Here is a 144,179-nt window from a genome sequence, read left to right as displayed (position 1 = left end):
GACTCACTCAGTCACCTCCCCCCCTACACGTCAGTAAGCACCAGGCATACATTAACCCCTCCCTCTCCAATAAAATTAACCCCTTCCCTGCCAGTGTCATTTTTACAGTAACAGTGCATATATATAGCACTGATTACTGCAGTAATGTCACTGGTACCCCCAAAAGTGTCAAAAATGTCAGTCAAGGGTCCGATCTGTCCGCCGCAATGTCGCAGTCCCGCAAAAAAAATCGCAGATCGCCGCCATTATGCGTTAAAAAAAAAACACCAAAAATGACAGAAATCTTTCCCTTTGTTAGTAAACGCAATAACTTTTGCGCAAACCAATCAAAATACGCTTATTGTGATTTTTTTTTACCAAACATAGGTGGCAGAAAACAAATTGGCCAAATTGGCCAAAAATTTAAAAAAAAATTGGTTTTTACATTTTTTTGTGGGGGAATTTCATATAAAAAAATGTTAAAAATATTGTTATTTTTTCAAAATAAACGCTCTTTTTTTGTTTATAGCGCAAAAAGTAAAAATCGCACAGGTGATCAAATACCACCAAAAGAAAGCTCTGTTTGTGGGGAAAAAAGGACGTAAATTTCGTTTGGGTACGGCGTCGCACGACCGTGCAATTGTCAGTTGAAGTCGCACAGCGCCGAATCGCAAAAAGTGGCCTGGACGGAAGACAGCAAAATCCTCCGGTGGTAAAGTGGTTAAACAGCAGATTGGGGTGGGACAAAAGTGGATTTTCTGCAGTTATGGTGGAGTAATGTGTTTTAAAGAGAATGTAGCTCTACAAGTAAGATTAAAAAAAAGGAAAAAAACAATGTAGAGGGGAAGTTTAGTACCTCTTTAATTCTTGCTAAAGTCCCCTTTTAACCACAGAAGTTATCAGCACTGAAAGTTTCTTTTTGTTGTGGCAAGGTCCATATATCTCAGTGTTGGTAACTGACAGTTTGACTACCAATCTCATTCTCAGCGTCTGTGTTTTCCAGTTGGCAGACGCTGATAATTCATACTGGTATTTTCATAGTTCAGCTTTAAACAGTTACATCTTAGGGTCTTCAACCAAATAAGAAAAAAACACTGCGCTTGAGTAGAGAAAGAAAGTTGCCAGCACTCAAAGTCAAAATACAAACTCCAAACTAATCATATAAAACAGTGCAGTGCTAAAGTTAAATGCCAAAAAAACTCCAAACATATGATTCCATTAATAATCACAAACATAAAAAAAAACATAAATTGCACTGTCAAAGCAATAATTATAAAGTCATGCAATTAACCACTTTCCGGCCGCCGCGCGACTATTTACGGCGGCAGTCAGCCCCTCACAGGCAAAGCGACGTAGGGCTACGTCGCTAGCCTGTGAGGCTCTAGGAAGCGAGCGCGGGCCGCCGGAGGCGGGCTCCCGCGTGGTCACGGACTCTCCCGCGCGTGTGCCCGGCAGACCCGATGTCCGCCAGGCACTCGCGATCGTCCGTTACACCGGGAGAAAGGCAGGCGGCTAATGTAAACAAAGCCGCCTGTCAATCTCCCCTGTGTAAGAATGGTGATCATACGGTTCTGCTATGAAGGACCATTGATCACTGTTCTTACACATCAAGCCACAGCCAATTACAGTTAGAAACACGCCCCTAGGGACACACTTAACCCCTCCCTCTCAAAAAAAGTTAACCCCCTTCACTGCCAGTGTCATTTTTACAGTAACAATGCATATGTATAGCACTGATTACTGTAGTAATGCCACTGGTAACCCCAAAAGTGTTTCAGTCAGGGGTCCGATCTGTCCGCCGCAATGACGCAGTCCCGCCAAAAAAAATCGCAGATCGCCGCCATTACGCGTTAAAAAAAAAAAACAACAAAAATGACAAAAATCTTTCCCTTTGTTAGTAAAAGTAATAACTTTTGCGCAAACCAAAAAGTTAAGAGTTAAAATGTTAAAAAAATTTAGATTTTTACATTTTTTGGGGGGGAATTTCATATAAAAAAATGTGAAAAATATTGTTATTTTTGCAAAATTGACGGTCTTTTTTTGTTTATAGCGCATGATCAAAAAATCGCACAGGTGATCAAATACCACCAAAAGAAAGCTCTGTTTGTGGGAAAAAAAGGACGTCAAATTAGTTTAGGTACAGTGTCGCACGACCGCGCAATTGTCCGTTAAATTCAAGCAGTGCCGAATCGCAAAATAGGCCCTGGTCAGGAAGGGGGTAAAATCTTCCGGGGCTTAAGTGGTTAAAAAAGGATAAATAAATGACCATAGAAGTAGATACATTAGGAAAAGTCCTCATCCATATCCCATGTAACTGACGCAGCAAGTGAAGGGAAGATAGTGATGGTTAAACCAAACAAGGAATCGAAGAAGATCCTGCTCCACACCCAATGTGTACTGTGCAAACTGCTTATCAGATGTGAGTGACCGCTAAACTACAGGTGGTCAGACAAAGCGCAAGGAAAATAAGGTCTCCCTCAAACCATGTATGACTCTCTCTGCTTACACTGCTCCAACGGAATTCAGGCAGTGCTTCATTGTTGGTGTCTCAGAGATCCAAGTGTCCAATCCTCAGCAATTTTCCCCGATAATAGACTTGTACTGTAAAAACCTGCTTGAGTGGACCTCACTAATTAAAGGAGGTCTATATGCACTTTGCAGTGTAATAAGTGGCACCGCTGTCACTGGCTGTACACTCCAAATCTGTGGCTGTCAGCAGGTCTTAGCGTGGTGTCAATCATATAGGAGGCAAGAGGAAAGAACCATAGTGCAAATCGCTAATAAAAAGTATATACAGGCATACCCCGTTTTAAGTACACTCACTTTACATACACTCGCGAGAACAGACACAGCCTGGACAGCTTGGCATGGCACTACTCCCGGTTTTTAACTTTGGTGTCTATGGGAAATCTTGGTCAGTTTGACATGGCACTGCTCCCAAACCATAAGTGACAGGGATACCAAACGTAGGGAGCACCGAGAGGGGACTCAGGACTACAACATATCCTATTTGTGGCTGGCCAGCTTGCCTAGGTAATCTACCATGTCATAGTCCTGGATCCCCTTAACATGCTCCCCAAGCTTGGTGTCCTTGTCAGCAGTGCAATGTCAAGCAGACCAAGATTTCCTATGGAGCTAGTGTATTTACATGCATTGAGAAATGAAAAAATGTATTGCTTCACTTTAAAGCGGAGTTCCAGCCAAAAGTGGAACTTCCGCTTTAGGGAGTCCTGACCCCCCGACATGCCACATTTGGCATGTCATTTTTTGGGGGGGGGGAGCGGGTACCTAGTTTTGACAGGTACCCGCTCCCACTTCCGCTCGGAGCGCCGCGGCGCCCTGAGCGGAAGTTCTCCTCTCCCCCTCCCTCCCTGCAATCTTCTGGGACACGTCAGAGGTCCCAGAAGATTGCCGGCCAATCACGGCGCGCATCGCGACTCGCGCATGCGCAGTGGGTACCCGGCTGTGAAGCCGCAAACTGTAACAGCCGGGTGCCCACAGCAGTGATGCCGGCGCCGAGGGAGAGGATCGAGGCTTCCGGCGGCCGCATCGCTGGACCGTTGGACAGGTGAGTAAATGGCTGGAACTCCGCTTTAAGTACATTTTCGTTTTACATACATGCTCTGGTCCCATTGTGTACCTAAAAGTGGGGTATGCCTGTATTTCCATGTAAAAATCCACTCACATTTCAGAAGTAAAAAATTAGAATTTCAAAATATAATCCTCTGCATACACAGCCTCACCTAGTCCCAGCGTGATTACGTCACCGCCCACCTCATGCGTAGCGCCCAATGGGCTTTTTCAAAGGTTCAGGATATCTTAGGGTCTTGGTGCAGAGATTTCTATGTTTGACTTTCCAGGTCTGACCATCTGTAGCGACCATTTTTATTACAAAATGGTCCTGCTTCTTCCAGATTATTTGTTTCTTTATCAGCATGGAGAATGCTGCAGGGAGAGTGGAAACACCCCAAGGTGGTCAGAAACCCCTTAAACTCAAGAATAACCAGGAACGGAACTGGACCTCAAGACAGAAAGATATTGCCACTAAAGTAAAAAAGTAGGGAGTCTTTGAGTTATTTGACCCACTAGACTCTACCTAAATTCCAAACATCACTTTGCATGGACTAACCCTTTAAGATCCTCTTTTACATTTATTTTTTTTAATATGTTGGTGTTCTTTGCCTATAAAGGTTATATTGACTTGGATAATTTTGCAGCAGACTTCTGCCCCCGTTTCCTGTAGCCTGCCTCTCCTCCCTCTTGCACAGCAGTAGGTGACTCGCTTGTATAGATTTCCGATATGTAGTGTAAAAAGTATGTTTAGAAAGTTCGGAACTTTGAAGGAGCAGCTTCTGTGCTGGACGCAGGCCAAATACGTTCCCCGCTGTTCTTTATTGACTGCAATGATGCAGTGCATTCCTGGTTCACTCTCGGAACTGTGAAAACACCAGTATGAATTATCAGCGTCTGCCAACTGGAAAACATATGTGAGAACACTGCGACGGCCTTGTCTACGTGCGTCCGACTGAGGCCGAATCACTTTACAAGACGGGGTCAGATTCTCATCTCCTGAGCTGCCCCGGTTCTGCAAGTCTTTATAAGTCCTTTAGTATATAAAGTCAATTTTTTTAAAAAAAAATGTTTAAATTTGGGATAGCGTATGGGATAATGAAATGAGCTATCAGGTTATTTACGCCCCACTTGGGAGCTTCCCCCTTACTTCCGGTCCTAGCCACTTCAACACTGGGCACTCTTACCCCCTTCCTGCCCAGGTCAATGTTCTTTGAATAGTTAAAGAACAGAAAGAACACTGCACTAGAGTAAAAAGAAGCTGCTGGCACTTCGAGTAAAAGATACATAATCCAAATAGGTCATATAGACAAATAGTGCAGCGCTAAAACCTCAATTAGACACAATATACATCAAAACATAGTCTATATCAGGCATGTCCAACCTGCGGCCCGGAACCACAGGCAATGCGGCCCACTGCCCCCTGATGCTGGGGAGGAAGGAAGGCGGGTCGGGGGCATGGCCACAGCGGCTTCCAGCTAACTGTAGGAAGAGGCTGCCTCGGAAGGGATCATCCTCTAGTTGTGTTAAATTAGTGCTGGGGGGGGCGCGGCAGTGCGGGAAGGGCGCGGCGGTGTTTTATTACTTATATACCTTAACTATAGTATATATTTTATATGCGGCCCGAGAAAATTTCTCTACACTCAATGTGGCCCAGAGAAGCCAAAAGGTTGAACACCCATGGTCTATATATATATATCAGTCAATATAGACTAAAAAAAGGGGAGGATAAAAAGTTCATAAACCATAAGAACCACTGGTTCTAAAAGAGTAGTCCAAACAGAGAAGACATTACCGGTAGTAGATAGAGGCTGTGCATGGAACATTTGTTTTGGAGGAAGGGAGTTGGGTGAGGTCAGCAGGGCCAGATGCTGCTATTAGCAGGCAATGTGTAGGAGAGTCACCAACTTTCCATGTATGTTCCCTCTCTGCTCCCCCCTAAGGATCTCTGCCCCCCCCCCCGAAATGAGGGGTACATGCATGCGACCCAATGAATAGGATCAGGACTAAGAGGGCAAAGAATGTGATCTCATCCTCCCTGATCCAAGAGAGTTTATTTCATTCTGCCTATTTGGACCACCTATAATTTGGTGGTCACCATAATCTGGTAAGCAGATTTTGCTATTCACTTGGGGTGTGAAGTAAGAATTTTTTCAGTCACCCTTCTTCTACATCACATATTCCTGCTACTATCGGTGATGTCTTCTTGGTTTGGACTACCGTACTTTTTTTAAAACCAGTAGTTCTTATGGTTTATGGACTTTTTATCCTCCCCTCTTTTTAGTCTATCTTGACTTATAGAGACTATGTTTTGATGTATAATGTGTCAGAAGTTTTAGCTATTTTTCTATATTACCTAATTTTCTTTGAAAGACAACTGCGCAGTCATGCAACACTGTACCCATAAGACATTGTTATAATTTTTATCACATAAATAGAGCTTTCTTACAGTGGTATTTAATCACCACTGGGTTTTATATTTTTTGGTAAATAAAGAAAAAGGAAAGATTGAAAATGTTGAAAAAATGCATTTTTCTTTGTTTCTGTTAAAAATGTTATACTGCGGCAGGCAGCCCCTCCTGCGCGAACCGCCGTAGGTATATGTCGGTCGCGCGCCTGCAACTAGGGGGCGAGCACGCGCTGCCACCGGCATGCACCCGCTACCGTTTGTCAGTGGGGACTCCGATGCACGGGGCAGGTGGCTCCAATTGCTGCCTGCCACCCGCGATCGTTCCCCGCTGAGAGAAAAGGACGGTCGGCTGTTGTAAACACAGCTACAGTAACTGTTCTTCTCTCTGGAGTGATCACAGAGCTCCTGTGACCCTTCTATGAAGGATCACAGGTCTCTGTGATCATTTCACAAGCCCCACCCCCATACAGTTAGAAACACGCTCCTAGGTACACATTTAACCCCTTGATCACCCACAGTGTTAACCCCTTCCCTGCCAGTGTCATTAGTACAGTAACAGTGCATATTTTTAGCACTGATTACTGTAGTAATGTCACTGGTCCCCCGAAAAGTGTCAAAAATGTCAGTCAGGGGTCCGATCTGTCCGCTGCAATGTCGCAGTCCCGCAAAAAATCGCAGATCGCCCCATTACTAGTAAAAAAATAAATAAAAACAATAAAAATTACATACATTTTTCCCCTAGTTAGTAGACGTGATAACGTGATTTTCAGAATTGTCGCAATTTTTTTGTTTATAGCGCAAAAAAAAAAAAAATTGCACAGGTGATCAAATACCACCAAAAGAAAGCTCTATTTGTGGGAAAAAAAGGACATAAATTTTATTTAGGTACAGCATTGCACGACCGCGCAATTGTACGTTGTACGTTAAATTAACGCAGTGCCTAATTGCAAAATATGGCCTGGTCATTAAGGGGAAAATCTTCTGGTCCTGAAGTGGTTAAATGAATATCTCCTAAATGTGCAGCGTTTAGAAGATATTCTAGTGAGAAGCAGCTGGGGACATCACCTGCCAATGCTCTCTGAAGGAACGACAAACCTGAGCCGTTCTTTCAGAGCTCTGTGCCACAGACTTGAATCTCGAGCGCATGCGCAGGAGTGACACTAATGTGGGTCAGCCATTCAAGAGGCAGCAGTCTATGAACCCGGAAGGAAGACCGGGTAATGATGAAAGCCTCTACAGGGGTGACAGCGCGCCACTGGAGGGCTTCATTTCAGGTAAGTGTCCATTCACACTACCGCGACTTGTCAGGCGACTGGTCAACCTGACAAGTCGCGGTCCGTCGCGGTCCATTGTGTAGTACAGGAACCGTTCACAAGTCGCTCCCACTTAGAAAAAGGGTCCTGTACTACTTCGGGGCGACCTCGGAGCGACTTGCATAGACATTCATTATATGAAGTCCGTGCAAGTCGCGCCAAAGTCGCGGTGCACGCGACTTCACAGGTCGCCCCCAAAGTCATGCCGCGTTAGTGTGAACCGGCACTAAGTCTTTCATAGTAGCACATAATGTCTTTACCTTGCAGGGAGAGGTTTTATTTTTTCAACCTTCACTACTTAAAAACCAACAGAAACCACCGTATAGGATAATGTTCACCTTTGTAAGAAAAAAATAAAAATGCACATATTTTTGCAGGTAAAAACATGCACATTTATTGATTTTTTTTTTACTAGGAGCCTGAAATGTATTGTAAGACTCCTGCAGACTATCTGTGTAAGCTACAGGAGATGGCCAGAGACTTCAGACATACTACAGGAGATGGCCAGAGACTTCAGACATACTACAGGAGATGGCCAGAGACTTCAAACATACTACAGGAGATGGCCAGAGACTTCAGACATATTACAAGAGATGGCCAGAGACTTCAGACATACTACAGGAGATGGCCAGAGACTTCAGACATATTACAGGAGATGGCCAGAGACTTCAGACATACTACAGGAGATGGCCAGAGACTTCAGACATATTACAGGAGATGGCCAGAGACTTCAGACATATTACAGGAGATGGCCAGAGACTTCAGACATATTACAAGAGATGGCTAGAGACTTCAGACATACTAAAGGAGATGGCCAGAGACTTCAGACATATTACAGGAGATGGCCAGAGACTTCAGACATACTACAGGAGATGGCCAGAGACTTCAGACATATTACAGGAGATGGCCAGAGACTTCAGACATATTACAGGAGATGGCCAGAGACTTCAGACATACTACAGGAGATGGCCAGAGACTTCAGACATATTACAGGAGATGGCCAGAGACTTCAGACATATTACAAGAGATGGCCAGAGACTTCAGACATACTACAGGAGATGGTCAGAGACTGCAGACATGCTTTGTTTAGGAGATGTTTGAAGACTGCAGACATGATACATGAGACAATCAGAGACTGCAGACATTCTACAGGAGATGGTCAGAGACTGCAGCCATGTTACAAGAGATGGTCAGAGACTGCAGACATGTAAGAGGAGATGATCAGAGACTGCAGACATGATACAGGAGACTGTCAGAGACTGCAGACATGATACAGGAGATGGTCAGAGACTGCAGACATACTACAGGAGATGGTCAGAGACTGCAGACATGTTACAAGAGATGGTTAGAGACTGCAGGCATGTTACAGGAGATGGTCAGAGACTGCAGACATGTTAAAGAAGATAGTCAGAGACTGGTGACATGTTAAAGGAGATGGTCAGAGAATACAGACCTGCTACTGAAAACGGTCAGAGACTGCAGACATACTGCAGGAGATGGTCAGAGACTGCAGACATACTACAGGAGATGGTCAGAAACTGAAGACATGTTAAAGGAGACTGTCAGAGACTGCAGACATACTAAAAGAGATGGTCAGAGACAGCAGACATGTTACAGGAGATGGTCAGAGACTGCAGACATGTTACAGGAGATGGTCAGAGACTGTAGACATGGTAAAGAAGATAGTCAGGGACTGGTGACATGTTAACGGAGATGGTCACAGACTACAGACCTGCTACAGAAAATGGTCAGAGACTGCAGACATACTACAGGAGATGGACAGAGACTGCAGTCATGTTAAAGGAGATGCTCAGAGCCTGCAGACCTCCTATAGAAAATGGTCAGAGACTCTAGACATGTTACAGGAGATAATCAGAGCCTGCAGACATACTACAGGAGATGGTCAGAGACTACCGACATGCTACAGGAGATGGACAGAGATTGAAGGCATGCTACTGTAGGTGGTCATAGACTACAGACATGCTACAGGAGACAGTCATAGACCAGATGCAAGTTATTTGGGTCTGCTAAAGTTCACTGCTATTAAAGGCCCTTTAAAAATCATTGATATTGTAAAATAAATGATACAAATAATTGAACTACTTACTATAAGCCAGTATAAAGAATATTGTTCTCAATGACATGAGTACAAAACAAAACACAGACTACTATCTGCAGAGCCCTTTATGTGCTCACGGTCCATGGGTTGGGCACTAGGAAGTTAGAGCCTCTTTCAGGTTTTTCTTGCCACCTGTGTCCCAATTGAGGACATTTTCCTTGAAAACAGAAAGTGATATCTCCAAACACACCGCAAAAACCCTCTAAATCAAGAGACTTCCTCTGCTCCAGGCTGACAAGAACACAAGTTCAGTCCCACCAATACCCAAAGAGGACATCCTTGCACAGCAACAAGATCATGTTTAATAAATAACAACTGGGACTGTTGTAACGGTGTTATGTCCAGGCTGTTTCCTAAGGTGTCCCTGACATATCTGAAGCCCTGTAAGGCCACTTATTTTAAAGGTCTTAACATCTGCTGACCGGTTGGTGTGTTTCTATGTGGTGCAGCACTGAAGTAGAATACTACGGCACAAGTGGGTGACGCACGTTTTCGGGGTTATATCACGTATTTTCACAGACATTGAGTTATTATTGTGTGGGTTTGTCATTTATACACATTCAATTCCACTTGTGGAACATATACTGTTATGTATTCCCTTAATTAATGCTATTGTATTTTTTTTTACTTTTTTTTAATGCTCCCACTTTGTGTTTTGGGTATGTGTTATGCATAAGCACAAGGGATTTAAATGTAACTTAACCACTTCAAGACCAGGCCTATATCTGACATTAGTTGACAAGTTAAAACCAGCATTTTTTGCGAGAAAATTACTTAGAACCCCCAAACATTATATATCTATATCTATATATATATATATCTATATATATATATATATATATATATATATATATAGATATATATATATATACAGTGGCTTGCGAAAGTATTCGGCCCCCTTTAACTTTTCGACCTTTTGCCACATTTCAGGCTTCAAACATAAAGATATAAAACTGTAATTTTTTGTGAAGAATCAACAACAAGTGAGACACAATCGTGAAGTGGAACGAAATTTATTGGATATTTCAAACTTTTTTAACAAATAAAAAACTGAAAAATTGGGCATGCAAAATTATTCAGCCCCCTTAAGTTAATACTTTGTAGCGCCACCTTTTGCTGCGATTACAGCTGTAAGTCGCTTGGGGTATGTCTCTATCAGTTTTGCACATCGAGAGACTGAAATTTTTGCCCATTCCTCCTTGCAAAACAGCTCGAGCTCAGTGAGGTTGGATGGAGAGCGTTTGTGAACAGCAGTTTTCAGTTCTTTCCACAGATTCTTGATTGGATTCAGGTCTGGACTTTGACTTGGCCATTCTAACACCTGGATATGTTTATTTGTGAACCTTTCCATTGTAGATTTTGCTTTATGTTTTGGATCATTGTCTTGTTGGAAGACAAATCTCCGTCCCAGTCTCAGGTCTTTTGCAGACTCCATCAGGTTTTCTTCCAGAATGGTCCTGTATTTGGCTCCATCCATCTTCCCATCAATTTTAACCATCTTCCCTGTTCCTGCTGAAGAAAAGCAACTTTAAACGACACTTTTTATGGATATCTTTAAGAAATGGCTTTCTACTTGCCACTCTTCCATAAAGGCCAGATTTGTGCAGTATACGACTGATTGTTGTCCTATGGACAGAGTCTCCCACCTCAGCTGTAGATCTCTGCAGTTCATCCAGAGTGATAATGGGCCTCTTGGCTGAATCTCTGATCAGTCTTCTCCTTGTATGAGCTGAAAGTTTAGAGGGACGGCCAGGTCTTCGTAGATTTGCAGTGGTCTGATACTCCTTCCATTTCAATATTATCGCTTGCACAGGGCTCCTTGGGATGTTTAAAGCTTGGGAAATCTTTTTGTATCCAAATCCGGCTTTAAACTTCTCCACAACAGGATCTCGGACCTGCCTGGTGTGTTCCTTGTTCTTCATGATGCTCTCTGCGCTTTAAACGGACCTCTGAGACTATCACAGTGCAGGTGCATTTATATGGAGACTTGATTACACACAGCTGGATTCTATTTATCATCATTAGTCATTTAGGTCAACATTGGATCATTCAGAGATCCTCACTGAACTTCTGGAGAGAGTTTGCTGCACTGAAAGTAAAGGGGCTGAATAATTTTGCACGCCCAATTTTTCAGTTTTTTATTTGTTAAAAAAGTTTGAAATATCCAATAAATTTCGTTTCACTTCATGATTGTGTCCCACTTGTTGTTATGTATATGTATATATATATATATATATATATATACACACACAGTATCTCACAAAAGTAAGTACACCCCTCACATATTGTATTATATCGTTTCATGTGACAGCACTGAAGAAATGACACTTTGCTACAATGTAAAGTAGTGAGTGTACAGCTTGTATAACAGTGTAAATTTGCTGTCCCCTCAAAATAACTCAACACACAGCCATTAATGTCTAAACCACTGGCAACAAAAGTGAGTACACCCCTAAATGAAAGTGTCCAAATTGGGCCCAAAGTATCAATATTTTGTGTGGCCACCATTATTTTCCAGCACTGCCTTAACCCTCTTGGGCATGGAGTTCACCAGAGCTTCACAGGTTGCCACTGGAGTCATCTCCCACTCCTCCATGATGACATCACAGAGCTGGTGGATGTTAGAGACTTTGCGCTCCTCCACTTTCCGTTTGAGGATTCCCCACAGATGCTCAATAAGGTTTAGGTCTGGAGACATGCTTGGCCAGTCCATCACCTTTACCCTCAGCTTCTTTAGCAAGGCAGTGGTCATCTTGGAGGTCGTTATGTTGGAATACTGCCCTGCGGCCAAGTCATGCATTAAAATTGCACACACTCATGGAATGGCGACAAACTATGGTACCTAAAAATTTCCATAGACGCTTTAAACTTTTTACCGGGTACCTGTTTGGAGTTACAGAGGAAGTCTAATGCTAGAATTATTGCTCTCGCTCTAACGGTCACCGAGATACATCACATGTGTGATTTGAACACTGTTTACAATTGCGGGCTCGAAATTACGTATGCACTTTTCTTGGCGCATGAGTACGGAGGGATGGGAAACTTTAAACTTTTTTTTTTCTTTTTAATCATTTTTTTTTTTTTAACACTGTCCCTTTAACCGGTTGCCGACCGCTGCAAGTACATATACTGCGGCGGTCAGCCCTGGCCAGGCAAAGTGACGTACCGGTACGTCACTTGCCTGTCACTAGTTTGTGAGCCAATAGTGAGCCCCGGCTTGTTCCCTCGGAAGTTCGTGCATGTGACCGGCGGACCCGATGTCCGCCAGTCACTCGACGACCGTCGGTGGAGAGGGAGAAAGGCCGGCGGCTGATGTAAATAAGCCGCCTCTCATTCTCCCCTGTGTAGGAATGGTGATCATACGGTTCTACTATGTAGGACCGTTGATCACTGTTCCTACACCAGTAGCCATGTCCAATCACAGTTAGAAGCACGCCCCTAGGGACACACTTAACCCCTCCTTCCCCAATAAAGTTAACGCCTTCCCTGTCAGTGTCATTTTGCAGTAACAGTGCATATATATAGCACTGATTACTGTAGTAATGTCACTGGTAACCCCAAAAGTGTCAAAAATGTCAGTCAAGGGTCCGATCTGTCCACCGCAATGTCGCAGTCCCGCAAAAAAAATTGCAGATCGCCGCCATTACGCGTTAAAAAAAACCCACCAAAAATGACAAAAATCTTTCCCTTTGTTAGTAAACGCGATAACTTTTGCGCAAACCAATCAAAATACGCTTTTTGCGATTTTTTTCACCAAACATATGTAGCATAAAACCAATTGGCCTAAAATGTTAAAAAATTTTGATTTTTACATTTTTTGGGGGGGGAATTTCATATAAAAAAATGTGAAAAATATTGTTATTTTTGCTAAATTTACGCTGTTTTTTTGTTTATAGCGCATGATCAAAAAATTGCACAGGTGATCAAATACCACCAAAAGAAAGCTCTGTTTGTGGGAAAAAAAGAACGTCAAATTTGTTTAGGTACAGCATTGCACGACCACGCAATTGTCCGTTAAAGTCACGCAGTAAAAAATCGCAAAAAAAACCCTGGTCAGGAAGGGGGTAAAATCTTCCGGGGCTTAAGTGGTTAAAATAAAAAATCTGATGGAATGTAAATATCCCTTGTGACAATAATAGGCAGTGACAAGTACTCTTTATTGAGGCCCCATACCCCTCCACTGCACTTCAGGCTCCGTTCACATCTAGGCGTTTTGGGGCGTTTTTGGGGCGTTTTTCTGCTCTAGGATCAGCTCTCAAAACGCCCAACAAGACAAATCCTATTCATTTCAATGGCCCCTGTTCACATCTGAGCGTTTTGACGCTGTATACAAAACGCCCAACGCTCAAAAAAGTACATGAGCTTCTTTTTGGGCAGATTACAGGCGTTTTCCATTGATCTCTATTCAATCTAAAAACGCCTGCACAAAAATCGCGGTAAAAATCACGGTAAAATCGCGGTAAAAAACGCCGCAAAAATCGCGGTAAAATCACGGTAAAAACCGCGCGAAAAACGCTACGCTCAGGTGTGAATGTAGCCTCAAAGTATTCAAAATGACAAGATCAGCATTTTTTAACACTGTTATTTTTTTTAAATCGGCGATGTCGTGACGTTGCTTCTAGATTTTTACATCGGAGACCCGATCAAAGTCGAATCTGGCTGGTGGCTCGGGTTTCCTGGTAGGATGGGGGACCCGGTCGGAGTGGTGGGAGAGGGGGGACGTCCCCTCCCGCTCCATGTAATAACATCCGAGTGGCTCCTTAGCCGCATCGGTTGTTATTACTAGAAAGCCAACCGAAAGCTCCAAAAAAGGTACCAGGGTGATGCCTGCAGCTGAAGACATCACTACGGGACAACCCCTTCAGCAAAATGATGTACAGGTATGGTATTTTGCATGAAGTAGTTAAAGAGGACAGTTTCAAAAAACTTTTAGATGGGCATCTTAGTTCAGGACCGGAAGATTTTCCCCCTTAACCTCCCTGGCGGTATAATTATGTCAGGAATTCTGTACCAAAAGCGGTACAATTCTTTTCATGGAAATTTGGCGTTATGTATTATAGGCCTACAATTCTTAGTAATTACTGACTTAAACCTGACCAAAACAAGAGTCTAGTAGACATCCCAGATGTGATAAATTTGAAACACAAACACGTGAATTATAATCGAATCAATAATATTATTTTATTATTTAATATATAATATATATAATAAAATTATATTATTGATTAGATTATATTTCATGCATTATATATTATATATAGATATATGTGTGTGTGCATATATATATATATATATATATATATATATATATATATATATATATATATATATATATATATATATATGCATACATATATATATATGCATATATATATATACCGGTATATATATATGCATGCATATATATATATATATATATATATATATATATATATATACATATATATATATATGCATATATATATACATATATGCATATATATATATATATATATATATATATATATATAATATAAAATGTGTTTTGTGCAACGTTTTTTTTTTTTTTTTTTGAATTTCCCTCCCTAGTTCCGCTCCCATGCAGCATTGCTGCTGCAGGGAACGGAACTAGGAAGTGATCAGAGCGACGGAGACCGACGGAGGAGCGGCGGGACTCTCGGCTGGCAGTCACAGCAATGAGAGATCATCGCTGGATCGCCAGGATAAGGTAAGAGAACACCGCTGCGCTCTCTGCAATCCACCCCGAGCGTGACTCGGGGTTACCGCTCCTGATATGAAAAACCAACCCCGAGTCACGCTCGGGATTACCGCTAAGGAGGTTAATAACCAGGCCATTTTTTGCGATTCGGCACTGTGTTACTTTAACGGACAATTGCGCTGTCATGCGATGCTGCGCCCAAATTAATGTTCTTTTTCCCCCCACAAATAGAGCTTTGTTGGTATTTGATCACCTCTGCGATTTTTATTGTTTGTGCTATAAACAAAAAAAGAAAGAGCAACAATTCTGGAAAAAAAACAAAAAAAAAAACAATGTTTTTCACTTTCTGCTATATAACATTCCCCCAAAAAAAAATGTAAAATCTAATTTTTTCATCCTTTTAGGCCAATTTGTATTCTGCTACATATTTTTAGTAAAAAAAAAATTCCAATAAGCGTATTTTGATTGGTTTGCCCAAAAGATAAAACATCTACAAAGGGGAAAGATTTACGTCATTTTTTTTTTTTTACATGTAATAGTGGCGATCAGTGATTTTTAGCGGGACTGCCACATTGCGGCGGACAGATCGAACACCTAACTGACATTTTTGACACTTTTGGGGGGACCCGTGACATTACTTAACATAAATACATAAATCTTTCCCCTAGTTTGTAGACGCGATAACTTTTGCCCAAACCAATCAATATACTCTTATTGGGATTTTTGTTTACCAAAAAGTATGTAGCAGAATACAAATTGGCCTAAAATGATGAAAAAATCTGATTTTTAATTTTTTTTTTATTGGGAATGTTTTATAGCAGAAAGTAAAAAAAAAATATTGTTTTGTTTTCAGAATTGTCGCTCTTTTTTTGTTTATAGCGCAAAAAAAAAAAAAAAAAAAAAAAAAAAAAAAAAAATCGCAGAGTTGATCAAATACCACCAAAAGAAAGCTCTATTTGTGGGGGGAAAAAAAGACATCAATTTTATTTGAGTACGGCGTCGCACGACTGCGCAATTTTCAGTTAAATTAGAACAGTGCCGAATGGCAAAAAATGGCCTGGTCATTATAGAGGAAAACCTTTTGTTGCAGAAGAGGTTAAAAAAAATTGTTGTTTTATTCTTAACTTTTAGTTTACCCTAATCAGACCTGCTTAACACCTTCCTTCCCTTAGCTATTATTATTCTGCAAATTCTTTTTGTTTTTTTGTTTTTTTTGTACTTTTGTCACGGGGTCTTTTTTTTTTTTAATTTATTATCTTTGTTGTATTTTCAGTATTGCATAATAAAACTTGTAAAGTTAAAAAAACACATATTTTTTATCATTTGCAAATATCCTTTACAATATTTAAACTATTTTTTTTTCATTTATTTTGTTTGCTATGCATATTATCTACATGTACAACTACATAAGGGGTCCATATAGTGAACTTGGTGTTGAGTTATTCACTTTAAGGTCATCACAGAGGACAAGGGGGCACTCTTTACATCTGTGGGAAAAGAGATTTCATCTCCAAATATGGAAAGGTTTCTTCACAGTAAGAGCTGTGAAAATGTGGAATAGACTCCCCCAAGAGCTGGTTCTGGTCAGCTCAGTAGATTGCTTTTAAAAAGTCCTGGATTCTTTCCTAAATAAACATAATATACAGTAACTGGGTACTAATATTTATAGGTAAAGTTGATCCAGGGAATATCCGATTGCCTTTCGGGGGATCAGGAAGGAATTTTTTCCCCTGCTGTAGCAAATTGGATCATGCTTTGCTGGGGGGTTTTTTCGCCTTCCTCTGGATCAACTGTGGGTATAGGATTGTGTATACGGGATTGTATGTTTTTTTTTGTTTTTTTTAATTGGTTGAACTAGATGGACTTTGCTTTTTTTGACTAAGCACAGGTGTGTGAAACGCGTTGCTGAATTGTTCTATGAACTGTAAGTGCATGTCATGTCATTTCTTCTCATGGATTTATAAAAAAAAAATGGTTGAGATTTTTAGCTGGATGTGCCGCTGCCTTTGCGCTCTTTTGTCTTTTTTCAACCTGGCTACGTAACATCCCGTAACTATTTTTTATTTTAAAATTTTTTTCAGTGTTGTGCAAGGTCGAAAAAATTCATTTTTTTTTCATTTGCAAATGACTTTTACATGCTTTGTACAAAAAAAATAATTTTAGTGTAATTTTCAATGGGACAAATTGTAAAAACAAAATGCAAACATTTTATCTATAGTAACTGTATGTATATAAAAGAAAAGGGGAGGGGAATAAAAGAGATATTAAGGTAATGTGGGATCGGCATATTGGGTAAGATATATAAAAAATATATATAAAAAAGTAACAAGTATGTTGATAACATAATATTAATATTAATCTTGAAAAAAGCCGATACCCAAAACTATAATATGGTAGGACGGGAAAGGGGGAAAAAACTGGACTTTGAGTGAGGTGTGTGGAGTCGGTGGTCACAGTAAAATGGTACAATCATCTAATAAAAGTAAAGATTTATTGATATAAATATATGTCATATGTAGGATACCATACATAACATCTACAAATATAACTATACAAAGTACATCAAAATTGCATATGTATAATGATACAATCAGAGGGCAATTAGGAACATCCTGAACACAAGAACATAACAAAATTGATGGGATGTGCACTGGGAAGAACAGGTCATTGATGGGGAACAGCGTTAGAAATTACTAATAATAATAATAATAATAATATGTCAGTATTGATGGGGAGTACATTCATATTAGGCTCGACGCGTTTCGTGGATAGATTCCACTCATCAGGAGCCGGTGTACCCCAAATCATCATTATCAGGGGGGGTCAGTATAAAGGAAAATATTGTGGACAGTGATCCAAGAGGTCAGAGAAGTCTGCTCCGGGAGCTGTAGGGGCCCCAACCGCGGCCAAGGGATACCACACAGGCATTCCATATTGTATGGGGTGAATAAAATATTGAAAGATGACCGATATTAATCTCCAAGGATTTCTACATGGATAAAGAAATTACATCAATATATAAATGTTTGCACTGGTATTGCAGTGACAAATATAAATAAATAGAATCAATGGAAAGGTAAATAGTGTACCTAGATGAATTAATAATTTGAGTTGATCGAGGGAGATGGACAAGGGATCTGAAAATATTGTGGACAGTGATCCAAGAGGTCAGAGAAGTCTGCTCCGGGAACTGTAGGGGCCCCAACCGCGGCCAACAAATGACGTCACACGCACGGCATTGATGACGTGGCGCCGAGGCGCAAAGGGGAAGTCGCCCACACTCACGCGCCCGATCAAAAGGATGGGCGGAAGGGGAGGAGGGAGGCCCCCGAAGCGCCTCGCAGCTCCCGGAACTGTACAACAGACCATGGGAGCTGTCCAGACATAACAATGACAATCTAAATAATCCCAGTGCAGTATTACCCATATTGGGAAAAGGCATCATGAGAATAAATGTGTATTGGTATAAATATGATAAATGCAAGCAAGGACAAAAAGGGGTCTGCATGAGGGCCAACCGCAAACGAACCACACACCTCCATCCCTATTAGATATTGAAGCAATGTGACAAAAGGACAAACAAAACAAAACAAACAAAAAATGAAGACAGTTGGGACTTTAAATGAGGCGGTGCCTATCCAGGGCCAGCCACCTCCATCCCTAATCAAGTATATAAAAGAAAAGGGGAGGGGAATAAAAGAGATATTAAGGTAATGTGGGATCGGCATATTGGGTAAAATATATAAAAAATATATATAAAAAAGTAACAAGTATGTTGATAACATAATATTAGTATTAATCTTGAAAAAAGCCGATACCCAAAACTATAATATGGTAGGACGGGAAAGAGGGAAAAAACTGGACTTTGAGTGAGGTGTGTGGAGTCGGTGGTCACAGTAAAATGGTACAATCATCTAGTAAAAGTAAAGATTTATTGATATAAATATATGTCATATGTGGGATACCATACATAACATCTACAAATATAACTATACAAAGTACATCAAAATTGCATATGTATAATGATACAATCAGAGGGCAATTAGGAACATCCTGAACACAAGAACATAACAAAATTGATGGGATGTGCACTGGGAAGAACAGGTCATTGATGGGGAACAGCGTTAGAAATTACTACTACTAATAATAATAATAATAATAATAATATGTCAGTATTGATGGGGAGTACATTCATATTAGGCTCGACGCGTTTCGTGCATAGATTCCACTCATCAGGAGCCGGTGTACCCCAAATCATCATTATCAGGGGGGGTCAGTATAAAGGAAAATATTGTGGACAGTGATCCAAGAGGTCATAGAAGTCTGCTCCGGGAGCTGTAGGGGCCCCAACCGCGGCCAAGGGATACCACACAGGCATTCCATATTGTATGGGGGTGGCTTGGTTTAGCACCTAATAACATGTAGTCACTTCCCACTAACCGATTCCCCCTTCTTGTATTTTATTATCATTTTAACTTTACACATCTTCATTTCAAGCCGGGCATTTTTCTTCAGTATTTCCTCTTCTTCACATTTTATTCACTCAATCACCCTTGATTTTTTTCCCACTTGAGCACTTTATTCAATTTGTCACCATACCTCTTTTTTCACGTTTTTGGTTGGTTTGGTTTGGAACCATCCCTTTTCATTCATTCTCACTAACCAGTCCCCCTTTTTTCACCTTTTTTAGATTTTTCAGATCCCTTGTCCATCTCCCTCGATCAACTCAAATTATTAATTCATCTAGGTACACTATTTACCTTTCCATTGATTCTATTTATTTATATTTGTCACTGCAATACCAGTGCAAACATTTATATATTGATGTAATTTCTTTATCCATGTCGAAATCCTTGGAGATTAATATCGGTCATCTTTCAATATTTTATTCACCCCCATACAATATGGAATGCCTGTGTGGTATCCCTTGGCCACGGTCGGGGCCCCTACAGCTCCCGGAGCAGACTTCTCTGACCTCTTGGATCACTGTCCACAATATTTTCCTTTATACTGACCCCCCCTGATAATGATGATTTGGGGTACACCGGCTCCTGATGAGTGGAATCTATCCACGAAACGCGTCGAGCCTTATATGAATGTACTCCCCATCAATACTGACATATTATTATTATTATTATTAGTAGTAATTTCTAACGCTGTTCCCCATCAATGACCTGTTCTTCCCAGTGCACATCCCATCAATTTTGTTATGTTCTTGTGTTCAGGATGTTCCTATTTGCCCTCTGATTGTATCATTATACATATGCAATTTTGATGTACTTTGTATAGTTATATTTGTAGATGTTATGTATGGTATCCTACATATGACATATATTTATATCAATAAATCTTTACTTTTATTAGATGATTGTACCATTTTACTGTGACCACCGACTCCACACACCTCACTCAAAGTCCCGTTTTTTCCCCCTTTCCCGTCCTACCATATTATAGTTTTGGGTATCTGCTTTTTTCAAGATTAATACTAATATTATGTTATCAACATACTTGTTACTTTTTTATATATATTTTTTATATATCTTACCCAACATGCCGATCCCACATTACCTTAATATCTCTTTTATTCCCCTCCCCTTTTCTTTTATATACTTGATTAGGGATGGAGGTGGCTGGCCCTGGATAGGCACCACCTCATTTAAAGTCCCAACTGTCTTCGTTTTTTGTTTGTTTTGTTTTTGTTTGTCCTTTTGTCACATTGCTTCAGTAACTGTATGTACTTTAACCTCTTCTGGACCGCCCGCCGCAGATATACTGTGGCAGGTAGCCCCTCTTGCACGAACCGACGTAGCACTATGTCGGTCGCACGCCTGCTGCTAGGGAGCTGCTTCACTCGGCAGCTAGGGGGACTCCGATGCATGGGGCAGGCAGCTCCGATTGCTGACGGCCACCCGCAATCGTTCCACGATGAGAGAGAAGAACGGTCAGCTGTTGTAAACACAGCTGACCGTTCTTCTCTCTGGAATGATCACAGAGCGCCTGTGATCCTTCTATATAGGATATAGTATAGGATAGGATTTCAAAAGCCCATCCCCCACACAGTTAGAAAACACCCCCTAAGCTTACATTTAACCCCTTGATCACCCACTGTGTTAACCCCTTCCCTGTCATTATTACAGTAACAGTGCATATTTTTTGCACTGATTACTGTAGTAATGTCACTGGTCCCCCCCAAAAGTGTCAAAAATGTCAGTTAGGGGTCCGATCTGTCCGCCGCAATGTTGCAGTCCCACTAAAAATCATTGCAGATCGCCGCTATTATTAGTAAAAAAAAAAAAAAAAAACAATAAAAATGACATAAATCTTTCCCATAGTTAGTAGACGCAATAACTTTTGCAAAAAAAAATAATCAAAATGCGCTTATTGCGATTTTTTTTACCAAAAATTTGTAGCAGAAAAGAAATTGGCCCAAAATGTTAAAATATTTTGATTTTTACATTTTTTTTTTTTTTTGAGAATGTCATATAGCAGAATGTGAAAAATATTTTTTTTTTTTTCCAAAATGGTCGCAAAAAAAAAAAAAATCGCACATGTGATCAAATACCACCAAAAGAAAGCTCTATTTGTAGGAAAAAAATGTATTTGGGTACAGCATCGCACAATTGCGCAATTGTCCGTTAAGGTAACGCAGTGCCGAATCGCAAAAAATGGCCTGGTCACGAAGGGGGCAAATCCTTCCGGTCCAGAACTGGGTAAAAATAACACCATTCAAATAATAAATACTTTTTTTCTTTTTGTTTGGGCTCTTCATTATTTCTATAGAGCGCATAGAACAGAAAATTATTTTTGCAAGACAATATTAAAAAAAAAAAAATAAATAAATAAAGCCAAGTTTGCACCCCCAACCTCAAAATAGTGCTTAAAATACTTAATAATGTGAAGTCATGACAAACTTTTTGCTTCTGTGATACAGGGATGAGAACTGAAATGGTTAAGGACTTGGACAGCTCTCAGAATTTACAAAAACATTTTATTACAATATATTTGCATCCTGGCCACACAAAATAATATTTTTTGGCTTAATCCACCATTTTTTTCAGCGTCTACTCCTATTAATAGAAACTTTGCAGAAAATAGCAGGCTAATTTGGAAGTCCCCAGTGATTCCATATTTAATGCCTTTCACCAGCAGTCAGATAAAGTTCTAATGAGGAGGCGGCTTCTTCATACAAGCTAATGTCAGCGATTACGATGGTATTTTCATGGCTCGGGTTGGGTGGCACTTTTCCACATGGAACTGTTTTCCCATGCCTTATGCCTGCTTATTATTGCTCCTGGCTGACTTATATGTCTTGTCAGCTACAGCACATTTGTAGCTGCTGCCCTCAATCCTCACTTTCAGGGAGATCAGATAACAGCAGGCCAGATAAATGGGCGGGCATTACCAATAAATCCAGCTGCATTCTTGCAAATGATTTAGGTCTACAGTCAACACCGCCTGGGTCATACAAGAGAAAAATACCATTTATTTTCCTGTTATTCCTGGGAAGCTCAACTCAACATTGATTTTTTTTTTAAAACTAAGGAAATTAAGCATAATAATGAATTATTTAATTTGCATCTAAAAATAAATCAGGTCAGGGAAAACCCTGCAGACGAGGAAAATGGGAATTTTAATGTGGCTAAAAATATCAAAAGAAAAACAGATCATAAAAAAATGTAAATTTTATTAAAAACAAAATATTAAAATCGACATGTAGAAAAACAGTATATAAAAGATGTATCACATAACACATCCTACAATACGATGGATCGACGTGTTTCACCCATAATTTGGGCTTCCTCAGGATCCGGATGTGTGGCAAACTTTTCAAAGAATATATATATACACCCTGAATAAAAACACAAAACTAAATCACATAAACCAGGCCATGAAATCTTGAGTAATAAACTGGAAAATCACCGGTTTGTCTAAGCAGGGAGAGAGAACGTATAATCCCCTAGAAGAATTGGTAACCCAGCGAGGGATGAATACAATCAAATATTGAGTGCAGGTAAACTCAAAGCTCAGTAAGCCTATAACTTTCAAACACAGCCAAGGATATATAATATATATTTAATAAAATAAAAAATTCCATATGAGAGAACCACCATCCCTGCTGTAGATAGACCTGCCAAGTCATTTAAAAAAAAAAAAAAGTGCAAATTGTATTGAAAACAAAATAGTAAAATCCATATGTAGAAATACAGTATATAAAAGATGTATCACATAACATAGCACATCCTACAATACGATGGATCGACGCATTTCGCCCATAATTTGGTCTTCCTCAGGATCAGGATGTGTGGCAAACTTTTCAAAGAATATATATACACCCTGAATAAAAACACAAAATGAAATCACATAAACCAGGCCACGAAATCTAGAGTAATAAACTGGAAAATAACCGGATGGTCTAAGCAGGGAGAGGGAACGTATAATCCCCTAGAAGAATTGGTAACCCAGCCAGGAATGAATGCAATCAAATATTGAGAGTAGCGATGATCGAACGGTTCGGGTCGACCATCGGTTCGACCCGAACATTGACTGTTTGAGGTTCGGCCGAATTTAGAACTTTTTGCTGAAAAAGTTTGGAATTCGGCAACCAGAACCGAACAAAATTCAATGGGACAGGAAATGGGCTTTAAAAGCCCATGATTGGACCAGAACCATTAGCAAAAGCCAATTGAGGGGGCAGGAGAATGCTAGGAATGTGATTGGAGTGACTAGGGGGTCCCTAGGCCAATCATTAGTGAATACGCCCCCAGTATATAAGATAGCCCCCGCCAAATTCCTAGCATTGTAATACAGGGACATGGAAGAGAGTGGAAGCAGTTCTGTTAATTTTACTTTAAAAGTGTCATTTATCATTTATTAGTGTGAGGAAAGGGATATCTAGTGTAGTTAGGGTGCTCTTTTACACTTTAGTTAAATGCAAAAATTTAGTTTCTGTAGGGAAAGTGTTAAGTGCCAGGGTGACCGTAATGTAGTGTAGGGTGAACTGACACTAACTGCTATGGCAGGGTGACCAAACCCTTCCATTTCAGGGTGACCGTAGTGTAGTGTAGGGTGAACTGACACTGACTGCTATGGCAGGGTGACCAAACCCTTCCATATCAGGGTGACCGCTATAGAGAAAAGATAGTTTCTCTCAAGTCACATTCGCTGCACTAATATGGCTTCTCACTGGTCAGCCTACTTTTTGGCTGCAGGCGTTTATAGGGATTTTTTGAGCACATGTTTGGAGTCAGGCATGACATCTGAACATGTGTATAGGGGGTATATATACACACCCATGTATGTATATATACACCTGCACATATATAGGTGTGAAAGGAGCAGAAAACACTACTTGCGCTAATGAAATAATTAACACCAATATAGTTACGCTCCTATCACACCTATATATGTGTATGTGTAAAATACATATAAGTGTGTGTGTATATATATACCCCTATACAGAAGTTCAGATGTTTTGCCTGCCTCCAAAGAACCCAAAAAAATGCCCAAAAAAACGCTAGCGCCAAAAAAAACGCCCAGGTGTGTTGTTGCAGGCATTTTTTTAGGGTTTTTGGAGGCAGGCAAAACATCTGAACTTGTGTATAGTGGTATATATACACACATACGTATATGTATTTTACACTTACACATATATAGGTGTTATAGGAGCGGAGCCATTTTAGTGTTAATTATTTCATTAGCGCAAGCATATATTTCTGCTATTATCACACCTATATATGTCTAGGTGTATATATACATATAAGTATGTGTGTATATATACCCGTATACACAAGTTCAGATGATTTGCCTGCCTCCAAAGAACCCAAAAAAATGCCAGCAATAACACAGATGGGCGTTTTTTTTTTTTTTTTTGGCGCTAGCGTTTTTTTGGGCATTTTTATGGGTTCTTTGGAGGCAGGCAAAACATCTGAACTTGTGTATACAGGTATATATACACACATACTTATATGTATATATACACTTAGACATATATAGGTGTGATAGTAGCAGAAATATATGCTTGCGCTAATGAAATAATTAACACTAATATGGTTATGCTCCTATAACACCTATATATATGTGTAAGTGTAAAATACATATAAGTGTGTGTGTATATATACCACTATACACAAGTTCAGATGTTTTGCTTGCCTCCAAAAACCCTAAAAAAATGCCTGCAACAACACACCTGGGCGTTTTTTTTTTGGAGCTAGCGTTTTTTTTGGCCATTTTTTTGGGTTCTTTGGAGGCAGGCAAAACATCTGAACTTGTGTATAGTGGTATATACACACATACTTATATGTATTTTACACTTACACATATATAGGTGTTATAGGAGCGGAGCCATATTAGTGTTAATTATTTAATTAACGCAAGCATATATTTCTGCTACTATCACACTTATATATGTCACATATAAGTATGTGTGTATATATACCCGTATACACAAGTTCAGATGTTTTGCCTGCCTCAAAAGACCCCAAAAAATGCCCAAAAAACCGCTTGCTACTAAACCGGCAAGGTGTGAAAAGAGAGAAGCCACTATCCTGTTCTATAAGTGACCTAATACAAACAATCTTTTTTTTTATGGTTCTGGACATGCTACAGAGCTGAAACTTCACAGGTACACTTTTTAGACCCCCCAGATACTAAATCCAAAGACATTTATTTTTTTATTTTTTATTTTTTTAATTTTTCAATAATTGGCTCTCTATCAAAAATGACAATTTTTAAGAACTTTTTTTTGTGTGATTAATAGTCCCTGGGGTATGACCCAGAACCCTATGCACTTTTTAGGGGCATTTATTGGGTTTTAGGGCTTCAAAATTGTGTTTTTTGATTACCGAAGTTCGGGTCCCATTGATTTCAATTGGGTTCTGAAATCCGGGCCGAACTTTCGGGAAGTTCGGATGTTCTGGCCGAACCGAACTTTTGAAAAGTTCGATCATCCCTAATTGAGAGCAGGTAAACTCAAAGCTCAGTAAGCCTATAACTTTCAAACACAGCCAAGGATATATAATATATATACAATAAAAGAAAAAATTCCATATGAGAGAACCAACATCCCTGCTGCAGAAAGACACGCCAAGTCCTTTAAAAAAAAAAAAAAAATGCAAATTTTATTGAAAACAAAATAGTAAAATCGACATGAAGAAATACAATATATAAAAGGTGTATCACATAACATAGCACATCCTACAATACGATGGACTTGGTGGGTCTATCTACAGCAGGGACGTTGGTTTAGGTTTACAGGTTTACATTTTTTTATCTGTTCTTCTTTAGATATTTTAGGGCACATTAAAATCCCCATTTTCCTCATCTGCAGGGCTTTCCCTGTCAGACCTGGTTTATTTTTAGATGCACTCAATTTAAAGGGGATTGTGCCATTTTTTTTTTTATAGATATTACTCTCCACCCCATTCCCATTTACAAATTATTAAATTTATTTATTTAGACAGAAATTAGTAAATAGGCCTAAGCAGAGTTAAAACTGGATATTTTTGTGCCAGATCTCAAAGCTTGAAGTAACAGCAACAACCCCATTAATGTAATGTAAACCCTAACTAAATGGTAAGCTCCCACAAGCAGGGCCCTCCTATCCCTTTTTGTATTAAATAGTATTATAACTGTACTGTCTCCCTTTATTTTGTAAAGTGTTGCACAAAATGTTGGCGCTATATAAATTCTTTATCATATAATATAATTATAATATAATATACACTCAACGGCGACTTTATTAGGTACTCCTGTTCAATTGCTTTGTAACACAAATTGCTAATTATTATTATTATTATTATAAAGGAAATATATATATATATATATATATATATAATATAATATATATAATATATTACATATTATATATATTATATATATTATATATTATTATTATTATCATTATGTAGGATTTATATAGCGCCAATTGTTTACGCAGCACTTTACAACTTGAGGGTAGACAGTACAAATGCAATGCCCTGTAATACAGTAGGAATCAGAGGGCCCTGCTGGTTAGAGCTTACAATCTAAGAGGCAATCTAAGTCTAATTAGCCAATCACATGGCATCAAGTTCAAACCGAGCATCAGAACTGGGTAGAAAGGGGATTTAAGTGACTTTGAACGCGGTATGGTTGTTGGCGCCAGACGGCTGGTCTGAGTGTTTCAAAAACTGCTGATCTACTGGAATTTTCACACACAACCATCTCTCGGGTTTACAGAGAATGGTCCGAAAAAGAGAAAATATCAAGTAAGCGGTAGTTGTGTGGAGGAAAATACCTTGTTGATGTCAGAGATCAAAGGAGAATGGGCAGACTGGTCTGCGATGATAGAAAGAAAGGCAACAGTAACTCAAATAACCACTGGTTACAACCAAGGTATGCAGAATACCATCTATAAAACGCACAACACATCCAACATTGAACCAAATGTGCTACAGCAGCAGAAGAGCACACCGGATGCCACTGCGGTCAGCTAAGAACAGGAAACGGAGGCTACAATTTGCACAGGATCACCAAAATTGGACAAAAGAAGATTGGAAAAACGTTGCCTGGTCTGATGAGTCGCGATTTCAGCTGCAACATGACTAAGGCACCCCAGATGTAATCTTCAACCTCATCATAACCTGTATCCAACCCAACCCCTTTTACCCCAAATATCTGTAGAAAAAATACCAAAACACAATTGGAGTAAAATTTGGCCATTTAATAAACTAATAACAAAATATAACAAACATTCCTTAAAACAGGATCCAAAATAATAATACAATAACAAGAAACATGAGGTTTCGATATTTGGAGGCACCAAATATCAATTATCCACTTTGTATCTGAGTAACTACATACAAGGTCCCCAGCTACACCACACCGGTTCGGAGAGGACCTCAACATTCTGCAGATACCTCACAATTTGAACCTACCTGTCATGTCTCCATCATTATATTGTCATGTTATTCTTATGAGAGTTTTCACAATGTGTAATTTACTGTGTAACCTACTGTTCATGTTGTACCAGCGCCATCTAGTGGCCATTCACATATTACATATTGGAACAATTTTGTCCCAGCCCAGCTACCATAGCTTTCACCTATGAACTTTGGTGACATCATCTTCCCTCCATATCTTGTTTTCTACAGGAAATTCAGCTAGAGGAAACACAGCTAGTTGCATCCTCCCTCATCTTAGTTTATGGCGGCATCGCTGGTGTGTATACTCTTATGGATGCTTAACATTATCATCCTGTATCTATGTCTTGTGTAACTTACATCTTGTGCACATTTCTTGTATTTGCATTGCTATGTACAGTAATGTCTTATATGCATTGCCACATGTCAGTATACATTAGTAAGTGTATTCTCTTTTCTGTTCCACAGTTTTACCACTCTAATTTCACGTATTTCCTTGCAATAAAAGTTGAAGTTGGACCTTGCTCCTTTGTCAATGCATTGAAGGAAATCAGGGTTATACTGCCTGTCAATCTATGTACCCTCACACATAGGGAGGACAGAACAGTAAAACAGCGACCTCCTAACAAGCTAGAGACACAGTAAAGCTGCAGATTCTGCACAAGCTGATGCAAGACGCTGTGACCTCTCACAAGCTGCAGTGAAACAGCAACCGAGTACAGGTTGGACCACGTGATACTGAACCCCACACAGTGCAAGTGTGCAAACCTGCTACCATGTCAACAAGCAAGTCTGATCCATTGGAGACAAGGTCCCACACCTCAGCCAGTTCCAGAAGCTCAAAGAGGTCAGTGAGCAGCTCCACTATTGCCATTGCCCGCGCAAAGGCTGAAGCCGCCAAAATGCGAGCAGCATTTGCTGAACAAGAGAGACAATTGAAAATAGAGAAAGCACGCATGGAAGCAGTCCTAGCTGAACAACAGGCAACATTGGAAAAGCTAGAAGTGGAGAAGGAAGCTGCAGCCGCTATCGCAGAAGCAGAAGCTTTAGAAGAAGCAGCAAACTCCACAAGTGATAGACTCAGCAACATGCTTGGGCCTGAACCTGGTCATCCTGATAACATGAAAGGCACTACAGACTACATACTGCAGCACTCTAAGTCAGGTGACAGTCTGCATTTAGGACCAGGAGCAGAGTCAACCCCTGCTAAAGAGCAGCAGAATCCTCACACACGGCAAGCAACTTCTGCTGACCATTCTCCTCATGTTAAGCAAGAGAGCAATTTTGCATACCATCATCCCTCAGTGCAACCTGAAGTAGATGGTGACTATTACAGCAACAAGTTGACACCAAAAAGCTATACCAGCCCGCCGGGACCTTTACACCACAACTTATCTCCGGGTCCATCAAGCAGAAATGAAGGTATGTCAGACTTCCTTAAATTCTTTGCCCGACGTGAGCTAATAACCAAGGGGCTCTCCAAGTTTAATGACAGACCTGAAGGCTATAGATCATGGCGATCATCATTCAAGAATACGATCAGAGATCTAGATCTGTCTGCAAGTGAAGAAGTTGATCTTCTAGTCAAGTGGCTAGGAAATGAGTCAGCAGAACATGCAAAGCGGATTAGAGACATTAACATTAACTATCCATTTAGAGGGCTGAACGCCATATGGGAGAGACTTGAAGAGTGTTATGGCTCACCAGAAGTAATAGAGAACACACTATTCCAAAGAATTCAAGATTTTCCCAAAATTCATAACAAAGGTTATCAAAAGCTTAGAGAACTAAACGATCTGCTGATGGAACTCCAAGTTGCCAAGGACGAAGGAGACTTGCAAGGTCTAGCATACTTAGATACGGCGCGTGGTGTCAACCCCATTGTACAAAAACTACCTATTAGTCTACAAGAGAAGTGGATCGCTCAAGGCTCCAAGTACAAACAGCAGTACAATGTCCAATTTCCTCCATTTTCATTCTTTGTGGACTTTGTGCACCAACAAGCAAAGACCAGAAATGATCCTAGCTTTGACTTCTCAATGTTTGACACTGCATACCCTAAACTAGGTAAACCTGTCTCACCTCGCAACCTGAAAGGTACACCTGTTGCAGTACACAAAACCAGTGTATCTCTTAAAGACTCCTCAATCAAAACTTACAGTACTACAGAGACTGAGAAGGTCCCAACAAAAGACCTGCACAGAGAGTGCCCTCTACATAAGAAACCACACTCATTGCTGAAATGCAGAGGATTTAGAGGAAAACCTCTCAGGGAACGCAAAACCTTCCTCAAGGAAAACCATATTTGCTACAGGTGTTGCGCATCTACCTCTCATCTCGCAAAAGACTGTACAGAGAACATTAAATGCTCAGAATGTGACAGTGGAGAGCATATTACAGCTTTACACCCTGGGCCACCTCCATGGACTCTCACACCTTCAGACCAGGCTGCAGAGCACGGCGGGGAGGAGAGAGATACAAAACCTCCTGAAGTGACACCCCAGTGCACCCAAGTCTGTGGAGAAGGTCTTAGTAACAAATCATGCTCTAAGATTTGTCTGGTTACAGTGTACCCCATTGGTCACAAAGAGAAAGCCATAAGGTTGTATGCCATCCTTGATGATCAAAGCAATAGATCTCTTGCTAGCTCAGCTTTCTTTGATATCTTCAGTATTAAAGGACATAACTCTTCATACTCACTTAAAACTTGCACAGGTGTGAGTGAAGAAAAAGGCAGAAGAGCTACTGGTTACCAAATCGAATCCATAAATGGGGAAGCATCCTTGCCTCTGCCTACCCTGATCGAATGTAACCAGATTCCAAACAATAGAGAAGAGATTCCTACACCTGAGGCTGCATCGCATCATTGGCATCTAAAACCCATAGCTCATCTCATTCCTGCACTTGATCCAGAGGCTCAAATAATACTCCTGCTGGGAAGAGACATCATAAGAGTCCACAAGGTGAGAGAACAGATAAACGGTCCTCACAATTCTCCATATGCTCAGAAGCTGGACCTAGGGTGGGTCATTATAGGTGATGTCTGCTTAGGAAATGTCCACAAGCCAACCACTGTAAATTCTTTTTACACGCATACATTGGAAAATGGACGTCCATCCCTCTTTCAGCCTTGCCCTAACAAATTCCTTGTAAGAGAGAAGCCTGCAGGTATGCTATATTCGGACTTTACTGAAATCCAGAACCCTTCTTGTGGTGAAGACCTAGACCACTTAGGATGCACAGTGTTCCAGAGGACAAAAGAAGATCACAAGATAGCTCCCTCCTTTGAAGATGAGACCTTTTTAAAAATAATGGAACAAGGAATTTTCAAGGATGAAACAAACACCTGGGTTGCACCACTTCCATTCAAAACTCGGAGACGCTGTCTCCCTAACAACAGGGATCAGGCCTTAAAACGCTTCTGTTCACTTAGACGCAATTTCCAGAAAAGACCAGAGATGATGGAACATTTCTTCCTATTTATGGGCAAGATATTTGAAAACAACCATGCAGAGGTAGCTCCACCTCTGAAAGAAAAAGAAGAATGCTGGTATCTGCCAATCTTCGGTGTTTATCACCCTAAGAAGCCAGGTCAAATCCGAGTGGTGTTTGACTCCAGCTCACAATATCAGGGAGTCTCCCTCAACAATGTTCTTTTGACAGGACCAGACCTCAATAACTCTCTTCTAGGTGTCCTCATCAGATTCCGTAAAGAATCCATCGCTATAGTTGCTGACATACAACAAATGTTCTATTGTTTCCAAGTTACAGAGGAGCACAGAAACTTCCTGAGATTCTTCTGGTTCAGAGACAATGACCCCACCAAGGACATCATAGAATACCGCATGAAGGTACACGTTTTTGGCAACAGCACATCTCCTGCAGTCGCAATATATGGACTCAGACTCTCTGCCCGAGAAGGTGAAAAAGACTATGGACAGGATGTTAAGAAGTTTGTTGAAAGGGACTTTTATGTTGATGATGGTCTAAAGTCACTTCCCTCACCAGAAGCTGCAATCAGCCTACTCAAGAGGACTCAGACTATGCTTTCATGTTCAAACCTCAGATTGCATAAGATAGCTTCAAACAGTAAAGTTGTTATGGAAGCTTTTCCTACTCAAGATCACGCCAGCGACTTGAAAGACCTAGACTTGGCTACAGACACAATACCCATGCAGCGCAGCCTGGGGCTCAGCTGGGATCTCAAGTCTGACACCTTTACCTTTCAGGTCAACCAAGAGGAAAGGCCCTTCTCACGACGTGGTGTCTTATCCACAATCAACAGTCTATATGACCCACTTGGGTTTGCAGCACCCGTGATCATCCAAGGTAAGACTCTGCTCAGAGAGTTAACCACAGATACATGTGATTGGGATTCTCCACTTTCCTCAGAGAAAGAGGCACTATGGATAACATGGAGAGACTCTTTAAAGTCATTATCTAACCTACACATACCTAGGTCATATACCCACCTCTCTCCAGCAGAGGTTCAGTCTAGTTCATCTTTTGTGATGCTTCAGTAAAAGCAATTGCTGCTGTCGCTTACCTCAAAACAATAGTCAATAAAGGTCAAGTTCAAATTGGCTTTGTAATGGGCAAGGCGAAGCTGGCACCATGTCCTGAGCTCACCATACCAAGGTTGGAACTTTGTGCTGCTGTTCTGGCAGTAGAACTAGCAGAGCTTATTGTGTCAGAAATAGACATACAACTTGACAATACAGTGTTTCATACAGACAGCAAAGTAGTGTTGGGCTACATTTACAATGAGACTAGGAGATTCTACGTCTATGTACACAACAGAGTGCAAAGAATTAGGAGGTCAACACAGCCTACCCAGTGGCGCTATGTACCAACTGACCAAAACCCGGCAGATCATGCCACAAGAGCTGTTCCTGCAGCCCACCTCAAAGACTCTACCTGGCTCACAGGGCCAACATTCCTCTACAGACCAGTAGTGGACACTCTTGAGGAAGATACATTTGAGTTGTCAGAGCCGAATTCTGATGCAGAGATTCGTCCTCACGTTTCTGTACTCACCACAACAGTTTCTAACAGACATCTTGGATCTGAACGATTCAACAAGTTTTCCACATTGAAATCGTTAAACAGAGCATTAGCTGGTTTGATCCACATAGCCAGATCTTTTAGAGCCACATCTACAAGATCAGAACATTGTAAAGGTTGGCATTACTGTCATAAAGCCTATACATTGGATGAACTCACACAGTCTAGAGACGCTATCATCCGGTGTATCCAACAAGAAGTTTATGCTCAAGATCTTGAACACTTCCAAAAGCAAAAATGCGTTCCTAAAGACAGTTCCCTTAAGAGACTTGACCCATTTATAGATGATAATGGACTGTTGAGAGTTGGGGGACGTATTTCTAAGGCAAAACTTGAGAGTAAGGAATGTAACCCAATAATACTTCCAAACAGTCATATTGCATCGTTACTTGTGCAACACTACCATGAAAAGACCAAGCACCAGGGACGTTTGTTCACTGAAGGAGCTTTACGGACAGCTGGATTCTGGATAGTGGGAGCAAAAAGACTTGTGAGTAGTCTAATTTTCAAATGTATCACTTGCAAAAGACTACGTGGTATATTTCAGTCACAGAAAATGGCTAATCTTCCTGCCGACCGACTCAGTACAGACCCTCCCTTTACAAATGTTGGTCTTGATGTGTTTGGCCCTTGGTCTGTCACTACACGACACACCAGAGGAGGTCGTGCAAACAGCAAACGCTGGGCAGTCATATTCACCTGCATGAGTATTAGGGCTGTGCATATAGAAGTCATTGAGTCTTTGGACACATCCAGCTTCATAAATGCTCTCAGACGTTTCATTTCTATTCGAGGCCCGGTCAAACAAATCCGCTCTGACAGAGGCACTAATTTTGTGGGAGCCTGTAAGGAACTGCAGATCCCCTCAAACATCGACAGTGACCATGTAGAGAGATATCTTGCTGACCAAGACTGTAAATGGACATTCAATTCCCCACACTCCTCTCACATGGGAGGCTCTTGGGAGCGTATGATTGGTATAGTCCGCAGGATCCTTGATTCTATCTTTCTACAGCTGGGGACTTTGAAGCTTACCCATGAGTCTCTTACAACCTTTATGGCCGAAGCAGTGACGATCATGAATGCCAGACCTTTGACTTCAATATCCAGTGATCCAGAAGATCCTCTTTTACTCACTCCTTCTATTATCCTCACCCAAAGGGTTGGTACGGTTACAGCTCCCCCTGGTGAGTTTAGCACTAAAGATTTGTACAAGTGTCAGTGGAGACGAGTGCAAACTCTAGCGGATGCCTTCTGGGATAAATGGAGAAAACAATACATCCCTACTCTACAGTCCCGGAATAAATGGCAAACCAGTAAACCCAACATGAAGGTTGGTAATGTTGTTCTTGTAAAAGACTCTCAGTCAAAAAGAAATGACTGGCCTTTGGGACTGATAACCAAAGTATTTCCAAGTGAAGATGGAAGAGTCAGGAAGGTGGAAGTGAAAGTCTGCAGGCAAAATGAGCCTAAACTCTTCCAGAGACCTGTTACTGAACTGATTTTGTTACTCTCTCCAGAGAATAGTTAATGTGGTATCCTTGGGATACCAAGCGGGGAGTGTCATGTCTCCATCATTATATTGTCATGTTATTCTTAAGAGAGTTTTCACAATGTGTAATTTACTGTGTAACCTACTGTTCATGTTGTACCAGCGCCATCTAGTGGCCATTCACATATTACATATTGGAACAATTTTGTCCCAGCCCAGCTACCATAGCTTTCACCTATGAACTTTGGTGACATCATCTTCCCTCCATATCTTGTTTTCTACAGGAAATTCAGCTAGAGGAAACACAGCTAGTTGCATCCTCCCTCATCTTAGTTTATGGCGGCATCGCTGGTGTGTATACTCTTATGGATGCTTAACATTATCATCCTGTATCTATGTCTTGTGTAACTTACATCTTGTGCACATTTCTTGTATTTGCATTGCTATGTACAGTAATGTCTTATATGCATTGCCACATGTCAGTATACATTAGTAAGTGTATTCTCTTTTCTGTTCCACAGTTTTACCACTCTAATTTCACGTATTTCCTTGCAATAAAAGTTGAAGTTGGACCTTGCTCCTTTGTCAATGCATTGAAGGAAATCAGGGTTATACTGCCTGTCAATCTATGTACCCTCACACATAGGGAGGACAGAACACTACCAGTTAACCCACCATTAACTGGCATTCAACAGGTGACTCCATACCTTAGATGGGTCCCTAAACTAACAAGCACAACAGGTTTTTTAAAGGCCACCAAAGACCCCAACTGCCAAATCGTGAAGACCACGTACAGATGAACCAATCCAGTGTAGGGGTGGGTGGACGGGAACGTTCTTCCCCCACATGCTTCACCGGATGCTGGGAAGATGTGCAGACTTCTCAAAGACCTCCTTGCAGCCCCCCCCTGCCTGCTAAAGAAAATCCCCCCAATTGGGTGGGAGACCAAAGAACTACCTAGTTAACTCTATCTCTCCCTGATTACCCTGTCTACCCAGTCATGCTAGCCCTATGCTTTATTTTATTTATTTTTTTGCTTTGGGCTATACATTCAGATGGTAGGGTCAGAATTTGACATAAACAACATGAAAGCATGGACCCATCCTACCTTGTATCAACACACAGTTCAGGCTGGTGGTGATGGTGTAATGGTGTGGGGGATATTTTCTTGGCACACTTTGGGCCCCTTAGTACCAATTGAGCATCGTTTAAACACCATGGCCTACCTGAGTATTGTTGCTGATCATGTCCATCCCTTTATGACTACAGCGTCCCCATCTTCTGATGGCTCCTTCCAGCAGGATAATGCACCATGTCACAAAGCTCCAATCATCTCACCACTGGTTTCTTCAACATGACAATGAGGTCACTGTACTGTGGACGTTTATTTTGGTAAAACCACTGAATATTATTAACTGCTGCCATTTTTAAAATGTAATAAGATGTTTTTTCACCCTTTTTGTATCCCGGTGCTAATGATCTCCTGCAACCTTCTTCAGCCACTTCTAGGGCTGCCCAGAGCACATAGGAGAAAGAGCACATGAGCGGGTGAACTAGAAGGCAGGAGAAGGAATAAGAATAGGTGGGGAATGGTACAGTAGGGTCGTAGGGAGCAGGGAGGACGTGGGTATACCTTACAGAAATCTCGAGAAGGGAAGGGATAGACAGAGCGGGGAGCTATTTGGCCCACCTGCCTGCCATCTTGGTAAATGTGTGGGTATGGCTGTAATTAGTAGTGCTTAACCCCTTCAGCTCTGGAAGATTTTATGACCGGGCCTTTTTTTTACAGTTTGGCACTGTGTGACTTTAACTGACAATTGCACAGTCATGCAATGCTGTACCCACACAAAATGTATATCATTTTTTTTACACAAATTTATTTTTGTGGTATTTGATTACCTCTGTGTTTTTATTTTTTGCACTATAAACAAAAAATTTTGAACAAAAAAAAACAATATTTTTTACTTTCTGCTATATAACATATCCCATTAAAAAAAATAAAAATAAATAAAGAATAAAATCTTTTTAAAAATGTTTGCCAAAATTCTACTACATGCCTTTGGTAAAAAAAAAAAAAAAAAATCCCAATAAGTGTATATTGATTGGTTTGTGTGAAAATGATAGCAACTATAAACTATGTGATATAAACTGGAATTTTCTAGTAATGGCGGCGATCAGTGACTTATAAAGGGACTGTGATAGTGCAGTGGGCTATCTGATGCTCACTGACGCTGGGGGGGACTAACTAACTGCCACTGATATTAATACAGTGATCAATGCTAATAATATTCACTGTCAATGTACTCATGACACTTGGCAGGAAGGGGTTAACATCTAGGGTGATCAAAGGGTTAAATGTGTGCCTAACAAGTGTTTAAGTGTGTGCTGTGTGCAGCTTTTACTGGGGATCCAGTTGGTTTCATTCAATGCTTAACAGGGAATGAACAAACAACAAGATCCCCTGTCACTGACAATGTGTTTACATTTACAGAGCTGTATTCTGGGAAGCTCAAAGCCGAACGTTGTTTGCCAGTGGTAAATCTTTGGGCAGGACCAAGTGATCGGCCTGTGCTGTGACGAATCACAGGGCCATAGGCATGCACACAGGGTGTGTTGGGTGTGCCTGGGCACACCCTAATCACGCTGTGCGGTGACGATTCCCCCTGCTTCCTGTCTCCCCCAGTGCAGTGCTGCCAGCTTCCCTCCTCTCCTCTAAGGAGTGGGTAAGGGGCTGGTGAATATTTAATTAACCGGCCCCTTCCTTTTCTGAATGAACACAGTGAGTGATCTGTATTGATTGCTCCTGTTCTCATTGTTAACTCAAGCATTGTAAACTATGTTTACTGCAGGATGCATAAAAAGGGACTGGGGAATCTCTGTCCTCAGTTTCTTTCTCTGTCTCAAAAGTAAGACATCAGGGGTCCATTTAGACCCATGATACTTCACCAAAGCCCCCCCACTACTGACACCATCCACTGCGCTACTGACACCAATCTTGCTTTACTGATACCATCCACTGCTCTGCTGATATGCATGTGTAGCCTGGTCGCAGGTTCCACCTGGAGTTGTTCAGATTGTTGTGTTTATTATTAAAGTTTCTACAAGGCAACGGATCATTGAATTATGGGAGATGTAGTTCTGGGGGGAGTGAAGACTCCTCCCAGAACTACATCTCATCATCATCATCATCTGTTTGACTGAACTATCCTCCCAGGGAGCATTGGGACCCGCAGGGGCAGTTGGGAGTGTCTATATAAAGGGGGCGCAACCAAGATTCGGTCTCTTGCCTCGAGGACAGCGCACTGTGAGGAGGGGAAGAGCTGCTGTGGAGCACAGGGAAGGATAGGCCGGAGGCCTAGTGGACAGACACCGGAGAGAGAGAGAGCGGTGTGCGGACGGAGCTCGGTGGCAGGCCGAGTTGAGAATCGCTCAGAGAGACTGCAAGTTCTTATGAGGAGAACGGGACGCTGGTGGTGTGGACCGCGGGACACAGAGCTCATCACATTGGGTGAGAGAGATCTGATCTAAAGTATATACTGTAATTACTAGACTGAGCTAGGGCGGGTCTGCAGAGAAGTACAAACAGAAGGCTACACTAGTTATATATAACGGTCGCCACAGGACACTGCAGTGCTGAATGGTGCGTGGTGGATCAGAAGGCCTCACCCCACCTTAAAAGTTCTAGATTGGGTACCAGTTGTTTGGGCACAGGAACCTATCTCCTCCCCTTCAGTTTGGATTAGAGTTAATTGTTACTCCTATGGTGGATTACAGTTATCACCTTTACAAATACCTTCCCTGGATTGGCTAAGGATACCTTTGCCGGTGAAGACTAGCAAGGCCTTGCTCATTCAGGAGACTCTTGCAATCTAAAGTAAAGGGGGCCCCCTATAGGATACAAATTGCACTCTGACATATAGCCTAGTTTCAGGATATTAAAATTACTTAGTAATACTTTGGAGTTATTCTTTATTACAGTAAAGCATTGATTTTGTGGTCACTCTCGCATTACACTTGAGGAATAATCTATTGACAGATCATTGATACATTGATCCTCAATTATATAGCAATATATATATTTATGCTTTGGCTTGCTCTTTCAGATCCTGAGTGCTGAATCTCATCCAGTTCTGGGTTGAGGATTCAGGTTCTCTCTTTTATTATTGATCTTTTGTATTGAATGTTTTATTGAAACTGTTTGTGCATTTTGCTAAACGCAAGTTAAAGACAAGTAAATTTGATTCTTTACCACAATCTGGTAGTGTCCAATCATTCAATATGTCAGAACCGATAGTGTTAAGTGAGTTGGACAACACTCAGGGCAACAGAAGTGAGGAGGATGCGTGTGTACTTAGCCACTCCCCAGGGGGCAGGGCTACACGTGCATGTGTGTTTGTGCTCTGCTAATGCAATAGGCTGCGCACACCAATGCACCAAAGGCAACTCTCCTACACTGGATCATGTATCTAGTACTGGAGCCAGTGCCATGGCTGTGCTGTGTTTAGACATAGCGCAAGCTGATCAGCAGTTGACAGCCAATGGATGTCTGCCAGTACCAGCTGATCGATGAAGAGAGACATAGAATAGAGCTTTGACTATGTAAGCAAGGCAGAGCTCTGTCCTGACAACAGGTATTTGATATTACATGTGGATTAATGGAGGCTTTATCTCCCTCTTATTCTAAGACACAGGCTGGAGGGGCGTGACACAGCCTGTGACTAGCAGAAATCTGCCCACACAATGGCCAAAAAATAATAAAGATTTGATTTCAAATAAATATATATTTGTATGACAATTTAAAACAGTTTATTTATAGTACATATTTATATTAACTCTGATGCCCAAAGGCTGTTTTTTAATTTTAATTTATTTAGAACATGTGACCAGCAACAGGGGGCTAGAAGCTGTCCTGCTTATGTTTCCCTGCAGACAGGGAAGACACTTAGATTATTATTATTTTTTTTTTTTTTAATTAACCACTTTCCACCTACGCTATACCGAAATACGGCTACAGCGCAGGCTTCCAGTGCCGGGAGGGCATCAATAGACATCCTCCCGTGATCGTGCTGCTCGCGCTCTCCCTGCGGTGCGTGGCTGGAGCGCTCTGTGATTGTCGAGTCCTTCAGACTCGGTTAATCACAGAACAGGGAAAGGACCAATCACAGTGGTCCTTTAACACGTGGTCAGCTTTCAGCTAATGACAGCTGATCACGGAAGTAAACAGAAGCTGGTTATTGGCTTTTTTTCTCCTCACAATCAATGTGAGGAGAATAGAAGAAAGCCGGTAACCGGCTTCTGTTACAGGGACATAAGTCCCAATCTGTGCCTGCCAATGCTGCTAATCAGTGCCACCTATCAGTGCCCATGAGTGCCACCTTTCTGTGCCCATCAGTTCCCAGCAGTGCTGCCAATCAGTGCCCACCAGTGCTGCCAATCAGTGCCCACCAGTGCCACCTTTAAGTTCCCATCAGTGCTGTCAATCAGTGCCCATCAGTGCCTTATCATTAGTATCACCTATCAGTACTGCCTATCAGTGCCGCCTATCAGAGCCCATAAGTGCCACCTATCAGTGCCGCCTATCAATGCCCATCAGAGCCACCTCTCAGTGCCCTTCAGTGCCGCCTATCAGAGCCCTTCAGTGTCGCCTATCAGTGCCCTTCAGTGTCGCCTATCAGTGCCACCTATCTGTGCAGCCTCATCAGCCCCTCTATATCAGTCCCCACCAGTGTCGCCTCATCAGTGCCCATCAGTGCAGCTTCATCAGTGCCCATCAGTGCCACCTCATCAGTGCCTTTCAGTTCCCATCAGTGCAGCCTCATCAGCACACATCAGTGAAGGAGAAAAATTACCTGTTTGAAAATTTGGGGGGAAAAAAAACCCAGTGGCGATTAAATACCTCCAAAAGAAAACTCTATTTGTGTGAAAAAAATGATATAAATGTGGTTTAGGTACAGTGTTGCATGAGCGCGCAATTGTCATTCAAAGTGAAACAGCACTGAAAGCTGAAAATTGGCCTGGGCAGGAAGGGGGTGTAAGTGCCCAGTAAGCAAGCAGTTAAAATAATTACAGAGAAGGAATAATACCAATTAAACAGTGTGTGCTTAGTATCACTTTAACTGCTGCAGATGTATGGACTGTCAGAATGATAAAATGACGGCTGCAATCAGTGTGTAACCTGCAAGGGAGGTCCACAATGGAAACCCCTTCAATCCTATCTGATTTATGCCATAACACTTAATCTTTAAAGGAAAAATCAAGATTTATGTATAATTTTAGCTGTCCTTATCTCTGGATAAACTGATTGTTTTGAACTGAGGTTTTTAATGTAACCTCTACTTATGTGTTTTTCATTATTGAATTGCTCAGGCTTGTGACAGGTTTTATTTGGCTTTACACTTTACCATAAATGCAAAGAGACCCTGTCACCAACTTTAAAAAATGCAGGTAAAACACAGACAAATCAAGTGTTTTAAATGCCTGCTTGCATTTTTTTTTTCTTTCTATATCAACTTTTTTTAATTCATATTAGAAAAGTGTCTGTGCTGTCCCAGTTCCTTTGTGCCTTCCTCTCACCTCCACACATAACCTGTTATATAGTTGCTGGAGCAAGGGGGACTGCTATAGACTAATGCCCCGTATACACGCATCGATTGTTGGCCGTGAATTTTCGGCCAACGTCCGATCGGCCGATTTTCGGCTTGTTAGTATGATGCTTCCGACAACCGACTGCGACTTTTCGGCCGAATAAAATCTGGTGTGCAGGCTATAAAATTTTTTTTGGCCATCACCACAACGGCCGATTTTTCTTCAGTCAGTACAGATTTCTCTGATTCCTTTTGTTCCAAATTGTAGTGTAACTGTAATGTCTGCCCTCATTTTGTTAAGCGCTGCGCAAACTGTTGGCGCTATATAAATCCTGTATAATAATAATAATAATAATTTCGGCAGACAAAAATCTGATGATCAAGACTGGGCATGCTCAGAGAAGAAAAAGTTAACCAGAACATGACATCACTTCTGAAGTAGAATTTTGTTGGCCGAGAAAATTCGTGTGCAGTCTAGGCACTTTCCAACCAACAAAACAACACTGGACAAAAGACGGCCGATCGGTCGGCCGATAATCGTTGCGTGTGTACGAGGCATCAGAGTGTCACTTGAGTGACAACTCTGAGTCTGCTAAGGCTGCTGACATCATGTCTATGAGTAGTCTTAGGGCTTTTGGATGTCTACAAAAGGGAGGCTTTTATGGATAAATAACCTGCAGAACACACAATAAATGTATGTTAATTCTTACAGTATATATTTGTAGCACTGCCCCCTAGGGAGCTGCTGAGAACAGATTCCCCTGGGTTACCCATGGTAACCGTTTGTAAAGTCTTCTCACTTTGTACTTGGCTCAGTCAATGAACAGTCCAGGGGATTTGTTTTTTTTTTTTTGTATTTTATTTGGAACTTGGATAGGAGAAGGGATGAGTGGGATACTCCAACTTGACAACTATGCACAAATCTTGAGGACTTCTAACTGTGTTGAGTGCGGCAAGCCACTGCTTCACCTTGCCACTGAAGTGAAGATTTGAAAGGTGAACTATTCATTAAGTTACTCTTCAGGGTCTAACTTGGCCCCCCTTGCTCACTTGCCGTGTGTGCTAGCTTCTGTACACTGACCCCACTGGAGTGGTCCCCTTCCTGGGCAAACCCTTGGCAAGCTCCCTGGTACACTGTTTTTCCTAAGGTTGCTCTGCCTTCAACTCCACTGTCAGTATCCTGGACCTCTTGGCTCAGCACCACACTCTAGCTCACTAGCCGACTGCCTGTGACCTCTTTCCTTGCTGACAGGAGGAGAGACAGCCGTCACCCTCCTCCTGGGACTCTGCTTCCCGCCGAAGATGCCCTGTCACATGTGTTCTTGGTTTTTATGGACAATCCCAGGATGCACCACTGTTGTGCCCTTCCACTGGTACTGCCACAAAAGCCTGCATGTCACTGGCTGGGTTTCCTCCACTGTCCAACAAGCTCCCCTATTGGATACAGTGGGGACACTCCCTCAGCCCAGATGAATCACACATGGACACATGTAACAGGTCTAACTAGAAATCCTGCTCCCTGATAAGCAGGAGAGCAACCCAAATGCTCTTACCTAGCACCTGACTAGGAGGGTGCTACATATTACAGTTTATGCAAAAACTTTTGTCTTCACCCTTATCGACACTTTCCATTGACTGTCAGAGGAGGTCATGTCAAAGGGCTGTCAGAAGAGGGCATCACTGAGTCCTTACAGGCTTTACAGCACAACATCATAATGAGGAGCGGACACAAGACCAGTTGGCTTAGCTTAGCAGAGTGTACAGAGAGGTATTTCCCCATTTGACACTGCCGGCAAAGGCACTGCAGTGGCCAACCCTGGAGGAACAGCTGGATTATATGGATCTTCCTGCCCTACTTCAGTAATGACCGGCCCTGTACCTGAACCCAAGTGATACAACACACCTTGAACTTTTTTAATGGGCTTAATTACCAGTTAAAACCACTAAACAAAAATAAGATGCTTCTAAGTGCAGTAAAAACTAGACTTTAATTGCCCAAACAAGATTAAAAACACGTAGATGTATAAAATATACAGGCTCATCAATATGTGTATGACGTTCAACGGGATAGTTTCCTTCAGGATGTGACAGCTGCAGATGGTAACCTGACCGGTCAGCAGTGGAGAGCTGTCTGTGGAGATCCAGGAAGGGCAGACGCACTGTCAGGATCAGCGTGGAACGCAGGCACCCGGAAGTGACAACTAAGGGGGCAGTGATGCATTTCAGAGCGTTGGCTCTGTATCTATGGTTATGAAGAAAAAGCTAATGTGCATGCTCCTGTGTATGATGTCCAGTGGAAGGGTTTCCTTGAGCATGTGACAGCCGCAGATGGTAACCCAACCAAGCTTTTCGGAGCATGCGCATTAGCTCCTTCTTCATAACAATTTATAAGGTAACGGTGCTGTTTGGAGTGCACGCTCCAAAACGCGTCAGTGCCCCCTTTGATGTCGTTTCCGGATACCTGTGTTCAACGCTGATCCCGACAGTGCAACCAACCTTCCTGGATCTCCACACACAGCTCTCCACTGCTGGCCGGTTGAGTTACCATCTGCTGCTTTCACATCCTGAAGGAAAACCTCCCGCTTAACATCATACACATATTGATGAGCCTGTATACTTTATACGTCTTGTAAGTGTTTTTAATCTTGTCTGGGCAATTAAAATTTTTACTACACTTAGAAGCATCTTCTTTTTGCTTTGTCTTTACCAGAGTCTCTTCTCTATTATGGAGTGCTGCTGAGGTGCTTTGCCAATCACCACTTGCCTATCCCATCTTCTGCCTGGGCCACATCATGTACTTTTTTCCCTGAGAAGGTCTACCTCACCCAGAGCACCCTATAACCTATCCTCCAAGTTACCACACTAACCTGGGGTGAGAGAATATACTGACACTGTAATGCAGTACAAGGAAAAAGGATAGAAAGGCAGTGGAAGTAACCATAACAACAGCAGGTTTGCCTATCTAGTGCAGAAAATGCCAGTGGGTTGAAATCTCAGTCCTGTTGAGGTTGGGGCCCTTTGCTCACGTTGGAGTGTTTAGTCCTCAAATAGGTATACTTAGAATCTATAAAAAAAAAAAAGAAAAAGACTGCCCTATTCAAAAATAAATTAGTTTACATATACAGTAGCAGCAACTTGGCTGTGAGACACACACAATAAGAAATCATAAACCAAATAAAGTTGCGCTTATATCAATAAATATATTCCAACAAGTGATGTCATAAAGTCCATAAAGTCACCAAGTGAATTCTTCATCACCCAATTGATTGTGATCCCACGTGAAAAGAAAAGCTTCCACCACATAAATTGGCTGCTTACCAAATGGTATTGACCTCCTGTCATGGAAAGTCTCACTCGCCTACGGCCATAGCCCAGCCTAGGCCTCTGTTCAGATAATAGGACTTGAAACCGATGCCCATCACTCTTGAGGAGACTCAGTCAAAGATAACCCCAGAAGAAAAAGAGCTTCATAGCATAAAATCCTTATAGCATTTATTTAACAAATAAAGGTTGCACTTACATATAAAAATAGTATACACGCATATATAAAGCCGGCCAAAGTCTGTCCTTCCGGGACTTAGGCAAATGCTGTGACGTCAGCACGTCGCTCCTACCAAAAGAGCTTTATGCTACGGGGTTCTTCTTTTTCTTCTGGGGTTATCTTTGACTGAGTCTCCTCAAGAGTGACAGGCATCGGTTTCCTCATAAAGTCCTATTATCTGAACAGAAGCCTCGGCTGGGCTATAGTTGCAGGGAAGTGAGACCTTCCATGGCAGGAGGTCAATACCATTTGGTAAGCAGCCAATTTATGCGGTGGAAGCTTTTCTTTTCACGTGGGACCGCAATCAATTGGGTGACGAAGAATTAAATTGGTGACTTTATGGACTTTGTGACATCACTTGTTGGACTATATTTATTTTCTTTATGATATAAGCGCAACTTTATTTGTTTTTTTTTTATACTTATAATCCAATTATTCATTTCAGCAACACTGTCCCCTTGTTGGTAAACTTCCTTGCAAACAATGACAATGGCAACAATTTTGAATACATAAATACACTGGTGGCAAATAGGCCTCTCGTCACACAGTCTTCTTGGTACTGTCCTCACAGGTGCAGTCCTTTCCGGAGATGGCAGCTAACATAGGCAGGATGCAGAATAGGCCACAGCATCTGGGAGAAGTAAGCGAAGGGTAGCCCACTAGGCCTTGGGCCTACCTCTCAAGCCTGTGCCTCTTGGACTTTCAGCAGTCACTCTGGAACAGTAGCACAGTACACCTAAGTTTCTTTAGCAGCAGCAGCAGCAGTAGAAGACGCAGTACAGTCTTTGGGGTCTCTCTCAGCACAGCATAGCTTTGCAGCTCCCCAACAGCAGCCAGATCTCTATACCTTGGTCCTCAGCAACACAGCAGAGGTATGTGGCCCTAGCGCTCTTAGCACACTTAGCTCCCAGGCAGAGTATACTGCAGCTATTATAAATGCTCCAAGCACAGCAGACCTCTCTTGGCAATCACAACACCACTGTTGCCTCTCAGCTTTTTCCTGGCAGCCCAAGGGGACACTTTCCCGGGCTCCCTCAACCATCCTTGTGGGTTCTGGCAGCTCCTATATCCTGGGCACATTCCCACATCCTCCCTGTCGGGTGGTGGGTGGGGCTTACAGCATAGCCACAGTGGCATCCAATAGAAATTCTCCTACTGCTAAACCCTACTCCTAATCACTGACACCAGGACATTTCCCACTCCTACAGAGCAAAGTCCAACCCCCCTATCTGAAGTACAGTAAAATGGTACTTTGTTTAGAATGTTTGGAGAGCCTTGACATAGGGTTTGCATCGTCTTTAACACAGCTCTTCTAAAATACTGTAATTCATCATTTAAAAAAAAAAAGAGGTGCCTATTTCCTCATACCTCCTAATGTATCCTTTGCTGCATGCTGCTTGCTACAAAATGACAGGCGCCCTCTGACCTGGCGTGATTCGCGGAGGTCTACAGATGAGAAGTGCGTGCTCTGCTAGGGTTATTATGTATCATTTTGGGCTGATTTGGGGTCTGCTTTTGCTCTCGGTGAAGCAGGCTGGATTCAGGTGATGGGGGTCCGTCTTCTCTCCAGCCTTGTTTTGTGTCTGTTCCATGTTCCGCATCTGTTTGTCTCATTTGCTGTTTCATTAAACCTGCTGGAGAAAAACACCAGAATATCAATTGTTTAGCTGAATGTTAAGGGGGAAAGGGGGTGGGGGGTTCTTCTTTTCCTTTTAATAAATCTTTCAATTATTGACGGGGCTAGGGCCAAAATTAGGGCCAAAACACATTATTACATTGTATTACTTCATTTTATTTATTCATGTTGTGAAATTGTCTTTTTTCTACCTATGCTGCACAGTTTAAGGTGAAGCTCCAGGGGAAATAAAAATGTGTTTGTTAAAGGGCCAGTCTACCTAAAACTAATTTTTCATCCATTGAGAAACATAGGACGACTTCGCCTTCATTTTTTGCCAGTGTTCAATCTTCCTCTAGGTGGCGATATAACCCAAAAGTGAAGACCTCTTGTGTCCATCAATGGACTCCAAGAAAAGGTTCTTATGGTGAGTACAAAAATGTTATTTCCTTTCTCATCTATTGAGGGAAACAGGAATTCTTCACCTTCAAGTTATTCTGCCACTTACAAGTAGATTGGACGCTAGCAAAAAGCAAAGGTGAGAACTTTACATGTCTCTTAAATGACTCCAAGGTGGCAACTCCAAAGGTTCTATTATTTCAGAATCTGGTAGATGCTGGAGAGTTAAAGGGTACATTAAGCCTAACATTTAACCTCTTTTATTTGCTCCTTTTTTGTCTCATTAAATATACTATTGTATCCAAGTGTTTTGTTATATCTGTTCAATAAAAAAATACCCGTTGCTCCTGTCAGAAATCTAGTGAGGTTGTAACCATTTTTTTGTGATACAGCACTGCGCTAATTTAACTAACAATTGCGCGGACGTGCAAAGCTGTACTAAAAAAAAATTGATGTCCATTTTGTTCCCAAAAATAGAGCTTTCTTTTCGTGGTATTTGATTACCCCTGTGGTTTTTATTTTTTGCGCTATAAACAGAAAAAGACCAACAATTTTGTAAAAAATATATATATATATATTTTTTTACTTTCTGCTATAAAACACATCTAAAAAAAAAATAAAAGTAAAAAAATCTAATTTCTTAATCATTTTAAACCAATTTGTATTCTGCTACAAATTTTTGGTAAACAAAATCCCACTTAGGCAGACCGCCGTTCTGTCTCTGAACGTTCGGTGAGTCCCGGTGTGTCCAATCGCAATCGTGTCCAATCACAGCGGGAGCGAGGCTCTGGCGGCACGCATGCCCCAGAGCTGAGGACGAGAATCACGTACAGGTACATGATTTTGCATTTAAGGGCTGCCCTGCTGCAGTAAATTTACGTGAGGTGGTTCTTAAATGGTTAAAATCTTTGCAAATATATAAAAAAAAAAATAAAATAAAAAAAATCCCATGTACATACATATTCACAGCCTTTGCCATGACGCTCAAAATTGAGGTTCATCCTTTTTCCACTGATCATCTTTGAGATGTTTCTACAACTTGATTGGAGTCCACCTGTTGCAAATTCAGACTGGACATGATTTGGAAAGGCACACACCTGTCTATATAAGGTTCCACAGGTAACAGTGCTTGTCAGAGCACAGACCAAGCCATGAAGTCCAAGGAATTGTCTGTAGACCTCAGAGACAAGATTGTAGCGAGGCACAGATCTGGGGAAGAGTACATAACAATTTCTGCCGCATTTAAGGTCCCAATGAGCACAGTGGCCTCCATCATTCCTAAATGGAAGAAGTTTGGAATCACCAGGACTCTTCCTAGAGCAGACCACCTAGCCAAACTGAGAGATCGGGGAGTAGGGTCTTAGTCAGGGAGGTGACCAAGAACCCAATGATCACTCTGACAGAGCTCCAGTGTTTCTCTGTGGAGAGAGGAGAACCTTCCAGAAGAACAAACATCTCTACAGCACTCCACTAATCAGGCCTGTATGGTAGAGTGGCCAGATAAAAGCCACTCCTCAGTAAAAGGCACATGACAGCCTGCCTGGAGTTTGCCAAAAGGCACCTGAATGACTCTCAGACCATGAGAAACAAAATTCTTTGGTCTGATGAAACAAAGTTTGAAATCTTTGGCTTGAATGGCAAGCGTCATGTCTGGAGGAAACCAGGCACCGCTCATCACCTGGCCAATACCATCCCTACAGTGAAGCATGGTGGTGGCAGAATCATGCTGTGGCGATGATTTTCAGTGGCAGGAACTGGGAGACTAGTCAGGATTGAGGGAAAGATGAAAACAGCAATGTACAGAGACATCTTTGATGAAAACCTGCTCCAGAACACTCTGGACCTCAGACTCGTGCATAGGTTCCTCTTCCAACAGGACAAGGACCCCAAGCACACAGCCAAGATAACAAAGAGTGGCTACAAGACAACTCTGTGAATGTCCCTGAGTGGCTGAGCCAGAGACCAGACTTAAACCCGATTGAACATCTCTGGAGAGATCTGAAAATGGCTGTGCACCGACGTTCCCCATCCAACCTGATGGAGATTGAGAGGTCCTGCAAAGAAGAATGGGAGAAAATGCCCAAAATAGGTGTGCCAAGCTTGAAGCATCATACTCAAAAAGACTTGAGGCTGTAATTGGTGCCAAAGGAGCTTCAACAAAGTATTGAGCAAAGGTTGTACATGGGATTTTTTTCATTTTTTTATTTTTAATAAATTTGCAAAGATTTCAAACAAACTTCTTTCACGTTGTCATTATGGGATACTGTTTGTAGAATTTTGAGGAAAATAATGAATTTAATCCATTTTGGAATAAGGCTGTAACATAACAAATTGTGGAAAAAGTGAAGCGCTGTGAATACTTTCAGGATGCACTGTATATGATATTTTTCTTTAACCACTTAAGGACCGCCCAACGCAGTTATACTGCGGCAGGCAGCCCTTCCTGCGCAAACAGACGTAGGTATACGTCGGTCACGTGCCTGCAGCTAGTGGGCGAGCGTGCTGCCACCCCCACTCGGCAGCGGGGAAGCCGATGCACGGGGCAGGCGGCTCCGATTGCCGCCTGACACCCGCGATCGCTCCCCACTTAGAGAGAAGGACGGTCGGCTGTTCAAAAACTCAGCTGACCGTTCTTTTCCCTGGATTGATCATAGAGTCCATGTGATAATTCTATGTAAGATTTCAGGTCTCTGGGATCATTTCACAAGCCCAGCCCCCCCACAGTTAGAATCACTCCCCTAGGCTCACATTGAACCCCTTGATCACCCACAGTATTAACCCCTTCCCTGCCACTGTAATTATTACAGTAACAGTACATATTTTTAGCACTGATTACTGTAGTAATGTCACTGCTCCCCCCAAAAGTGTCAAAAATGTCAGTTAGGGGACTGATCTGTCCGCTGCAATGTCGCAGTCCCGCAAAAAATCGCAGATCGCCGCCATTACTAGTAAAAAAAAAACAATAAAAATTATATAAATCTTTCCCGTAGTTAGTAGACATTATAACTTTTGCGCAAACCAATCAAAATACGCATATTGCGATTTTTTTTTTACCAAAAATATGTAGCAGAAAACAAATTGGCCTAAAATATTAAAACACTTTTTTTTTTCCAAAATAAAACATTTTTGATTTTTAAATTTTTTTTGAGAAATGTTATAGAGCAGAAAGTGACAAATATAGTTTTTTTTTTCTCAGAATTGTCATAGTTTTTTGTTTATAGCGCAAAAAATAAAAATCGCACAGGTGATCAAATACCACCAGACGAAAGCTCTATTTGTGGGAAGAAAGGGACATCAATTTTATTTAGGTACAGCGTCGTACGATCGCGCAATTGTCCATTAAAATAACGCAGTGCCGAATCGCAAAAAATGGCATGGTCATTAAGGGGGCAAATCCTTCCGGTCCAGAAGTGGTTGAAGTAGAACTAATGGCAAAACTTTTTTCATTTTGGATAAAGTAAGGGGGGGTTTAATTCCCTGTCATTTTTTTTTTTTTTTTACCTCTGTGTCCAAGTGGGGAAATTTCCTCTCACTTCCTTTCCCATATCTAAAACAAAAAGTGAGAGGAAATATCTCCAAAGTGAGGGAATACCTTGTTGTATGGAAGAGCCCTGGGGCCATCATAAAAAAAAATTTAAAATATTTCTGAGTTTGAATTTTTTTTTTTTTTTACAGAATTCTGAGTTTGAAAGTCAGAAATCTGAGATTAAAAGTCAGAATTCTGAGTTTAAAAGTCAGAATTCTGAGATTAAAAGTCAGAATTCTTGTTGTCACCAAGGTCACCAGAATTAGTTTCCCCGCTGGAAGATTTCCATTCTATATCTGTTCTGATGTCAACCCAAAATTTGAGATGTCCTTTTTTGTTTCAATTTCGGTAATAATTAGACAGATAGAGAGGGTGGATCTTCCTAATGGGGGTACAGACAGCAATAAAACTTGACAGTAGTTTTAATCCCTCTCCACTCTATTCAAAACTAAAAATAAGATTTGCCTTTAGTTATACTTTAAATACACTTTCAGCCCCCTGCCAGTTTATTTTTTTTATTTCTCAGGGACTATGTTGTTGATATCTCTGCACAGCTGCTATACCCATTATGAGGGGTCCCACCAACCCTGTTAGAAATTGTATTTATTTTATATTATGTAACAGGAGCATCTGGAACACACAGAGTTGGGTGGGAATACCCCAAATTCCCATGTGGACATAAATTGGTATGGGAATGATATCATGGTACTGTTGTAGAATTCAAGAAAGAAGCCAACTTGGATCAGCAGGTCACATCTATAACTAAAGTATCTCTTTTGGGCAACTAACCCATTCACCACTTAAGCCCAGGAGGATTTCGCTGCTCAAAGACCAGGGCCTATTTTGCGATTCGGCACTGCGTGACTTTAACGGACAATTGCGCGGTCGTGCGACACTGTACCCAAATGACATTGATGTCCTTTTTTCCCACAAATAGAGCTTTCTTTTGCTGCTATTTGATCACCTGTGCGATTTTTACTTTTTGCGCTATAAGCAAAAAAAGAGAGAAAATTTTGAAAAAATGATATTTTCAATTTTTTTTATATGAAATCCCCCCCCCCCCCCAAAAAAAAATGTAAAAATCAAATTTTTTTTAACATTTTAGGCCAATTTGCTTTCTGCTACATATTTTTGGTAAAAAAAATCACAATAAGCGTATTTTGATTGGTTTGCGCAAAAGTTATCGCGTCTACTAGCTAAGGGAAAGATTTATTTCATTTTTATTGTTTTTTTTTTTTTACAAGTAATGGGGGCGATCTGCGATTTTTTTTGCGGGACTGAGACATTGCGGCGGACAGATCGGACCCTTGACTGAGATTTTTGACTCTTTCGGGGGTACCAGTGACATTACTGCAGTAATCAGTGCTATACATATGCACTGTTACTGTATAAATGACACTGGCAGGGAAGGGGTTAACTTTATTAGAGATGCAGGGGTTAAATGTGTCCCTAGGGTCGTGCTTCTAACTGTAAAGGGGCGTGGCTTTTGATGTATCCACAGAGACATACGATCCTACATAGCAGGATCGTATGATCTCTGCAGTTACACCAGGGAGAATGACAGGCGGCTTTGTTTACATCAGCCGCCTGCCTTTCTCCCTCTCCAGCGGGAGATCGCGAGTGACCGGCGGACATCGGTGCCACTGGTCACTCGCGCTGGAATGTCCGTGAACGAGCGGGGGCGGGAGCGCGCCTCCGGTGGCGTGCTCGCCCCCTAGAGGCTCCTGGGCGAGCGACGTAGCCCTACGTCAGTTTTCCCAGGAGAGCCAGACTGCCACAGTAAATAGTCGTGCGGCGATCGGCAAGTGGTTAAAAGCCATTATCTGTTACCTGCTATGGCATCAGCTAGACGAGTAGCATTTTAGTATGGCACACGTATAGCACAGAAACATTTGCCCTCACAATGTCTCTAAAAATGAAGATCACAAGTTTTGAACTGTGGTACTACAAGAGGATCTTGAAATTCAGCTGGACGGAAATGGTCATGAATGAAGAGGTGTTGCAAAGTGATGATGAAGCAAAGCCACATCTGTTGGAAGGAATATTGAAGAGATGAAGAGAAGAAGACAATTCTTTGGCCATATTGCAAAAAAAATTCAGCTGGAGATCCGCAATCCAAGCCTGTGGAGGAAAGCAATGTAAAGAAAGGGTAAAGAAGAAGAACATGGTGGATTGATAACATCCAGTAAATGAAGGCAGCCTTGACACAAAGCAGAACATTAATCTGGCAAAAGATGAGGCCAAATAGAAATTGATGGTGGAAGCAAGGTTCCAAGTTTGAAGTAAATTTACCAGAGATGGAAAGCAATCAGGGTAGTGGTAATGTTAATAGTGCATTTGCTTGTGCATACTATTTGTGTAGCTTTCTCCATACATAACCATTAATTCAATCAGTTTACCTATTAATTGCTACTCAACTAATCACTGGCAATTTTAGTTGAATGATCGAGCTTCTAGAATTCTCCTGGGTAGCTCTAGCCTAATAAACTGACAGTAAAAGAAATTGGTTAAAGTGCATTCAATCCCAAAAAACAAAAATGTAATGCCATGCGGAGTTGATCAGGTGTCACAGATCCATTTGTTTTCTTTATTCTGGCTTTTTTTTCCTTTCTTGTCTACTCTTCTTTCTCCACTGTATCTATGGCGGGAGCTATGGTTGTCACCAAGGCTAAATTTCAAACATGTCTGCCTTTGTTCATTTCCATTTACATGGTGGGCTGATGGGATTAGAAGTTTATACAACTAAGATAAGGTTTGCTTTCTGTTGAGCTCAAAGGAAGTTACAAGGACACTGCGTTTCTGGAAGGACCAGGTATATTCTCAACTTTCTGAAATGTTCTTAGTCTAAAAGTGAAAAATAATGCAGCCACCACATCTAAGAACTTGAAAGCTTCAACATATTGCATTTTCGTTTGAGTTTAGATCTGCTTTAAGTTTTTTCCAGGCTTTATGTGTTTAAAGCTGAATCCCGAGGGGAAAAACACTCTTGTAGTAAGGCCTGCTAGCCATTGCAAAGGGTTAAATGCAGTGGTGGCTGGTGCTCCATGGGTCAGGGGGCGGCAGACGAACCTGATCACGGACCACACCAGCTCCAGCACGCACCACACACCATACCCCCCCCAGCCCCGATCTCCGGCTCACTCACCCTGTGCTGACCCTGGACTGACATGTGGAGGCGACGGCTTCCCCTTCAGTCTCCTCTGTGTCCCCCTTTGTTGGTCAGGCTCCCCCTGCGTCTCCTCCCTCCTCCTCCTTCGCCAATAGGATGGCTTCTCCTTTCGGCCAATTGGGAAACGGGTCTCAGGACCCGCTTCCTGATTGGTCAGGAGGAGAATCCATGTGACAAATAGCGATTTTTCATTCACTATTGTCACACAACTGAGTGTGCTCAGGGCGCAGTGCTCTGCGCCCCGAGCCCACCCTTTTTTGAAGCCTATTAGAGCCTCTGGCTCTAATCACATGCTTAAAAAAAAAAAGAAATCCTCCACTGGAATCCATGCATCCGGCGCCCTGCATGTAGATTAGGGGGCCAGATGTATGGATGGGGGGGGGGGGGGGCGGTGCCCCTGCGCCCCCCGTATGACCAGCCGCCACTGGTTAAATTTTTACTTTTGTCTAGGGTACCATTAAATAGTGGTTTTACTTACCTTATCCCCCAGCAGCTGGAATTATTTTCTGCTCTCTGATGCCCTGGGTTGTCATTTAACCTATATGGCACTTTTCCACTGCAAGTACCGGCTCGGCTCTACCCGGCCCTGCTCGGCCCTGCTTGGCCCGGTTTGCTTTATCAATGCTGGTACCGCATGGTACGGTGTTGGAATGGTTCGGTACGGTTTGGTATGGTTTGCTTTTCCACTAAAGTAGTACTAAAGTTAAGTGGGTGGGATAACAACGATTCTCTGACCAATCAGTGGCTAGTAGTGACTGCATGCAAAGGATTGTGGGATATGGTACCGGTATGGTACCTCTTGGAACCACAATGTTTTAGAGAGCCATACCGTTCGGTTCCATGCAGTGGAAAAGCGCCGCTGTACCGTACCGTACCGAACCGTTCCCACACTGTACCATGCGGTACCAGCAGTGGAAAAGCACAAAAGCAAGCCGAACCATTCGGTTTCATGCAGTGGAAAAGCGCCATTAGTGTCCTCATTTACATTGCAGGACAGCTGGTCCTACATTGTGCATGATGAGGTCAGAGTGTGACCAACAGAGAGAAGAGGCCTTAGGAATGCATGGAAAGGAAGAAGCCAGTAGAAGTGAGGGATAAGGTAAGTCAAAATGTTTTTCAATGTTCCCCTAGACAAAAACAAGCAGTTATCCCTTGCACTGCAGAGGGGGGCCCACTGCAAAGGTATTTTTTTTTTTAAATCCACTGGAGCTCAGCTTTAAGGGTGTGGGATGTCCGAAGTACTTTGTGGAGGTGAGGGGGAATCCAACTGGCTAAAGATCCCTAATGCTCTTAGGACAGCCAGGGTAGCAGTAACCACCACCAATAAATCACAAGTGTAACATTGAATAATTGAAATGTATTAATAATACACCGTTTTATTCCATGAGGTCTCGGAGTTCTGCAGAATTGCAAAAAATAAAATTTTTTTTCATATTTAGGTACTAATGATAATCGTAAACAAAGAATGCTTTCATCAACTTTTCTGAGTCACTCTATACATTATCTACCTCTTTGCATTACAAGCGGTTGGAATACCGGGATAACTGCGCCTGTTAGTATGATTGCTCCACTAGGTAACACTTAATTGTAGGTCTCTGCTTACAGGAATGTTAAAGACATGGGCCCTAATGAGCTAACATTCTGGGATGAACACCAACAGGAACCGCTATGTACATCCAGACACGCAATACATCATCTAAATAACAAGACCAGAGGGCTTCAAGTCGAATGGTATTGTTTTCCTAGCAATCTTGACATGTTAAAAAAAAAAAAATTTAAACAAAAAATTGCAAGTTTTTATACAACCCTACAAATTACATTTTATATCCTAAGCAGCACCTAGTAGACTTAATTATCAAAGCTCTGACATTTTTCAGGTCATTTTAAAGATGGACAGATTAAAGCAAGGCTTCATCACCCTTTTTTAATGTTCCTTACTCCCACCTCACCCTCCTATCAGTGCTGTATTTTGGCCTAGGCCACTAAGACCCAAGCCTAGGGCGGCACTTTGCAAGGGGGCAGCAAAAAGGCTGCCCCCCCCTCCACCTGAGACTCTATTTGCCACTGGTTGCTATAGCTGCCTCTCTCCCCCCCTCTCTCTCACCCCTCCTCTCTTTCATCCCCCTCTTTCTCTCTCATCCCCCCTCTCTCTCTCTCTCTCTCTCTCTCTCTCTCTCTCTCTCTCATCCCCCCTCTCTCTCTCTCACCCCCCTCTCTTTCTCATCCCCCCTCTCTGCCTCATCCCCCTCTCTCAACCCACTCTCTCACCCCCCCTCTCTCTCATCCCCCCTCTCTCAACCCACTCTCTCTCATCCCCCCTCTCTCACTATTTGATTCCCCCCCATCACTCTCTTACCCCCCTCTCTTTCATCCCTGCCTCTCTCTCCCCCTCTCTCTCTATCATCCCCCCTCTCTCTCTCCCTCCCTCACCCACCCCCCTCTCTCTCTCCCTCACCCTTCTCTCTCTCCCACCCCCTCTCACCCCCCCCCCTCGGGAGATCTCAGGGGTTCATGCTGGGACTTGTAGTCCTTCAATTTTTGAGGGAGTCACATCCGTTAAAAAAGGAGTGGGACAAATTTACATAGGAGGGGGGGGGGGGGGGGCACCCAATTTTTGTCTTGCCTAGGGCAGCACAAAACCAAAATACACCACTGCCTCCTATCCTATAATACAATTACGAAAAAAAAAAAAAATTGCACATTTTTTGAAAGGTATTCCATATTCTGCAAGCATTCTCCAAACATGATGCTAGGTTTATTTTTAGCACTTAGGCTATTATTCTCTAAAAAAATTATTATCATGCAGGAAAAACATATAACTAACTTTACAGAAGAGTTGGTATCTCTGACGTGAAACCTCTGTCTCTGGCCTCTGGTCAGACTGATTTGGTGAAAGATATACCTTTGTGGACACTTGACCATCGCACCTACCTATATGGCTGAAGTATGTGTACAACCACTCCAAAGTTTTGGGTTCCTGTGTTTCCAGTGAAGGGGTACTGCTAATGCTACATCATACAAATACATTGTAGACACTTGGGAACTTCCAACCTTGTGGTGACAGATTGGGGAAGACCCTTCGCTGTTCCAGCATGACTGTACTCTTATGTACAAAGCCAGCTCCATAAAGACATGGTTTGAGGAGTCTGGTGTGGAGGTACTTGAATGCCCTGCACAGAGCCCTGACCTCTACCCTACTGAATGCCTTCAGGATGAATGGAACTCTGGTTGCGAGCCACGTCTTCTCATCCAACATCACCACCTGACCTCACAAATGTTCTTTTAGCTGAATGGGCACATTCCTACAGACACACCTCAAAATCTTGTGGAAAGTCTTCCAAGAAAAGTGGAGGCTGTTATAGCCACAAAGGGAGCCAACTCCATATGAATGTTCATGGTTTTGGAATGGGAAGTCGAAAAAGCTTATTCATAGGTGTGATGGTTAGGTGTCCAGCTTTTCACCATATACTGTCCAAATGACGGGCACATTTACACATCATAAAGAAGAAATTTAACCGAAGTCCACTTTACAGAATTAGTACATTCTAGTGCAGCCGCAGCCACTGGGTGTTTGTAAGCATATTTATCCTTTTCTTTTTTCTTCTAGTCTTTAGAAGAAAACATTTTGTCAAATATACATAGTGGAATATAACAACAACAACAACAAAAAAAGACGTAAATAATTACATAGTTACATAGTTAGTCAGGTTGAAAAAAGACAGAAGTTCATCTGGCTCAACCAATAAAAAAAATCAATAAATAAATAATTACAAGTATACTCACAATGTATCATATACAGTATCTCACAAAAGTGAGTACACCCCTCACATTTTTGTAAATATTTTATTATATCTTTTCATGTGACAACACTGAAGAAATGTCACTTTGCTACAATGTAAGAGTGTACAGCTTGTATAACAGTGTAAATTTGCTGTCCCCTCCAAATAAGTCAACACACAGCCATTAATGTCTAACCCACTGGCAAAAAAAGTGAGTACACTCCTAAGTGGAAATGTCCAAATTGGGCCCAAAGTGTCAATATTTTGTGTGGCCACCATTATTTTCCAGCACTGCCTTAACCCTCTTGGGCATGGAGTTCACCAGAGCTTTACAGGTTGTCACTGGAGTCCTCTTCTACTCCTCTATGATGACATCACAGAGCTAGTGGATATTAGAGACCTTACGCTCCTCCACCTTCCGTTTGAGGATGCCCCACAGATGCTCAATAAGGTTTAGGTCTGGAGACATGCTTGGTCAGTCCATCACCTTTACCCTCAGCTTCTTTAGCAAGGCAGTGGTCGTCTTGGAGGTGTGTTTGGGGTCGTTATCATGTTGGAATACTGCCCTGCGGCCCAGTCTCCGAAGGGAGGGGATCATGCTCTGCTTCAGTATGTCTCAGTACATGTTGGCATTCATGGTTCCCTCAATGAACTGTAGCTCCCCAGTGGCAGCAGCACTTATGCAGCCCCAGACCATGACACTCCCACCACCATGCTTGACTGTCGGCAAGACACACTTGTCTTTTTACTCCTCACCTTGTTGCCGCCACACACGCTTGACACCATCTGAACCAAATACGTTTATCTTGGTCTCATCAGACCACAGGACATGGTTCCAGTAATCCATGTCCTTAGTCTGCTTGTCTTCAACAAACTGTTTGTGGGCTTTCTTGTGCATCATCTGTAGAAGAGGCTTCCCTCTGGCACGACAGCCATGCACCCCAATTTGATGCAGTGTGCGGCGTATGGTCTGAGCACTGAAAGGCTCACCCCCCCCATCCCTTCCACCTCTGCAGTAATGCTGGCAGCATTCACACGTCTATTTCCCAAAGACAACCTCTGGATATGACGCTGAGCACGTGCACTTAATTGCTTTGGTCGACCAGGGAGAGGCCTGTTCTGAGTGGAACCTGTCCTGTTAAACCGCTGTATGGTCTTGCCCACCGTGCTGCAGCTCAGTTTCAGGGTCTTGGCAATCTTCTTATAGCCTAGGCCATCTTTAAGTAGAGCAACAATTCTTTTTTTCAGATCTTCAGAGAGTTATTAGCCATGAGGTGCCATGTTGAACTTTCAGTGACCAGTATGAGAGAGTGAGAGCGATAACACAAATTTAACACACCTAATCCCCATTCACACCTGAGACCTTGTAACACTAACGAGTCACTGTAATGTTCTGGTACCTCTGGTACCCTTGTCTCCATATTTCTCCTCTGCTAATTGCGTCCCATCTTGTATAACAAGAGACGCATATACATTTAAGACCGGATGACATCATTGCCGAGCGCCGCTATGAGCGGCTATTTCAATCCCCGGCTTGCTCTCACTCATCGCTCGTTCAACCGCCATGGTTGGAGCGTCCCGCTCTCTGAAGTCAGCATACCAGATCTACACGTTCCTGTATCTCGCTACCTGAACCTGTTTTCGGATCCTGTGTCTCGCCACTCGATCACCCCTGGCATGCTGTTTTCACCTTCACCACATGTTCACCGCACCTACTCCTGTGAAGTCGGTGCTGCTGACATTCTCCCTTGCTGAACTGAAGCCGGAACCTCGCTGGTGATCCGTATCTCGCTACGGGATCACCCCTCTCCTATGGACACTGTTACTACTAACCTAACTAAGTGATAAGTACCCCACAGGGGATTCTTACTAACCAATCTCCTACTGTCATCTACTGCAATTACCAAGACTATCTGTATCTATCTATTCACTATCATCTGCATAGACTGTTAGCTCTTGGGACTACCTTCAACTATCCTTGCACTAGGTTACTCTGTCTAAGTATACTCCATCTGTGTCCTCTTACCATCTGCACTATACTAGACATCAGAACCTATCTGCTTTACCATCACCTGCAACTCTCCTAATACTACTTCTAGTGCTCACCATACAATAGCCTGTCTCTCATCTATACATCCTCATATATTCTATCCCTCCATTAAACATCTAATTAATATATATATGGTATATAACAGGCTGTGCACGGTGATGAAGTCCTGAGAGTTGGATATGTTTGTTCAACAGTATCTCTACAAGGCTACTGAGTGTAATAATTCTGCAGCTGTAAATCCATCCACTAACAAGAACGCATGAACGTTACAGTCACATGACATCGGGGAGGGAAATGGATAATTGGGCCCAATTTGGACATTTTCACTTAGGGGTGTACTCACTTTTGTTGCCAGCAGTTTAGACATTAATGGCTGTGTGTTGAGTTATTTTGAGGGGACAGCAAATTTACACTGTTATACAAGCTGTACACTCACTACTTTACATTGTAGCAAAGTGTCATTTCTTCAGTGTTGTCACATGAAAAGATAATAAAATATTTACAAAAATGTGAGGGGTGTACTCTTTTTTGTGAGATATTGTAAGAGATACAGATCTGTACACTTCAGAAGAGGTATTGTAACTAGCCTAACATATAATCAAGTAACCTTCAATAGGCAAGTCAATCATACAACTCGTAACAAAATACATTATATTGTCATAAGTATTGGGACGCCTGCATTTACACGCACATGAACTTTAGTGGCATCCCAGTCTTAGTCTGTAGGGTTCAATATTGAGTTGGTCCACACTTTGCAGCTATAACCACTTCAACTCTTCTGGGAAGGCTGCCCACAAGGTTTAGGAGTGTGTCTATGGGAATGTTTGACCATTTTTCCAGAAGTGCATTTGTGAGGTCAGACACTGATGTTGGACGAGAAGGCCTGGCTGGCAGTCTCGCTCTCTAACTCATCCCAAAGATGTTCTATCGGATTGAGGTCAGGCCAGTCAAGTTCCTTCACCCCAAACTCGCTCATCCATGTCTTTATGGACCTTGCTTTGTGCACTGGTGTGCAGTCATGTTGGAACAGGAAGGGTCCATCCCCAAACTGTTCCCTCAAAGTTGGGAGAATGAAATTGTCCAAAATGTCTTGGTATGCTGATGCCTTAAGACTTACCTTCACTGGAACTAAGTGGCCAAGCCCAACCCCTGAAAAACAACCCCACACCATAATCCCCCCTCCACCAAATGATTTAGACCAGTACACAAAGCAAGGTCCATAAACACGTGGAAGAGCAAGTTTGGGGTGGAGGAACTTGACTGGCCTGCACAAAGTCTTGACCCCAACTCGATAGAACACCTTAGAGATGAATTAGAGTGAAGACTGCGAGCCAGACCTTCTCATCCACCATCAGTGCCTGACCTCACAAATGAGCTTCTGGAAGAATGGTCAAACATTCCCATAGACACACTCCTAAACCTTGTGGACAGCCTTCCTAGAAGAGTTGAAGCTGTTATAGGTGCAAAGGGTGGGCCAACTCAATATTGAACCCTACAGACTAAGACTGAGATGCCATTAAAGTTCATGTACGTGTAAAGGCAGGTGTCCCAATACTTTTGACTATATAGTGTATTTATTATGCCCTTTGCTGATGTAGACTTCAAGCAAGAATATGTTTTCAAGCGGTGGCAATTGGACTGGGGTTTGTATCTAATTTTTAAATGAAAAAATGAGGTGTCTCTTTCACAGATGAGACTTCTACTTTGTGTATTGTCCTTTCATTATTATCTGGTTGTTATATACTTGGTGCAGGAGTAAGTAGAAAGAGGTATAAAGCTGGCCATACACTGCACCAATTATAGATGGTTCCTGAGTAACTGGCCGAAACTCATTCGGTGGGTAAACCTGTCATCTGCCTCCCACCTGGCTCCTTCAATTTTGTGAACAAGAGATGGAGGGTGGGAGATGGCCAAAAAGGTCACGCACTGAGCTAATTTTGTCTGCTTGTTTCCGAAATTTCAAAAATGTTCAGCCGTAAAGCTGCTGCATCCAATCACCTGCAGCCAACTGTACCTTACCTTGATAGCCAGCAGGGCCAGCTGTCAAAATAAGATGCAGTATCTGCAGCGGGAGAGTTGTCCATCTACATTGTAAATTTAGCATATGACCAGATTTAGACAACTCTAAAAGGCTCTTCTCCTTCACTGTAATTCATGACTCTGATTTCACTGTACATTGTGAGCTTCTCGCACAGTGCATTGGAAGCCAAAGCAAGTCAAACAGAGCCCGCCACATTTCCTGGCTGGAGGACATTCAGCATCATCTATCTTTTTCCTCCCCAGCCTGACTGTCCTTGGCCATCATGACCAATTATCAATACAGTCTGCCTAGGGTTCCAAGAATAGGATTGGGAAAAGAAGGGTAGGTAGAGTGAAGCACCATCTCTTTACATGAAGGGGGGAGGGTTTCCTGCAACCCGAAACTAGAAGTATAAAAGTGACATTAAACGATATCCTTATTCTCCATAAATTATCTAAAAACACCTAATACTTAATTGTCCTGTGATCTATTTTACATGTGTAGCACCCTACAGGTAGGTGCTAGGCAAATGTATAGTGGGCCTTGTCTGCCTAACAGCAGGGCCATGATTTCTTTTTGTCATGGCTTCCAGGTGTGCCTGCTGAGAGGGGAGTCTCCCCACTGGCTCCTGTGAGAGGATTCTCATAGGGCAGTGGAGGAAACCCAATCAGGGGACACATCCCAGCTTGTAACTACCCCAGAAGGCAGATTATGCCACAAGGGATTCTGGGAGTGGGTATAAGTTTGAGGGAAGTGCGTGACTCGGTGTCTTTGGTGGAGTCCCAGGAGGGAGAGAACGTCTGTCTCTCCTCCTGTCTGAGGAATCGGATGTCTCGGGGTGCCGCCTGAGAATCCAGAGAGTGCTGAGTTGATCCGAGAGGGATCCGGGGGGCCGAGAACTAGCGGAGAGTCCCAGGAAAGCCTACACAGGTCATGAGTACTGAGGGTTGCCCTTGGGGGTCTGCCTGAAGTGTTAGAGGGGACCACTCCGGAGAAGGTTCTAGGATCCAGATACCAGCTAGCTGTAAAGGGGGTACCTATGTTGAGGACCCTGAAGTGACAGAGGGGGTACCTAGTCAGGGGACCCTGGAGAGACAGTGTACAGTGTATTGGTTGAGAGTTGCAGCTATACAGGAATTCATAACAATCTACCTCAAGCCAGTGCAAGGCTGGAGGAAGAAGTCAGTGACTTTGCAGTGCAGCAGTGTTAGAAGCTCATTATTCTATAGTCCTGGATCTTCTGGACTCAAAGTCGAGGATTCAGCACTTCCTTCAAGTTACAGTGTGTTCTAAGCGTCAGTGAGCGTTGGCTAGCATCAGCTGGCGTCAAGGCAGCGTTAACAGACATTTTCCTGAGAAAGTCCCATGTTGTACTTAGTTGAGCCTAAAGGAGTATCCCACTCATTCCCTTCTCCCATCCCCTTAACTCCAATAAAACAACAAAACAAAGATGCCGGAGTTGTCAGTGTCTCAGTTCTCACACCCAGGGCCAAAGCTCACAAGGGCTGGAGAGGTAACCGGTAACAATGGCAGACCCACATGAGGCTCAATGCCTGGAAAACCTGCTACAGATGTAATTCTTTCTTACTGTGTTTTTGTTTCCTTGTAACGTCCTCTGTGAGCTCCCAAACCTCTGCTTTTCCCTAGTTCATAGTCAATCTCTGGGTCGAGCAAGAGAGATTATGTTCCTATATACATTGGGACCATGGAGATGAATGTAGCCATGAAATTGAATCACAGGAAGGAAAAAAAGACCTGGTGCCATATTGTCATGGACTTCATTACAGACCCGCCCACTCCTGAGGAATGCACAGTGATCTAGGTAGTCTCCAATTTTCTAAGATGGATTTTGTACATCTCTGGTCGCTGCCTTCAGCCATTGGTGGCAATGTTTGTTTAAGGGATCTTCAGACTCCATTGTATGTCCAGTTCTATTGTGTCCAATCATGGAGTCCAATTCATCTTGTGATTCTGGAGGACCCTTGGCAAATCCCTGATAGTCATCTTACAGTTCTCCTCTGCCTATCACTCACAATCCAATGGGCAAACTGAGAGAGCAAGCCAGTCTCTAGAGCAATTTTGTGTCGGCCCACCAGGACATCGGGGGTCGCTCTACTGCCATAGGTGGAGTTTACCCATAACAATCACCAGACTTTGGTGGAGGCTGAGGGCAATTGGAGGCACTTTTTCAAATAAGAATACATACTTGAATATAGTTTTTTTTTTAGCACCAGTGTTTAGTGTTTATTTAATAAAATACAGTACTTCTTGTCAGGGCTTGTTTTCTCAAAGAATAGGTACCTGAAGTCACCCCTTTTCTCCGCCCCTTCCCACCTCCGAGGAATGTTCCTTGGTTCCACCCCTTGCCCATCTCCCAGTAATGCCCTTTATGGAGAATACAGAACTAAGTATAACTTTTTTTGTGGCAAGTAATTTGAGAACAAGAAAAGCAGTAAAATAGATCCCCTGCAGCCAGCAACAATAATAGACCCTACTTCAACAATAGATTCCCCCCCAAAAAAAAAAAATGGACCACCCGCAACAAAATAGCCCCCAGAACACGAGACCCCCAGCAACAATAGACCCCCGGAAGCAACAACAAAGCTCCCCACAGCCAGGATCAACAGACCCCTCCCTCAACAGTAGAACTCTCCTAGCAACAATTGACCCCCCCAGCAACATAAGACCCACCCCACCAACAATAGATCCTCCACCAATATCAATAGACTTCCAAAGCAACAATAGACCCCCCCCCCCCCCATGCAAAAATGGATCATGGATCCCTTCAAGCTACAAGAGACCCTTCAGCACACCCCAGCACCTCTTGCATACATTCAGTACTGGAGGTGACGGAACTGCGTTCCCCCGCGTTCCTGCTGAAAAAAAGCCCTGCTTCTTGTTGAAATGCCACAGACACAAAATTCCATAAAAAGGGGACTCACGCTACCATTGAACACCCTTTTTTTTTTTTTTTTTTTTAATTGAATGATCTTCAGATTTCAGTAGGAATGCATGCAGTCCACTGCATTTTTCAGAGTGTCTTCTCCAATTTGTAGACACCCCAAAATTCCTCATCTGTTAAGAGGCATGTGGTATTAATGAAGAACTGGATGCTTCTCGGTCAACAAAACAACATACAGTATTAATGGTGATGTCATGCATTGGAGTGCCTGATAGTGAAGCGGGAATAGGGGCAAGGAAATAGATTGCTACAAAAAACAAAGTCTATTGTGATTTATTTCGGCAATATGTAAAGAACTATTGGCTCTCACTTTCAGACTGCAAAGTGCAAGCCATTAAAATAATCACCTTCCTCCTGTCATTCCAGATCTGGGGATTTTTGCTCTATCATACGCAGACTAAGGCTTTCTAACATTGTGCCGTCTCCTGGGGTCCCTTCCTGATAGTGCGGCTGTTATTTATTAGGATCTTGTACGGGTCCACCTTCCCCAATTACAGTCACGTGACGTCTTGCAGGAGACGTGTGAGCTCACAAAAGCGCAGGCTAAGAGTATTGTCAGTCATGTGGTATGTTGCTCACATTTCATCCTGACAAAGTGAGGGCCATTACCATAATCTTTTCCATCCCAGCATTTGTCATCGATAGTCACCAATTTGTGTCTCAGTCTAGAATTTTTTCCCATTTTTTTTTAGTTTTTTTTTTTTTTTCTTTTACTAGCTTGGTAGACTTGGATAAAGGCAAAACCCCCCGGGATTTGGGGGCCAGATGATGGTGTTCGTACACCTTAGTTTGCAAGACTTACATAGGCACACCATTGTGAACATAAGGTCCTTAGTACCTGAAAGTGTACTTAAAATGTTACTAAACCCAGGACCGTGCATTCACAAGCATGCTTTACTGCATATACAGACTGATTTTATGTTGTGGGTTTAATAACGCTTTAATGCACATTTTGGACAATTTCATGCTCCCGACTTTGTGGGAACAGTTTGGGGATGGCCCCTTCCTGTTCCAACATGACTGCGCACCAGTACACAAAGCAAGGTCCATAAAGACATGGATGAGCGAGTATCACGTACCTGGTGGAGACCGAGCTGTAGAGAGGGCTTCTCTTGCACCTCCTGTCCAACACCCCTGATAGAGATGACAGGCGGTGTAGGACACAGAGTGGCACAAGGGCCGGTATAGCAGGTGATGGCTTGGCAGAAGACTGATGGCTGCGGATCACCGGATGAACACCTGGAACTGGAACTTGGTGATGCTGGATGAGAAGGCAGGAGCGAAGTTGGAACACAAGCCAAGGAGTTGTCAACAGCCGGACAGCACGGGTACAGGAACAGGAGACAGGAGCGGAGACAGGATACAAGCCAAAGTCGGTACACAGTCTGGCAGCAAGGTACAAAGGCATACGGCAAAGGCAGGGTCAAACACAAGCTGAGGTCCAAGGTGGGCAGGCAGGAATCCAAAGGAGAGTCAAGGGCAAGCCGGGTCGGTATAACAGGAAATCCAGAAGCAGGTCAGGGCACAGATAAACAGGAACAAGCTGAAAGACCACTCAGCAATGTGCTCCTGTCACCGCTCAGTATAAATAGGCCGTTTGGCGCCAATTGTGTGCGCACGTTGCGTATGCACGTTTGCGTGTCCACGCATTGGCGCATGCGCATTCGCACATTCCTTCCTGTGTGCCTGGGCATGCGCACAAACGTCCGTTTGGATCCAACTGAACGTCTCTTACATTGCCCCCCCCCATTGGGCGGCCTCCGGATGCCCATCTGCAACATCTTCTCAGGATGAAACTGAAAAAAAGTTTGTATTAGATCGGTAGCATGAAGGTTGGCTTCTGGTTCCCATTACTTTTCTTCCGGGCCATAGCCCTTCCATTTAATCAGGTACTTGACAGTACCTCCTCTCTTCCTACAGTCCAATATTGCTTCAACCTCATACTCTTTGTTGCCATCAATAATTTCAGGTGGAGGTGGATCCGACTCACGGTCAGGAAATGGATTGGGTCTGGTAGGCTTCAGTAAGGATACATGGAAGACAGGGTGAATTTTGTATGTTTTCGGGAGTGAAAGTTCATAGGCAGCAGGATTGATTTGTCTCTTAATAGAGAATGGACCAATATACAGTGGGTACGGAAAGTATTCAGACCCCCTTAAATTTTTCACTCTTTGTTATATTGCAGCCATTTGCTAAAATCATTTAAGTTCATTCTTCTTCCTCATGAATGTACACATAGCACCCCATACTGACAGAAAAACACAGAATTGTTGACATTGTTGCAGATTTATTAAAAAAGAAAAACTGAAATATCACATGGTCCTAAGTATTCAGACCCTTTGCTCAGTATTTAGTAGAAGCCCCCTTTTGATCTAATACAGCCAGGAGTCTTTTTGGGAAAGATGCAACAAGTCTTTCACACCTGGATTTGGGGATCCTCTGCCATTCCTCCTTGCAGATCCTCTCCAGTTCTGTCAGGTTGGATGGTAAACGTTGGTGGACAGCCATTTTTAGGTCTCTCCAGAGATGCTCAATTGGGTTTAAGTCGGGGCTCTGGCTGGGCCATTCAAGAACAGTCACGGAGTTGTTGTGAAGCCACTCCTTCGTTATTTTAGCTGTGTGCTTAGGGTCATTGTCTTGTTGGAAGGTAAACCTTCGGCCCAGTCTGAGGTCCAGAGCACTCTGGAGAAGGTTTTTGTCCAGGATATTCCTGTACTTGGCCACATTCATCTTTCCCTCGATTGCAACCAGTCGTCCTGTCCCTGCAGCTGAAAAACACCCCCACAGCATGATGCTGCCACCACCATGCTTCACTGTTGGGAAGTGCCTGGTTTTCTCCACACATACCGCTTAGAATTAAGGCCAAAAAGTTCTATTTTGGTCTCATCAGACCAGAGAATCTTATTTCTCACCATCTTGGAGTCCTTCAGGTGTTTTTTAGCAAACTCCATGCAGGCTTTCATGTGTCTTACACTGAGGAGAGGCTTCCGTCGGGCCACTCTGCCATAAAGCCCCGACTGGTGGAGGGCTGCAGTGATGGTTGACTTTCTACAACTTTCTCCCATCTCCTGACTGCATCTCTGGAGCTCAGCCACAGTGATCTTTGGGTTCTTCTTTACCTCTCTCACCAAGGCTCTTCTCCCCCGATAGCTCAGTTTGGCCAGACGGCCAGCTCTAGGAAGGGTTCTGGTCGTCCCAAACGTCTTTCATTTGAGGATTATGGAGGCCACTGTGCTCTTAGGAACCTTAAGTGCAGCAGAAATCTTTTTGTAACCTTGGCCAGATCTGTGCCTTGCCACAATTCTGTCTCTGAGCTCTTCAGGCAGTTCCTTTTGACCTCATGATTCTCATTTGCTCTGACATGCATTGTGATCTGGAAGGTCTTATATAGACAGGTGTGTGGCTTTCCTAATCAAGTCCAATCAGTATAATCAAACACAGCTGGACTCAAATGAAGGTGTAGAACCATCTCAAGGATGATCAGAAGAAATGGAAAGCACCTGAGTTAAATATATGAGTGTCACAGCAAAGGGTCTGAATACTTAGGACCATGTGATATTTCAGTTTTTCTTTTTTAATAAATATGCAACAATGTCAACAATTCTGTGTTTTTCTGTCAGTATGGGGAGCTATGTGTACATTCATGAGGAAGAAGAATGAACTTAAATGATTTTAGCAAATGGCTGCAATATAACAAAGAGTGAAAAATTTAAGGGGGTCTGAATACTTTCCGTACCCACTGTATCTAGGCCCCAGTTTTTTTAGATGGATATGACAGTTTCAGATTAATGGTGGATAACCAAACCTTGTCTCCCGGTCTGAGGTTTAGATCTCCCCTTCTCTTCCTATCAAAAACATTTTTGTTGTCTTGCTGTGCTTTGACAATGGCGTCTTGCAATAGTTTTTTGTTGGTTTGCAAAAATGTGGCTCTTTCCTGGACTGCAGGAACCAAGGAATCAGGCATCACATCAGGTATAAAGGCTGGGAAGTACCCATAGTTTGCAAAAAACGGGGCTTGACCCGTGGCTGAATGCACTGCGTCATTATATGCAAACTCTGCTAGGGGTAAAAGTGATGCCCAGTCGTCCTGTGAGAATGATGAAAAACACCGGAGATACTGCTCCAGGGTCTGGTTTGTACGTTCTGTTTGACCGTTCGTTTGTGGATGATAGGCTGAGGAAAAGTACGTGTCGATTTTCAATGTTCTGCAGAGGTCTCTCCAGAATCTGGAAGTAAATTTCACCCCCCGGACTGAGGTGATGTTGCTAGGTACCCCGTGGAGCCGAACCACTTCCTTCATGAAATTTTGGGCAGTTTCCATTGCTGAGGGAGTTCCCGACATATATAAAATGGGCCATCTTTGTTAATCTGTCGACCACCACAACGATGGTCGTGAATCCTTCAGAAGGAGGGAGCTCAACGATAAAATCCATGTTTATCATCTCCCAAGGTCTTTTGGGAATGGGCAAGGGCCTTAGTAGACCCCAGGCTTTGGCCTTGTCATTCTCGTTCCGGATGCAGATTCCACAGGTGCTAACATAATTACGGCAGTCGAACCTCAGACCAGGCCACCAAAAGGACCGTTGTACCAGGTCAACCGTTTTAGATATTCCAAAGTGCCCTGCCAAGGGATGATCATGGCACAGGCCGAGGACCTTGGCACGTAGACTTGGAGGTACAAACACTTTTTGGTTATAAAAAAACAGTCCCTCTTGTTCCTGAAGGCACATACCCGATGGTAGAACATCCCTTATGGACGCCTGCTTCAGCTGTGTTAACAGATCCGTTTGCAAAAGTAGAAAACTTTGGGACGATAGGATTGTGTCTACTTGGCGACACTCTTCGTCCTCTGGGTACATGCGGGATAGCCCATCAGGTTTGCCATTCTTGGAGCCTGGCCTGTAGGGGATATGGAAGGTAAAACGAGAAAAGAACAGTGCCCACCTGGCTTGACGTGGTTTCAGTCTCTTAGCTGTTCGGAGGTACTCCAGATTTTTGTGATCGGTAAAGATCAGGATAGGGTGAGATGCTCCTTCTAATAGGTAGCGCCATTCTTCCAAGGCCGCCTTGATGGCCAGTAGTTCCCGGTCTCCAACATCGTAGTTCCTTTCTGCTGGGCTGAGTTTCCTGGAAAAGAAGGCAACAGGGTGAAGAAGAGATCTCGTACCTGAACGCTGTGACAGGATAGCACCTATGTCGTTTTCTAAAGCATCTACCTCAAGAACATAGGGCAATGCGGGATTCGGGTGTCGTAAGATAGGTGCAGTAGTAAATAGGATCTTTAACTGGTCAAACGCAGCTTGTGCTGCCGCTATCCATTGGAAACGGGTGCCTTGCCTTGTTAGCTGGGTGACTGGAAGGATAATGGCGGAGAAGTTCTTGATAAACTTGCGGTAAAAATTAGCGAATCCAATGAACCTCTGCGTGCTCTTCCTGTCTGTGGGAGTGGGCCATTCGAGGATCAATTTGACCTTTTGGGGGTCCATGGAGATCCCAGAAGTGGAAATGACGAGTCCCAAGAATTGGATTGATTCCTTTTCGAACTCGCATTTCTCGGCCTTCGCGTATAATCCAAGGTCTCTTAGGCGGCCGAGAACTTTCTTGACATGTTCACGGTGCAATTCAATGGAACCTGAAAAGATAAGAATGTCGTCAAGGTAGACAATCATAAACAGATCAAGAAAGTCTCTGAAAATATTGTTTACAAAATGCTGAAAAGTGGCTGGAGCATTGCACAATCCAAAGGGCATGACAAGGTACTCGAAGTGGCCGAATCTTGTGCGAAAGGCGGTCTTCCACTCGCCGCCCTCGCTGATCCGTGCTAGATTGTATGCTCCTCATAGGTCAAGTTTTGTGAATACCGTGGCTGCCCTGAAACATTGGAAAAATTCAGGAACTAAGGGCAGGGGGTATCTATTTTTGACAGTAACCTTGTTCAACTCCCGATAATCAACACAGGGGCGTAGAGAATGATCCTTCTTTTCAACGAAGAAAATACCAGCCCCTGCAGGAGACGTAGAGGGCCGGATGAAGCCTTTTTTCAGGTTTTCGTCAATGTAAAGGCGTAATGCCTCTAGTTCCAGTTCAGAGAGGGGGAAGATACGCCCAAATGGTATCTCAGCACCTGGTAAAAGTTCAATTGGGCAGTCGTACGGCCGGTGAGGTGGCAGGATGTCTGCTTTCTGTTTATCAAAGACTTCCAAGAACTCATGGTAGGCTGAGGGCACAAGCTGGGATGCAGAGGGATCAGGTTGTAGGCCCAGAAGTCATGCAGGTTTCCCAGGACTGGGCTGGAAGCAGTTTTGTTGACAATAGGTGGATGGAAATGCCACTTCTCCTGACTTCCAGTTTATCTGAGGATTGTGTGCTTGTAGCCATGGAATACCCAGAATGATAGGGAACAGAGGAGATGGGATAACGTCCAAACACAAGTATTCTCGGTGGCCGTTACTAGAGATAGCCAGTAATGGGCAGGTTTCTTGGGTTATAGGTCCGGACTTGAGATGGGATCCGTCAGCTAGATGGATAGATAACTGGCGGGTCTTTGCTTGCAGAGGGATTTGATGACGCTGAGCAAAGTCACTGTCCATGAAGCAGCTGCAAGCGCCGGAGTCAATAATGACTGGGACTTGGATGGTCTTTCCGAGAATCTGTAGTGAGAGAGGTAGAGTAATGTGAGTGGACAGATCCCTCCTAGAACTGTTTGCAAGGTAAGAAGGAAAAGCAAACTGAGACTTACTAGGCCGCACCGGGCAGGTCTGAAGGTAATGTCTGGCTTCCCCACAATAGAGGCATAGGTTTTTTTCCGGCTCTCCTCAGTGGTTAGTGGAGAGCGTAAAAGTCCGAGTTGCATGGGCTGCACCCTGGAGGTTGTGGGGGAAGAGACAGGTGGACGAAAGGCCGGAGGTGACGGCACTTGAGGCAACATCCAGGTAGGTCTGGAACTTCCAGCTCTTTCCACTCTCCGCTCCCTGAGCCTGCGATCAAGTTGGATAGTAAGACTAATAAGGTCGTCGAGAGAATCAGGCGTACCCACTCTGGCAAGTTCATCTTTAAGGCCCTCTGATAGGCCGAGACGGAATTGATGCCATAAGGCTGCATCATTCCAGCCTGTATCGGAAGCCCATCTACGGAATTCGGCGACATAGTTCTCAGCAGGGCGGCGGCCTTGTTGTAATGTATGTAGGGTTGCTTCGGCTGTAACAGATCACTGGGGATCGTCATACAGCTGCGCCATCGCTTCGAAGAATGATGAGATGGTGTTCAGGGCTATACTATTTTGTTCCAGGAGACGGAGGGCCCAGGATTGCGGCTCTCCGAGAAGTAGAGAAATTACGAACCCCACCTTGGTGGATTCAAGTGAGAAAGTCCGTGACTGCAGGGCAAAGTATAGCTCACAAGAATTCCTGAAAGCCCGGAATTTGTGTCGGTCACCCGAAAATCGTTCTGGAGCAGGTACCCGAGGTTCTGGTGGTGGCAAAACCACTGCAGGTGTAGATAGAGCCCGTTCAAGCACGGAGGACCCAGGTGCCGGGGTTGCCGGGATAGAGGCCATGGATTGGATGCGACCCTCTAATTGGAAGTAGCCCTCTTGCAAGGATTTGACTGCTTGGGTAAGCGAAGCAAGTTGCTGGCATAATGTCTCTAGAGGTGCAGCCCCTCTCTCGGTCTCCGACATCTGGCTGAGTGGTACTATCACGTACCTGGTGGAGACCGAGCTGTAGAGAGGGCTTCTCTTGCACCTCCTGTCCAACACCCCTGATAGAGATGACAGACGGTGTAGGACACAGAGTGGCACGAGGGCCGGTATAGCAGGTGATGTCTTGGCAGAAGACTGATGGCTGTGGATCACTGGATGAACGCCTGGAACTGGAACTCGGTGATGCTGGATGAGAAGGCAGGAGTGAAGTCGGAACACAAGCCAAGGAGTTGTCAACAGCCGGACAGCATGGGGAACAGGAACGGGAGACAGGAGCGGAGTAAGGATACAAGCCGAAGTCGGTACACAGTCTGGCAGCAAGGTACAAAGGCATACGGCAAAGGCAGGGTCAAACACAAGCTGAGGTCAAAGGTAGGCAGGCAGGAATCCAAAGGAGAGTCAAGGGCAAGCCGGGTCGGTATAACATTAAATCCAGAAGCAGGTCAGGGCACAGGTAAACAGGAACAAGATGAAAAACCACTTAGCAATGCGCTCCTGTCACCGCTCAGTATAAATAGGCCGTTTGGCGCCAATTGCGTGCGCACGTTGCGTACGCACATTCGCGCGTTCGCGCATTGGCGCATGCGCATTCGCACATTCCTTCCTGTGTGCCTGGGCATGCGCACAAACGTCCGTTTGGATCCAACTGAGCGTCTCTTACAGCGAGCTTGGGGTGGAGGAACTTGACTTGCCTGCACAAAGTCTTGACCTCAACCCGACAAAACACCTTTGGGATGAATTAGAGCCCCAGATTGTGAGCCAGGACTTCTCGTCCACCATCAATGCCTAACCTCACAAACACGCTTCTGGAAAAATGGTAAAACATTCCCATAGACACACTCCTAAACCTTGTGGACAGCCTTCCCAGAAGAGTTGAAGCTGGTATATCTGTAAAGGGTGGGCCAACTCAATATGGAACCCTACAGACTAAGACTGGAATGCTATTAAAATTCATGTGTGTTTAAAGGCAGGCGCCCCAATTTTTTTGACAATATAGTGTATATGTATATATATATATTTATATACAGTATCTCACAAAAGTTAGTACACCCCTCACATTTTTATAAATAGTTTATTATATCTTTTCATGTGACAACACTGAAGAAATTACACTTTGCTACAATGTAAAGTAGTTCATGAGCTTGTAAAGTTAGGCATCCCAATACTTTTGGTGAAATAGTGTATTTAAATGGTTTGTGTGTTTAGTTTATCCTTTTGTCCAGCTTTGTGATAAACAGTGCAATGATAGCTCAAATTATGAGAAATGGGGAATTGCATAGGCTTTGGGGGAGGTCATGGCTACCTTTGGGTATGCACATATCGGTGACACACAACCCAGTAGCACAAGCGGTATAGAAAACGGTGTGGGGTCTCTAGCTGGTACAGCTCGGACCTTTCACATCTAATGGAAGTTATGTAACCCGCAGACTTGCATGTAACACTGACCTCATTAATCATTGGAGAAATTATCTCCTAATCCCATAGTCATTTCCTGTTCTTTAACTGGCAAATTTTTGGAAGAAAGAAAAAAACAGAGACCAGTAGTTCTAAAAATCCCAAATATTCCATATGATCAGATACTGCCAGGGAAATTGTTTTGTTTCTCTGCTTGAGAAAAGTATCTCAGATCTGCAGTCATTAACAGAGGTATTGATTTCCATGTCATGAAGCCAACGCCGTCCTATCTGTCTATATCGCTTTCCTCCAGGGCATCGGGGAATTGCCTTGGAGCAACACCACTTTTTCACATATTCTGAGCCTTCTCTGTGATACTTAAAGCTGAACTCCAGGCAGCTAAATACACATAGGGGTGCAGTTTTACTTGTCAAAGGATTCGTATCTCTGTCCACTAGACATGTGCGGTTCGTTTTATTCCGAATAAATATTCAGAAACATTTTTCTTTATTCGGAGATTTAGATATATCCGAATACCCAAATTGCAGTATAAAAGAAGTTTATCGAATTCTCCGAATAACTAAACAAAATTAGTCCGAATTTTACATCAAATTCCAGTCGAATTCGAACTGTAAACATATTTCTGAAATCAAAGACTGTGTGTGTTATTAGAATACCATTTGGAAATAATGCTGTTTTTGTTAAGCCAAAGGTGATTGAGAGTCGGTTCACACTATGGCGACACGACTTTGGGGGCGACTTCGGCGCGACTTGCACGGACTTCACATAATGGAAGTCAATGCAAGTCGCTCCGACTTCGGTCAAAAGTAGTGCAGGAACTATTTTCTAAGTCGGAGCGACTTGAGTCGCTCCTATTAGAACGGTTTCAATTGCACTGAGTGGACCGCGACTTGTCAGGCGGCCAAGTCGCCTGACAAGTCGCGGTAGTGTGAACCGGGACTAAAAGTTTATTAATGACTCCGATCCGCCGATCCCCGCTGAGCAGGTGGATTACAGCTCCGTCTCCATTCTGTGTGCAGAGACTGAGCTGTCAGATCCTTGCTGTCCTTTATGGGGAGATCGAATGAGAATGGACCGCCTGTCCGTTCTCATCCAATCCGATCTGATCCTCCAAACGGATGGAAAATAGGGTTTCCATGCTTCAGGATTTCACGGTCAGGGTCGGATCAGATAGCAGTGAGTGTCAGCGGACACCCGCTGCCCCATAGGGATGCATGGAGCATCCGATCAGGTAAGCCTGAAAAACTGACAAGTGGATCGGATCGCCCGTGTGAAAGGGGCGTAAGGATTTTTACACAGCTAGTGGAAAAATAGCCATAAAGCTTTTAAACCTAAAAAAATAAGAGCAGAGCAACGGCCTCTACTGTGCTCGTTGCTCCGGGAGGCCTTTGCATTGTATTCCATACAATAAAATATGTATTTGTAGAATAAAGATTTTTATTTAGAAAATGGAAAAAGGCAGATATTAAGTTATAACTCTAAAAAAAATAAAAAAATAAAAAAATAAATAAAATTGACCAAAACCATTGTAGAAAAAAAGTTGTTAGAGGTTAGAGTATGTTAGAGGTGTTCAACTTTTTACTTAGCTCTTTGCCCTTTAAGCACCAATTTAAAACCAAAAGAGCTGGTAATACTTACCATAAACATTAACAAGCTGCGGTAAGGGAAAATGAGAGGCATGCTAACATTTGCTAAGCTTAAATGAGCAAGCTTTTCAAACAGCGATGCCTTTGTGTTTAGTCCCGGATTCTATATTTATGCGTTTTTATTGAACCATGATGTGTCTGGAAGGAGTTCAAAACTTTGCTCAAAGTTCCATCTCTCTCTCAAGTAAATAGTTTGGGGATGTACCATCACAGACATAATATCACAACAGATAACGATGTTCCATGCATCTTAATTAAAAGCACGCCTTGGCATCCTGATGTAGCCAGGGAACTGGAGGAACTGAAGTCTCGTTATAGGTGAGGCTAAAAGCCAACATAGTTTCGGGAGGGTGGAAGATGAACCTTTTGAAGATGGATTGTCTCATATTTTTCTTAAAGAAGTTCAACTCTGACCCTAGAAAATTGCTGCAGCTATGTTACATCTTCATTCCATTAACCTCATGGAGGTAAGATTAAAGATGTTGCAGTGCAACAGTGTCATCTGAAAAAGAAAAGAACTAATTTGTCTGGATTATGTTCATCATGTGATTCCTAATAGAGATGGTGGAACTGGAGAAGTTCATAAACCCCCAGTGACCTTACATGTGTTCTGCTGGATTATATGAGGTTTGAAGCAGTACATCGATGTAAATGGCTACCATCTACAACAGTTATTGGATCAGGGCTTTTTTTTCTCAGAGAATAGGTGCAGGTACTCCCCCCTTCCCCCTACCCACCTCTGAGCACCATCCCTTAGCTCCACCCCCTACCCACCTCCCATTATCACCCCTTTTGGAAAATACAGAGCCAAGTATCTTTTTGTGGTGTTACATAATTTGTATGGAATGTGTATGAAATGTGTTAATGATACCAAGGAAATCGGTAATATTTGTAGATTCCCTGCAGCCAGCAGCACCAAACCCCCACAGCGACAATAGATCCCCAAAGCAACAATAGATCTCCCTAAGCAACAAAAGATCCCCAAGCAACAATAGGCTCCCCCAAACACAATACCAACCCCCAGAAACAATATACCCACCCCAGCAACAATAGATATCTTAGCAGTCAGCATCAATAGGCTCCTCCCTCAATAGTAGATCCCTAACAACAACAATAATCTGTTGCAGAGTGCGATCACTGGGTGCAGCGGAGTCAATTCAGATCAGACATTGTGGAGTAAACAGGAACTGGCTTCTTTATTCGAACATAACACAGAAATCAAAGATGTCACCTCATTGTAATAAAACAACAGACAGGAAGAGATAACCAACAAGTTCAGTACAGTGTACAGGATATTACAACACATCATAGAAATGCATAGCATATCACTGAGCATTAGCGACATCTAGTGTCCTATTTGTGAACTGCAGTTAATCTGCTAAACTGAAAGCTGTTGTATCTCCAACATAATCTTCAGGCAACAATAGATCTCCCCAGCAACAATAGATCTCCCTAAGCAACAAAAGATCCCCAAGCGACAATAGACTCCCCCAAACACAATACCAACCCCCAGAAACAATATACCCACCCCAGCAACAATAGATATCCTAGCAGCCAGCATCAATAGACTTCTCCCTCAATAGTAGATCCCTAACAGCAACAATAATCTTCATGCAACAATAGATCTCCCCAGCAACAATAGATCTCCCTAAGCAACAAAAGATCCTGCAGCAACAATAGGCTCCCCCAAACACAATATTACCCCCCAGCAACAATAGACCCACCCCAGCAATAATGGATATCCTAGCAGCCAGCATAAATAGACTCCTCCCTCAATAGTAGATCCCCCCCAGCAACAATAATCCTCCTGCTACAATAGATCCCCTCCAGAGATTATAGATACCCCAGCAGCCAGCAATATTAGACCCTCCCGCATACCCCAGCAGCCCTTGCCATTACATACATTCAGGGCTTTTTTCTCAGAGAATAGGTGCAGGTACTCCCCCCTTCTTAGTCACCCCTTTTCCCTGCCCCCCCCCTACTCACTTCTGAGCACCATCCCATAGCTCCACCCCCTACCCACCTCCCACTATCACCCCTTTTGGAAAATACAGAGCCAAGTATCTTTTTGTGGTGCTCCATAATTTGTATGGAATATGTATGGAATTTGTTAATGATACCAAGGAAATCGGTAATATTTGTAGATTCCCTGCAGCCAGCAGCACCAGACCCCCACAGCAACAATAGAGCTCCTCAGTAACAATAGATCTCCCTAAGCAATAAATGATCCCCCAGCAACAATAGGCTCCCAAAAACACAATACCAACCCCCAGAAACAATAGACCCAACCCCAGCAACAATAGATATCCTAGCAGCCAGCACCAATAGACTCCTCCCTCAATAGTAGATCCCTCCCAGCAACAATAATCCTCTTGCAACAGTAGATCCCCTCCAGAGATATAAGATACCCCAGCAGCCAGCAACAGTAGACCCTCCAGCACACCCCAGCATCCCTTGCCACTTTCATGAATGAAAAAAAGAAACAAAAAAAAAAAAAACAAAACAAACAATAAAAAGAAAAAAACAATATAATATAATATTTATAAAAAGTGAAAGATGATGTTAAGCCTAATGTAAACATTCCTTGTAATAGAAACAGAAAGTAATAAAAAGTAGAAAATAGAATAGTAATAGAAATAAGGATGATATGTCATCTTTATAGAGAGAGCTGGGATCAAAAATACCCTAAATCGCTCCTTTACCTTTAAAAGCATAAAATAAAAAAAGAAATTGTTATCTTTGGTTTAAAAAAAAAAATTGTTTACTTCCACCGTGGATCAGAAGTTACATCATGACGTCGCTCCTGTCCTCAAAGGCCATAGAGGCGATCTAAGACGATCTACTGTTTGATCTCCTCTGCGACCAGCTGGCCACACCATTGAATAGTTTCTTGAGCAAGCTGGCGAAAACGATAAGCCCGAGAGACACCGGTAAGCGGCGGGAAGGGGGAGAGTCATCTCCTCTCCCACTTCTGAAACCGTTCCAGCAGCTTGTGAGCCATTCGGGGCATTTTCATGAAAAACCCAGCCGCTGGCTGTAAAAAACAATACTGGGATTATGGTTGATGGCGCGGGAAAATTGTGCAGTCATGCAACCCTGTACCCAAAAAAATTGAATGTCCTTTTTTCCCCACAAATAGAGCTTTCTTTTGGTGGTATTTGATTACCTGTGCGATTTTTATTTTTTGCGCTATAAACAAAAAAAGAACGACAATTCTGAAAAAAAAAAAAAAAAAAAACAATATTGTTCACTTTCTGCTATATAACATTCCCAAAAAAATTTAAAAATCTAATTTTTTTAACATTTTAGTCCAATTTGTTTTCTGTAACATATTTTTGGTAAAAATAAAAATCGCAATAAGCGTATTTTGATTGGTTTGCGCAAAAGTTATCACGTCTACTAACTATGGGAAATATTTTTGTCATTTTTATTGTTTTTTTTTTTTTTTTACTAGTAATGGCAGCGATCTGCGATTTTTAGCAGGACAATTGCGGCGGACAGATCGGACGCCTAACTGACATTCTTCCCACTTTTGGGGGGACCAGTTACTACAGTAATCAGTGCTAAAAATATGCACTGTTACTGTAATGACACTGGCAGGGAAGGGGTTAACACTGTGGGTGATCAAGGGGTTAAATGTGAGCCTATGGGACTAACTGTAGGGGGCGTGGAAGGGGTTAACCCAGGGGTGATCAAGGGGTTAAATGTGAGCCTATGGGACTAACTGTAGGGGGCGTGGCTTGTGAAATGATCATAGAGACCTGTGATCCTATATAGAAGGATCACAGGGGCTCTGTGATGATTCCAGAGAGAAGAACGGTCAGGTGTGTTTACAACAGCTGACCGTTCTTCTCTCTCAGCGGGGAATGATCGCGGGTGTCAGACGGCAATTCGGAGCCGCCTGCCCTGTACATCGGCTTCTCCGCTGCTGAGTGGGGGCGGGAGCATGCCGCCGGCGGCACGCACTTGCCCCCTAGCTGCAGGCGCGCGACAGACGTACGTCTACATCGGTTGGCGCAGGAGGGCCGCACTGCCGCAGTAAAAAGGCGGCGGGCGGTCCAGAAGAGGTTAAGCCGCAATGTATGTATATATATATATATATATATATATATATATATATTTATATATATATATATATATATATATATATATATATTGCGGTCTTGAAATTGTTAAATAGGGCATTTTTTCCACAGTTACATTGGACCTCCTTGGACCAATGTAGGCTTGCATGTGCCATACCTGTGGGATTATCCTGGAGGCTGGAAATCACTGTAGTAGGAATTGATGCAAAAGTGATCATCATTAGCTTCTGGGTGGGTGGAGAGGTGGGGCGGTGATGTCCCAATCTCTACCTCAGCCAATCAAAAATCATTTTGCATTTATTGGAGGCCTCTATGAATAAGCCTGGCTATGGGTGGATGCATTAGAGGTGCGGCTTCAAGCGGAAGGTGCTTATCCAACTAAAACCAACTGGAAGACGTCATGGATGTGTGGCCTGCTTTCATTATAGCATGAGTGCAGCGTTAAGCTCCTGGACTCTAGCACTCGACTAGTTCTAAAGATCAAGGGGGATAAAGGTAGCTTTGGAGCAGTGGGACTTGTAAAGGTCATCCGACTGCAGGACATGACTGTTTGTAAATCTCTTCAACATGTTTTCCTTTTTGCTTTATTTTATTTTTCTGCCAATGCATTTCTGTGACATCTGTTCCAAACATTTCTTCCATGGGTGTCATGGGAACAGGAAATGAGGCAAAATCTCTCCGATGGGGGTCACAGACAGAGATAAACACCTGGCGTGTTTTATTTCCTCTCCATTCTATCCAACATTTATAAAAAATGGCCTGGAGTTTGCTTTCACATAATTATTATCATAAAATCCAATCTGTTATGTAGGTTTTCTTCTTCTTGAAGACCAAAATTAGGCTTTCAGGATTTTATGCTCCACTGTCAAATTAAACCACAGAAATACATCTCCAGCTACAAGCAGACAACCATTTTTATACCGTCTACAAATCTCACCAGATATCTCACTCTTAAGATGCGTTCAATGTTCTATTTTTTTCTATTCGCAGCCCGTTCCAAACCCTTTAAAATCCTCCTGAATCTCAACAAAAAAAAAAAGAAAAAAGCCACAGATCTCCAGCCCAAATCCAATTTTCCTTTACAGCTTAAGAATGTTTTTCCTTTTCTTTTATATGTCTTTTGTATTGTGATTTTATGACTTGCTTGAAAACCAAATTGAGAGCTGGCCTATGAGATGACAGAGACATGTACACAAAAAGGCATTGTGCTTCTTACGACTCGTGCCAAAGTGATACTTTATACATATAATTTTCCTATAACATAAACTTCTCAGAGAACGGCAAATGTGAAAAGAAGGCGACCGGAGAAAACATAATTTTAGTGTCAACTTTTCAGGTTTAGTTTGTCTAGAAACTTACATAGACTTTCCAAAAACCACAAGAAAGTTAAATTTATATATATATATATATATATATATATATATATATACACACAGTATCTCACATAAGTTAGTACAGTCCTCACATTTTTTGTAAATATTTTATTATATCTTTTCATGTGACAACACTGAAGAAATGACACTTTGCTACAATGTAAAGTAGTGAGTGTACAGCTTGTATAACAGTGTAAATTTGCTGTCCCCTCAAAATAACTCAACACACAGCCATTAATGTCTAAACTGCTGGCAACAAAAGTGAGTACACCCCTAAGTTAAAATGCCCATATTGGGCCCAAAGTGTCAATATTTTGTGTGGCCACCATTATTTTCCAGCACTGCCTTAACCCTCTTGGACATGGAGTTCACCAGAGCTTCACAGGTTGCCACTGGAGTCCTTTTCCACTCCTCAATGACGACATTACAAAGCTGGTAGATGTTAGAGACTTTGCGCTCCTCCACCTTCCATTTGAGGAAGCCCCACAGATGCTCAATAGGGTTTAGGTCTGGAGACATGCTTGGCCAGTCCATCACCTTTACCGTCAACTTTTTTAGCAAGGCAGTGGTCGTCTTGGAGGTGTGTTTGGGGTCGTTATCATGGTGGAGTACTGCCCTGCGGCCCAGTCTCTGAAAGGAGGGGATCATGCTCTGCTTCAGTATGTCACAGTACATGTTGGCATTCATGGTTCCCCCAGTGAACTTTAGCTCCCCAGTGCCAGCAGCACTCATCAAACCCCAGACCATGGCACTTTCGCCACCATGCTTGACTGTAGGCAAGACACACTTACCTGGTTGGGTAAAAAAAATTACATCATTGGTGTCAGTGGGAGGAACAGAGCCCCATCATTGTGTCAGTGAGAGGAATAGTGGCCCATAATTGGTGTCAGTGGGAGAATTAGTTCCCCATATTCGATGCCCGTGGAAGAAATAGTGCCTCAAGGGCCAGATAAAGGCAAGCAAAGGGCCACATCCAGCCCTTGGAGACCCATAATATAGAGGACAAAGAGTAGCCAGAAGAGCAAACATCCTTGGAGAGCACCAGTACTGACTGCAGGTGTTAGATATGATTTACCCCAGCCTCACCTGCTGCTTCTGTCACAAAGTTGGTAGTACATTGACAGGTTACAATGAGTTGGGTGAGTTTGGAGTGTAGGATTTCTGGAGTGATTAGGTTGGTCAAATGCAGAACTGAAAGCCACAAACAGGATCTATGCATCCATGACTGGGGATTCAAGATTTTGCAGGATGTAGTGCAGTTCACTCTATAGGCCAACTGCAGATAATCCAGCAGGGGTCCTTCTGTGATGCCCTTCGGGTGGGACAGTGCTTTTTTCTGAAAGGTCTACCAACATCTGAAGAACACAGTATAATAGGGGTTGTACAAGATACCGTATAAATGTGCTGCATTGGCAGTACCTCTTCTTTAGTCACACTATTCTTCCTCTCTATTTTATGAATGATACTCATGGGAATGTAGGCTGCACCTTTACACCTTCCTTTATCCAAACTTATTCTCCAAAGACATCCAGATGAATAATACACACACCAGACTTTTTTATGGCAAAACATGGCTGCGGCACTATATTTTGGTATGAAAACAGAATAATAACCATATTTAAATTCAATCAATAATGTAAATTAAAGCGGAGTTCCGGCCTATTTTCCAACTTTAGTGATTCCTGGAGTGCTCGCTATGCTGATCAACAATTGGGCATTTTCCGGGTCCCTTACCTTATTTTCAGGGCATTTTTGATTGTACTTCCTCATTCTCCCCCCTCTGTGGCCACGGCCACTGACATCACTTCCGCCTTTGCATTGCATCCTGGGAGCTGTTTGTCATCACTCCCAGGAGGCTGGAATCAGGAAGAACTCCCAGAACACTCCCTGGAATCAGGAAGAAGGACACAGCAGATTACACTGCGGCTTCAGATGCCCACATCCAAGATGGCCGCGCTCAGACAGCGTTTTTAAAAGTAAGATTTTTACTAAAATCCAATACTGTACACCTTGTAAGTATGAGAATAGCGGTTCTGTAAAGGGTGATGGATTAGTATTATAGGGGTATTTTTAGTTAAAAAAGGTATTTGAGGCCAGAGCTCTGCTTTAACGACATTGCTTAGTTATAAAAACTCAAGCAAACAACACATCATCATAACAGAAAAACAAGTCCTCCCCAAATCCGAGGGTGACATACCACAAATAAGTGCACATGACAGGTGGGAGGGTGGGTAGCTTCTTTTGAGCAGCAGTCAACAACAACACCTGCGCCAATGCCCCTTATTAAAGGAGTCCCACACTTTCTGGAAAGATCCTCTCTTCCTGATTGGACATCTTTACCTGAACAGCAAGGTGTGGGGAAAAATTTAGAGAGACAGTGCACAAAAATTAAAGCAGGCTACATTCATGCTATAATGCCATAATTAACCAAATGTGGTGGGTGGTGGGAGGTGGCCAGCCGCAGGTATGCTCAAATAAATTTAGCCCACTTGAGCATTCTACTAATACATACAGGGGTTGATTTACTAAAACTAGAGAGTGCAAAATTCAATTAGTTTTTTTTTTTTTTGGGGGGGGGGGGGGGGGGGGGAGGTTGTCAAAGCTTAATTGAACAAGCTGAAGTTTGAAGCCTATTGTCTACCATGCACAGCTACAGCAGATTTTGTACTCTCCAGTTTTAGTAAATCAACCCACAGTATACTGCAGTCTTTACTTTCTTCCTCTCTATTTCTTAAATAGTACAAATCAAATCATTCCTCCTTTTCACTCTTTTCCACCTTCTCCTCTATTTTCACCTTCTCCTCTATCTTATGATATATGCAATCTAATTGTCTCTTTTTTATATAGTATCTCTTTTTCTAAAAAAAAAAAAAAAAGATTAAAAACCAGATCAGTTCTTTTTATTATTCTCCAAAAAATAACTGGGTGGAGCGCTTAAATGGTTTTGTTTGTGATGGGAATTGTGCAACATAGGAAGGAGAATGGAAGTATTGAGAAATGGTTACTTGGTAAGGTTAGGGAGGAAAAAAAAAAGAAAGGCAATTGGCAGAGGAAAGAAAAGAGGAACGAGAATATTAGAAGAAGGATTTAAACTGTTTAAGAAATAGAGAGGAGGATATTAAAGATTTTAGTTTATGTAGAGGAAAAAGTTATATCAGTCAAGAAATAGAAAAGAAGGATACCTCATACTGAAGACGCAGTACTGCCAGTGCTGCAAATTAATATATTGCACCACTCCTATTATAGTTAACACTATATCTTTTGTGAGGTTGAAAATGTGCGGGGCAATTAAAGAAAAAATAAGTAATATGTTAATAGTTTGAGATAAAAGCTACATTTTAGTACCTAATGGATAAGATCAATCAATGTCCCAAAAACTCTCTTTTCTCAATTCTCCCACAACCTTATCGTTATAAATACTCGATATAAATAGAAAAAAAATCTGCTCCGCACAAATGCCTTCCCTAACTCACGAAAACATCCCAGAGTGCCTCCTAAATTGCGGAAATAAAAGCTAAATTCTAGTATGGACAGAGTTGTATAAAGTACTCGAAACCCATACTTGAGTAAAAGTACAAGTGCTCGATCAAAAAGTGACTTGAGTAGAAGTGCTCGATCAAAAAGTGACTTGAGTAGAAGTGGAAGTGCTCGATCAAAAAGTGACTTGAGTAAAAGTACTAAAGTATTCAACATTGTTTGTACTTAAGTATTGCAAGTAGTTTTTTAAAAAAATTTGCTACTCAAGTACTGAAAGTAAAAGTACCAGTAGTTTTGAAAAAAAATTGCTACTCAAGTACTGAAAGTAAAAGTACAAGTACTGTGTTATGTAGTTATTAAAGAAAGAAGTCAAAAGTTTGAACATCATATTGTTTTTTATTATTTCAAATGCAGCTTTTATTTATATATACAGTATAATACACATGTTTTGAGCTTCGTGAAACCTGCCATCTACTGTTCTGGCAGTGGTAATTTTTATAATTGTAACGAGTAACTATGCAGCACAAAAAAAAAAATATCGGAGTAGAAGTATTGAAATCATTGAAAAAATGTAGTTAAGTAAAAGTGGAAGTAGGAGAAAAAAATTCTACTCTAGGAAAGTACAGATACCGCCTTTCGGTACTTAAGTACAGTAGTGAAGTAGTTCTACTTAGTTACTATACATCTCTGAGTATGGAGTGGTTAAGATGCAAAGTGTGTAAATTTTCGGAAGTTTCTCTTATTTATATTCTGTGAATCATTTTATGATTTCCTTGATTAAAATGTTGGTATATATATTCTGTTTCTTTCCATTTTGGGCCCTGATGCTGCGCAGATGATAGTTCTCTTGTAGGAGCTATAAGGAGTTATTTGATAATGAATGTATGAATTAAGAAGTAAGAGTTACGTTATGTCATAGGCAACTGTGGAGAAAAAAAATTTGAGTGGATGCAAGGTCTCAATAGAAAGCTCTAGTGGTTAGTGATGAACATTGGCTTTCATTATCGCCTACTGATCAATATCACTATCATTAGGGACATACTGTATTTCATTTTTAGCTTGGATGTGATAATTGGTATATTGTGTGCTTATCCCCTATCCTATCCCCAGACGACGTTATCTATGACGAAACGTGGAGAGGGAGCCGAGATGGTAACGTCATCATGCAATCCATACTCGATTGGTTGGTTCTTTTGTTTGAGCCGAAGCATGAAGGGAAGCCCACAGGAACGCCACATATATCTGTTATCCATATGACGATTCCAATCTTGGAGTCTGTAAAGGCTTTTATTTATATACTATTAAAAGTGTATTTTTCACTGCACTATGGGAGCACTGTGTGTTCTTTATTTTTTGGGAACATGTATTACCATCAGAGTGTTCTGAGCCTATACGATCCGGAAGAGGTCCATTTTCGAATATGCCCAGTCAGACCACCTATAATCTAGTGGTTGTCCAATCTGGTAAGCAGATTCAATATTCACCTTGGGTGTGAAGTTACAATTTTAAGTCACCCTTTTTACACCTGCTATCACCAGTGGTTGTTTGTCTCCACTGTGACTACCCTTCTAGATCCGGTTGCTTATATATGTTTTATTTGGACTTTGCTTCTTTTCAACATATTTATACATACATTTTTAATGTTCATTGTGTTTTTTTTCTTTTAGCACTGCACTATCTGTCCAATGTATATTGTGTGCTTTACTAGACATGATTTGGAACAATTTTGGTCATATAAATCTTGCTAGGCACACCCTTTAAGAGTCACTGGGGTTCTATTTCTTGCACTGGAACCTTTTTACAACACTTCTCAACCAGTAGAGATTCTTCCAGCCATAACCTTGGACCAAAAAGTCACTCTGGAGCATAATGACTCAGTCTGTTCCTCAAGGTATTATAATATTTCAGGAAAACAGAGCAGAAGGACAATTTATGCTAAACACAGAATTGGCAGCGTCACCAAGGACCAAATAAAAATGATGAATACTATTAATGGATAAAAAATCCACACTATTTTATTTCTCTATTTGGGCACAGAAGTGGTTGCCCCTGCCAAATGTAAATCTCCAAACGGTTTGCAGTGAATAAAAAAGTCTAATTAATGTATTGATGAAATTTAGGAAATGTGCTCAACAGAACTGCTTCCATTTTAAGTTATTAAAACTAAGACCAAATTATGAGCCATCACCTAATCCTGCTGGTGGTTCTCCAGGACTTCACTCTGGAAGACCTCCACCTGGCAACCACTGTCCTTTCCAGCAAGGAAGCCCTACCCGTGCCTCTTATAATTGAAACCAGTATGGGGCTGTGGATAAAAAATGTGGTTTTAATGTCCTGTGGCTTCCAACCGAGTTGTAGAAAACTCATGTCCAGAAATAGCAAAACGGCAATTGTACTGCAGAAAAACATTGCACGGAGGGGCAGTTTTAGATTCAAACAATAATGTTTTGTCTGTTTGATTAAATGCATTCAACATGGTGCAGTCCACATTTTAAAGTATAAGTCCACCTAAAACCTCTATTTCAGATTTTAACAGAAATAAATCAACCAGCCCTTTCCATGGAGTTTCCTTCAATGCGTTTGGTGGTCCTCATGTGTCATGCAATTCCAAATATAAGACATTAGCTTGCTTTGTGCAGAACGTTGTGTATGTTCCTCACTTGGGTTTTTATTGGAATGCATAAGGTGGATAATCCATCAAGGGCACCATAGGTCTTTATGAACCAGACAATAATTATTTAGGTTGTAATGGAACATTTAAAATCTCAAAGAATTGTGGGATCTTCTTGCTGGGAATATAAGAGTTTTAAGAAGCTAGTTTCTTATTGGTCTTCGTGATATCTACTCGAACATCTCTGAAATACATTTTCTGAGAGGCAGCTGCTTAATCTGCCATAAAATATTTATTTCTGTCCATCAATTTCTGAGATCTACACGTCTCTACTACACAGAACATGTCTGTCTGTCAGGATAGGAGACTGAATTTTTCTGTGCTGCAGCTGAGTAACGCTTACAGGTCATGTCCCTCCCACAGCCTGGTACTGCACAGAGAAGCAGAAGAGAGATGAGCTTGCAGGCAGGTTTAAAAATATTGTTGCTATTAAGTTAGCATACAGAAAGGAAGAGAACTCACTGCTCTAGGTGATTCCAGAAGCCTGATGACACACCGGTGCATGCCTCGGCTCGCCTCCGTGGATAATCAAATATAGAAGAAATGGCTGCACTCCAGGTGTGATCAAAATTCAGGTTTATTGGCTGAACATCCCAATGTGACAAATGTGGCAAGGTAGACGCGTTTCACGCACTAGTATGTGTGCTTAATCATTACTATTGAGTTAGCAGCTGGCTCAGGCTGGGGGTGGGGTTGCAGCCTCAGTTCCCGGGCTTTTTGATCCTAGCCAGCCACTTGTGCTATAAAAAGAGGAAAGGCTGAGGTCCATGGGCCCATTCTTCTTCCTTTACTGGTTGATTCTGTTTGTGGTATCAGTCCCACTGTGCATTGCAGCCCGTGACTCTCGAAAATATCAAAATCATGAACAATACCATAATGAATTCTCACCTCACAGAGGTATGCCTGGGCAGCCACACTATTGTAGTTAGAGTTAAGGTAAAGAAGTTGTTCATACTGAACTGTAATGTTGAAGCCTCTTTAGTAAAGTTACATTAAACATTCTGAGCCTAGACTGAAGTTATTCAAAGGAGATCATGTTGGTTCTGGCGTATCTATAGAACCAGGCTCTGTAAAGCACTATGGGTCATGAAGTAACGCAACTACAAATGGTTAACTCAGCAAGATAAGGAAGAGGAATGCAGTTGTTAAGAGCAACTAAAAACAAAATCAAGAAACAAACAGCCAGTCATTTGATGTGGTACCTGGTAAGGTGATAGGCCATCTGATAGCGAGGGGTCGTTATTTGGCTCCCTCCCTAATGGTCGGTATCCAATAGCAACTAGATCTGAACCCATGCTATGGAGATCTATGGTCTGGTAACAAAGTATGGGAAGGAAAATGTTAATAAGTTCACAAATAAGGTCTGCGCTATGTGCTTGGCGGGACCCCATTCTGTTACTGGGAGTGAGGTAACAGAGGCACGTTGGACTGGTGGAGAGGGTACAGGCTAAGCACATCCCTTCTTATGCAACATATAGTAATGTTACAGTGTGTAGTAACAGGGGGCAGTACTTGTCATAGGAACTCTGCACTTTTAAATTTAGGTATTTATACTGCATACATTAACCTATACAGAGATGAATTACTCATATATCTGCCTGCAGATATTTATTATCTATAGATATAGATATATATATATATATATATATATATATATATATATATATATATATATATATATATATATATATATATATATATATATATGGATAGATAGATAGATAGATAGATAGATAGATAGATAGATAGATAGATAGATAGATAGATAGATATAGATTTTACTTCAACAAAGAATCTCTAAAGTTGATCTAATAGGTGTAAAAATACAACCAGGGGTATATACGTATGTTGCAGGGTTGACATCCCCCGACTGCAGGATCACAGCCATGATTGACACTATAATATATGATAGTTTACTGGAAGTCATGTCATTTTTTTTTGCTGTTTAACACAGGGACAAAAGCTTGATTTTGAGCTCCACAAATCTGTTTTTGCATGCATAACCCATGTCCAGTGATGCACACTTTTTCATATGAAGTCTATACATCTGTCTGTTCAAAATATGTCACTGTACTAATGATACTGGCTGGGAAGGGATTAACATCAGGGGCGATCAAAGGGTTAACTGTGTGCCTAGCCTGTGCTTACTCACTGTGGGATGATGCTTTGGCTAGGGGAAGGCATTGATCCATGTTTCTGTTTAGCAGAAACACAGGATCATTGTTTTTCCTTCTGACAGAAGGACAATCTGCCTTGTTTACATAGGCAAATTGTCGTTCTGCCTGTGTCCTAAATAACTGACATTGAGTCCGTGGTACCCACCCCTGGGCTTCCGCTGTGTGTGATCGCCAGTGACGCGCGTGTGCGCTCCAAACCCGGAAGTGTCAGATTACGTACTAGGTACCGGATCTGGTGCAGAGCAGCCGCCCTGCTGCAGTATATCTACAGTGGGCGATCCGCAAGTGGTTAAAACAATTTTGTGGGCATTATAGCTTGATAAATTAGGGTCATAGACTTTCCCTGAGACATCTTTATTTGTGTATTGTGTGTTTATATTATTTATATGATGTCGAACATTTTCACGTTTTATGGACAGAAAACCACATTTCCTCTCCCAAGTTCAATTTTTTGTTTATTTTTCCAACCACGGTTGGCCATAATACATTCATACCAGGTGGCCAGTTTGGGTAAAAGCAAGTTATCCTACCAGTATGGTCTGAATGGTGGGAAAAAACTTGCAGCAAATTGGGGAAGAATATTCAGACTTGTAGTGTATCTTGAAGGAGGGGGAATGCAGCTGTAAGGCAACACTGCTGACCTCTTAGCCACTGTGCTGCCTGATTTTACCATTTACTACTCTATAAAATGTAATACTGGAGTTGATTAACTAAAATTGGAGAGTAAAAAATCTGGTGCCACCCTGCATAGAAACCAATCAGGTTCCAGGTTTTATTGGCAAAGCAAAGCTGAACAAGCTGACGTTAGAAGCTGATTGGCTGCCATGCACAGCTGCACCAGATTTTGCACACTTCCATTTTAGTAAATCAACCCCCACTGTACCACTAAAATATGTTACAAAATCAAACCACAACAATCACCCTGTAACTCTCTCTGCGTGCACACATGCTGACAAGAAGGAGAATGTAGAGGGATGCTGCTGCTCTTTCAGTGTCCAAACAAAACCCGTTTACAAATGGTGGCCAGGTTGTATTGCTCAATTGTGGAAGAGAAAAATTGTTTTCAACTTGATTGTGCCCTCTGGCGGAACTGTGTGAATTTCATAACTGCCTGGAAAAAATTAAAAATCCCACGACAAGTAAAAAAAAAGTTCCCACATCTGCACTTTAACTGTTTTCCTAGAGTTTGGACCAACTTCAGTATTATTTAAACAAAAAAAAATTGTTGAAATTTGAAAAAAATGTGGCTGATGCTGTAATACTCAACTTATTACTGTTGCAGTTTCCCACAAATTCACAGCTCCAGTCTTCCTGTGCCAGTCCTCTTCTGAGTTCAATGACATCCTGGGATTTATTCAAATAGGCTGTTTACTTTACAAGAGAATTTGCACTTTGCAAGAGGATTTACCCTTAGCTTAGTGAATATTGTGAAAATTCACTTTGCAAAGAATACCCAATCATGAGCAAGGGAAAAACAAAAATTCAGTATTTTACTTGCACTTGATCGGATGATGGAATAGGGCAGATCTTCACCTCATTTACTAAGCTAAGGTAAAATTCCATAGCAAAGTTGAAATTTCTTTAGTAAATTTATTGTTGTGTAATTAATTGCAGAATGTCATTAATAGTGAAATTGATGTGATTGTTAGTGATTATAATAATAACATGACATCAATACTAATGTCATAGTGTCACTATTAACATGTCATAGTCTCAATCCAGAAGGACCAAGATGCCAAGGATCCAACCACTGCATTAAAAATCAGAGGGCGAAGTGGATACGTGACGTATTTGACTGTACCAAAGACACCTGGATAAAGGTATGGTATATATATATATATATATATATATATATATATATATATATATATATATATATATATATATATATATATATAGTATAAAGGTATGGATATAATATATTAGGGTAAAATAGATGTAGAGGTGCTCCATGTGTAGGTGGGGGCTGGAAAGGGGGTAGGGGGAACTGGAGATGGGCTGTAAAAATGTGAGACTACTTATAGGATATGTATTTTCTTTCTGTAGTTATGCATTGTGTCAAATAAATCCTTATAATATCCATTGTATTAATTAGATAGAGTCTTTCAGAGTACATAGGTTATTCACTGCAGCCCAATGCTAATGAAATAGCTTACAGCTTAAAGTGATTCTTTTGTTAAGTGTTACAATTGAAAATAGTCATTCTTGGAAAATATGAAAGTAAAAATGTATTTTTTCCACTGGGGAATAATAATGATGCTGCGTTCATAAGAAATCCACGGCTAAAGTCCAAAGGGAAACCAACACTCCCATGTAGTTTTGGTGGTTCCTTCCTCTGAGGAAGAAAGGCACTTTTGCCTTGGGTACCGGTAAGCAGCCCAGTTCACCCGCTAAAGCTGGATATATACTGTACAAAGTTCAGCTGGTTCCTGTTCCTCATGAACCAGGAGAAATTTGCTTAGCAGGTAGCCCTGTCAATCCCCACCTGCCCAACATCCTTCAACAGAAGGGTCAAAGGAGTCATAAGGAGACTGAAGAGATTGAAGAGATACTGAAAGAGATTGGCTTGGAGTTTGCAACCAACTCATCTGTGTTTCTTTTTGCTGACCATTGCTTGAGAAGAGGAAAGGAATTTGGTCAGGTGTTTGCTATTGTGCATTTGCTAATGAGACCAGCTCATTAAGGTGTTACATTTGTTGCTGGGGGAGGAGCTGTGAAGGAGTGAGTGTATATATAGAGACATACTCATTAGCTGGCCTAATTCATTAGCTGCAAGTACTCCATTGCAAGTACAACATTTTAAGTACAGTGAAGAGATATTGCAGGAGATAGTCAGGAGGTAGGTTGGAAGGTGGAAAAAAGAAAAAAAAAGGTAAGATTTGTTTGACTTAAATTTACAAATTTTCTTTTTTTTTTTTTTCTCCTCTTTAAAATGGCAGACTTGGTTCAGTGCAGGAATTGTTGTGCATTTATTTCATGTTCCACTCTTTGGAGATTCGGATGCTGTCAGATCTGTAGACAATTCTCCTTACTGCAGCAGGAAATTGCATTTTTGAAATCAGAGATATTTAAATTATCTGTTAAACAAACTCCAGCTTGGACTGCTGCAATGCCACTGCCACAGAGGACCCGCAGAAATGGCAGATGGGTTACTGTAGGTTCTGGAAGACTTAAAGTGGTGGATAGAAGACATGTCCCACAGTCGGTGGTTCTCCAAAATTCATTTGCAGCACTCTCAGAATGTAAGGACAACATGGATATGGACTCAAGCACAGAGGGTGAGAAACCATCGACTCCTATGTCTAATGTATGCAAGACTGCAGCCAAGGACAAAAAAGATAAAGTGAAGTCTCAAAGGAAGCAGCTGTTTCTGGGTGATTCAATCATAAGAAGTGTGGAGCTTAAAGAAAATGGTTTTGTGAGATGTCTCCCTGGTGCTACTGCTAGACGAGATAGAAGACGTATTATTAATATTGTTAAGCAAGCAAAGCAGGAAGGGGACGTGGATGTTCTTGTCCATCTAGGGACAAATGACCTGGCTTGTAATGAAGTGTCAGAGGTGAAAAAATCTTTTATCACACTTGGTAATGACATACAGGATTTTGCATCCACCATTTCATTTTCTGAAGTTCTGCCTGTGCATAATGTTCAGAATGATAGGCAGAGGCGCATAAAGGAGTTCAACATATGGCTTAGTAAATGGTGTCAAGAGCAAGGATTTGGCTTTGTTTCTCATGATAGCTCTACTTGGAATAGAAAGGAACTGTACAAAAAAGATGGTTTGCATCTTTCTCTCAAAGGAACAAATGTACTTAGTGAACAACTCCAAGAATTTGCGAAAGAGTATTTAAACTAGGAAGGGGGGGGGGGGCAAAAGAGTGGAATTACAAGAGTCCAATTGCCCCCCGAAACAATGCCAGAACAGGTCAGAAGCACAGAGGTTAAGAAATGATAAGCTCAGAGTCCTGTCTACAAATGCTCGCAGTTTAGGTAAAAAAATCAATGAACTTGGGTCAATAATGGCATCTGAGAATGTAGATTTAGTGGCTGTTACGGAGACATGGTTTAATGAAAGAAATGACTGGGACATAACCATACCAGGGTACTCTTTATACAGAAGAGACAGAGAAGGCAAGAAAGGAGGAGGAGTGGCACTGTATGTGAAAGATAGCATTAAATCTAACCTAATACAAGTTGGTGAGGCCAACATAGAGTCAGTTTGGGTTACTTTGCAGTTTGCTAATCATGCAGTAACTCGTGTAGGTGTGATATATAGACCACCTGGTCAAGTCAAAGAACTAGATGATCTACTAGTTGAAGAAATAGCTAAAATGACAATGAAAGGAGAAGTTATCATTATGGGAGATTTCAATCTTCTAGATATAAACTGGAAAACCAAAATAGCAAGTTCTACCAGGAGTACAGATATTCTAAATTCCCTACTGGGGTTGTCTCTGCAACAAGTGGTTGAGGAGCCAACCCGGAGGGAGGCCATTTTGGATTTGGTATTCTCAAATGGGGATTCGGTATATGATGTCATTGTAGGCGAAACCTTGGGATCTAGTGATCACCAGTCAGTGTGGTTTAATAAAAGAACTGTGAAAGAGTCACACCACACAAAAACAAAAGTTTTAGATTTTAGAAAAACAGACTTTTCAAAAATGAAATTAGTCATAAATGAGTCCTTATCAGACTGGTACGGATTACATGGAGTCCAGGAGAAATGGGACTACTTAAAAGGTGCATTATTGAAGGCAACAGAAAATTGCATTAGACTTGTCAGTAAAAGCAAAAAAAGGAAGAGACCACTGTGGTACTCAGCAGAAGTGGCCCAAATCATTAAAAATAAAAAGCTAGCATTTTGTAATTATAAAAAAACCCAGAGCAATGAAGATAAGGAAATCTACAAGATTAGGCAGAAAGAGGCCAAGCAAGTTATAAGAACTTCTAAAGCGCAGGCAGAAGAAAAACTAGCTCAGTCTATGAAAAAGGGGGATAAGACATTCTTCAGATATATAAATGAAAAAAGGAAATTAAAACAAGGAATAACTAAATTAAAAACAAAGGACGGAAGGTATGTAGAAGAGAATAAAGGGCTAGCCGACTGCCTTAATGAATACTTCTGTTAAGTTTTTACAGAATAAAAAGAAGGAGAAGGACCTCCACTTGAAAGGATGACTAATGAATCGTTTGATGCATGTGTCTTTACAGAGGAAGACGTTCTAAGATTGCTGTCTAAAGTGAAGACAAATAAGTCACAGGGTCCTGATGAGATACACCCAAAATTATTAAAAGAGCTTAGTGGTGAGCTGGCAAAACCATTAACAGATGTATTTAACCAATCATTAGTAACAGGAGTCGTCCCGGAAGATTGGAAATTGGCAAATGTCGTGCCCATTCACAAGAAAGGTAGTAGGGAGGAATCGAGCAACTATAGACCAGTGAGTCTGACATCAATAGTAGGCAAATTAATGGAAACCCTATTAAAGGATAGGATTGTGGAACATCTTAAATCCCATGGATTGCAAGATGAAAAACAACATGGGTTTACTTCAGGGAGATCATGTCAAACAAATCTTATAGATTTTTTTGACTGTGTGACTAAAATAATAGACGGTGGAGGTGCAGTAGACATTGCATATCTAGATTTTAGTAAGTGTTTTGGCACTGTCCCACATAGAAGACTTATCAATAAACTGCAGTCATTGAGCATGGACTCCCATATTGTTGAGTGGATTAGGCAGTGGCTGAGTGACAGACAACAGAGGGTTGTAGTCAATGGAGAACATTCAGAACAAGGTTATGTTACCAGTGGGGTACCTCAGGGATCTGTACTGGAACCAATTTTGTTTAATATCTTCATAAGTGATATTGCAAAAGGCCTCGATGGTAAGGTTTATCTTTTTGCTGATGACACAAAGATATGTAACAGGGTTGATGTTCCTGGAGGGAAACGCCAAATGGAAAAGGATTTAGGAAAACTAGAAGAATGGTCAGAACTCTGGCAGGTGAAATTTAATGTGGATAAGTGCAAGATAATGCACCTGGGGCGTAAAAACCCAAGGGCAGAATATAGAATATTTGACACAGTCCTGACCTCAGTATCTGAGGAAAGGGATTTAGGAGTAATTATTTCAGAAGACTTAAAGGTGGGAAGACAATGTAATAGAGCAGCACGAAATGCCAGCAGAATGCTTGGATGTATAGGGAGAGGTATAAGCAGTAGAAAGAGAGAAGTGCTTATGCCGCTGTACAGAACACTGGTGAGACCTCACTTGGAGTATTGTGCGCAGTACTGGAGGCCATATCTCCAGAAGGATATAGATACTCTAGAGAGAGTTCAGAGAAGAGCTACTAAACTAGTATATGGATTGCAGGAAAAAACTTACCAGGAAAGGTTAAAGGACCTTAACATATATAGCTTGGAAGAAAGAAGAGACAGAGGGGATATGATAGAAACTTTTAAATACATAAAGGGAATCAACTCGGTAAAGGAGGAGAGCATATTTAAAAGAAGAAAAACTACCACAAGAGGACACAGTTTTAAATTAGAGGGGCAAAGGTTTAAAAGTAATATGAGGAAGTATTACTTTACTGAGAGAGTAGTGGATGCATGGAATAACCTTCTTGCAGAAGTGGTAGCTGCAAATACAGTGAAAAAGTTTAAGCATGCATGGGATAGGCATAAGGCTATCCTTCATATAAGATAGGGCCAGGGACTATTCATAGGATTCAGATATATTGGGCAGACTAGATGGGCCAAATGGTTCTTATCTGCCGACACATTCTATGTTTCTATGTTTGTTGGTGGAACAGTGGCTGCATCTATTGTTGATGTTCATGTATTTTGACAGCTGTCTGTAATGGGAGACTTATCCATCCACATTTTATAGTGGAATATAGCGGAATCTGTTCTGTGTGGATGGAGGAATAAAGCCCGCAAGGCTGAATGACAGATATCTAAGAGTGCATGGCCAGCCTAAATCAGATCTTTACTACATATGAGCACCACAAGCCAAAAACACTATTAAAATAATATTTATTATTCAAAGCAAACCCTATCTAACCATGTCTCCATGATTTATTTTGTTGAGAAATCACTTTGAAAAACACTCCCCGAGCATTTCTGGCCGTAGCCATCTTGAGTAAGGGCAGATGAATTATATAGCATTTACTTCCTGTAATTCTTCTGCCCTTAGCTCGGGCATGCATGCTGGCGAGTGGGCTTAGCTGAGAAATTATACATGACATCATTTGCCTAGGCAAGAAACCAGGAAGTAACTGGAGAAATGTAAAAAAAAGTTTAAAACGTAACATCCCTGCTTGCTTTGTCTTCCTTGATATCAGAAAAGCATTTGACTCTCTGTCCTGGTCTTACTTACAAACTGTACTGCACAGATGGGGTTTTGGTCCTCACTTTCTTTCCTGGATCTCCTCACTCTATTCTTCCCCGTCAGCGTTTGTCCGTTACGCTGGTTTTCAATCTTCTCCTTTCCCTATCAAATCCTGCACCAGGCAAGGCTGCCCCCTATCCCCTCTCCTCTGTGCACTCGCAATTGAACCACTAGCCCACAAAATCCGCGCCAACCCTGATATTAAAGGCCTTGAACTGGGTGGTCATCACCACAAACTATGCCTATTCACAGATAATGTCCTCTTGTTCCTCACGTCCCCTCTCACCTCTGCCCCTAATCTACTTCTTACCTTTATCCAATTCGCAAACATCTCCGGTCTAGTTGTTAACCCCACAAAATTGAAAGCGCTCAATGTCTCCTTACCCCCCCCCCCTCCTCTCACAACTACGAACAGTACTCCACTTTTCCTGGGCGAGACACTACCTGCCCTATCTAGGAATTAAGTTGACAGCAGACCCCCTAGAGCTTTTTGCAGCCAACTATCCCCCCATGCTACACCACCTAACGAAATTGATGGCATCCTGGTCTTCATTGCCTCTTGCCTGGATGGGACGCATCACCGTTACCAAGATGGCTGTCTTGCCTAAAATCTTATATCTATTGCGAGTACTACCTATTTGTGTCACCTCTTACTACCTCCGCCAACTCCAACGATAAACTTTCTCCTAAGTCTGCGGTAAGATCAGACCTAGACTTTCACGCAGAATCCCCCATCTCCACAAACTCCAAGGCGGCTTGGGTCTCCCACAATATGCCAAGTACTATCAGGCGGCCCAATTAGCCCAGCTGACTAAATGGCATGCCGCCCGTGAAATCCCCCTTTGGGTGCCCCTCGAAGCGGTCTTATGCGATCCCCTCGAAATTACATTCCGTAATTGGGCAACGGCTGGCCTTATCAGAGCACATTCCATAATCACATTCAATTCCTTTAAGCCTTTTCCAACACTTTATGAATCTTATAACATACCGAACTCCGAAATCTTTCGCTACCTACAAATTAATCACTTTCTGGCCAAATGTATCCATACTGACTCTTCTTTGCCCAACATTACTTCTTTTGAACACACTTGCCTCCATGACCCACATGCCCGGGGCCTCATTTCATCGCTATACACCAGACTCACTGACTCCCCCGACCGTACTCCTCCCGCGTCTACTACTAAGTGGGAACAAGATCTAGGGTCCTCCATAGATGTTGAAGATTGGTCTAAAATCTGGCAATCAACGAAAGCGGCCTCACAAAATATAGTATCCTCTCAAATGAACTACAAAGTGCTAAAGCAATGGTATTTAGTACCCGCACGCATTGAAAAATATTCGCCCTCCTACTCTTCAACATGCTTTCGGGGTTGCCTGGATGCAGGCACACACATGCACATTTGGTGGACCTGTCCAATGGTGCAAAAGTTTTGGCAGGCCGTCTTCCGTATTCTCTCCACCCTGATGGATGCACCAATCTCGCCCGACCCCCCCTCCTGGCTCTCTTGAATATAAAGCCAGATAACATTTCCAAATTACGACACAAACTGTTCCTACAGGTCACAACAGCGGCTAAACAAACCATTGCGAAAGCGTGGAAATTCCCACACCTACCTTTGCCTGAAGTGAAACACCGAATCCCCAACGATATGATACACGCCAAAATCGATGCTATCCTGACAGATAAAGTTGAGAAATTTGATAAAATCTGGCAACCTTGAGTTGACAATTTTCTTCCCCCCAATTTTGATAACTCCCTTTTAAAGCCCTAAACCATGCTTGGGGACTCAACACCTCCACTCCTTAAATACTGCCCCCCCCGACGATCCTTCCCTCTCCTCTTTCCCCTCCATCTACCCCTCTCCCCCTTTCTCCTTGTCCCCTCTTGTTACCTGCTTCTCCCTGCCCTGCTTCCTCCTTTCTGCACACATACTGTATGTTGTAGCACCTACAACGTCTCAGTTTGGTTCCGCCTTATAATTTTAACTACAGCTTAATGGCTGCCTGTTCAACCTACTCTATCATTCTGGCTGACTGTAGCCAACGTTTCTCCTGTTTGGTTGGATACCCGTGAGGTTCCTCTCACCCCCCGGCCCCTTCCCACAAGGTACGGTAAACTTGGGTACTGTTCCCTTTCAGTATAACAGTTGATTGGTTGCACCTCCCCGCCTAGGCACAGTGTGCTCCCCTTATGCCTGTGAGTTGGCAGCGCCAATCACCACTCTCTCATAACCACCCGTCTTACCGCCGTCTTACCAACCCTCACGATTTACTGTAGTTACAGTTGTTTGTTATACTATGTTACCAATCTTTGATTGCACTTCTTCTCATTATTCTGTATGTCACACGTTGTTACTCATTTGCATTATTCAATAAAATACTTGAAACAGAAAAAAAGTTTAAAACAAGTAAATATGATAGTTTCCGTTTCCTATCTATTAACTAATGCTATCAGCATGAGTGTTAAAATGAATCAATGTTTTTTGGGAGAGTGAAGTACCACTTTAAGCATCCAAGGTAGAGTCAAACTATACGGCAATTATCAGCTCAGCCAGAGGGACTTTACTATTGTACCTTGTTTGTTCATTTCTATTTATGACTTTGTTATCTTGCTATTCTTTATCTAAGTATTATCCTTAAAGTTGTGGATGGAAAGATGTACTCTTCCAAGAATTAAATGTTTAAGTGTTTTTTTAAGGTTCAAGAGCTTTTGGGGGACAGTGCGTAGCACCATCTAGTAAGTGTGCTAGTGTATATAGTTAGCTGATAGTGTAGGCAAATTGGCTTGGCTGAGAGCCAGACCTGGGTTGAATCTGGGTCAAGGTTGAGTGACTCAGGGAGGCTGGATGACTAATTTAACAGCTCTTCTGGTGCCCCCCTATTTTCTGGAACCTTGGAGAAGGTTCTAGATGTAGTGGGTGGAAGCTAGGAAGGGCTATCATGCATATTTAAGAGGATCCTGGCCAATCCCAGCAAATGAGCTGGCAGGGGGGCAGCTTACCTCATAAATAGGCATGAGTCATGCCATCAGGGAGTCGGGTGGAAGTTGGAGATGGAGTGCTGAGGAGACTTTCGGAGGCCTTCGTAGGGCACCCCCTAGTCTGGGGGGGTGACCTTGGGCCTGGGGCTCAGGAGCTGAAGCTGGAGTTGGAAGGATCCCCCACAACACATGGAGGAAGCTCTTCGTGGATGCACAGAAGCAAGGAGGAGGACAGCAGGAGCAGGAGATCTCCTGAGATGTCAGCTGGGTGCGCTGGTAAGTGTCAGTCTGGGAGGACTGTGGAGAGAGTGTCAGTCTGGGAGGACTGTGGAGAAGTTAGCCAGGAGGGCTAGTGAAAAGGGCAGCTGCAGCCAGGCAGGTTGGCAGTGCCTGAAGAGGTGGTGCTGAGATCAATAGCCACAGGAGGAATGTATGCTGGACTTTTTGCTATACATCTAAGGGGCCTCAGATTCCTGCCTACAACAAGCTTTTGCTCTGCTCTGACTGAGTGTCTTCTCAGGTCCACTAACAGTGTGCCAGTGGAGTTCTACAAGCAAATGAGTGCTGGAGGAAGCAGAGGAGTATATATAGGACTGTATATAGGAAGAGTTGTCCCTGAAGTTGCTCTGAAGTAAAGTGGCCATCCCATATTCCCCAATCCCCATTCAAGTTCTCATTGCAATATATAAAAAACAAAATACAAAAACAAGGTACAGGACTAATCTCTGTCTCTGTGGTGACTGTGGATATTCTGTGTGCCTGGCTGAGCAGGGAGGGAGATTACAATAACTTGCGGTTCCTTAGGGGGTGTGCTACAAATGTGAGAGATAAGCACTACATTAGTCATGCAGACTGCCTTCACTAACACAACTGTTCCACTGCCTCAATGGGAGAGTCATTCTGCCTTGGAAGTTCCAAGAGTCTCCGTGTTGTAGATCCAGAGCACCATGGTTGTACCTCCTGAACACCATGTGTATTCATGTTGATTTGAAGCTGCAGGAGGCATTGCTCCTGCCTTCAGTGCCTCTTGCAAAGCCCACTGGTGGATTTATCATTGCTCTTATAAAGGATAAACAGAGAAAATCACTGTCCTCCCCACTCCAATTCTCTATCATCCCATTTTATCAATCTAATTAAAAAAAAAAAACACCACAGACACCACCTGCAACTCTAGAAAAATAAAGAAGTGGGGTAAGTAGTCATATTCAATTTCCCACCCTTTCTATGATGGAGTAAAAATTCTTAAAGAAGCAGTCAATGATAAAGAAGAATGCACAAGAACATTTTTGTGGCATTTGTAGAAGTTATATGAAGTCATTCAATTTGGGGTTGAGTGGACTGAAGCCTAATAAAATGTTGCATCAGCTAATCAACATAAAAAGTCATAAGGAATTGCCATAAATCTCCAAGACGAAACAACATATATCTTGTAACGGAACAATAAAAATAAATATATGTGCTGTCTGTATCTGACTCATTACGAAGGGGCTGGAAAATTTCCAAAATCAGCTTGGGTTCTACAAGGAAAATGGATTGGAAGTCTGTTCAGGATGCAATACTTTGTTTCTCTAATGCTTTGCTACCAGGAATCCCATATTTATATAGTAAATGTATAAGTGAATTATTAACAAAAAGATCAAGGATCACAAAAGCAAAGACATTTAGGATGTGGAGGAATTCCCTCATATGAGCTTCATGCCAATACGTTAAGCAAGATGGAACTTAATACATTTTTGTAAAGTTCTCCCTGCTTTTTTTAAAACCTATTCAATACATTTAAAAAAATCAGTTAAATCTCTCTAGAAATCCCTCCCTTGTTAGGTTCTGGCAACATTCTGGTTATTTAGCCTAAATGTGTTTTAAAATTGGACTTGGCTGTCCTCATCCTCAACTGTGCTTCCACAGCGCAATGAAGATGTACTGTATGTTCAGACGGGAACGACTACTTAGCAAGTTTTTTTTTTGTCAGAGATAGAAATAGTAGGCTGGAGGTAATCACAACAGGGGCCACAAAAACACCTCCAACATGAGTGTTCTGGGGGCCTCAAGAAAGATGAACTTTCAAGTTCTAACCATTTCATGACCAGGGATCATTGATGATGCGATGCCCAGGCAAAGTTAGCAGTGGTAGCATGCGTCGGTTAACTTAACAAGAACTCTATCTGCATACTAAAAATATTTTTATATTTTAAAGATATGTATGATATTTCTTTAGTGTTTTATTTAAAATACATTCATTTGTTTTTAATAAAGAAATAAATTCAACTGCCGATGAGGTAGAGCCGAATTAAGACACCACATCCCAATAGAAGCCAGAACTAAATCTTCTTTTACGTTTCAAAATTGACAACAAAATATTGTATTTCATAAAATTAATTTTTATTACAAAATGTTTGTTTACATCTCAAACATTGTTATTTTTTTATGCAATAGTATGTTTTGCTGTAATTTTTGGCACCTAAGTCCTATTTAATATCCACTTGTGGCGCTTTTCCACTGCATGGAACCGAACGGTTCGGCTCGCTTTTGTGCTTTTCCACTGCTGGTACCGCATGGTACGGTGTAGGAATGGTTCGGTACGGTATGGTACGGCGGCGCTTTTCCACTGCATGGAACCGAACGGTACGGCTCTCAAAAACAGTACCACCTCGATTGTGGTTCCAAGAGGTACCATACCCGGTACCATATCCCACAATCCTTTGCATGCGGTCACTACTAGCCACTGATTGGTCAGAGAATCCCACCCATCCCGTTGTTATCCCACCCACTTAACTTTAGTACTACTTTAGTGGAAAAGCAAACTATACCGTACCGTACCGAACCGTTCCAACACTGTACCATGTGGTACCAGCAGTGGAAAAGCAAACCGGGCTAAGCAGGGCCTTATTAGACCACAGGACATGGTTCCAGTAATCCACATCCCTAGTATGCTTGTCTGAGGCCTGTTCTGAGTGGAACCTGTCCTGTTAAACCGCTGTATGGTCTTGGCCACTGTGCTACAGCTCAGTTTCAGGGTCTTGGCAATCTTCTTATAGCCTAGGCCATCTTTATGTAGAGCAACAATTCTTTTCTTCAGATCCTCAGAGACTTCTTTGCCATGAGGTGCCATGTTGAACTTCCAGTGACCAGTATGAGAGAGTGAGAGCGATAACACCAAATTTAACACACCCGCTCCCCATTCACACTTGTAAGACTAACGAGTCACATGAAACCGGGGAAGGAAAATGGCTAATTGGGCCCCAAATGGACATTTTCACTTAGGGGTGTACTCACTTTTGTTGCCAGCGGTTTAGACATTAATTGCTGTGTGTTGAGTTATTTTGAGGGGATAGAAAATTTACACTGTTATACAAGCTGTACACTCACTACTTTACATTGTAGCAAAGTGTCATTTCTTCAGTGTTGTCATATGAAAAGATATAGTAAAATATTTACAAAAATGTGAGGGGTGTACTCACTTTTGTGAGATACTGTATGTTTTTAAAAAAAAAAAATCTAATTTCTTCATAAATTTAAGTCAAAATGTATTCTGTTACATGTCTTTGGTATAAAAAGGTTTTCCATGGGTGTACCCAATCTTCTTGCTGCCAAATTTTCATCACAAGATCAAACCTTCTTAAGCGCCTGTGGTAGTCTCTTTCGTCATCAGTCACCACCTCCAATCAGGTACTATATATATATATATATATATATATATATACGAACAAAGTTACTCCTTTTGTATGTGTGCGCTATTCTCTGTGACACTGGTTATATATGCATATTGGTCTTTATAGCGGCACCAGCTTTAGAAATGCATGTTTAGGGTGTGCCCCCCCAACCCTTTGTTTGTGTGTTACTCATTGAGCCCTGACCAGACTCCTGGGGTGGAGTACTTTGCTCTTCCACACTAGTACTTCGTTATCAGTGTCCACCAGTAAGCAGATTTAGGAGGAGTCCCTTTACAGTGTAGTTTAAGCAGTGTTTTCTGCAGCCTTTCTCCCATGTAAGGAGTAAGTATCTCCCATGGTTAAGAGAAGTGGGATTTATCCTTCATTTTATGGATAGTGTAGGACCCACCGATAATGGGGTACTTTGATGTAGTGGTGGGCTTAAGCACGATATGGCCATATGGTGTGCCCAAATCCCCATATTTACTCATTTAGATCAGGTCTAAGTAGCCTTGTAAGATTTGAAAGTTATTCCTTTTATATATATATATATATATATATATATATATATATATATATATATATATATATATAATTATTATAGTATATATATATTTTTTTTAAAGCAGAAATCTTGCCAAAAATGATAAAAGATAATAAAAATCATAAGATAAAAATGATTAACCCGTTACAAGTTAAAATAACAAAGGTCAGCCTTTGATGCAATATTTACATTCAGTTAGGAGATTTGCCCTACAGAACATATTCTTTGCCACTAAATGTCCTCAGGCTCAAGGCCAGCATTCTTTAACCCATTTCCTCTGAGCCCATCCTGTGACTGGACAGTGAAAGAAGAAGCCGTACAATGATGAGCTCGTCGCTTTGTCTTTCTGTTTTCTCCTCCTATCAGCACAGGAACTGATCAGCTCCTTGTGCTGCTTGGTTCTTGCACCACTTTGGTCAGGCGCCTGTCCAATTTCAGCCCATAGAACTGAATGGAAGTCACATCAAAGTCGGATCAAACTCTTAACTGATCTAAACTGTGACATGCGACTTGAGGCAATGTTACCAATGCAAAATGTATTGGGAAGAAAAACGCCCCCCCCCCCCCGATCCATACTAGAACCCAGGCACAATTTATTTTTTAAAAAAAGGGTGGGGTCCCCCCCAAAATCCATACCAGACCCTTATCCAAGCATGCAGCCAGGCAGGCCAGGAAAGGGGGGGGGGCGAACAAGAGCCCCCTGCCCCCAAAGCACATGTTAAGGGCATGTGGCTTGGTATAGTTCAGGAGGGGGGTGTTCACTCGTTCCCACCCCCCCTTTCCTGGCCTGCTGGATGCTCACATAAAGGTCTGGGGGGGGGAACCTCACGCCATTTTTTTGTAAATTTGGCATGAAAATCCATACCAGACCCAAGTCGCGCTCCTCTTAGGGTCAGATCCTTTTTATTAAAGTCGGATCGATGTCGGGCTGAAGTCGCAGGGCAATGTTAGATTGGAAATTGCGCGACTTTCGTGTTGGAGCAGTGTGAACCTGGCCTTAATGTGTTCAGCTTTAAAGTATTTCTCTCTCTTTAAAATAATAAACATGGTATACTTACCTGCTCTGTGCAATAGTTTTGCACAAAACAGCCCTGATCCACTTATTCTTGGTCCCCCAGCTGTGATCCTGGCTCCTCCCTCCCGCAGAGTCCCACCCTAGCAAGCCACTTATCATGGGGGTACTCTTGTTGACTTGATCCCGAGCCTAGCTGTCTGCATCCATTAACACAGACAGAGGTGTCGGCCCCACTTCTGCTCCCTCATCACTGGCTGTGATTGACAGCAGCAGGAGCCAATGGATCCCACTGCTGTCTCTGGGCCAAAGAGGAGGGAGAGAACAGACAAAGCCTCTGCTCTTGTGCACATCGCTGGATCAAGATCGGGCTCAGGTAAGTAGAAGGGGAAAAACTCCTCTGCCTTTAACCACTTGCCGCTCCGCCCGCCCGCCCGCCACAGATATACTGCGGCTGGCTGGCTCGGCTGCACGAACCGCCGTACCATTAGGAAGTGGGGAAGCCGGTCCACGGGGCCGATGGCCGTGGTTGCTCCTGGGCACCCACAATTGCTTCCCGTTGAGAGAGAACAACAGTCTGCTGTTGTAAACACGTTGTTTTCTCTGGAGTGAACACAGAGCGCCTGTGATCCTCCTATTTAGGAACACTGGTCTCTGTGTTGATTCCACAAGTCCCTCCCCCATACAGTGGGAAAACACTCCCCTAGGCTCACACTTAACCTTTTGATCACCCCTGGGTTCACCCCTTCCCTGCCAATCTCATTATTACAGTAACAGTGCATATTTTAAGCACTGATTACTGTAGTAATGTCACTGGTCCCCACAAAAGAGTAAAAAAAATGTCAATTAGGGGTCCGATCTGTCCGCCGCAATGTTGCAGTCCTGCTAAAAATCGCTGCCATTACTATTAAAGAAAATAAATAAATAAATAAAATAAAAATGACATAATTCTTTCCCCTAGTTTGTAGACACGATAACTTTTGGCAAACCAATCAAAATACGCTTAATGTGATTTTTTTTTTTTTACCAAAAATATGTAGCAGAATACAAATTGGCCTAAAAGGATGAAAAATTTAGATTTTAAAATTTTCATTTTTTTGGGAATGTTAACAAAAAGTGAAAAATATATATATATATTTTTTTCAGAATTGTCGCTCTGTTTTTTGTTTATAGCGCAAAAAATAAAAATCACACAGGTGATCAAATACCACCAAAATATATCTCTATTTGTGGGCAAAAAAAAGGACATGAATTGTATTAGGGTACAGCGTCACATGACCGCTTAATTTGTCAGTTAACCTCCCTGGCGGTATGATTCTTTCCGATTTTAGGTGCTGAAAGCGGTACCATTATTTTGCATGTAATTCTTAAGAACGAGCAACCCAAACCAACTATTTACATATGATTTATTTTTTACTGTGCGCTCTTCTTTATAACATCTCGGGTATGATAAAGTTTGAAACACAAATTTAAAAATTATAATATAAATAACTATAAATAAGTTAAAGTATATATATATATATATATATATATATATATATATATATATATATATATATATATATGCCCATATATATATATATATATATATATGCCCATATATATATATATATATATATATATATATATATATATATATATATATATAATACCAGGGCATTTTTTGCGATTCGGCACTGCTTTACTTTAACCTTCCTAGCGGTATTCCCGAGTATGGCTCGGGGTTACATTTCAGTGCCAAAAGCGGTAACCCTGAGCCACAATCGGGGTACCGCTAGGGAGATAGCTGGATCCTGGAAGAGAGGGTACTCACCTTGTCCCCGGGATCCAGCGATGTATCCCAGCAGTGTGCGGGGGCCGGATCTTCCTCCCGATGCTCTGTGCCCCAGCTTCCGTCTCCTGCGACGTGACGCTTGAAGGGGGGTGGAACCGGCGGCAAATTCAAAAAGTAAAACAAATTCACATTAGTTTGCCCCCCAGTGCCCTTTCCTGCAGTTTTACTGTACTTTTTATGTATATGTATATATATATATATATATATATATATATATATACTGTATACATATATATATATATATACACATGCCCGTATATACTGTATACATATATATATACACATGCCCGTATATATATATATATATATATATATATATATATATATGTATATATATATATATATATATACATATACATAAAAAGTACAGTAAAACTGCAGGAAAGGGCACTGGAAGGCAAACTAATGTGAATTTATTTTATTTTGTAATGTATCAGTGTGTTTGGTGTGTTTTACTTTTTGAATTTGCCGCCGGTTCCACCCCCCTTCAAGCGTCACGTCGCAGGAGACGGAAGCTGGGGCACAGAGCATCGGGCGGAAGATCCACTGCCATACACCGCTGGGATACATCGCTGGATCCCGGGGACAAGGTGAGTATCCTCTCTTCCAGGATCCAGCTATCTCCCTAGCGGTACCCCGAGTGTGGCTCGGGGTTACCGCTTTTGGCACTGAAATTTAACCCCGAGCCACACTCGGGAATATCGCTAGGAAGGTTAAAGTAAAGCAGTGCCGAATCGCAAAAAATGCCCTGGTCATTAAGGGGGCAAAACCTTCCAGTGTAGAAGTGGTTAATGCAGCCTGTATTCCTGGAGTTCAGCTTTCAAGCCCCGATCAAATATCTCCAGCAAATATTAGTCATAGCAACAATAAAACATTATACAGCATTTATTAATGGTCAGCTTATCACGCTGGCTGAAGATACACTAGAGCTTGCCTTTGAATTTTAATGATACAGTTAGGAACATCTGTTTATACCTGTGGCAAAGAAAGCTGACAGAACATGAGCCCAAGAAATGAAATGATTCGTGCATTTGTTTGTGTGATTTCCGTTGCAGCGCTCAAGCTGGGACAAGATTTGTAGCAGATAAAGGAAACGCAACCTGCCAAGTAAGGCAGATAAGGATCAGATTCAGATAATATCCTGGCTGAGAATATTACAACAAGTAGCAACCATCCCTTGCTCAGCCCCCTGAAACACTTTCTGTTCCAAGGCTTGAAAAGTGTGTGTCCTGGATGGAGTTATTTAGAAATAAATGCTGGTATTATTATTACCCTGTTTTACTGCGATGCAAGGCATGACTCAAGAGTGAGTCACGGGAGTATCATCATACCAGGCCCTCTTCCCGCTATTTCCGTGCCAAAGAAATAAAAAATGAGAACAAAAACACCGATTCAGAACAGTAAATGATCGTAAAAGCAATAGACTACCCTGCATATGTTTTGCTTTATAATAAAGCGAACCTGCATTTTGCTCCTGCTGGGTAATGTGACAGGTTCGCTTTACTGTTAGGGCCCTTAAACGACCCTTGGCTTTGCCAGGAGTTACAGTAAATGTCACAAAATACACTATGGGGTTGATTTACTAAAGGCAAAAAAACTGTTCACTTTTTAAGAGATTTTTTTTCCCAGAGCTTAGTGAATGAGGCGAAGCTCTGTTGACTTCCATCATCCAAGCAAAAATGCTGTTTTTTTGTTACTTTCCTTGCACATGATTGGATATTCTTTGTGAAGGGAAATTTCACCACATTCATTAAGCTCATGGGAAAATTTCCTTGTCCAGTGCAACATCTCTTGCAATGTGAGGAGCCTATTAGTCTATGTTAGGAACCGGGTCTGAACCTGCGACCTCTGCTGGTTTCTCTCCTTGCTGAGCCACCTGAGATGCTGGCAAGTTCTCTGCCTGAGTAATTAGACAACCTTGCCTTACGTCTTGTTCCACTTGAACCTTTGCTCCTTCCTATCAACTACCTATTAAAGCCATACCTTTGCACTTCCTGATTGCCAGATTATTGTGCTCTCTACAGCCAATATCTCACTCTTATCATTACTGATGCTGTCCATTGCCTGTTCCTTGACTACACTTCTGCTTTATCCTAACCTGTAAAGACTTTTTAATGATCTTTAGCTTATTTACTGACTACTCTTCTTTTCAATCCCTATCTGCTATATTCGCTACTGGACCTAGACTTGCTCACCCTCTGGTTGGGTGATCCTGAGGGCCGCGACCATGTACTAATATGAAGCAAAACCCATCTCCACCATCAGGAGCTCTGGTGAACAACGGCTAGTGCTTAGACTCTGCACCTCGGGTGAGCCTGTGTCATATACCAAGGTGACCTGCTTCTGTACTTATCCAGATGGTCGGTGGGAGCCTCTCTATTGCTATAACTATTGGTCTCCGAGCCTGACCCCTGACTGTGACACTCTATATGTCCAAGAGTATGTGGGACAACCCAGATTATTAGGTTTGTGTAAAGGAGTGAAGGGTAATGTTAATACTACAGCATACAAGGACAATTTAGACAATTGTGAGCTTCTAGACTTGTGACTAGGGATGATCGAACGGTTCGGGTCCACCATCGGTTCGGCCCGAACATTGGGTGTTCGAGGTTCGGCCGAATTTAGAACTTTTTGCCCAAAAAGTTCGGAATTCAGCAACCAGAACCGCCCAAAATGCAATGCTTCAGGAAATGGGCTTTAAAAGCCCGTGATTGGACCAGAACCATTAGCAAAAGCCAATTGAGGGGGCAGAAGAATGCTAGGAATGTGATTGGAGTGACTAGGGGGTCCCTAGACCAATCATTAGTGAATACGCCCCCCAGTATATAAGATCGCCCCCGCCATATTCCCAGCATTGTTATACTGGACATGGAAGAGAGTGGAAGCAGTTCTGTTAATTTTACTTTAAAAGTGTCATTTAGCTATTTTTAGTGTGAGGAAAGGGATATCTAGTGTAGTTAGAGTGCTCCTTTACACTTAAGTTAGCTTCAAAAATTTAGTTTCTGTAGGGAAAGTGTTAAGTGTCAGGGGACCGTAGTGTAGTGTAGGGTTAACTGACAGTGACTGCTATGGCAGGGTGACAAAACCCTTCCATAGCAGGGTGACCGCTATAGAGAAATGATCATTTCTCTGCTTCGGGACAGGAATGTGGCTTCTCACCAGCAAGCATTTTTTAATGCTGCAGGGGCTGCCACTGCCAGTGCTTTTTTGAGGACATGTTTGATGTCAGACATGACATCTGAATATGTGTATAGGGGGTATATATAGACATATATGTCTGAATATATACCCCTAGACATATATAGGTGTGATAGTAGCAGAAATAAATGCTTGCGCTAATGAAATCATTTACAGTAATATATTTCTGCTACTATCACACCTATATATGTCTAGGGGTATATATTCAGACATATATGCCTATATATACCCCCTATACACATGTTCAGATGTTTTGCCTGCCTCAAAAGAACCCCAAAAAATGCCAAAAAAACGCTAGTGTCAAAAAAAAAAATGCCCAGGTGTGTTTTTGCTGGCATTTTTTGGGGGGTTTTGGAGGCAGGCAAAACATCAGAACTTGTGCACAGTACCACTATACACAAGTTCAGATGTTTTTCCTGACTGCAAAGAACCCAAAAAAATGCCTGCTATTAAACCGGCAAGGTGTTACAGCAGAGAAGCCATATTCCTGTGCTTAAAGTTTTCTAATACAAACGATCTTTTTTTTTATGGTTCTGGACATGCTACAGAGCTGAAACTTCACAGGTACACCTTTTAGACCCCCCAGACACAAAATCACACAAAAAAAAGTTCTTAAAAATTGTCATTTTTGATAAAAAAGCCAATTATTGAAAAATTTAAAAAAAAAAAAAAAAAAAAAAAAAGAGATTTTTTGATTTTTACTTTGGATTTAGTATCTGGGGGGTCTAAAAAGTGTACATGTGAAGTTTCAGCTCTGTAGCATGTCCAGAACCCCCCAAAAAATAGCATTTTCTTATAATTTTTATTAGAACAGGAATACGGCTTCTCTACGGCGCTTTTTCTTGCATTTATCGGGCATTTTTGGAGGCAGGCATGACTTTTTTTGGATTTAGTGTCTGGGGGGTCTAAAAAGTGTACCTGTGAAGTTTCAGCTCTGTAGCATGTCCAGAACCAGAAAAAAAGATAATTTTTCAGTAGAGCAGGGATGGTGGGACCCCTCTTTTACACTTATATGATCTTTTTTTGGGGTTCTGGACATGCTACAGAGCTGAAACTTCACAGGTACACCTTTTAGACCCCCCAGACACAAAATCACACAAAAAAAGTTCTTAAAAATTGTCATTTTTGATAAAAAAGCCAATTATTGAAAAATTAAAAAAAAAAAAAAAAAGAGATTTTTTGATTTTTACTTTGGATTTAGTATCTGGGGGGTCTAAAAGGTGTGCATGTGAAGTTTCAGCTCTGTAGCATGTCCAGAACCAGAAAAAAAAAAGATCGTTTGTATTAGAAAACTTTAAGCACAGGAATATGGCTTCTCTGCTGTAACACCTTGCCGGTTTAATAGCAGGCATTTTTTTGGGTTCTTTGCAGTCAGGAAAAACATCTGAACTTGTGTATAGTGGTACTGTGCACAAGTTCTGATGTTTTGCCTGCCTCCAAAATCCCCAAAAAATGCCAGCAAAAACACACCTGGGCATTTTTTTTTTGACGCTAGCGTTTTTTTTGGCATTTTTTGGGGTTCTTTTGAGGCAGGCAAAACATCTGAACATGTGTATAGGGTGTATATATAGGCATATATGTCTGAATATATACCCCTAGACATATATAGGTGTGATAGTAGCAGAAATATATTACTGTAAATGATTTCATTAGCGCAAGCATTTATTTCTGCTACTATCACACCTATATATGTCTAGGGGTATATATTCAGACATATATGTCTATATATCCCCCCTATACACATGTTCAGATGTTTTGCCTGCCTCAAAAGAACCCCAAAAAATGCCAAAAAAAAACGCTAGCGTCAAAAAAAAAAATGCCCAGGTGTGTTTTTGCTGGCATTTTTTGGGGAATTTTGGAGGCAGGCAAAACATCAGAACTTGTGCACAGTACTACTATACACAAGTTCAGATGTTTTTCCTGACTGCAAAGAACCCAAAAAAAATGCCTGCTATTAAACCGGCAAGGTGTTACAGCAGAGAAGCCATATTCCTGTGCTTAAAGTTTTCTAATACAAACAATCTTTTTTTTTCTGGTTCTGGACATGCTACAGACCTGAAACTTCACATGCACACCTTTTAGACCCCCCAGATACTAAATCCAAAGTAAAAATCAAAAAATCTCTTTTTTTTTTTTTTTTTTTTTTAAGTTTTCAATAATTGGCTTTTTTATCAAAAATGACAATTTTTAAGAACTTTTTTTGTGTGATTTTGTGCCTGGGGGGTCTAAAAGGTGTACCTGTGAAGTTTCAGCTCTGTAGCATGTCCAGAACCAGAAAAAAAGATCATATAGGTGTTAAAGTTAAAGGAGGCTCCCGAACCACATCCCTGTTCTACTGAAAAATTATCTTTTTTTTTTCATGGTTCTGGACATGCTACAGAGCTGAAACTTCACATGCACACCTTTTAGACCCCCCAGATACTAAATCCAAAGTAAAAATCAAAAAAATCTCTTTTTTTTTTTTTTTTTTTAATTTTTCAATAATTGGCTTTTTTATCAAAAATGACAATTTTTAAGAACTTTTTTTTGTGTGATTAATAGTTAATGGGGCATGACCCAGAACCCTAGGCACTTTTTAGGGGCATTTATTGGGTTTTAGGGCTTAAAAATGGTGTTTTTTGATTACAGAAGTTCGGGTCCCATTGATTTCAATGGGGTTCTGAAATCCGGGCCGAACTTTCGTGAAGTTCGGGTGTTCTGGTCGAACCGAACTTTTCAAAAGTTCGATCATCCCTACTTGTGACAACAGTTTAGGGGAAGGCATTTTTCAGTCCCAGCATGACTGTTTCTCTGTATACAAAGCTAGCTCCATAACAACATGGTTTGATGAGTTTGGTGCGGAGGAACTTGAGTGGCCTATATAAAGCCCTGACCTAAACCCTACTGAACACCTTTTGGGATGAAATGAACCACTGATTACATACCAGGTCTTCTTGTCCAGCATCAATACCTGACCTCACAAATGTTCTTTTGGATGAATGGCTTCAAATTTTTACAGACACCCTCCAACATCTTGTGTAAGATCCTCCCAGAAAAGTGAAATAGCAAGGGGAGGTGTTGACGTCTTGTTAATAGCCATGGCTGTGAAGGGGGATGTCCAACAATCTCATATAGGTGAGATGGTCAGGTGTCCATAAAACTTTAGCTATCCAGTAGGGATAGACCGATATGTTTTTTTCAGGGCCGATACCGATACCGATATGTTGGTCACAACGTATCAGTATCGGCCGATATGGGCCGATATTCTGCACATTCAATCACCCATCCAATGCAGAGTGTCCAGTGCCCCCATCCAATGCAGAGTGACCAGTGCCCCCATCCAATGCAGAGTGACCAGTGCCCAGGGATTAGAGCGACGCCTGATAACACAAAAAGCAGGGTTCTTCTGCTTACCCGGCGCGGGCTCTGTCATCCAAAGTCCCGCCTCCTTGACCGACTCCTATGATAGACGTCACCAGTGTGCTGTCTATCATAGGTAGGAGCCAGTCCAGGAGCACCGGGTAAGCAGAAGAACCCTGCTTTTTGTGTTATCGGGTGGCGCTCTAATCCCTGGGCACTGGTCACTCTGCATTGGATGGGGGCACTGGTCACTCTGCATTGGATGGGGGCACTGGACACTCTGCACTGGATGGGGGCACTGGGCACTCTGCATTGGATGGGGGCACTTGTCACTCTGTATTGGATGTGTGATTGAATGTGCAGAATATCGGCCCATATCCCCCCCCCCCCCCGCCCTCCGGAGGCAGAAATATTGGTCATATCGGCCAAGTTTGTGATACCGATACTTGCAAAAAAGTGAATATCGGCCGCCGATTATCGCCTAAATCGATAATCGATCGATCCCTACTATCCAGTATACTGTACCAACTATCCAGTTTTTCCACAACTTGCTAATGTATGGTCAGTAAATACAAACTCCAGCCTGTGCCTAGAAACCAGGTTTTTCTTTTCCTGCACTAGGTGTCAGCAGTTTGACTCTTCCAGAGCATGGAGAAAGTGGAGCCATGCATCAAAGAAAACTTTGCTGTTCCTGTCACATGGATCACTGCTCTCTTCATATGACATTGGTCAGGGGGAGTGGTTAGAGCTGAAGGGCTGAGTTACTGACTTTTGAGAAAAAGTCAAATGTTGCATATTTGTAAGGGCTGCTTGGTCTGCACTCTGCTTTGTGCTGTTCCATGATACCAAGTACAGCTTTAAGGCATCCCTCACTTTATGGTATCTTATTCTTTTACATATTGTTTTGGCATTGGTATACATCTCCCATGGCAGTGCTTAGCTTCTATGTCTTTTTGCCAATAGTTTGCCTATTAGCCCAAAAAATAGAGTTTGCCAACAGGACCCCCCCCCCCCCCTCATCCCTTAAACTTCAATGGGATTCTCCACTAAATTCAGGTTTGAATAAATTCAAATTGAACACCCACAGTGAATCAATTTGCTCTGTTCCTAGAGAACAATGGTTTTGTTAATAAAATAAAAATACTAATCCAAATGCTATACTGTACACCAATCAGCCATAACATCACAATGACTCACCTAATGATGAGTAGCCCCCCCCCCCCCCCTCCTTTGCTGCAAAAACAGCCCTGAACTAATGTGGCTTGGCCACCACCAAACCTCTGAAAGTATGTTGTGGTATCCAGGACCAAGCCAACTGTGGGAGATCCCTTAAGTCCTGTAAGCTGCGAGGTAGGGCCTCCATGGATTGAACTTTTTTCATCACATCCCATAAATGTTTAATGGATTGAGATTGGGAGAATTCAGACACCAAGTCAACACCTCAAATTAGTTGTTGTGTTACTTAAACCATTCTTGAACCATTTTTGAAGTGCGGCAGGGTGCATTATGCTTCTGAAAGAGGCCACTGCCATAAGGGAATGCAGTTTCTATGAAGGGATATACTTGGTTGGCAACAATATTTAGCCAGTTGGTACACTACCTCCACCGGCTTACCTACTTCCCATGCTGCATCCTGGTACCATCTCTTCCCCAGGTAGGTGTCGCACAAGCACCCGGCCATCCATCCAATGTAAAAAAAAAACATGATTCTTCAGATCGACTGCTTTGTGCTCCAGTTTTGATGTTCACATACCCATTGAAGGCTCTTTTGGCTGTGGACACGGGTCAGCATGGGCACCCTGACTGTTCTGCGACTAAGCAGCCCCATACACAACAAAGAACAATGCCCATTTTTCTGCTTTCAACACATCACCATGAGGAACAACATGTTTCCTTGCTACCTAATTTAACCTCCTGACTTATAGATGCCATTGTTTTGATGTAGCGCACCACCTAAGGAGCCGTAAGTACTGGGATCCCTAACCCGTTACAGCCAGGCACACCGAATCTTTACAGGCACTCCAGAGTCAGAGAACAGTACGTGATTTTGTTTTTTGTTATTTATTGAGGGTAATAACTTGTTTTGGGGACAGGAGATTATGGGATGCCCACTTGACTTCAACAACAAACTTCAGGGACAACTCTTCCTCTATGCAGTCACTATATACACAGTTTCTACTTCTTCATCTAGCACTTGCTTGCTTGAACTCAGCTGGATCACTGTGAAGATCTGACGGGCTCTCAATCACATTTAAAGCTTTGGCCCATTAAAGGCAGGAACCGGAGGCCCCATGTATGTGTAGCAAAAAGAACAGTGTCCAGCTTGTATCACTCCTGATTCTACTAATCCCAGCACCTCCTTTTCAGGCACTGCCAACCCTCCTGCCCTTTTCACTAGCCCTCCAGGCTAACTCCCCCCCCCCCCCCACAGTCCTCCAGACTGACACTCACCAGCACACTTGGTTGACTCTCGGGAGATCTCCCAGATGTGCTGACCTGCTCCTGCTGTCCTCTCTCCTTGCTCTCATGCCTCCAGAAAGGGCTTCCTACATGTGTCTTGGCAGGATCCTTCCAGCACCCAAACCTCTGGCCAGAGATTACCCCCCCTAGACTAGGGGACACCCTCAAGGGCCACCAATAGCCTCCTAAGCACTCCATCTTCCACCCAACTGCCCCTGCCAGGATGGCCCATGTCTGGTTATGAGGTAAGATCTTCCCCCTGCCGGCCCATTGCTAGGGATTGGACAAGGCATCATAAATATGCATGGCAGCCCCTACCTACTCCCACCCTCCAGTTCTGGAAGTTTCTAAAAACTTCCAGACCAGGGGGAAGTGCCAGGGAGAGCTGCCAGATGAGTCATCCAGCCCTGAGTAACTGAACCCTAACCCGGATTCCCAGCTCAGGCTTGGTCCTGAGCCAAATTAACCTATCTACATCTAGCACACATACTAGAGGGTGCTACAATGAGATTATCAACAATTTTCACTTTACCTGTCAGTGATCCTAATGTTATGGTTGATTAGTATATGTAAATGTTCATGTCTATATTTTTGGAGAACATTAAAGTGATATTCTAAAAGCGTGGTTACATTTATGTTATGGTTTAGGTGTCTGAATTCTAAGAATATTATCAGGCATGAAAGAATGTTAAAAAGCATTGGCTGCCCCCAAAGAGACAGGCTATATATTTCCGTAACATGACAATAGAAAGGCGTGCAGCTAGAAGGTAGGAGATGTTGCTTTTGAAATTACTGCTATAGTCATGTTATATAAATGGGGATGAGATGCTTTTTGGCACTGAAGCTGCATACCTCCTGAGTACTGCATGCAGACGTTTGGCGCTGCAAGCGGGATTCTTCTTTGCTTTTAGGCCAGCCTTAATGGTCTATGTCAAAAACCTGTTCCAAAATTTCCATCTTTATTCTTCCAGACGTTCATCTCTGTTGAATTCAGTGTATGTCAGCATTCCATTTTATTTAGACCTACTGGATTTCATTGTTCTTTTTTGTATACAGTAGTTCCTGGTTAACAACAAGTCCAGCGGCATCAGTCTAATAAGTCAAACAAAAGGGTAGCTGGACTTAAGCCCAGAGTTAGGCTTAAATTAATGCTATGGAAGTAATACTTCTCAAGGAATCATCATGTCAGTTGAGCCAAAGGGAAGCATGCTAAAGTAATTAATGGTCCATTAATTAACCACTTGCAGACCGCCCCACCCGCAATGTACTGTGGACGAGCGGCCTGCACAGGCAAAGCATAGTACCTGTACACTGGGCTTATGTCACGGGCATATGAGTGTACCCAACGAGAGCCTGCCAGCAAGTCCCGGCCTTTGATTTACGACTGGGACCTACTGCCTAGAGCTCTGCTTAGACAATTAACACAGGGCTCTGTACAGAGTGAATGATTTCCCTGTTTCTCACCCCTGCAAAGCAGGGATGAGTAACTAAGTGATCTACTTGTATAATCAGCACACTTTACATACATTACACATGCGTGCTCTGTGATCAGCGAGTCCATGAGACTAAGCTGATCACAGATCAGAGTAGCAGCATGAGGAAAAAAAAAAAAGCCTATTACCGACTTATGTATATGGGACATCGGACCCTTACACGAAGAGTCAGTGCCCACCAGTGCAAACTACCAGTGGCCACCAGTGCCACCTACTAGTGCTCATAAGTACTGCTAAGCAGTGCCCACCAGTGCCACCTACCAGTGCCCACCAGTGCCACCTATCAGTGCCCACCAGTGCCAATCAGTGCCTCATCATCTGTTATTATGTCAGTGCTGCCTATCAGTGCTGCACATATCAGTGCTGCCTATCAGTGTCACCTACCAGTGCCTATCAGTGCCCGTCAGTGCCACCTATCAGTGCATATCAGTGCCACCTATAAGGGCCCTTCAGTGCCCCCTATCAGTGCCACCTATCAGTGCCCATCAGTGCCACCTATCAGTGCAGCCTCATCAATGCCTCCTGATCCATGCCCAGTGCTTTTATGTTTAGCAAAAAATAAAAACCCCATTAGTGCTTAAATACAACTAAAAGAAAGCTCTATTTGTGTGAAAAAAATATATAAAAATTTCATAGGTGTACAGTGTAGGATGACCGCTCAACTGTCATTCAAAGATTGGCCAGGGCAGGAAGGGGGTTTAGGTGCCCATTAAGCAAGTGGTTAATACAGAAATGTTGGCTCACTAAAAAAGCATGTCCACGAACAGTAGAGTATGAACTCGATACTTGGTCGGGGCTCCTTTTCCATGAATTACTGCATCAATGCGGCGTTGTATGGAGGTGATCAGCCTGTGGCACTGCTAAGGTGTTATGGAAGCCCAGGTTGCTTTAATAGCGTCCTTCAGCTCATCTGCGTTGTTGGGTCTGGTGTCTCTCCTCTCCCTCTTGAAAATAACCCACAGATTCTCAATGGGGTTTAGGTCAGGCGAATTTGCTGGCCATTTAAGCACAGTGATACCATGATCATTAAACCAGGTATTGGTACTTTTGGCAGTGTGGGCGGTGCCAAGTCCTGCTGGAAAATGAAATCAGCATCTCCATACAGCTCGTCAGCAGAGGGAAGCATGAAGTTTGGACTGACTTTGGACTTAATAAAACACAGTGGACCAACACCCGCATTGGTAAAAAAAAAAAAAAAATCTCAATAATCACCTACATACTATGGTATATATTCTGGAATTTAAATGTTTGTTTTATACTTTTAATGACGGTGATAAACAACTTATAGTTGGACTGTGATTGTGCGGTGGGCAATCTGACACTGTGGGAAGACCTTAAGAGGTTTAACAATACTTTCCTATATGAAGAAATCCACATAGAGCCCATTGGAACTTTCAGTTCCTTAAGAGTTAGATTACTTGAAATCCTACAAGCTACTGGCCTACAGATGTTAAGTGCAGTTTTATTTTACAAGGTATGGTATTGTGAAAGTGATGGCAATTTCACGGTTCTCTTTAAGCTGAGCTGAAGCACATGTTGGCGGCCGTGTTCAGGTGCCGTTCTACAGAATGCACCATGTGATTTTCCAAAATTTTTTCCAGGACTCTGAACTGCCTAGCAGACTCTGACAGCTAACTATGCGATCGTTTGATAAAAGACAAACTTAGCAGTGCAAAAAAAAATATTTTCCTTGCAACCCAAGTGGATATTTAGGCTTTTAACAGAATATATGTCATGATGAGGGATAATCCTTAAGAGGCTGTCAGCAAAGCAAACAGAAGTCCCTTCTTATATACTCTGCAGCCCTCGTCAACCCATCGCAACGTCCCACACGTTGCCCTACCAGTGACCCCGAACTAACCTATGGGATCCATGTTTTGTAAGGACAACGGGATCAGGCATGGGTAATCTTAAACCACTGTATTGATTAGATGTAGGAAATATTCTTGATGGACAGAGGATTGAGTATCTTATGGCTAGGGGGTGACTACATACGGTAACCTGCACACTATGTTGTGAAACTGAGGATGCTAATGTCTAGGAGAAAAATGGTAATTATACAGTATCTCTCAAAAGTGAGTACGCCCCTCACGTTTTTGAAAATATTTTATTATATCTTTTCATGTGACAACACTGAAGAAATGACACTTTGCTACAATGTAAAGTAGTGAGTGTACAGCTTGTATAACAGTGAAAATTTGCTGTCCCCTCAAAATAACTCAACACACAGTCATTAATGTCTAAACCACTGGAAACAAAATTGAGTACACCTCTAAGTAAAAAATGTCCAAACTGGGCCAAATTTGCCATTTTCCCATGTGACTCATTGGTGTTACAAGGTATCAGGTGTAAATGGGGAGCAGGTGTGGTAAATTTGGTGTTATCACTCTCACTCTCTCATACTGGTCACTGGAAGTTCAGCATGGTACCTCATGGCAAAGAACTCTCTGAGTATGTGAAAAAAAGAATTGTTGCTCTACAAAGATGGCCTAGGCTATAAGAAGATTGCCAAGGCCCTGAAATTGAGCTGCAGCACGTTGGCCGAATGGGGCTTTGATCGGGTCTATGCGGCCGTGCAGGCTGGCTGCCTGGGTCTCCCGGTGGGACGGGAGACCCGGGCTAGCCACCTCTTATGATAGAACAGTGCCCGGGGCAGCCGTCCCTCCTGCTCACCCCTTGTCCCGGCCCTAAACATCTTAAGGCAGTGGTTCTCAACCTGTGGGTCGCGACCCCTTTGGAGGTCGAACAACCCTTTAACAGGAGTCGCCTAAGACCATCGGAAAATACATATTTCCGATGGTCTTAGGCAGGGAACAAACCGCGGCACCTGAAAAAAAAATGTCTGTGGCCGGCCCAATGGGTACATTGCCCATGCGCTGCCGCCGCTCGGGAAAGCCTGTACACACTCAGCTATTCTCGGGCAGACGGCGCATGCGCGGTGATGTGTTGGCGCCAGGCAGCACCATTTTTAAATGCAAGGCGCCTCACCAAACGGTAAGTGAGACTCCTCCACAGCCCCTGCATCTCCTCAGGAGATGCAGTGCTGCGGGCAAGGTACAGGAGATTCACCAGGAGAATCTCCTGTACCATGCCAGAAGCACTGCATCTCCTATACTATGCACGCAGCACTGCCTCTCCTGTACTTTATACATGTTAAATTTGGGATGTTGTCCCTTATTAAAATATAAATATTGTTCCCCTTTTTTCTTGTTTAACATTGGTGAATAAAAATTATGTAAACAAAGGCAAAGAAAAAAGTGCCCCAGAATTGGTGGTGTGACTGGAAAAAAAATGCCCCTGCATGGGCCTACTGGGCAGGGCCGGACTGGCCTAATGGGATAGCGGGAGATTTCCTGGTAGGCCGCCTGCCCTGCTGCTGCCTTGAGCTCTGATTGCGGCGGGGGTCGGCTACCCATAGACCGCCGGTGTAACGTTAAAAAACCATACCCCGTGAAGAAACCATACCCTCGTCACTTCCTGTGTGAAACAGCTGAGCAGTGCAGCAGTGCGCATGCTCAGAGCCCCGAAAACAGCATGGAACAGCTGTGAAGATTAGAAGTGCGCATGCTCGGAGGGTAGGAAATCATAACGGAAGTGTGTATAATCAGATACTTGCGGCGGGTACATAAAAACAGTTCGGCAGCAACATCAATCATCTCCTCTGCTATCCCTGTCACCTCCCTGATGTCGGCTAGTAAATATAAAAGCGGCGGCGGGTGTATGGAATGGATATGACGGACATCTCGTCTCCGTGATGCGCTTTTATATTTATTAGCCGAGAGCAGGGAAGTGAGAGGGGAAGGAGCGGAGATTATTCATGTTGCAGAGGAGCTGTTTTCTTCTAACCGCTGCAAGTTTATGTACCGTGAGAAATCCATACCCTCCGGAAGTGACGAGGGTATGGTTTTCTCACGGGTATGGTTTTTTCACGGAACACCGGCGCCGACCCGTGTTGAACATGCACCCGTTCTTCAAACGGGAGGAGCTCCAGAGCGTGCAGGCACACACTCACCCTGACAGCAGAGGCAGCCCCCGCCCCTTGCATACGTGCGGCTGCGGGGTGGGGAAAGCCTTCGGACCATGCCCGAGCTGTTTCTTCCGCACTCATCCCCACAGGTACTGGCCCTCCTCCCCGATCCAATAGACTTGTAGATGACAGATGGGAAGGCGACACAGGATTGTCGCCAGGGATCAGAGCCAGCCAGGACATGTGAATTTGCCACTGCACCTTCCCTGCTTAAGTCTGCATTAATGCATGAAAACATCTGTGCCCTACTCTTCTAACACTCCAGCCCTCTTGACCCCTGGCACTTTGCCCTCCTGACCCCTGGCGCCATGCCCTCCTGACCTCCGGCACCTTGCCCTCCTGACCCCTGGCGCCATGCCCTCCTGACCCCAGCCACCTTGCCCTCCTGACCCCTGGCGCCATGCCCTCCTGACCCCCGGCACCTTGCCCTCCTGACCCCCGGTTCCATGCCCTCCTGACCCCCGTGCCATGCCCACCTGACCACCAGTGACATGCTCTCCTGAACTCTGGCAACATGCTCTCCTGACCCCCTGGCAATGCCCTCCTGACCCCTGGCGCCATGCCCGCCTGACCCCCCGTGCCATGCCCGCCTGACCACCAGCAATATACTCTCCTGAACTCCAGCGACATTCCCCCTTTACCCCCCGTGCAATGCCCTCCTGACCCCCGGCGCTATGCCCTCCTGACCCCCACTGTGCCATGCCCGCCTGACTACCAGCGACATGCTCTCCTGAACTCTGGCGACATGCCCTCCTGACCCCCAATGCAATGCCTCCTTACCGCCAGCGCCATGCCCTCCTGAACCCCGGGGCCATGCCCTCCTGAACCTCTGAACCCTACTGGGTCATGCCCTCCTCAATCCACGGGGCCATGCCCTTCTGAACCCCTGGAGCATGCCCTACTGAACCCCAGTGCCATGCCCTCCTGAACCCCAGTGCCATGCCCTCCTGAACCACAGCGCTATGCCCTCTTGAACCACAGCGCCATGCCCTCCTGAACCACAGTGTCATGCCCTCTTGAAACCCCAGCTCCATGCCCTTCTGAACCCTAGTGCCATCCTCTGCTGACCCCCAGCACCGAGCCCTCTTGACACCCCAGTCCTCCTGACACCCCAGCCCTCCTGATCCCCTCAGTACCATATCTTCTGTTCCCCCCGGAAGACACTCCAGCCATCCTGAGCCCCAACACCCTGACCACCATGCCCTTCTAATCCCCTAGTACTGTGCCCCCCTGACCCCCCTATACCTTGCCCTCCTGACCCCAGCCCTACATACTGATGATCTCTGTACACTGCCCTACATACTACTGACCCCTGTATGCTGTCTTACATACTACTGACCTCTTTACATTGCCCTATTTACTACTGACCACTGTACACTGCCCTACCTACTACTGACCTCTGTACACTGCTCTACATACTACTGATCCCTGTATGCTGCCCTAAATACTACTGACCTCTGAATGCTGCCCTACATCCTACTGACCTCCGTATGCTGCCCTACATACCACTGACCTCTGTACACTGCCCTACATACTACTGACCTCTGTACACTGCCCTACATACTACTGACCTAGGTACTCTGCCCTACATATTACTGACCTCTGTATGCTGCCCTACATACTTCTGACCCTTGTACGCTGCCCTACATACTATTGACCTCTGTGCACTGCCCTACAAACCACTGACCTCTATGCACTGCCCTACAAACCACTGCCCTATTTACACTTCCCTACGTACTACTGACTTCTGTACGCTGCCCTACATACTACTGACCTCTGTACGCTGCCCTACATACTACTGACCCCTGTAGGCTGCCCTACATACTGCTGACCCCTGTGCACTGCCCTACATACTACTGACCTCTGTGCACTGCCCTACATACTACTGACTTCTGTACGCTGCCCTACATACTACTGACCTCTGTACGCTGCCCAACATACTACTGAACTCTGTATGCTGTCCTACATACCACTGACTCCTGTAAACTGCCCTATATACTACTGACCTCTGTACTCTGTCCTTCCTACTACTGACCTCTGTACTCTGTCCTTCCTACTACTGACCTCTGTACTCTGTCTTTCCTACTACTGACCTCTGTACGCTGGCCAACATACTACTGACCTCTGTACGCTGGCCAACATGCTACTGACCTCTGTAGACTGCCCAACATACTACTGATCTCTGTACACTGTCCTAAATACTACTGACCTTTGTATACTGCCCTACATCCTACTGACCGCTGTATACTGCCCTACCCACTACTGAGCCCTGGATGCTGCCCTACATCCTACTTACACTGGCCAGAAATCACAGCAGATAGCCAGGCCTGAAACTAATAAAGAAAATCAGCTTGCAATACTAGATGTTCTGCCTTCATGATGGACTCTGGTATCAGACTTGTGGGGACAACCAATTACTCCCCAGACAAACAAAAAAAAACGTGAATGAAAGTGACGAGATTCTCACTGAAGCTAACTGTTAAGGTAGGTTAAGTTTATATTTTTAGTAGTTTTTCATGGTTTTCTTTATGCCGTCTTTAATTTTTATTAGGGATTTGCTAGGTAATTTTGAAAAAAAAAAAAAAGGGGGGGATGCTAGATAAAGGTGGCGCTGCGCCCCGGTGATCTTTGATCTCTTCAATGTTGTTCAGGTAGATCTCCATCTTTTATAGGTTGCCTTCCCCTGCTTTAGAATCTCAGTGCTACGTTAAGACACCTTTGTGGTATTTTTTTATATGGTCCATATTTGGGTGTAATGTATATGCCCTATAGCGTTGACCTGTTGTACACTTTTGTGTTGATAGCTATGGAGAGGATGTGGAAGCTGGTCTTGTGGGCATGCCGCTCTCCGCCCGTCTGGTTGATGGGATGTATTGTTCAGGCTGGGACACTTTCCATCTCCCCCTCCCCTTGTGGGAGGTGGCCCCTGATTGGATGACTGTGCAGCATCAGCCTGGTCTCTTCTTCCTAATGGGTGGATGGAGGCGGGTTCGTGCTGCCAGATCTTTTCCATTGCGACCACCGGGCTCCTATGCACAGCGGCAGCATGCACACGACGGTCTGGCGCCCCATGTGGACCCAACAGGGGCTCCTATTGCTGTTGTGGCATTTAACCACTTAAGCCCCGCAGGATTTGGCTGCTAAAAGACCAGGGGGTATTTTGCGATTCGGCACTGCGTGACTTTAACGGACAATTGTGCGGTCGTGCGACGCTGTACCTAAACGAATTTGACGTCCTTTTTTTCCCACAAACAGAGCTTTCTTTTGGTGGTATTTGATCACCTGTGCGATTTTTTGATCACGCGCTATAAACAAAAAAAGAGCGTAAATTTTGCAAAAATAACAATATTTTTCACATTTTTTTATATGAAATTCCCCAAAAAAAAAAAGTAAAAATCAAAATTTTTTAACATTTTCGGCCAATTTGTTTTATGCTACATATGTTTGGTAAAAAAAATCGTATTTTGATTGGTTTGCGCAAAATTTATTGCGTTTACTAACAAAGGGAAAGATTTTTGTCATTTTTGTTGTTTTTTTTTTAACGCGTAATGGCGGCGATCTGCGACTTTTTTTGCGGTACTGCGACATTGGGGCGGACAGATCGGACCCTTGACTGACATTTTTGACACTTTTGGGGTTACCAGTGACATTTCTACAGTAATCAGTGCTATATATATGCACTGTTACTGTAAAAATACACTGGCAGTGAAGGGGTTAACTTTATTTGAGAGGGAGGGGCTGTGTGTGTCCCTAGGGGAGTGATTCTAACTGTGATTGGCTGTCTGTTGAGCTGTAGTTACACTGATCAACGGTCCTACATAGTAGAACCGTATGATCAGTGTTTCTACACAGGGGAGAATGACAGGCAGCTTGTTTACACAAGCCGCCTGCCTTTCTCCCTCTCCCCCGCTGATCGCAGAGTGAGCGGCGGACATCGGGTCCGCCGGTCACACGCTCCCCAGAGCCTCACAGGCTAGTGACGTGTATATACGTCACTTTGCCTGTGAGGGGCTGACCGCCGCAGTATATCTACTTGCGGCGGTCGGCAAGCGGTTAAACTGTGGGGGGGAGGGGGCACTGTGCCTATGCTGCGGCCTGGACACAAGATACAGGGACAACCATTTTGGAGGTATGATCATTTACTGGAGGGGATACAGATGGTATATTGAGAATCTGAGTTACGAGCGGTATTCACTCCAAATCTCTTTTATAATTGGGGATGTAATTCAATCTATGATCGCCTGAATACTGGGGGAAGTTACGTTATGCTATTGGGCTCGTATAATAATGGTATGGGGCTGGTATAAAATTATTTCCAGGGCTGGTTTTTATCCCCAGGCCAGCCCTGCTACTGGGGAGAAAAAATGTCTTTGCATTGGTGGTGTCACTGAAAGGAAAAACATCCCTGGATTGGTGACGCTTCACTTCACTTCATACTTTGCACTTCACTTTTCCCACATTTTATTATGTTACAGCCTTTTTTCCAAAAAAGATTAAATTCATTATTTTTCTCAAAAAACTACAAACAATACCATATAATGACACCATGAAAGACGTTTCTTTGAAATCTTTACAGATATATTAAAAATAAAAAACAAAAAAAAATCCCATGTACATAAGTATTCACAGCCTTTACTCAATACTTTGTTGAAGCACCTTTGGCACCAATTACAGCCTCAAGTTTTTTTGAGTATGATGCTACAAGCTTGGCACACCTATTTTTGGGCAGTTTCTTCCATTCTTCTTTGCAGGACATGTTAACCTCCTTTAGGCTGGATTGGGTGCGTCGGTGCACAACCATTTTCATATCTCTCCAGAGATGTTCAATCAGGCTCAAGTCTGGGCTCTGGCTGGGCCACTCAAGGACATTCACAGAGTTGTCCCGTAGCCACTCCTTTGCTATCTTGGCTGTGTGCTTAGGGTCATTGTCCTGTTGGAAAATGAACCTTCTCCCCAGTCTGAGGTCCAGAGATCCCTGGAGCAGGTTTTCATCAAGGATGTCTCTGCCCATTGTTGCATTCATCTTTCCCTCAATCCTGACAAGTCTCCCAGTTCATGCTGCTGAAAAACATCCCCACAGCATGATCCTGATACCACTATACTTCACTGTAGGGATTGTATTGGCCAGGTGATGAGCGGTGCCTGGTTTCCTCCAGACATGATGCTTGCCATTTAGGCCAAAGAGTTCAATATTTGTTTCATCAGACCAGAGAATTTTGTTTCTCATGGTCTGAGAGTCCTTCAGGTGCCTTTTGGCAAACTCCAGGAGGGCTGTCATATGCCTTTTACTGAGGAGTGGCTTCTGTCTGGCCATTCTACCACACAGCAGGGGCGTAACTACAGGGGTTGCAATTGCAACCGAGCCCCATGCTCCAGGGGTCTGTGTGGCTCCCCTGTACACCTGGATAGGAGGGGCATGTAGAGAAATAACTGTCCTCCTTTTTTCCTCCTGTAGCTGCAGGAGGAAAATGGAGGAGATTGGTTCCTCTGTATGCTGCCCCACCACTCCTCCTATCCAGTTCACTTGTGTTCTGCTGTCTCTGGGCCCCTGTGTGCTCCCCCCCCCCACACTGTGCTCCCTCCCCTCTCCTGTCGGCTGCTGCAGGGGATGTGTCACAATAGAGAACCAGGAAGAGGTCGGTAAACATGTAATTTATCTGAAACAGGTATGTAGGTGATTCTCAGATATTGTGTTACCATAATCCCTTGATAAGTTGATAAAGAAAAAAGGGAATGACCCCCTAAGAAGGGTGGGACTTTAAGGGTAACTAGTAAGGATCTCTTTGAAAAGGATAGAATTAATTAAAATACAATTTATTGAAACAAGTGTGATTGTGAAGGATCAATCAAACAATGATGATACATTTAAGATACAATACAATACAATTGCAGATGCATGGCAGAATCCAACGCGTTTCGAAATTTGTATAGTACCAAAGTCTTCCTCAGGGAATCTGCATGTCTTCCTGGAAAGCATAATCATATGCCACAGGTAAATCCAAGAGAACAAAGCAAAATACAAAAACATACATTTTGTGTGTCACATCAATCATATCAAAGTTTTTGCATATGCGACAACATATTATTTCATCTTGTGAGGTAATATCACTTATTCGGTTAGTTGTAAATATACCAGAATAACATTTCCAAAAAAAAAAAGGGGGGGGGGAGGGGGAGGGGGAGGGGGGGAAAAGGAAAGGGGTGCGGGAAAAAAGGGGAAGAAAAGGGGGGGGGGGGAAATAAACGACAAAATATCACCTGGTAGGTGTTCACATACCGGCAGGTGTCCGGAGCCACTCATACTATCCAAGGAGGGATATATAGGGGTCCCGCAGGGTGGGAGCTAGAATCAGGTATTTGTATTATTTGTATGTCCTCTATTACCTGTAAATAACAGTGCAATGTCAAGAAGATTCGCTCCAAGGATAAATTTCCTTATATCTATGATTACGGATCACTTCACCTGTTGTGATGATCCAAGAGGGGAATGAGTGATATGTAGAAGTGAGGAGGAAAAAACCTCCAAGTGACGGAAAGGATTCCAGTCACCTTCCCAATGGTGGTCCTCAACTGGAGGTGCCTATTGGAGCTTAATTAATGGTGACCCCTGAAAGCAGATGGAAAAACACAGGAAGAGGAAGTACTGAAGAGCGGAAAGGCTCAGAACATAAATTATCCACAATGGGATGTATTGTAGTTATTATTGTTTGGGGTGTCTTACCTCCGTGTTGAAATGGGACATCCAAGATGTCTCAAATATCTTAGATAGATAGAAAGTACGCTGGGATGTGGCCAGAGAAGTATGTATATATATGTAGGAATATATATGGTATATTATAGTCCAAAATTTTCAGATAGATATCGTTTGCCTGAAATACATATATAAAAGAGACAATGCTTTCAGAGGTGTGTTCAGGGGGTGGGGGCGTGTGCCCACTAAATAGTAAGTAATTTCTATTTAGTTGCCTTACCTCCGTATAAATATAAAATGACAGCCAAATCCGGTGCCACTTCAGAAGATGCAATATCCACTTGGGGATGCACTTTTGTCCCAGAGTGGTTCAATATTGATGTTGGTATTTTACTTTACCTAAAATATAGAAAATTTTGTATTGCATCTATCTGATTACCTATCCATGATATTGTATAAGCCAGGAATGTCCCCAATAAAACAAATATAAATATAAATACCGTTTGGTGAAAGAAAGCGGCAGACAATCAATGACATTATCTTCCAACAGGGACGGATAAAAACCCCCACGGCTGATAATGCAGCTGGTGGAGTTCGCCCATTGATCTGAAGGAGTAGATATATATAAGGTAAGGTTCACCTTAGTTGAGGTGCAGAAAGCATTCTAGCGATCAAAGGTCCCCCAAAAGGGTACTTACTGAGCTATAAGGAGGGTTGGAGGAACGACAATTCTGTCCTGTCACGGAGAGATCACTCACCGGACTGATTCTCGGCGTTCCCTTAAGTATCAAAGCGAGGCCCGTGATTTACCGATGAGTATCGCGAGGCCTTGAGTGATGTCGTCATTTCCGTCTGTTTAGTCTCGCGCAAAATGCCGCGAGTTTTTGACGGTGACATCACATCCGGTTTGGGCGTATATTCCAGCACTTCACGGAACATGACCGCGGTGATGGACTTCCGCCCTCACTTACAAAAGGGCGTGATTACAATATCCGCCCTTAATTCTAATAGTTCGTGGATATTAATGCAATAGGAATATAAGGCATTTTAGAAAAACGTCAGTTCCAACTATATGTGTATCCTAACAATAATAATAAGGATTATATGAAAAAATTCCAAGGAGTATGCCAATTTCCTATTGTGAAGGAAGATACTCGGCCTAATAGATACAGAAGGGGAAATCCTATCAGATATCGCCCCGGCACGGGTGGTAGCGTTTAACCCCCAGATGGTCGGGGGTTCAAGCATGGAAGTCCCACAATTATTGTAGGGGATTTATCCAGCTATGTAACGCATAAACTCTCCAGATGAAAGTGGGACATCCAAAATCAATTTGGGGTCCCAAGGAGAGCGGTCTCACCCGTGCCGGGCTCCCAACCTGCGGGATATCTCTCCATGAAAAACATATGAAAACGTGCAATTGCATGGTTGTGACTTCCAGACTGCCGGGATGTGAACCCACCAGGAGGAGGGGAGGGGGGGGGGAAATGGGAGAAGAGACAGGGGAGGGAATAGAGGGAAGGGGGGGGGGAAGGAGAGTGGGGGAAGTAGAGAGGGGGGGAAAATAGAGAGGGGGGAAAAAAAAAAGGGGGAAGAAAACCGAAGGGGGAGAGGGGGGGAGGGAAGGAATGGAAGGAAATGTATATAAAAAAGGGGATAATTACCTGATTGGATGTATTTGGAGAAACAGATGTTAGTCGCATCATGCAATCACATAATTTGGGTTACAAAGTATGATGTACCAATTCTATTCATTAATAAATCAAAATAAGAAACCCACTTAGAGGTATGCATTAGCCCGGATAAAGCTAAGTACAAACTACATATATCCTCAGAGTGCTTGATTCAGAGCCCTCCAGAGGGATAGGGGATAGGAGGAGGAGACGCCAAAGATGACTCTGAGATTATCAGAGGGGAATTTGGAAGCATATAGAGCAGACAAAATAAAGGGAGGGATGGGGGGGAGAAAAAATCAAACAAAAAGGAGACAAGAAGGATATAGGGAAGTCAATACTAGACCTCAAAGCAAAAGGAGGAAGGGCTACTCAAAGGGAGGACCCTTAATCTGTCTTCCCTGAGACGAATCCCTCCAAGAAGGGTCTATAACTTGCTGTTTCATTCAGGCCAGGGGGGGTCGTTGCCCCAAGTCTAGCAATCCAGCGCATTTCATGCTGGAGAAGCTGCTTGTTCCAATCGCCCCCCCTGGCCGGAATGTGCACCCTTTCAAGGGCATAAAATGTAACTTTGGGGGTCCTGTATCTGTGCGCGATGGCCATGTGTCGGCCCAGTGGTAGATAGAGATTGCCGAAGTTGAGGCTTTGCATGTGTTTACTAATGCGTTTCCCAAGTTCTTGTTTGGTCTTACCAACATAAAAGGCCTTGCATTCACATCGCATCAGATACACGACCCCCCTAGTTTTACAATTAACAAAATGTTTTGAATGATGTAGTTCACCATTGGGGAGCTTTGTACTTTTACAACGGACTATCACCTTGCATTGGTCACAGTTGCCGCAGGGAAATGTCCCTTTGTCGCGGCAAGGGTCTCCTCTCTCTGCGCCCTTATATTCACTTTGGACTAAATCGTCCATCATAGAGGTGGCTCTTCTGTATGTAATGACAGGGGAAGGAGTTACTATCTGTTCAAGGATAGGGTCCTCCCTCAGTATTGCCCAATGCTTTTTGAGAATTCCATAAATTTGGTTATGTTCATTGGAGTAGTTAAGAATGATTCTTGGTGGGTTCTTTGAGGGTGCCCTTTCCCTTTTGGAGATTTTAAAAAGTAGATCCTGTCTTGTCATGGTTTGTACCCTATTGAAATTTTTTCTAAGACACGTCTTGGAATATCCTCTTTCGAGGAGTCTCTGTGTTAGTTCCCCTGCCTTTTCCCTAAAATCCCTTTCTACGGAACAGTTTCTCTTAATTCGCAAATATTGCGAAAATGGAATTGATCTCTTGAGTGGTACAGGGTGAAAACTGGCTGCATGCAGCAAGGTGTTCCCTGCTGTGGACTTCCTAAATAGGGTTGTTGATATATGACCTTCGTCACTTTTGTGAATAGTGATATCTAGAAAGTCCACAGATTTTGGGTCATGGTGCATGGTAAAAAATAAATTCATATCATTTTGATTTAATTTCCTGAGCCATTCCTCAAGGAGTTCCACCGGACCGTCCCATACCAGGAAGATGTCGTCGATGTACCTCTGCCACATAACTACGTGGCAGAAGTACATCGACAAGTCTTCACTGGTGATGATGTTATGTTCCCATTCCCCCAGGTACAGGTTTGCATAGGATGGGGCACAACAAGTCCCCATCGCTACTCCCTGTACCTGGAGGTAATGGGAACCCTGAAAAGAAAACACGTTGTGCTCCAAGATAAATCTCAGAATTTCCAAAATAAACATATTGTAATTTAGTTCCTGAGGGCCTCGCTGTTTCAAAATCTTGGTTATGGCAAGAAGACCTTTCTCATGTGGTATAGAGTTGTATAGACACTCCGCGTCTATAGTTGCAAGGAGAGCATTGGGCGGAATGGTCACACCTTCTAGAATTTGAAGCATGTGGATAGTATCCTTGGTATAGGAGGTTAAGCCAGTGACATGGGGTCTTAAGTGGGCATCCACCACACGGCTTGCTGTCTCGGTGATACTGCCATTCCCCGAAACTATGGGACGGCCCGGTGGATTCCTGAGATCTTTGTGGATCTTAGGTAAACAATAGAAAGTTGGAATACGAGGATATGGTGTCCTCATGTATTCCCACAATTCAGTTGTGATTGTGCCTGTTTCCCTGGCTCCATCAATGATGGTATAGTATTCATCATTGAATGTTGAAATTGTTTGGGCTGATATTTTTCGATAACATGTTTTGTTGTTCAAAAGTTGAAGACACATTTTTTCATAATCTGCGTTGTCCTGGAGGACAATGTTCCCTCCTTTATCACTAGGTTTAATGGTGATGTTATTGTTTTTTTGGAGGGTTTTTAGGGCTTCACGTTGATCGGGGAGGAGGTTGTCTCTGGTAGACTGGATATTGAGTTTGTCAATATCTTTCGAGACTTGCCTAACGAAAAGGGCTATTGTTGGATTCTGATTCAGTTGAGGAAATTTTGGAGATTTTCTCTTAAAACGTTTATGGGTAACTTTATCTTTACTCTGTGTTGGTGTGGATTCTTCATCTGAGGAGCTATTCAGGTTCTCCCAGATTTCTTCATTGTCATAGCCACTTTCCTGTAAAAGTAGATTCAAGTCCCGAAGGGCTCGATATTCCGCTGCTTTTAGTTGTGTGTCAGGTTTTTGCATTTTATCAGACTGTTTAAAGTATTTACTCTTAAATATGTAATTTATCAGCTCCTTCCTTTTCTAAATGGACAGAGTCATAGTCAGTGAAATTGTAAAAAAATAAATAAAATTAAAAGATAAAAAATAATACAATTATAATACAATACAGCATTGAGGACGGGATCAGTAGTTCAATATCAGTTTTTGCAGATGACACAAAATTGGGCAGGGCAATAACTGCACAGCATGAAGCAGATATCCTACAGAATGACCTGGACAAAATTACAGAGTGGGCAAGGACATGGCAAATGAGGTTTAACGTGGAGAAGTGTAAGGTTTTGCACTTGGGGACTAAAAACATAAAAACACAATACACGTTAGGAGGGGAACCCTTGGGGGAATCAAAAATGGAGAAGGATCTGGGAGTCTTGGTTGATGATAGATTAGGCAACAGCATGCAATGTCAAGCGGCAGCTGCCAAAGCCAGCAGAATATTAGCATGCATAAAGAAAGGGATGTATTCCAGAGATAAGACTATAATCCTTCCACTTTATAAAACTCTGGTCCGACCGCATCTGGAGTATTCTGTCCAGTTCTGGTCGCCAGTCCTCAGGAGGGATGTGTTGGAGCTGGAGAGAGTCCAGAGAAGGGCAACTAAACTAATTAGGGGATTGGAGGACCTTGACTATGAAGAGCGTCTACAATCGCTTGATTTATTCTCCCTGGAGAAGAGACGTCTGAGGGGGGACATGATAGCAATTTATAAATATCTTAATGGGGATCCCAGCTTAGAAAAAAAGCTGTTCATTCGAAGGGATTGCATGAGGACTCGAGGGCATACAATGCGATTAGAGGAGAAGCGTTTTAACCACAGGCAACGTGGGGGGTTCTTTACTGTTAGGGCTACAAGATTGTGGAATTCTCTACCACAAGAGGTGGTTTCTGCGGGTAGTATGGTGGCTTTCAAAAGACTCTTAGACTTACATCTCAAGGATCAGAACATTCAGGGGTATGTGAGATGAGTACAGCCACACACACCTACACAGGTTGAACTGGATGGACTATTGTCTTTATTCAACCTCACCTACTATGTAACTATGTAACTATGTAACAATTAAAATACCAAAAAATAAAAACTACTGACACCAGTGGGTGAACTTCCAGGATTGCAAAGTTCACACTTGCAACTGGGCCCTGGCATTCCACCACCGTGGGGAGGCCCCAAGATGGCAGGAAGGGGGCCCACTGCAGAACTTGTGAAACCATAATAAAGGGCCCCGCAACTAGAGTAAAGGGCCCCAGGATCAGTAGGAACAGCCCCTGGCATGAAGGGAAGGGCCCCGGCCAGGGGTCTGGGGGGCCCTTTATGGTTTCTTGCACTGGGGCCCTGAAGGTTCTAATTACACCTCTGCCACTCAGGCCTGATTGGTGGAGTGCTGCAGAGATGGTTGTTCTTCTGGAAGGTTCTCCTCTTTCCTGCTACAGTCACATGACCAGTCCCAGTTTTGTAGTAAGAGAAATATATAACCAGGAGATGACTTTTCTTGAAATGTTCTATACAATTGCAGTGACTAGCAAACCCCCACTTGCCATGTTTAGAAGAAAGCAGCATTTGATTTTTTTTTTGGTCAGCTTTTTATTAAAACAGAAAGCTAATTATATCATAAAATCAAATTGCAAAATGGTTTATGTATCAATTATAAATCTTATATCAAATGAATATACATAAACAATATTATCAGTAAGGAAAGCCTTTTTAAAATTTTTTTATACATGTTCTAAAGTTTAAAAAAATCTCTCCGTTGTAGCGGCCCCCTTTTACATCCTAAGGGGCTCCTCGCTGCAGCTAATAACACCCCCTTTTAAGCACCTCACATAAAGCAAAGGTCTGACAGTCTTTGATGTACTGTTCCATAGGAAAATCCCAGATTACAGATAAACATGAAACAAGGATCTGAAACGGAAAAACATAATTATTTAAAGATGTTCTGTTGTCGGCCTAGGAAGTGAGATAAGATTTTCTTTCAACAGAAGAGCATCTCACAAATCGCAATTCGTCACCAACATGGTTCACCCTGCACACTTGTTTATTTCTCTTTTAGGATGTGATTGTAGTGTGAAAAGTATTCTTTTGAGAAGAATTGTAGCAACGCACTGGGTTAAAGACAAGACAAAGTCGACCAAGTTTTGTGCTCTGTGTTTAGCAGCCTTGGTTACCTGAGCTTGATAGCCACCAAGGTGAAGCCCAGCCTTTCTCAGCCTTTCCAATACAGAGGAACCCTTGAAATGACTTTCTAGGCTCAGGGAACCCCTGCTACAAAATGTGTATATGTATAAATGTTTCCTGCGCTAACTTGGAATTAAATCACTCCTTAATGCTGCACCACAATACTGATACTATAAAACAGTCTAAGAATCGGTTAAAAGGGGGTGGTGGTGCGCTCCAAGGATGAATTAAATAAATCCAATTAAATTATAAATGTGCTTCAATATAAAATTGTGATAAAATTCTTCTTTAAAACACGTGGTGAAATTAATATCTAAAAGTGCTCAGTGCTTCCAATTCTATTTTTTAAAAAATACAACAAAATACTGACAACTTATGTGATTATTAAAATCGGTGTAAATAATATCCAATATTGTCCAATAAATTCAAAAGGTGCATTCATTCAAAAAATGGTGTGACTAATTTCCTCCACCTGGTGTCACTTCTAGGTGCTCTAAATTCTCACCTCAAATAAGGGAATAAAACGCCTGTGTTTATGTGCCTTTCCTCTAGCGTGATTCCTTATGGCTTCTGGGACCTTCCTAGGGGATCCTGTGTATGTTTCTGATCGTTGGTGTATCTCTGGGGCTCCTTACTTGGGACTCCTTGTGATGCGGGTTCTTTGTTTAATACCACCACCTCAGGGGCTCATTGAATAAAAAGGGCCATCATGGTGCAGTATTATGAACACTTTTTATTTAAAATAAAGTATTGCACTTACAGTTATCTTGCTTGTTTTCAGCATAAAAACAGTCTGAACAGCACTGTGGGGACACCGTCCCGTCCGACACGTCACTTCCAGTTTATTGGGTACCTCCTACGCGTTGCATCACGAAATCACGTGACTTCCTCAGGTGATATCATAGAAGCGAGGTCAGCTGGAACCCAAAGAGCAAATTGAGTGGTTGGGACATCCTCTAGGACCAGAAGGCATAACCCCCTCCTACCACAGAAGGCAGGACAGACGTAGGGCTCTACAGGGAGTCACCAAAATTGTGACCGCAGAGAAGGGCGCAGAACACCTATCTGCAGCCGATACAAGCCTGCTTTTTGCACTGTGTTCCAAAATGGGAGGAATCACAGATAGGTGTTCTGCGCCCTTCTCAGCGGTCACATTTTTGGTGACTCCCTGTAGAGCCCTACATCTGTCCTGCCTTCTGTGGTAGAAGGGGTTATGCCTTCTGGTCCTAGAGGATGTTCCAACCACTCAATTTGCTCTTTGGGTTCCAGCTGACCTCGCTTCTATGATATCACAGTCCCCCTGAAGAAGACCTTTATTAAGTCGAAACGCATTGGGGTTGTCGCTCTCCCACCACATTGTGATTGGGGTTGCTGTTGTGTTTTATGACATTGAGATCATCATTGTGCGATTAATATGCTGTTACCATCTTCATCTCTGTAACCGGAGCTCATAACATACCTCCCCGCCATGGGGTTGTTTTAACATTTTACTCACTTATTTTCTGTTATTTTTGATATTGCTTGTTTAACCACTTTACCACCGGAGGATTTTGCTGTCTTCCGTCCAGGCCACTTTTTGCGATTCAGCGCTGTGCGACTTCAACTGACAATTGCGCGGTCGTGCGACGCCGTACCCAAACGAAATTTACGTCCTTTTTTTTCCCACAAACAGAGCTTTCTTTTGGTGGTATTTGATCACCTGTGCGATTTTTACTTTTTGCGCTATAAACAAAAAAAGAGCGTTTATTTTGAAAAAATAACAATATTTTTAACATTTTTTTATATGAAATTCCCCCCAAAAAAGATGTAAAAACCAATTTTTTAAAAAATTTTTGGCCAATTTGTTTTCTGCTACCTATGTTTGGTATAAAAAATCACAATAAGCGTATTTTGATTGGTTTGCGCAAAAGTTATTGCGTTTACTAACAAAGGGAAAGATTTCTGTCATTTTTGGTGTTTTTTTTTTAACGCGTAATGGCGGCGATCTGCGATTTTTTTTGTGGGACTGCGACATTGCGGCAGACAGATCGGACCCTTGACTGACATTTTTGACACTTTTGGGGTTACCAGTGACATTACTGCAGTAATCAGTGCTATATATATGCACTGTTACTGTAAAAATGACACTGGCAGGGAAGGGGTTAATTTTATTGGAGAGGGAGGGGTTAATGTATGCCTGGTGCTTACTAACGTGTGTGGGGGGGGGGGGGAGGTGACTGAGTGAGTCATGGACAGATCGGATGCCCAGCTATGCTGAACAGTCCGATCTGTCACTCCCTGTCACTATGGAGATCCGCCCGCTTGTGTTTACACAGGCGGGCGGATCTCCACACTAGATCCCCGGCGATCGGGGCAGAGCAGCGGCGATCGCCGCTGCTCCTCCCCTGGCACGACTCCCGCTGTGAATGAAAACAGTGGGAGCGAGCCTCCGGCGGCGCGCAAGCGCCGCCCAGAAGGGGGAGTGTCTGACGACGTTAATACTACGTCGTCAGACGATAACGAACCACTTTGCCGCAGTACTATTACCGTACTCAGTCGGCAAGTGGTTAATAAAGTAACACTTTTTAGAATTTTTCAACCTTTTTTCCATTCTAATACTCTTTATTGTTGCTGCCTAAAAACCCTCTGGGGGTTGATACCTATGGTATCACTTGTTTCTAGTATTGAGTAGAATTATCCCCTTACAGATAGCTAAAAAGATCAATGGTGTCAGAGGGAACTTACTGAGAGGCAGAAATTGTTCAGGGAACCCCTAGCAATCTCTGGAGGAATCCTAAGGTTCTTCAGAACCCTGGTTGAGAAACCCTGGTGTAGCCCATATCACAGGTAGCTAAGCTATAGACATGTGGATGCTTGCTTTAGTCTACAGGCAGGATTCTAACCAAGTGGAAGTCAATTTACATGATATAGGGGGGTCTCAAGTGCAGCCCCTGACATCACTAAAGGATGACACATAATACTATAGATAACTCTATAGAGAACCATCAGAGACTGATACAGTAGATGGTTATGTAGAGACCCTGCCCTAAGCAGTGGTGTCCCTAGCATAATTAATGTGTTGCTAGGATCTAGCCAGCCTGAGCATGGATGGATAGTTCTGTTCTTAGATTTTTAGTGCTATTGTTTGCTTATGCCTGCTGTTGGGAAGTCTCCCTGGCAATAGTGAGAAAATAACCTGAGCTATGAATATTTATGTCTCTCTGGCCAACCAATAAAATTTTTTTTGCCAGTGGAGCAAGTTAGTATGGGGGGAACTGCCTGCTGATGGATTTGTACTGTTACACATGTGGGTTCAGCGCATGGCCGCTGATAAGGGGGACCACCAGTCCTCCTATATGGGGCCCCGGCACACAGGGAGGGCCCAACAGTACGGGGAATTGGTGCGGTCAGAAGGAGGGGCAATTACAGAAGGAAGCTCTGTGTGGAATTTGCAGCAGCTGAAAGTCACTTTCTCCCCCTCCTGCCTGATTTCAGCTGCTGCAGGGAGAGACACAGACACAGGGCATTGTTCCTGTAATTGCTTCTCCGACTCTGATCCCCCTTCCTGTTCTGCCTGCTTCTGATCGCCCCCCTGTAAAAAATGTTAAAATCTGAAAAAAAAGTTATACAAAAAAAAAACAATTCAAAAAGGGCTAATTCACACAGGTTCTCTGTGATCTTTGTGTCCGCTAATAATGATTTTAGTGTATTTTTAGTGCCACCTGCCAGGTAGGCTGTACGGGGCCCCGTGATTTCAGCAGCCTGGTTCAGCACCCTCTAATGGACAGAGGCTAAACTACTTCACCAGGCCCAAAATATAGAAGAATAACATCATGTACCCGGCAAGTGACACCTGTCCCGACACTGACCACAGAGACATTTTATGCTGAGTGTTGATTTTCCTCCACCAGTTACTCTCACTGTTCACTCAACCATATTCAACCTGAAGACACAAAGAGGGGCATTGCAGCACATACTGCTCAAAGCCTTGAACATCGTAGTTCCAGGCCCGGTTCCTAGGAGGTTTCCATTCCACAGTGGGCCTAAGATAGGGACCCAGCTGCTTGGCAGAGTGCACCACATGCCAGATCACCCTGCCTACGGAACCTCCATCACCAGCCACCACCACTCCTGAGCTAACTGCTCTTCCTTCTTATTACTTTTTACTTCATAAAACAAAGGGCCAGCTTGTAGTGTACACTTTGCTCCCAAGTTCACCTAAACACTGTTGAAACACTTTCTCTCTCTCTCTTCATAAAGTAAATCAGACCAGATGATGTTACTTAACCAGAACTTCTTTTACTAAAGTAATTAAATGGTACATTTGGTTATTTTGTAGTTTGTAATAAAAATAGGGGTGTATCAGTTGTGGATATTTTTAACTGATTCATGACAAATGTTCCCATACATGTGTAATAATATCTCTCACCCACAGGTGGTTTAGTGAGTTTTTGATGTTGTGTATTTTATAAAATGGCTGCCGCATATTCAATGAACCGTGTGGTTGTGGGGGGAAGTGCAACCATGTGTTGATGACCTCACTCACAAAATGATCTGTGAGTGGTCAAAGGAATGACCACATCCCGTGGGTGGTCTCTGGTATACAGGACTTGAAAAGGGAGTCATTAGAATTGGGGGAAGTAGTTCATTTGGGGGAGGTGGGCTTTTTGGAGTTGTAGAAACATGCAGCTAAGACCTCATGTTCCTTTTCCAGTTATCGAATGCAAGCTGTTGCCAGAGTTAAGTATTATGTGACCTTTCTTTGGAATATCGGAAATAGGAGTATGTGTTGAAGTCTTGTTATTTGGTGTATTGATTATGGTAATTTTTATGTGTAAGAAAGCTTTATGTATTTTGATGTCCAGTAAAGTTTTGTTTTATGTTTTTTATCAAAACTGTTCTTGGTGTGTCTGTTCATTTTAAATAATATGGTGGAGTGAAGTAAATGCACAATAGGCGCTATAAATATGCAGACTCACTCACCCAGCGCTCAGATTAAACAAGAGATGTAAATTGAAAAAAGTGGAACCCTGATGTAAGGGTAACAGCTGCTGCTATAATGAAAAAAATATATAACAACGGTGTAATAGAAAAATCTAAGATTTTAGATAAAACCACAACACATAGCAGCGCTAATATGTATACATAATAATATACTTATATATAACACTAAACGTCAATCCTGCAAGGAAGGAATAATACAAAGTCTCTGGTAAATTATATTCAGAATCCAGTGAGGCTCAGTCCAAACATAGGGAAAGGTGTGAAGGATCTCTCAATCATCCACCAAGTCTCCACCACCACCGGTGCTCCCCCCTCTCTCTGGACACTCACCAGATATCAGATCAAAACTCTCCTTTAGACAATGTACAGATCCTCAAATGATGTATCTCCAAACTCATAGGATCCAAATTCCATGTGACATTTAGCAGCCTTCACAATATACTCCATTCATCATATCATGTAAATAAATAGAGTGGGGGCACATAGCGTAATTCCGCAAAACTTTAATAAAGTAAAACACAACACACTTGCCCCTCTCCCGTCCAGGTTCTACTTACAAAAGGAAGCTGTAATGAAGGCATTTAGCAACACATGCACGCTCTAAGACCTCCGCTGCAATGGTCCCGAATCCAGCAGGAACTCGTAGCGTGGCCAAGCGTATCATCAATGGTTGGCGACCGCGCACACACGCCCTGACGTGTTTCGTCGTAAAGGACTTCCACTGAGAGCGTGTGTGCGCGACGCGGTCGGCCGATATTAATGCGTCTCATGGCGCAGGCGCACTGCACCCGCTCACCGTCAACTCGGAAATGTAAAGAACTCACCAACTTCCGCTCTCGTAACATAGACGCTTGTGACAGGACATCCTCCCAGGCACTGTGTCCACACTCACGCAATGCGAACAACTTCCGGCCCCTCCAGCGGGTGAACCCACATAGGAAAGTGCACGGAAAACCAGGAATGGTTGCGGATGTATAACCTATCATCTCATAGAACTAATGTGCAGCATCCATGCATTTGTCCAAATGCTTGTCATTGTACAGTTACAATATCAATACTAAACATTATTTAAAATCATCAATACTTGATCATTCAATACATTGAATCGTAAATATCAAAGCAACACTAAGTTTTCAATAATATCTAAAACCACAATCACTCAATTGGCAAAAAACAAGAAAATTGATAATAATAAAACTCATTACTCTCAAAAATGAAAACTGCATATTAAATAACACTGCAATTTATTAATTTGATACTACCAACAGTATTAAAAATTATAAAATTAAATAAATATAGGTACAATAATAATTGCCTCTATGTTCATTTTAAATATTCGCTAGATATTTCAGTGGCTGTCCAGTATACCTTCATTATAAATTTTGTTGTTTTCCCACATATGATACAAGGGGCTAGCACATTTCGGCAGGAAACCTTGATCACAGCACTAACAAAAATGAAAAATAGAGCACATATAGTGCCTTTCCATTAATCAATCCATTAATTTAATCAATCAAACAATTATTTGACTGATTAATAGAAAGGTGGAGTTTTGTAATATATATGCTCTGTTTTTCTTATTTGTTATGTGCTGCAATCAAGGCTCCCTGCCGAAACGCGTTAGCCACGGTTTTATATTATCATGAAAACCAATAAAAGAATAATTCATATGGATTTCCGAGTTGCCAGCTCTATTATTCATTTGAAGCATCTGATTGATGGTTGGAGGACATCTGAGCCATTAATTTAATCAATCAAACAATTATTTGACTGATTAATAGAAAGGTGGAGTTTTGTAATATATATGCTCTGTTTTTCTTATTTGTTATGTGCTGCAATCAAGGCTCCCTGCCGAAACGCGTTAGCCACGGTTTTATATTATCATGAAAACCAATAAAAGAATAATTCATATGGATTTCCGAGTTGCCAGCTCTATTATTCATTTGAAGCATCTGATTGATGGTTGGAGGACATCTGAGCCAGAGCACCCGTTTGAATTCCACTCCCAGTTTACATAATGGTTCCATTGTTTTAAGCACTGCACCTGTTTCTCATTTCCTTGTAATAAAGATACACAGAACAGCATAATCTTCAGATAACAGTGCAATTTCAATTTCCCCTTTTTTGTGGTGTCAGGACTGTGTTGTGCTATTCTGTGGTGCTCATACCTTAAGTTGCGCTTCCTCCAAAAAAATGAAAATCAGTTCAAAAGTCCAAAGTTACGCTCCAGTGTCCTGCTGCAGGATAACCCCAAACTTGGTTTACCGATCACTTCTCACATGTATGATCTTAATCCCATATTCCCACAAGCCAGAAGACCCCAAGACCCCACCTCGACCTGCATATATCCTCTGAAAACTGGTAGTGACACATGCAGGGGGAAGGTACACCACAGCACACACTTGACCCTTGGATCACCAAGCATGAACCCTTCGGTACATTTTTCACCATGAGTGGCCTTGGAAAGCCCTTTTGTCTCCCAGGCTTTGTCTGGAGAGGATGTGTATTGCTATATGTTCCAGTTCTCTCAGCCCTGCTGCCTGGAGAAGGTGTGTTGTGCTAGATAGGGGCCCAAGCATGGGGCTTCAAGCTTTGTGCTGGAGGGTATATCCAGGGATAAGGAACAGGAAGGTATCTGCAGGGCTTGGAGCACCAGGGGTGAAACTTCATCTGCTGAAGAATGTCTGGAAGAGCTAGGCAGAGGCTATGAATTGTACAGAAAGTTCTAATGGCTCTTCCAAGAAGTACATATGCTGCACTGAAGCTGTTCTACACTCTGAATAGTTCAGGGTGACCGTCTGACTTAAAGGTCCTTTCATCTATATTGGCTGTGAGTAGAGTCTGAGTCTGCATTTTGATCTTTTTGGGTATCCTGTGCCCCAATCTCTCTCTCCCTGCGTTTACTGGACATACAATAGTCTAGTCCAGTGTCTCTCAACTCCGGTCCTCAGGGCACACTAACAGGCCAGGTTTGCAAGAAAACTGAAATACATCACAGGTGATATCATTTGCTGCTCAGTGATTGCAGTATTCTAGTCTGCATCTCCCCAAGGTAATACTTAAAATCTGGCCTGTTATTGTGCCCTGAGGACCGGAGTTGAGAAACACTGGTCTAGTCTATATTATACTCCTTAAAGTAGCTGTCACCTAATTTCTTACACCTCACAAGAGTCATTGCACCTGGGGGCCTCTTAAAAGCCACCAGGGGGCCTCTTAAATGCCACCAGGGGGTTCTACAATTAGAGAGTGCCATATGCTGCATGAGAATTAACGGAGGCTGTATAGCTGGGATGAAGGACAATTAGAAGACATGAGCAACCACTGATGTGAGTGTACAACTTCTTCTCTGGCAGGGAACTGGTTGTTTCACTTGGCTAGAGACCCGATAAGGTCTCTTTAACTGGTAGTAGCAGCCAGTCTAATTAATAATTTTTCTTCACCTACTAAGCATAAAAGTGTGAAAAAAACGAACACAGCCTGAAGGGGCATGAGTTCTACAAGCACAGACAGCCGCAGACAGCCCTCAGGCCAAAGGTTGGGTACCAGATGCACCGTGCACAAATTTGGATAAGTCATACAAATGTAACAACCTGTGCTGCTCTCAGTTTAGTACATTGTTTTTTTTTTTTTTTTTGGGCTCAAATATTGCTTTAAAGCTGTGCCATAATCTGATTCTTTCTCAGTTTTCCCACAATTTCAAACTTCAGGTCCCGCCAGATGCAAAGGAACATTGTTATGCTGGCACAGTCACTCCGATTTCTGTAACAAAGAAATTAAAATAGTTCTAAATTCAGTTATTACTGTAAAATGTCACATAAGCATTGGTGTGCAAATGTAAATTTGAAACTTTTTTTCAACTTTAAAAATTTGCAGATTTTGTATATAGCATACTTGGAGATGCCGCCATGAAGTCCCTTGGTTAGGTTCTTCCTGTTATGATGTGACAATTGTCCCACTGTACTCTTCCGTTATCACCCTGTCACATTTGCCCCTTTGTGGATACTACAAGCAGCCATACTGACACATTGCACAGGCATGACCCACTGTTGTCAATATCGTAATGATGTGCAGCGATTACTGGAGAGAGTGTGTAGGCAGGTAGCCTACTGTATGTGTAGTTAAGCACCTGGCTGTCCAGGTCAGGGGGAATGGGTTAAGGTTTTAGCCGTTTTTCTCCGGTATGTTCGGAGGCTCTTGCTGGGTCAAGCCTTCCCCCCCATGTCCTATAAAAGGGAAGAGGTCCGGATCCTAAGGAAGCTCCAGGGAACACTTGGGGAAACATACTGTATGTGGAATGCATGCTAAAGACTTTCTGAGACCTATGGTCTGCTCTGGAACACCGAATCATAGGAAGAACCCTGGATCATGAACGTCTCTGTTAGAGCAAGTTTTGATATTCTTCTAGGAGTCTTTCCTTGTGCAGGTAACCTGGGGCAGACACAATTAGGTTCAATTAGGAATGGAATGGTATTACATGTTGCAAAGTTTGTAGTAAATGTTGATTCAAATTCTCAGAGCCTAGTCTGAAGTTATTCAAAGGGGTTCATTTGAGGTCTAGGCATATACCCCATGTTGTGGCTGAGGTGGTCCTCAGCCACAATATGGGGTATTTGTAACATATTACGGTAAAGGTTCATGAGTAACTACAAGGAGAAACAGCAACCAGTCATTGCCATGGTACCTGAAAGGTGACAGTTTTTTCAATAGCGAGAAGGTTGGAGCTTGGACACCGTCCCTAGCTGTCCACTTCTGTCAGTCACCGCCAGGAGTCGATTAGCATTATGGAGATCTATGCCTGGTCACTTGGTACGGAAACAGAAGAGTTAAGTAAGAGCATGTATGAGGTCAGCTCGCATACTAGCACATTATGAGACCTACCCCGGTCTTCCTTGTGGGTTCGCGGCCTCTTGCTTCATGAGTGGCTGGGGGAGCAATGACATTACTCCTGCACGTGAACGTGGGAGCCGCCATTTACAGCAGTGGCTCTGAAGGTCTGGCACTGTATGACGGACCTTCAGAGCACATGTGGTGGTGACTGGTGACATCACTGGCTGCATACACTCTGAATATCTCCTAAACAGTGCAAGTTTAGGAGATATTCACAGTACCTACAGGTAAGGGATTATTATAGGCTTACCTGTACATATAAGTGGTGTAACAGAGTTTACTACCACTTTAAGGAGGAACTCTGTATCTTGGGTACTGCACACACAAGTGGCTCATGCGGTTTGACTTTTCTCATGACTGCGGCTCCTGCCTGGTCCTCAGACATTAGTGAGCTTGTCCTCGGGCAAAGTATTATCCCGTGCAATTGTTAGTGACCCTGTTCAA

This window comes from Pelophylax lessonae (genome assembly GCF_965119305.1).
Source record: "Pelophylax lessonae genome assembly, chromosome: 2".
Taxonomy (NCBI): domain Eukaryota; kingdom Metazoa; phylum Chordata; class Amphibia; order Anura; family Ranidae; genus Pelophylax; species Pelophylax lessonae.
Note: the sequence above shows the minus strand (reverse complement) of the source record.